This window comes from Pelodiscus sinensis, chromosome 14, assembly GCF_049634645.1.
Source record: "Pelodiscus sinensis isolate JC-2024 chromosome 14, ASM4963464v1, whole genome shotgun sequence".
Classification (NCBI taxonomy): Eukaryota; Metazoa; Chordata; order Testudines; family Trionychidae; genus Pelodiscus; species Pelodiscus sinensis.
The window spans coordinates 16161905-16287046 of NC_134724.1; the positions used below are offsets into that span (position 1 = coordinate 16161905).

General features: G+C 47.2%; 2 protein-coding genes, 2 long non-coding RNA genes and 1 other non-coding gene across 11 annotated transcripts; 3 read left to right on the plus strand and 2 right to left on the minus strand.

The window, feature by feature from the left end:
* Window positions 1–16030: 16030 nt before the first annotated feature.
* Window positions 16031–58477, plus strand: FANCI (FA complementation group I). Of its 3 annotated transcripts, none has more exons than XM_075897070.1 (38): window positions 16031–16154; window positions 17665–17798; window positions 18386–18458; window positions 19124–19254; window positions 21472–21628; window positions 25050–25107; window positions 25675–25716; window positions 26968–27091; window positions 28589–28674; window positions 28860–28992; window positions 29302–29394; window positions 29981–30117; window positions 30817–30994; window positions 31392–31479; window positions 32221–32351; window positions 32747–32817; window positions 34220–34334; window positions 34747–34869; window positions 36206–36274; window positions 37995–38096; window positions 39052–39234; window positions 39333–39454; window positions 39898–40062; window positions 40764–40943; window positions 43625–43788; window positions 44231–44310; window positions 44863–44979; window positions 46391–46442; window positions 49194–49321; window positions 49430–49498; window positions 49768–49858; window positions 50435–50619; window positions 52191–52247; window positions 52899–52958; window positions 53784–53867; window positions 55564–55659; window positions 56348–56473; window positions 57577–58477. In XM_075897070.1, exons 2-38 carry the CDS (start codon window positions 17679–17681, stop codon window positions 57640–57642), a joined length of 4056 nt encoding a protein of 1351 aa, XP_075753185.1. In that variant the 5' UTR covers window positions 16031–16154; window positions 17665–17678; the 3' UTR covers window positions 57643–58477. The 3 variants fall into 3 exon arrangements, with proteins under 3 accessions (XP_075753185.1, XP_075753186.1, XP_006139350.2); XM_075897071.1 differs by having other exon boundaries at window positions 16080–16182; XM_006139288.3 differs by having other exon boundaries at window positions 16099–16212.
* On the minus strand, window positions 57536–84907 carry POLG (DNA polymerase gamma, catalytic subunit). 5 transcript variants are annotated; one of them, XM_075897072.1, is made up of 23 exons: window positions 84763–84907; window positions 83198–83842; window positions 82243–82438; window positions 80611–80778; window positions 78970–79116; window positions 78292–78371; window positions 77506–77688; window positions 76748–76899; window positions 76284–76407; window positions 74258–74482; window positions 73603–73723; window positions 71537–71614; window positions 71089–71208; window positions 70293–70453; window positions 67744–67797; window positions 67075–67192; window positions 66312–66447; window positions 65078–65324; window positions 64350–64472; window positions 63237–63405; window positions 61616–61824; window positions 59460–59620; window positions 57536–58122 (listed from the first exon to the last, which is right to left on the minus strand). In XM_075897072.1, exons 2-23 carry the CDS (start codon window positions 83788–83790, stop codon window positions 58058–58060), a joined length of 3630 nt encoding a protein of 1209 aa, XP_075753187.1. In that variant the 5' UTR covers window positions 83791–83842; window positions 84763–84907; the 3' UTR covers window positions 57536–58057. The 5 variants fall into 5 exon arrangements, with proteins under 5 accessions (XP_075753187.1, XP_075753188.1, XP_075753189.1 ...); XM_075897073.1 differs by having other exon boundaries at window positions 84767–84884; XM_075897074.1 differs by lacking the exon at window positions 84763–84907 and adding an exon at window positions 84233–84324.
* Window positions 71817–73596, minus strand: LOC142818302 (uncharacterized). Its single transcript, XR_012895727.1, has 2 exons — window positions 72847–73596; window positions 71817–72803 (listed from the first exon to the last, which is right to left on the minus strand). It is a non-coding gene; the product is annotated as an uncharacterized LOC142818302 (long non-coding RNA).
* Window positions 84907–102883, plus strand: LOC142818303 (uncharacterized). Its single transcript, XR_012895728.1, has 3 exons — window positions 84907–85101; window positions 85924–85999; window positions 102749–102883. It is a non-coding gene; the product is annotated as an uncharacterized LOC142818303 (long non-coding RNA).
* Window positions 85020–85092, plus strand: TRNAR-UCG (transfer RNA arginine (anticodon UCG)). Its single transcript has one exon. It is a non-coding gene; the product is annotated as a tRNA-Arg (tRNA).
* Window positions 102884–125142: the final 22259 nt, after the last annotated feature.

Sequence of the window (125142 nt, forward strand, 5' to 3'; positions counted from 1 at the left end):
AGTACTTGTACCCTCTCCTGTGCCCCAAGTTTCAGTTTTTAGCTGTGATGGGGTGGTTCCTCCTTTTTCTTGTCTTGTCAGATTCACCAGCAAGCTACATTGGCCAAGAACTCCACATCCCATCAATATCTTTCGGTAAAATGAGATCTATTTGCTTTTGACCCTCACTTCCAAATGGCTGCCCCTGGGCCTTTCCCAAGAGCTGTTCAATAACATGCCCATGATGTTTCTGTCCCACATCAAAAACTGTCATACAGCTGACTAAATTCCAGCCTGCTATAGGCACACCCTATAGTCAGTTCCTCAGTCTCTGCTTCATAACCAGGGTATTTCTGTGGAATCTCCTATGCCCACCGGACCTCTCTTTGCCAAGTAATTCTGAGCTGAAATTGAGGACTTTTGCCAAATCAGCCTTTTATATGGCTGACTAGATTTCAGTGATCACTGGGCATCCCCCAGACTCTTCCTTTCACTGAACACCAAACTCAGAGGCTTAGCACACAGTCAGAGGGTTGCATTAGCCACTGGGTGAGTGGTAACAAAGTTGGAAGTCACAGCTAGCTTTTTGCATCTTTCCATATCTGCAGATCCTTTCACAACTGGTGCTGCTGTGACAAAATCTCTTCTCTCTTTGATAAGAGGAGGATCTAACTTCCTCTTGAAGGACACTTCATCCTTGGGAACAAGGTAAGTGAACACAAGGGCCCATTGAGAACCACTCAATCTTAGCCAGGCTCTTATTCTGAAGGAGGCTGCTGAGGGGAGCTCCAGCTAAGTGGCTGGTGCAGGAATGAAGGGTTTTACACAAGGCATGTTTTGTAACACTGCTAGGATTTAAGGATTTGAATTCCATATCATTGCAAGGCAAACGGAATTGAGACCCTGCTGGGAGGGAGGGAGGAAGGAAGGAGACACATGACTTGGGAGGGGGCAGGCCTAGGGAGAGGTGAGGAGGAATGGCTTCTGCCAAAATCACTGAAGTTTGATATTCCATCCTCCAGGGATTTGCAACTCTGGGCTCTCCTGGTGCACAGTTCCCACTGTAGACTATAATGCTACCCCTTGCCCACACTAAAAGATCTGGAGCATCCCCTGCTCCACTCCCACCCGTGGCTCAGCCCAGCTAGTAGGACAATGCCTGATGCTAAGAGCTATTGCTAGTGCTGGGTATGACGTCTGCTCTGAGAAGCCCAGCCAAGGATCCAGGTCCAGTCACAATGGAGGCTGCCTGGGAAGGTTCCGGATCCTTGGGAATTTCTCCTGCTTCAAAGGGTGAGCGTTTCCCTCCTGACTTTACCTGGACCCATGACAAGCACCTTCCAAATGTACAGTTCTTCCCACTGAGCAGTGTCCATCTCCAGAACAATGGGCCCATTGTGATTAGTTGGGTGCCGGCGGCTGCTTTGTCTGTGAGTCAGTCAGAACCCCTCGCAAGCAGGTTGTTGGAGTGGAGAAAATGATGATGATAATTAAACCATTGTTTTGCCTGGAAGCAAGAGCAATTATCAGTAAGGGCTGCACCAGGAACCCTGGACTCCCTCCTGCAACTGGGGTGGCTGGGAAGCCTTCTCTCTCTGGGAATCCCGGAGAAACAGCAAAACAGAGCAGGCCATAAGAGCCCTACCACTGCAAAGATCTTGTATTTATTGGCTCTTCACTCCCACACAACGTGCCTTCCTCTTGGAGATGTCCTGAGGCTGTGGGTCCTAAGGAGTTTGACTGAGGCTGTGCTGAGTAGAAGCACATGGCAGTGGGAGAAATGAAGGGGAAAAGAAAAGACAGTTTGCCAATGGGCGTAGGGGGAGCGGTGAGAAGGACTAAGGTCCCCTTGGAATAGCACAGTGGTTCCCAACCTTTTCGAGCATACGGACCCCTTTTCGATCTATTAAAATTGTATGGACCCCCCCCCCAAACAATATAGCTGTTTTCAAACTTTCCATTACTTGACAATGCGACAGCTAGCATGTCCCTTGTCCCATCTCTTCCTCAGCTCCCGCCCTGTCCATCCCCTGCCCATCCATGTCCAGGCACAGAGCCCTGGGGGAGAAAAAAAAAAAGAAAAGGGAAAGAAAAATAAGGATCAGGCCCACCATGGGACTGGAAGGGGAGAAATGGTCACAAACAGTGAGTCCCGGGCAAGAATCCCCTGGTGGAAAGTCCCACTCCCACAATGGGCCCGATCCTTACTTTTAAACTTTCTGCGGACCCCCTACAATACTGTCGTGGACCACTAGGGCTCTGCAGACCACAGGTTGGGAGCCACTGGAATAGCAGATGAGAGATGTTGTCCTAACATGCCTCCCCCATGTGTTCCTCCTGACACATGTGGGGATACAAGAGGAGAGTTCTCCTTGCAGGACTCAGGGGGCTGAGCATGAGCAGAGATGAGAGAGGCCAATTTTGGGGCTAGTTAGGAACAATGATTAGTTGCCTGCCTCCAAACAGAACCAGTTTCTGCCCATGAAGTTGCAGGATGAGGGTGGAGAATTGTGAGGAGGGGGAGGGAGAAGATCTTCTGGGATGCACATCAGATTTTATGACTCATTTCCCCTGAGAAGGGCATGTGCATGTGGATCGGTGGGTGCCTCCACTTCTGCTATAGCATGAAGCCAAGCTGCATGTCCCACTCACTTACTTGTCAGTTTACTGTTACATTTCCAAGGTTTGTCTCAAAGAAAAGGATTGTATAAAATGAAAGCCTGAGGTTCCCCTTTCTGGAGCCCAATAGTGGCTCTGTTTGGCCCCTCCATCTCATCTGTGTGTGCAGGGGACATGAACACCTTTGGCCACTCATTGCCAATGTGTCAGGGATAAGAAAATCCCTTTGGGTACCTCTAAACTGCGGTGCTATTTTGGGGTACTGCTGGTATCCTGAAATAGCTATTCCGCATCTTTGAAACAAACTAATTATTTCAAAATATAACGGGCTCGCTATTCTGACATCCCTGCAAACCTCATTCCACAAGGATTAAGGGACATTTCGGAATAGTGATTTATTTCAAAAAAAGTGCTGTGTAGATAGCGCCAAATTACAAAATGAGCTATTTTGAAATTAACTCAAAATAAGAGTAGCTTATTTCAAGCTATGGGTGCAGTGTAGATTCGCTCTTTGTAACCCAGATTTGGAGAGAACGCGGGATGGAAAGAATGGTATGAAACTTTTCATAGGAGAGGGCATGTTGTGTAGCCAATGCTGGGGTACTAGGAGTCTCTCACTCCTGGATTCTCCTCTTGTCTCTTCCAATGACTTGCAATGTGACCTTGGACAAGTCACATCCCTGCTCTGTGCCTCAGTTTCCCCATTTGCAAAATGGGGACAGTAGCACTCATCGCCACCTTTATAAGGCCAGGACTGAGGTTTTAATAAATGCTTCCAGAACATGGTGTGATCTTCAAATGAAGTTGCTAGAGATTTGTTATCCATTGTAACATGCTGCCTAGTGTGTATGTTGCACCCCTGCCTGCTCCTGGATGGAGTCAGAGCTGCTCCATGTTTCAGGAGCCTTAAAATGCTGACAAGTAATGGAGGTTTTCCTTTCATTCAAGTGAGAGGTGCCTGTGCTTTCCCACAGGAAAATCTGGATGTTCTCTCTATAGTCATTGAGAAGTTTTGAGTGGCCAAGGGGGGCAGCACAAGGACAGCCAGGAAGTCCCAGGTGTTGCAGTATATTTGCTGCACATCATTTAAAATCTCAGACCCTCAGTGACACCAGCAGGCTGCTGCTGAGAACCCAAGAACAGAAATTGTTCCTCTGGGCTTGGCACAGGTAGCGACCTCAAAGGAAGCAGGGGTAGAGGAGCTATCAGACCTAGAAGACAACAGGCAACTGCTCTCAGCTGCATTGGACATGGAAGCCTTCGGGGATAATAAGAGGGAGGCCACAGATTGTGTTAAGCAGACCCTGCCAGGAGTCCCGAGTGGTACTCATCTGTTTCCCTGCCTGCTGAGGACCCCTGAGCTGGAGCTGGTGAGACGTTAGCTCCCATTCGGCATTGCTCTTTTCAGTGGCTCCTGTCCCTGATTAATGCAAGGCTTACAAAAGCCCTAACTCTGTGCTTGCTCTGTGTACAGATCATTCAGCTAAATCCCCATTTCTGAAACACAGGTTAAACCCCCTCACGCAACAAAAGCTGCCCCTTGTCTCCCAGTGCTTAAGGAGTTTACGCAAACCCTGATCCCAGCCACATGGGAGGGGAGACTCGGAAGAGGAAGTGCAGCTGATGCAGCAGGGAACATTGGGGGCCTATAAGGGCTTCAAGGAATCCCTGAATCATGAATGGGCATTTTGTGCAGGGTCAGCACCTCAGCTTCACATTCCCTCACTCTGGTCTCTCCATGTGTCTGCATCTTCCATTCAACCAGAGCAGAAGGTTCCTGCATGATACTCACAGGGGGCAATCCAGGGGCACTTCTTTCTCAATGTGGGAACTGCCCAGCCACTTCAAAGCACCTTCTAGGGGGTGTCTTGTGTGCCCTCCCCTAGCTAGTGACGGTCTCAGGCCCATAGCTGATCCACACAAGGACTTTTCACAGCAGTGTGATTGGCCCCAGATAGTTCCACTATCCCTGGACCTGGCCTGGTGTCTCCATACCATGCTATGCAGGCAATACCAGTGTTTGTGTGACTTGCTGTCCCCAGCTGGGACTCTTCTCTTTGCAGGAGGTTCTCTTCCCCTGGAGAATTTATCGCTGTGCAGAACCTGGCTTACTGTTGGGGAACAGGCTTTAGAAATGGTTCCCATAATTGGCAGAACCCCCAGGATTCCCTACAATGTCTCCTTAGGGAGAAAGCCCTCCAGGATTCTCTGTGGGAGTGGGAGTTCTTACTCCCCCGTGTTGGTACTGTGGCCTGAGTCACACTCTAGCTTCGTGATCCTGTAGATAGATCATTCCTTTCCCTGCCTATCTTAAGTTTCTCTCTTGGCTCTCACCTGGAGTTCATGGAATGGACACAGCTTCATGTGTTTGCTGCAACTTGTGAACCCTTATCAGTGCCAATGGGCTTGATCCTATGCTCACTTATGTTGATGGTAAAACACTCATGAATTTCAGTAGTACAGGGTCAGGCCCAATGCCAGCCAGCAGGGGCTTTGCAGCGAATATGCCTGAACACTCTGACCTAAAGACCTGGTCAGATGAGCAGGGATGAGGAACCTTTTTTGGGTCAGGGGCCACCGACCCACAGAAAAATCAGTCAGCTCCCCACCCCCCACCCCCACTGACATGGTTCCCAACTGAGAAATAGAAAAACACTCCCCACATTCCCCTAGCACACCAGAGCATAGTGGGGCCCAGGCTAGTAGATTGAGCAGGGGAGTGTCAGGGGAGTGCCAGAGGGCTGGTGCATCAGCGCGGGCTCCCCAATGCTAGAGGGAGGAGCCCTAAGCCTCAGGGGCCAGATCCGGGCAAGCTGAGGGCCACATCTGGCCCCCGGACCTTAGGTTTCCCAACCCTGGCTTAGACACAGCTCTAGGGAAAACATTTGCTAAAGCAATCCTGCTGCTTCTACATTTGGAGACTTGTCCTGTGTGTCACAACATAGTACCATCGCTTTGCAAAGTTGTGACAATACTGCCTGTCACAAGCAAGAGCTTCCCCCCTTTGTCAACTGATGGTGATTTATTATTAACCACATTTCAATTAGAGGGTTTTGACATCCTGCAACTTGTAAGAGAGACCTTTAAAAATCAGGACAGTGTCAAGAAACCAGAAAAAGGTGGCAATCTAAGTGACTCCGACAAGGCTTGGCTTTTGTGTAGGCCCTACAAGATCAGTTTTTTTATTTTTCTGTGATTCCCAGAAACTAGAGAGAATTTTGCATTGGATCAGAACTATTTTAGGGTCAGCCACATTTAAACTTAAATGATGACGAGTCTTTCAGTTAATATGAATGAATAATGAGGTTGCCTTGGTCACCTGGCTGTTAACACTGATGAAAAGATGTCAATTGCTCATACAAGTCCCATGTGGATTAAGGTATTAAAATAATATCTAATCACAGGAGGCTGAATTTAGGAAGGAACAATCAGTTTCACACATGGGGAATGTCCGGACTTAGTTCGGACTAAGGATGCAAATAGAGATGACCGAAGTAGTTAACGAAGCGGGGATTTAAATATCCCGTGCTTCATTAACATGATCTTGCCAGCACACTAGTTCGAATCACAGCTGATTCGAACCAGGAAGTGCGTGCCGGGGACGTGTTAGTTTGGACTAAAGCCCTTAGTCCGAACTAATGTTATTCCTCAAAAAATTAGGAGTAATGTTAGTTCGGACTAAGGCCTTTAGTCCAAACTAACGCGTCCCGGTGCGCACTTCCTGGTTTGAATCAGCTGTGATTCAAACTAGCGCACCAGCAAGATCATGTTAATGAAGCACGGGATATTTAAATCCCTGCTTCATTAACTACTTTGGTTGTCTCCATTTGCATCCCTAGTCCGAACTAGGGATGCAGTGTAGACGTACCCGTACAGAATGGGAAGCAACTGTCTAAGAAGGAGTACTGCAGAAAGGGATCTAGGGATCATAGTGGACCACGAGCTACATATGAGTCAACAGTGTGATACTGTTGCAAAAAAACCAAACATGACTCTGGGATGTATTAACAAGAGTGTTGTGACCAACACACAAGAAGTCATTCTTCTGCTCTACTGTGCATTGATTGGGCCTCAGTAAGAGTATTGTGTCCAATTCTGGGCACTGCATTTCAAGAAATGTGGAGAAATTGGAGAAGGTCCAGAGAAGAGCAAGACAAATGATTGAAGGTCTAGAAAACATGACCTAAAAGAAGACTGAAAGAATTGGGCTTGTTTAGTTTAGAGAAGAGAGGACTGAGAGGGGATATGGTAGCAGTTTTCAAGTATCTAAAAGAGTGTTACAAGGAGGAAGGAGAAAAATTGTTCTTGGCCTTGGATGATAGGACAAGAAGTAAAGGGCTTAAATTGCAGGAAGGGAGGTTACGGTTGGACATTAGGAAAAACTTGCTGTCAGGGTGGTTAAACACAGGAATAAATTGCCTAGGGAGGTTGTGGAATCTCCATCACTGGAAATATTTAAGAGTAGGTTAGATAGCCATCTGTCAGGGATGGTCTAGATCGGGGTGGGGAACCTTTTTTGGGGTGGGGGCCACTGACCCACAGAAAAATCAGTGGGGGCCACACACAAGTAAGAAGAAAAACCCTCCACAAAAAAACCAAAACAGCCCCCCCCCCCGCACTTACTGGTGTGGCCCCCTACTGAGAAAGAGAAAGACACTCTCCATATTCCCCTCACACACCAGAACCTGGGGGTCCAGGCTAGTAGATTTTGTGTGCTCCAGCCCCACAGTGGGGCCACAGGGGGCTGACATGCCAGCATGGGCTCCCCAATGCTGCGGGGGCAGCCCTGAGCCTTGGGGGCTCAATCCAGGCAAGCCAGAGGCTGCATCCAGCCACCGGGCCTGAGGTTCCCCATCCCTGGTGTAGATGGTGTTTGGTCCTGCTGTGAGGACAGGGGACTGGACTTGATGATCTCTTGAGGTCCCTTCCAGTTCTAGCATTCGATGAAGATTTTTACTTTAGACAAAGTTTGTTGCATTCTGTTAGTAAAAAATCCATGTATGCTGGGACAGCCAAAGCCATGTCTGGGCACAAGTAACTTCACTGCCCTCCCCTTCCTTGTTTGCATGCCAGTGTATAAAATCTGTGCTGGGGACCGGGGCGTGTTTCTCCCCCTACTGCCACCATTTTGACCTGTGCCAAGGTTGGGGATCAAATGCTCTTGGGTCAGGATCCTCTCCTTGATCGCTCTGCTGAGAGTATCACTGGGCCTTCACTTTGCAGAAGTGTGAATGGTGACGCAAGCGGCAAGATATGGAAGAATTAAGCCCTTACTGAGTAAAATCACGCTGCTGACTCCTTTTGAGGGCCTGGTTTTGCCACCCAACACACACACACACCTGTGGGTCTGTAAAACTCACAGCTCCCTATGGCTCAGGTTCAGCCAGACCCCTCACCCAACCCTGGAGAGTTCTGTTCCCATAGCACATAGGTGTGTAGGAGACAGAGATGCTTTGTTGCCATGCATGGATCCCTGACAATAATTACCACCCTATACCCAAATGGGACCTGTCTGCCTTGGGGCAGGAAGATAGAAGATTTGCTCTCCCTTTATTAATATCAAGATCAGCTTTGCAGCCCAACCTAAAGGGACTCAGAACTCATCAAGAAGAGAAGCAATGCTTGGTGATGCCCTGCCCAAGGTAATTAAGGAAAGTCTCTCCCAGGTTTGACTAGTGTTCACAGAATGCAGAGTGATCCTCAAAGGCACTGCAAACATGGGAGGTTTTGGCAAGGTGTATAGGGTATATACAGTATCTTGGGAGTCAAGATGAAATACACAGCCTGCTTACTAATGGCATCTTCTCTGTCTCAGAGCTTATGTGGGAGTGGTGGTGATGGGGAGGTTGCATTGCTGGCAGATCGAGGCAGGGAAAGGCAGAAGCCTTGGAAACACTGCAACCCGGTGCTTTTATCAGCCTTCTCTTTAAGAATGCCGTTGTTTCAGAAAATTAGCTCAGTGCTACAGTGCCCTCTGCCGACTGCAGCTACCATGAAACAGCTGAGAGGAGCGGGAGCAGGAAGAACCAGATAGAGGGAAAAGAAAAGTTCCTGCTTCCCTTCCATTCAAAGGACTCAATCCCAGTACTTTGTATAGCAGGAAAATTATTGTGATGGATGCATCCACCTAATCCTGATGCAGGGTCCCAGCTCAAAGCACCAGAGAAAGAGGACTTATTGCCCCACCACCATGCCCACCTTAAGATCCTACAGTGCTGTTGGTATAGTTCCTTCAGACCCCGGCTCTGATAAGGTAAGAACTAGCTGTTATATAGGAGCCACTCTCGAGAAGGAATCTGCCCCTGTATGTGACACAAACCCATCTCAATAAGAGAACAGGTCCCAGATCACTTCTGCACAGCAGGACGGCAGCCACTCTGGGTACAATGGTGAACCTAATGTTATTAATCAGGTTTATGTAGGTTGGATTCTAGCCCAAAAATGAGGGAGTTCTGGTCCTCCAGCACCCCTCTCTCTGCTGGAGAGATCAGCTTGTGGGATCTTTACAGAGTCTTCACAATTACTGCAGGTTGGATGTTGCATGAGGACACAATGACACACTTAGCTCCAAGTGATGCATGTTGTGGCATGTATGTTTACCTGTCAGCCAGTTGGGAGCTACTAGGGAAAGAAGTGGACATGAAAGCATTTGTGCAACTGTTCAGCCTAAACAAGGATTGATAGACTCTTCAGGGTGACCCAATGTACATTATTCATCTCTGACATCTTGACCATTAATGCACATCTTGCATTTATTCAAAATTACTCTTATTAAAACTGAATCAGAATGCACACATCACTTTAGCTTTGTTTATTTGTAGGGCCTACACTATGAGCAGTGTTGTTAAATTTGGAACTATAACAGATTTCAAGACACATAAAAGAAAATTACAGGTCAGCAACAAACTTCCTTGAGATTATTTGTTTTTTCCTGTGACACAGAGATCATAAGGCTACAATGGCTTTTACCTGCCTATAATGCTTGAAGTAAATGAGTAAGGTTGCCTAGCAATTCTCTGCAAAGAAATTACAATGCAGAGCATGTGATTTCTCATTCAGTATCTCCTCACTTGAGAAATCTGTTTCAGAACAAAACAGAGCTAGGAGGTGTGAAGAAGTGGGGGAGATTCTTAATGTTTTGCATGACTACTGCATGCCTCAGTTTCCCTATGTTTCCCTAGGTGGTGGGACAATGGTGTCTGATGATCTTTGCAGAGAGTTCTGGGGAACCAGATATATATGTTGTCTAGTTTCCTGGGCCCAGACAATGACTGGACATTTTGCAAATTAGCAACTGACGGACGGGAGACCCATTCTGCAAAAAGCCAGTTGGTTATGCATTGAAGAACAAAATGAGAGATGGAGGACAGGTGACCAGTTTTGCTCAGGGGAACACAATAAAGGATGAGGAAGGGCAATGGAATGTGACTGATGGTGAGCTGATGGAAAAAGGACACTGCTGGTCTGGATTTCAGGGATGTGGGGTCTGAGCTCTAGGTCTGACCAAGATGGGCTTAAATGTAATTTTCTGGTTTCTTTGCTAACCAAGAACTTTCCTACCCTGTGTTCCACTCAGCTAATAACCCTTCTGTTTTACAATGCTGGCTGAGAATCAGTGCTGACTGCAGAAGTTGGGAGTGCATGGTCCTTCTGGGGGCATGTAAAGCTTCCCCAGGTGTCCCATTCAGGGGGACTTGCTCCAGGAGGCTCACAGCATGGAACAGGGTATCTGAAGGCTTTGAGGTCAATCCCAGGAGGCGCTGAGCCAAGGGGGCTTATCCTAGTGAGTGTGTGCCCAGAGGTGTGTCATACAGAGGGTCCTGCCTGGGTTTGAGTCAGAGTTGTTCCAGAGCACAGAGCCTGTGGAATCATTTATGAAAGGTGCCTAATATGTGAGGCCACAATCATTGCTAATGCCTGCCAAGGAACAACATGTGCTGCATCTTCTTCACAAGAGCCTGAGGCAGCCTCTCCTTCCCTGGAAGGAATAAGGCTAGTGTCTGGATTGTCATAACAGAAGTGACCAAGTAGCAGCATCAAGTGCCCTGTCAGTGTTCCCTCCAGGGCTATGTCTACACTCGCATCTTCTTGCGCGAGTAATATGCAAATGAGGCTATGCGTTGAATATCGCCGAGCCACATTTGCATAACTAATGAGCCGCCATTTTTTTCAGAAGAGGCTCTTGCGCAAGGAGTGTCTACACGGCCCCTTCTTGCGCAAGAAAAACCCTCTTGCGCAATGCCGTTCTTCCTCTCAATAGTTGTAACGGCATTGCGCAAGAGGGTTTTTCTTGCGCAAGAAGGGGCAGTGTAGACAGCTCCATCTTGCGCAAGAACCTCTTCTGCAAAATGATGGCGCATTAGTTATGCAAATGAGGCTTGGCGATATTCAACGCTTAACCTCATTTGCATATTACTCGCGCAAGAAGACGCGAGTGTAGACAAAGCCCAGGAGGGGACCTGACAAAAGGGGAGAAAACTCCAGCTGAATCTTAGGGCACAAAAGCAGAAATTATCAAAAAGAAAAATATACATATCTTCCCTGTCCTAAGTAGAAACCACACTGCATTCTGCAAGCTACCATCTCACTAGTGAGCAGAGTCAGCACCCATTAAAGGCCCTCCGCTGTTTCCAGAACCTGCCCACGATGCCCCGTCACCTGCAAACCCCACAATAACATGCAAGGATGAAGGAGAGTTGCACACACCAAGTCTTAACTAATTTTAGGACCATGCCCACAAAAAAGAAAGAGAGTGGTATTTTAAGATTGTTTTTAGCAGGTTTTTTTTGTGGGAAAGCGCTGATGCTTCTCAGATGTACAAAGGGTTAGAAATTACCTGAGACAGACAAGATTTCAATGGGCTTTTCAGCAGAAATATATGATATAGTGTGTGTGTGATGGAAGACAAAACAGAGACCCTGTTGAACTGTGTGGTATGTGGCTTTCATTGAGAAACATCCTTCTTGCGACTGTCATCTCCTAAATGTTCCTTTGGTAGCTAGCTTGATACTCTGGGGTGTTCCAGGTTATTCCAGGGGGAGGGCAGGGGCTTTTGACTTCAGCTGTGGGGAGGTGAAAGGGTGGAACTGGAGGCTAGCCTCCCTAAAGGGAGTGAGCTCTACCTACCACCTAAGTCTTTCAACCACTCAGACTCCATTTTGGCCAGTTTCCTGATTTTTTTTGCTTCTTATCCTGGCTGTCAGTTGGAGGAGCAGCTGGAAACATTCATGACTCCTTTGTATCAGATGCATTTCCTAGTAATTTCTTTCCCCCTCCAGACCACATCCTCTTCTTATCTCATGGGCTCCATAGGGCATCTGTTGAACTCTCTATAGAGATGTCTGTAAAAGGCATTCCTGCCTGCTTAGGGGTTTGTGACGTGCTTGCAAAACCTACACAGGGATATAGAAGGAGACATGTTCCTTGTGCATGCTGACAGCACTTCCAGAAATAGCCTAATTAAAAAAATACACTATTTGACAGTACCAGCCCTTTATACTCTATCGTTGTATTGCTTCGGTATTACTTCATACTGCAATTTACAGTATGTCTAACACTAGCAATGTTGTAGTGGTGTCAGTCCCAGGATACTAGAGAGACAAGATGAGTGAAATATTATCTTTTATTGGACCAGCTTCTATTGGTGAGAGAGACAAGCTTTTGACCTACACAGAGCTCTTTTCCAGGTCTGGGAAAAGTACTTAGAATGTCACAACTAAATTACAAGATAAAGCAGTTTACCAAAAGTAGAGACTTGAGTTCTGAGAGACCATTCAAGGAGAAGCTTGTCTCTCCCACTAACAGAAGTTGGTCCAATAAAATATATTACTTCACCCACCCTGTTTCTCTAATATCCTGGCTACAACAACACTGCATATAACTCCAGCCAGTAATTTCATCACTTCTTCAGTCTAGTAAGCACTGAATAATGTGAAATGAATGAATGGTGCCAAGAAATGTCTGGGCGAGAAACCTAACACATTTCAATTCTAACTGGATTCAGAGTGGTTCTATGTTCCTGAAATTTATGTGCTCTATTGCCCCCTGAGGGTAAAAGAGGGGGTTTATTTGAGTGTCTGTTCTAAGTCTCAGCAGGGTAGCTGTATTAGTCTGTAACTTTAAAAATGAGTAGTCTTATGGCACCTTAGAGACTAACAAAAATATATAGTATTGTTAAGCTCTAAGGTGCCACGGGACTACCTGTTGTTCTAAGAAAGCCCAATCGAGAGCAGATGTTAAAATGCATGTAGATATGGAGTAGGTGGAGGAAAATGCATGAAAAATAAGCTTTTGGGAGCCTGGCTTTTCAGAGGATGAGTTTTGGAGAGCATTTCAGGCCCTGCTAAGACGATATCAAAGTGAAAACCGATCAAGCAATGGAACCCAGGCAGCTCTGACAGCAGGATTGTTCAATTCTTGTTAAGACACGGACACCCTAATATATTCAGGGAGGCAGAAGTGTGTGTGACCCTCTTGTCCCGCAAGAAGGACAGAGGGGTTGGGGTATATGCAGGGCCGGCCTGAGCCCTTTTGGCGCCCCGGGCCCGGGCGTGTGGTGCTGCCCCCGGGCACATGCTGCATGCACGGGCCCACCCCCGGGGTGCAGGCCTCCCCCCCCCCCCCGTGGTTCGCAGGACTGCCCCTGGGGCGCACGGCGCATGCGCTTCCCAGCCTGGCCAGGCTACCGCTGCTGGCCAGCGCCGCAGGGCCGGCGCTGTGGGAACCAGGTGCATGGTGCCTGATGGCAGCTGTAAGGGACGCTGCGCACCCCTTACAGCTGTCATCAGGCACCCCGGGCAGCTGCCCGGCTCGCCCATAGAATCATAGAATACTAGGACTGGAAGGAACCTTGAGAGGTCATTGAGTCCAGTCCCTTGCCCCCATGGCAGGACCAAATACTGTCTAGACCATCCCTGATAGACACTTATCTAACCTACTCTTAAATATCTCCAGAGATGGAGATTCCACAACCTCCCTGGGCAATTTATTCCAGTTTTTAACCACCCTGACAGTTAGGAACTTTTTCCTAATGTCCAACCTAAACCTCCCTTGCTGCAGTTTAAGCCCATTGCTTCTTGTTCTATCCTCAGAGGCCAAGATGAACAAGTTATCTCCCTCCTCCTTATGACACTCTTTTAGATACCTGAAAACGGCTATCATGTCTCCTCTCAGTCTTCTCTTTTCTAAACTAAACAAACCGAATTCTTTCAGCCTTTCTTCGTAGGTCATGTTCTCTAGACCTTTAATCATTCTTGTTGCTCTTCTCTGGATCCTCTCTAATTTCTCCACATCTTTCTTGAAATGCGGTGCCCAGATATAGACACAATACTTCAACTGAGGCCTAACCAGCGCAGAGTAGAGCAGAAGAATGACTTCTCGTGTCTTGCTCACAATGCATCCCAGAATCATGTTTGCTTTTTTTGCAGCAGCATCACACTGCTGACTCATATTCAGCTTGTGGTCCACTATAACCCCTAGATCCCTTTCTTCCATACTCCTTCCTAGACAGTTGCTTCCCATTCTGTATGTATGAAACTGATTGTTCCTAAGTGGAGCACTTTACATTTGTCTTTATTAAACTTCATCCTGTTTACCTCAGACCATTTCTCCAATTTGTCCAGATCATTTTGAATTATGACCCTATCCTCCAGAGCAGTCGCAACCCCCCCCCCAGATTGGTATGATCTGCAAACTTAATAAGCATACTTTCTATGCTAATATCTAAATCATTGATGAAGATATTGAACAGAGCCGGTCCCAAAACAGACCCCTGCGGAACCCCACTTGTTATACCTTTCCAGCAGGATTGTGAACCATTAATAACTACTCTCTGAGTACAGTAATCCACCCACCTTTTAGTAGCCCATCTAAGTTGTATTTGCCTAGTTTATTGATAAGAATATCATGCAAGACCATATCAAACGCCTTACTAAAGTCTAGGTATACCATATCCACCACTTCTTCCTTATCCACAAGACTCATTATCCTATCAAAGAAAGCTATCAGATTGGTTTGACATGATCTGTTCTTTAAAAATCCATGCTGGCTGTTCCCTATCACCTTGCCACCTTCCAAGTGTTTACAGATGATTTCCTTAATTACTTGCTCCATTATCTTCCCTGGCACAGAAGTTAAACTAACTGGTCTGTAGTTTCCTGGGTTGTTCTTATCTCCCTTCTTATAAATGGGCACTATATTTGCTCTTTTCCAGTCTTCTGGAATCTCTCCTGTCTCCTATGATTTTCCAAAGACGATAGCTAGAGGCTCAGAAACCTCTTCTATCAGCGCCTTGAGCATTCTAGGATGCATTTCATCAGGCCCCGGTGACTTGCAGGCATCTAACTTTTCTAGGTGATTTTTAACTTGTTCCTTTTTTTATTTTATCTTCTAAACCTCCCCCCTTCCCACTAGCATTCGCTACGTTAGGCATTCCTTCAGACTTCTCGGTGAAGACCGAAACAAAGAAGTCATTAAGCATCTCTGCCATTTCCAAGTTTCCTGTTACTGTTTCTCCCTCCTCACTGACCAGTGGGCCTACCCTGTCCTTGGTCTTCCTCTTGCTTCTAATGTATTTATAAAAATTCTTCTTGTTTCCCTTTATTCCTGTAGCTAGTTTGAGCTCATTTTGTGCCTCTGCCTTTCTAATCTTCTAACCATGCTTCAGTCCAGCCCTGGGTATGTGTAGGGAAGCACTGAAGTAGCCTCCTGTTTTTACGGAAAGGTTTCCCCTCCCCCGAGTTGAATTCCTTGGTGGAGAAAAGGCCCTTAAAAAAAGAGTCCTCTGTTATTCAGCTGAACAGGGCAGTACCACCTCCTACACATTGCCCAGCCACTGTTAGAAGACCCTTGCGGTAGGCTAAGGAAGCACAGCAGACTGCATGGCCCCTTCAGTCCTGGGCCTCTCTATGGCCAGGGCGCTGCAAGGCAGGACCAAGGGGGCACAGTGCAGTGTAGCAGGCCAGCACTGGGCTAGTGGCCGCAAAGGGGTCAGGTCCATCCATGGCTATTAGCCAGGATGGGGTCCCTAACCTCTGCCAGAAGCTGGGCTGGGTCACTCCCTATTCTGTCCACTCCCTCTGGGCACAGCCACTGTCGGGCGTAGGACAGGGGGCTAGACGGACCTTGCGGCTCCCGGCCAGCCAGCCCAGACTGGTGCAGTTAGGCCTGGGTAAACCAGACCTACACCCCACCAAGCACTCCTAACCCAGGCTCGATTGCATGGGCCGGAGCTCCGCGTCAGCAGCTGAGCCGCGCCACGGACGGGGGGAGCGAGACATCCACGCACGCGGCTCGGCCCGCTCGGGACAGGCCCTGGTCCAGCCCGAGCGAGCGGCGTGGGGATCCGAACCCTTGACCCACGGCTTTCTGAGCGCGAGTTGCTCACGCGGGTGTCGGCTCTCCGAGGGGCGGGGCTCGTGGTCTGGAGAGGGCGGGCTCTGTCGGCAGGGGCAACGGAAGCGGGTGCGAGGAGGTGGGATCTGTTGCCCAGGGTAACGGATACGGAGTTCCGGGCGGGAGTTTCGGAATCGGGGCCTAGCCCGGGCGGCGGGCTTGAGGTAAGAGCGGGCGGAAGCGGCCTCCGGGGTGAGAGCGAGGCGGGAGCGGCAGCGCGCGGTGAGCAGAGTGAGAAGCGGGTGGGGGGGGGTCCCAGAGCAGAGCGCTGTGGGGTTGCGGCGAAGGTGCCTCAAACCTAGTGGGGGGGAGGGGGGGGTTAACAAAGCCCCTTGCAAACTTCTTAAAAGCCCCAGGTGAGGTGACTTCCGCCTCTCCCTAAGCCCGTGGGTGGGTGTGTTACTGCCTGGTGTCCTGGGCCGGTCTGACTGGCCCGCTCACAAGTTTCTGTTACTTGGCCCTTTATTATGACCCCGGGGTGTTTGCTTAGGACAGGGGTGTCCAAACTTTTTTCAACGAGGGCCAGATTGGATGAAGTGAACATGCGTGAGGGCCGACCATTGTGCCTGACATTCTTTGAACCATTAAAATTAAATGCAAATTAACTATTTTATGCAAAGTTTATTGCCAACGGCATACTTTTCATTTCGTCACATGGATGACCAATCTAAACAGGTGTTAAATCACTCTGCCTTTCATATCTGAAGGCCAGATGAAAAAAAAAATCCAGGAAGCTGAAATATATGTCAGGAACATTGTAAAGTACATTACATATTATTGGTAATAAAGGTTGTCTGTCAACTTTTAAGTTCAAAAAATATGAACAGGAACATAACACCAAGTCTACATGTTGTGTCCAAATATATTTATAACTGATTTAGACCAACTGACATTAACTGAGATTTTACAATGTATTCATCTCAATACATATGGATTCATTGGGGGCCATAAAAGATAGATATTGCCAAATTACCTGTGGGGCCGTATTAAACCAGAACACAGGCCGCAATTGGCCCGCGGGCCAGACTTTGGACATGCCTGGCTTAGGAAGAGGGCACCGAAGGGGCTGTGTTGTTTTTCATTGCCAGTAGGGAAGTGTGCAAGATAATAATCATCATTAATAAAATAATCCAGGTGCTAATTCTGCTTCTGAAATGTCATTCCTCACTAAAACAAAAAACAGGACTATGTAGCACTTGAAAGACTAACAAGATGGTTTATTAGGTGATGAGCTTTCGTGGGCCAGAGCCACTTCTTCAGATTAAATTGGGTCTGGCCCACGAAAGCTCATCACCTAATAAACCATCTTGTTAGTCTTTAAAGTGCTACATAGTCCTGTTTTTTGTTTCAGCCACACCAGACTAACACGGCTGCATTTCTATCACTGTTCCTCACTAAGATTGCAGATGTTTCTCAGAGATTGGGCAGCTGGATTCTTATGGAGCAAAGACCATGTCCTCATGCTAATATCCCTCCTAATAATTATAATTAAAATAAGACTCCAATCTTCCTTTTGTGCTGAGTGGTTCCTTATTAGGGATGTAAAAAGTCATTTAAAATGTAACTGTGTAACCTCTAAAAGTCCTAGCGTTTACACAGTTACATGCGCTGTGGGCTCTGCAGTATAAAAGCTTAAATTATTCCCCAAATGTTATTGCTGCTATCATTTTCCAGAACACATTCAATGCATGATTGTGCTGCAAAGTCTACTGATACCAGCTACAATGGACCAGAAAATCTTATCTCTAGCAGCAGAAGAAACATTAGACAGACTTCAGGAGTGCCTGCAAAACCTGAAAGAAAGTGAGGTGAGTTGCATATTTTTGAGGCTTTACTTGATTCTATGCATGGATTGTAGCAGGAGAGAATGGCTGCTAAAATGTTCCTTCATTTGAAGATGTTGGAAAAGTTTTCCCATATTAATTCATTAGACATTTGAGGTGAAAAAATAATTGAGAGGGTATTCTGAATGAGTAGTTCTGGCTGTGTGCTGAGTTTCCAATGGCTAAAGAAGAACTTGGAGTAGATTGGAGCTATGGTGTATGTTCTATGGTGTACCCAGACTGGAAAGTAATTTAGGACTGACTTGGCTTTATGGATGTGAACAAGTAACAGGTTAACTAGTTCCCTGGGAGCAGCCCACCACCCATTGCTTTCTGTGGGTGGAGGGTTGCTCCAGCCCAGACAGCCAGCCTCACAAAGTTGGTCGCTGGGGCTGGGAGCCGGCAGCCAGCCCCAGCGCAAGAGCTGGGAGTCATTCCCCAACAAAATGGGAACTAGTTCCTGGACATGCAGAACTTTTCCTAGAAGGTAATGGGATGAACCTGCAAATGTAAATGGTGAAAGTGTGGATATATTAGTTGCTTATCTTACAGCTGTCTCCTTCTGGTTGCAGCTTGGTGATCTTATAACAAGGCAGGCTGTGAAGGGAAGGGAGACTGCAGCATTGCTGAGGGGAATCTTCAAAGGTAATGGGACAACTTGATTTTCATTGGCTTCTTGATGACCCACTTTCAAAAGGCTCTTGGCTCATCCATGTGGATGAACTGTTCGTTCATGAGATAAGTGGGCAACTGAAGTAAGTTATTGATATCATGGAAGAAGTAGGTTTTCAAGTGGAATGTGGATTTTCTTTCACTGTGATTCTGTCTAAATCCAAAGCAGTCAGTTTTCCTGAAGTTGGGATCAACTGAATGAGACAACATTACACATGTGTTGGATAAAGGGAAATAGGTGTAACTTAACTTGCCTCAAATCCCCAAGAGCACTCAGGAATTTAGCTAAATTATTAAGATTAGCCCTAGTTTAGGGAGCCTATAATAGGATGTGAACAGAATCTGAGCTGGTCTGCTAAATCTGAAGAGGCAGGCTGGCTTCTTTTTAAAATGTGCTTTTCCAGTCCCTGGAAAATCTGTTTGTCTTCACAAGCAGTAACAAGATGGGTAAGAGAAGAATTTCAAATTTTTAGTTATGGCTTTTTAAATTTTCATTTTCTTCTGGTTTTATCAAATAGATGAAAGGGGGGGGGGGCAAAATCTGGTCCTACTTGTGATCCATTTTCTATAACTTAATAAGATATTAATTTTTTCCCCTTCCCTTATTGTTTTTCTCCCTGCTTCACTCCTTCAATAAGGTTCCCCTTGCTCTCAGCAGAATGGTGTTCTCAAGAGACTCCAAGTTTACAAACATTGTATCCGGCTGGTGGAGTCAGGGGACCTGCAATTAGACATAGTGTCAGAGATCATAGGACTGCTGATGTTGGAGGTAGGTGCTTATTTGGAGTGACTTATATGGGCCAAGTTGAAGGGATAATGCCCTTTTATTTATCACAGGGGTGGCCAACCAGTTAGAGACTAAAAGCCGAAATAGCTGTGGATAAAGTGCAAAGAGGTGTGTGTGTGTGTCTATATATATATATATATATATATATATATATATATATATATAAAATATAGCGAGAGCGAGTGAACACAAAATGTAGTGATAAAAATAACATTAAAGTACATTTCAGAATAAAAACAATAAAAAGTATCTAGTCACTTAAAAAATTCACAGCCAGTCCATAGATCTTCAGAGAACTTGACAAGGAACAAACATCAAATTAAAAAAAAAACACCTTTGAAAATACAGTAATATTCTCACACTAAAAATAAGCATCTCCACCACGTATTTTAAATTTAACACTACTGCCATATTATGTCCGGTGAGTTTTTGTTGATCTCTGGTATGGTTTCCTCTTTTTTTTTTTTTTTTTTTTTTTTTTTTTTTTAAACTTATGAAGATTATGGCTTTTTTATAGTTCTAAAAATTCAGGTCTGTCCCAGACTGCAAATATGACAGGTTCGAAAACAGTAAGGGAGAGACTCATATCTCAGAATAATTGCTTCAGCTTGGCAAACAATAGCCTTTGAATTTTCTTTAAAGAAACACAGCGTAAACCATGTACATTCTGATTCTTTTTTTTTTTGCCCTGGAATTTAAATGAGACATCTGTGTTAGCTGCCTCATTCTGCATCCATGAAGGCTTTGAGTTTAAGGTGCTTCAGCCCCCTTTCCCTGCTCTAACTCAGTGCCCTCTCTCTGCCAGAGCCAGGCACCCCGCTCTAACCCAATCCTCCTCCCCTCCCCCAGAGCCAGGCACCCCCCAGCCTCCCTGCTCTAACCCAATGTCTGGGTCTCACTGGGGCCACCGCAGCCACACGCTTCTCCCTTCTCGCTGGGGCACGTGCGCAGAGCAGCTGTGAGCAGTCTGGGCACGCGGCTCCGAACTAGCAAGAGCTGCATTTCTTTGAGCAAAGAGCCGCATGCGGCTCAAGAACTGTGGTTGGCCGCCCCTGATCTATGAGGTGTGTATTCCGATTATTGATAAAGCCAGTGGGGAAAATGAATGGGTTACCCTATACTCAGGATGAGGTTAGTTAATGTTTGGAAAGTGTTACGTGTGTAATTATCATAGTTGGATGTTTGTATTGGGAAGTAGTTCAGACTCTCCAATTCCTTGATTCAATCAATGTGATTTATGTCCTCTTCTAATTGTCAGTGTGGCACACTATGTTTCAGGGTTATTTTCTCTATTAATCAGTATTAGGCTGCACCAGCAGTCTCATTGGCTTCTTGAGAACATGGTTACTTTTCTGTAATCGCTTGTACAGGCTGAACCTCCTTAAACTGGGACTCTCCGGTCCAGCGCCAGTCCTAGAACATCCATGGACCAGAGAGTCCTGGTGTCGGGCTGGTAGCCAGGAACCCTGCAGCAGGGCTGGTGCCCAGTAGCGGAGTTGCCCTGTAGCAGTGAAACCAGGAGCCCGGTAGTGGTACTGCCACCCAGTAGCAACTCTGCCCGGCAGGACTGTAGCCTGGCAGTGGGTCTGCTACCTGGTGGCATAACTGAAGCCTCACAGTGGGGTTAACACCCAGCAACAAAACTACCTAGCTTCCTAGCAAGACCAGGAGGCAATGGGGCGGGGAGCCCAGGAGTGGGGCTGTGGCACATCCAGGAGTCTGGTGGCACAACCGCCTGGCAGGATTGGGAGGCGGTGGGGCTTCCCGGCAGCTGGGCTGGCAGCCTGGCAGCAGGATTAGGAGCCCAACAGCTCAATCAGGAGCCTGGCAGCCCTGCTGCTGCCCAGCAGGGGTGCATGGCAGCGAGGCTACCCAGCGTGATGGGAGCCTAGTAGTGTGGCTGCCACCCAGTGGCACATCTAAACCCCAACAGTGTTGTCCGGCAGCAGGGTTGCTACAGTGGAGCTGGGAGCTATGGAGGGTTGGTGCTGGGGAGAGGAGCCAGCTGGGAGGTTGGCATCCAGGTCATGACTGGAGAGGGGAGGCGAACTGATAACAGAAATGACTTCCCCGGGTCTGGCAAAATCCTTCATCTGGGACTGGTCAGATCCTGAGGGTGCTGGATCAGGAGGTCAAACCTGTATGTCTGGAGTCATCTTGTGCATCTCCTTATGTTCTTTTAAAAAAATTTTTTATCAGGTTCGACAATTACCAGGCACTGCACTGGCTGAACTAGCCACTCTATTTGTTGATGTTATTAAAGGAGGAAACCTGTCTAATGGGAAATCCTTGGAACTGCTTTCCACAGTTCTTACTGCTCTGGCTACCTCTAAAGAAAACCTGGCGTATGGGAAAGGTAATCCCAACACTTACCACTCAATACCTAATCCTTTGTGGGGTGTAAAAACAAGGATAGTTTAAACTGTTGGATGTCAAATAATTTCATTTTTAAAATTATAAAAAATATTTAAAGAAACCATGAAAGGTTAGGCCAGCTTTTACTAATTGTTCTAGTTATTGTCAACTCAGGGGTGTGACTCGCACTACTTAGTCACAGAGGTTTTTTTGCACACCTTAGAGCAGGGTTAGGGAACCTCCGGCCTGGGGGCTGAGTACGGCCCCTGGCTTGCCAGGATCCAACCTCACCCAGCACTGGAGAGCCTGTGCTAGCACTCCAACTCCTCCCTACTGTGGTGCTGGAGCACACAAAATCTACTAGGCTGGGCCCCCTTAGGCGCTGGTATGCCTGGGGAATGTGGGGAGTGTCTTTCTCCTTCTCAGTCAGGGGCCACGTCAGTGAGGATTTTCTTGGGGTTGTTTTGCTTCTTGCTTGTCTGCAGGCCCCCGACTGATTTTTCTGTGTGTCAGTGGCCCCGACCCCTGCCTTAGGCGATACCATGATCAAGACCAAGCAAAATAACCACAAATTATTAATCCATCTTTATTTAATTATTGGAAAAAGAAAAAATATTAAACAAAATACAAGTTATAAACTGGTTATTTCTGTTTTGTATGTATCTGGGGAGAGCTTTTAACAGAGATTACACCTTTGACAGTGAATTCCACCTTCGGTGGCTCACTCTTCTCTTGTTAAGGTGACACCCAAGTGTACTGTTTTCCCACACTATTGTGAATTCAGTTTTAGTATTTTATTAGATACTTACCATTGACTATATAGAGCAAAATAATTTAAAGTCTGGTAAGAAGGTTATTGTGAACTAGACAGGCTTAACAGTTTTTAATTAGACAAAGAAAGCAATCTTAACTAAAGCTTATGAAATAAAAAATTTAAACTACTAAGGTGGAAGAAGCCTTTTAAGGATTGGTCTTAAACAGGCCAATTATGAATATTAAGAACCTTAAATCCAACTGAATTCCACTATTTCTCTATTTACCAGTCTTTAGCCCCCATCTCCTTTCCGTGAATACATGGTCTAATCATCTGGTGATTACCAGAGGAACAATTATTTAAGTGACAGCAGCATTTTCCTATCTCAAAAATATCAGTACATATTCTGTTTTCAGAAAGTCCAAACACTCCTGTCCTTTATATAAAAAGATTTGTTCTCAAAACAGTCTTTTAATGTTAAATAACTTTTAGAAATTCTTTAATTCTACACAACAGTTTTTAGAAGATGATTTTTCTTGCCTTTCTATGTTGGGTGAGGATTTGCTTGTCCACTACCAGCAATTAATTATTTTCCTAGTAACATAAATATTGTAACAAGCAATTTAATTTAAGTATACACTTGTCTAGCAAGGTAATTAGATTCCATATTTATCTTTGAGAAATGTACATCACTGTCTGTCTGTCTGTGAGTCTGTTTTAAATGGTAAGAGCTAGGACCACCAAATTTGGTATGCACTTTCCTCTTATCCTAACTTAAAGTACAGGCTGGATGGGAGCGAATACAGACAGGGGGGCCCATCCACACATCCCTGCAAGTACAGGTGGGGGAGGGGGGCGGGCGCCCATCCTGCCTGCCCCCCACAAGTACAGGCCAAGAGGGGAAGCGACCGGGCATTCTGACACTCCAGCACACTGGCCTGCCCCTCCCCTCCCCCTCTGCTGCTAGGAGCCACCAGCTGGGGGATCTGGGCAGCGCAGCCCACACTCCTCAGGCGGAATCTCCCCATGAGAAACCACTATGGCATACTGGTCAGCTGTGGGAGCCAGATAGCCCCTGTCCAGGAACTATAGCTCAGGGGGACTGGTCAGTGCAGCCCTGGCCTCCTGGGATGAGCTGTGTCCCTCCCCCCTCAGGAGGAGCCACCAGGGCAGCACATCCCCCCCGGAGCAGCATCACCCTTGCCTTCCTGGCCATCCCCAGTAAGTCCCCTGCACTAAGTCCCTGCCCCATCCTGAATCCTGCACACATTACTTTTCTGAGCTGGCAGCTGTTAGAGAGCCCCAGGGAGCTGGGGTAGCAGCAGGAGAACTCTCAGGATCTGACTGGTCTGGAACGAGGGGATTTACTGGACCAAGTGAGGTCGCTCCCCTAAAGGCCTGTGCTGCCCGCAGGCTAGGGCTCCAGCCCAATCCTGCTGCTACCCCAGCTCCCTGGGGCTCTCTAACAGCTGCCAGCTCAGCTGTTGCTGAGGGGCTGGAGTGGGCTGAAGCTCCCTGGCTCTGTGGCTGGGACTGAGGCTCTGCGGCTGTGGAGCTCTGACCCTGTTCTGGCCCCAGTGACTGGAGAGCTCCAGCCCCAGTGGCAGCCAGGGATCCCTGGCCCTGGTGCTAGCTGCAGAGCTTCAGCCCCCAACTGCGGAGCCAGGAAGCTGTGGAGCTCCGCAGCCACCTGGCGCCAGGACCAGCGCTCTCTGGCTGCCGCTGGGGCTGGAGCTCCCTTGCCGCTGGGGCCAGAACTCCCTGCCATGCCGCCGACCCCTCCTGACACGGGACTCCCGGCTGAATCACCGACCCCTCCTATCACACTCCTGCCCTGCCATCAGACCACCTTGTTCATGGACTTTGTGGTCAAAAAAGAGCTAGATAGATTCATGGAGGTTAGATCCATAGCCAGGATGGATAGGAATGGTGTCCCTAGCCTCTGTTTGTCTGGAAATGGATGACAGGAGAGGGATCATGATTATCTGTTGTGTTCCCTCCATCTGGGGCATCAGTTATTGGCCACTGTCGAAAGATAGGATATTGGACTAGATGGACCTTTGGTCTGACCCAGTATGGCCGTTCTTATGCTCTTGCCAAACCAGAGAGTCCAGTTTTAGGAGGTACAACCTATCTTTGCAAATGTATGCCTTTTACAAAGGTGTTTGTCATATCAACTTTTAGGATATAAACAGAAGTTTAAAACATTTTCAACTGCAAATGTTTTTCCTGGAGTTTCAAAATGCAAGCAGAGATTTTCCTTTTAAAATAAAAGGATAGTTATGGCTACTTCATAGTTTAGAGTTACGGTTCTATATTTCTTTTCACAATTAAGCCTCTGCCTAAAACATAGATGTTGCATACAGTTTTTCTTGATGTTTGCCGTACTTCATCCTTGGGTGATAGAGGTAGAAACTGTATGGAATGTCTTTAATTAGCATTAATGTTTTTAAACTTAACTCGCTAAATACATGAATTATTGTATTTCTAAGCATTTTGGATATAACATGCTTATAGCTATGCCTTAATATTCAGTGCAGGAGCAAACTTGTAACAACCTACTAAAATAGTTAAAATTGTATTAATGTAATTTTTGCATCAATATTGAGGTCTCTACCACACCTTCCTTTCACTGGAATCTGCTTCTAAATGCTTTTTGTTTCTCTAGGTGAGCTGAGTGGAGAAGAGTTTAAGAAGCAGTTGATCAATACCCTCTGCTCCAGCCGGTGCGTACATCTTCTCTTCATTTCTAGTTGTTAGGTGCTTAAGGATTCTTAAATTAACCATCAGCATCTGGGCTCTTCATAAAAAGTCTGCATAATACCTACCTGCTATAAAAGAAACACTAACCTCAGCATAAAACCCTAACTGTAGCCAAAAAGTTTGCAGCTAAACTGGCCTTCCAACAATTGGCCAAATAATGTTCTTTACGTTGTGCTTTGCAGTATGCCCAACCTGGACTGGAAAATTCCCTCCACTTTGCATAGTGATTTCTCCAGCTGGGAGGGCAGGTGAGCCACCTGCAACACTGCTGCATGAATTGCTGGCAGGAAGTGCTTAGGTCTTTCCCTTTAGTTTTTCAGTTTGTTGTCACTAGAAGAGTAGATGGGAGCCATACCAGCTACTCATCAATACCTAGAAATGGTGGAGAATTTCAGTGCAAATCAGGCTTCTTTTCTTACTTTGAGAGAGTAATAGAAAAACTGTAGAAATGAACTAAATTTGGAGGTTGAAGGGAAGAACAAACAGCAACTCTCCCTCATCTTAGACTCTCTGTGCTTTTGTTTGACCAGGTGGGATCATCAGTGTGTCATTCATCTTGCCAACATGTTCAGGTAAATTCACTCCCGCCTCCTCCAGTTTTCTTATTTTCCATCTATTTCTGCTTCCTGTTGCACGAGCAACTTGGGGATTATGCATCAATATCCTTCCAGTTACAGCTTCGGTATAACGTGGGTACTGAGCATTTCCATTGGTTGTGTTTGGGGACTGTACACAGCCTGCTAAACATGCCCCCCGTGATATTTCTCCCTGAGACTCACTTAGCTTGATATCTGCTGCTTACTGAGGAATATATACACTTGACATGTCTCCCCTTGTTCAAATGTGTGTGAAATCGGGGTCTGTGTTCCTTTGGTGTTTGCAGATACCTTTCCTTAGCCTTAGTGGGAGTTAGGCATGTGCTTCAAAGGAAAGCTAGAGACTCTAATGCTCAGTATGGAGGAGTCATTTGGAAAATAGGTAGGTGCTGGAGTTCAGAATGCGGACCTGAGTCTGAGACAGTTGCAGGGATCTAAGGAGTCTATGGCAGTGAATTCTATCTAGGACTTCAGGTAGCTTTTTACAGTAAAACCTGTGCTATCCAGCACTTAACTAGCCGGAAAATTTTAGAAACCAGCAAATTTCTGAGCCGGCGGGAGGTGGGAAAAAGGAAACTGGTGCTTTAAGCTGGGCGTGCAGCATGTACCTGGGGGAGGGGCAAATGGTCGTTCCGACTGCCTGTCTCCTGGCCCCCTGGCAGCCCCCCATGCTTATGGCTGCTCAGCTCGTTCCTCCTGGCCTCCTCCCTGGCAGGTCAGCCTCCCGTGTCTTCCGGCAACCTGGCCTCCTCGTGGCTGCTCGGCTCTCCTCTCTCTCCCCCCCTGGCCTCCTTCCCAGCAGACCCAGCCCTCCCCCGCAGGTCAGTCCCCTCGCGGCTCTCCCCCTGCCATCTCCGCTCTCCACTCTTTACCAGGCTGCATCCTGCCCTGTGGGTCGTGCTCTCCGCCCCCCCCCCCCCCAGCAGCTCACATCCCAGCCCCCGCACTATGCCCCCCTACCCTGTAGGCCCCACACGGCTCCCGTCTTCCCCTCTTCCTCCCTTCCCCCTCCCCCCCAATATCCAGAATTTTCAGACAACCAGCACGACCTATTCCCTGTGTGTGCCGGATAACACAGATTTTACTGTAAGTCCCTGTGTTAGGCCTTTGGGAATGCTAGCCATCTCTTCGTATATTAACACTAAGCTAGATCAAGGATTGAACCTGCTATGGTATTCTAAAGAAATTAAGGTTGGCAATGACTGATCTGCACCTTTGATTCTTCAGAGACATCCCACTAAATGCAGAAGAGTTGCAGTTTGTGGTAGAAAAGGTCCTGAGGATGGTCTCCAAATTAGACCTCCAAGAAATTCCTCCTTTGGTTTATCAACTGCTGCTGCTCTCTGCAAAGGTAAAACCCTAAAGGGAGTTGATGAAGCTCTCCTAGCCTGCTTTGGCAACTAACTACTATAGCAGACATGGGCTACATGCACATATGAGAAAATGCACAAAGTTGAGCTATGGGTTGGATCATGCAGGGGGATCAGAATTTATATCTCAGCTGGACAGTTCACTTCCAGAGGTGATGGAAACTGGGAGTGGACTCTGTCTTGGGGACAGGGAGATGGTGAAAAGGTTACATTTATCTCATTAACTGAAAGGAGGATGGCGGTGACATAGTCTTTGGAAAAGGAAGTGGTGGATACAGTTCCAAACGATAATCGGTGAGGCCCCTACTAGTGTTCCTTGGCATGGACTTCATCTCTGCTCAGGGGGTTGCCTGTTGTAGTGTGTTCACCTCTCACGTAGTGTGACTTGCCTCTGGGTTGTGGTCAGGATCAATCTTAAAGCAGATCTCATATCTGTGCCCCTGTCCCAAGCAGGTGCTCCCAGTCAATTGGGATGGGATGACTCTTCCATTCAGATGTTTGTGGCTATTATTTCATGAATGACTCAATAAAAGAGTGATTTATCCAGAGTCTCTGTGGCTATGTCTACACAGCGCATTGTTGCGCAAGAAGATATGCAAATGAGACACGGTGATGAATATCGCTGAGCCTCATTTGCATACCTAATGAGCTGCCATTTTTGCAGAAGGAGCTTTTGTGCAAGAAGCCTATAATACAAATAGGCTATATCTACACTGCTCCTTCTTGCGCAAAAAACCCCTCTTGTGCAGGAGCCGTTTTGCCACTTATTTTTGGGAAGAATGGCTCCTGCACAAGAGAGATTTTTTGCACAAGAAGGAGCAGTGTAGACAGCCCCTTCTTGTGGAAAAGCCTCTTCTGCGAAATGGTGTCTCATTAGGTATGCAAATGAGGCATGGTGATATTCATTGCCGTGGTTCATTTACATATCTTCTTGCGCAGCAATGCGCAGTGTAGATATAGCCTATTTGTATTATAGGAAGCTGTTGAGATTCACAGGCTCAAGTCTAGAGTCTCAGTGACTGTTTTAGTACTTTTCAGCCCCTTTGAATGGACTTGTCACCTAAAGGAACCATTCTAAAGAAAAACCCTTAAAGGAATATACGAACTGTACAGAGATCAGTTACTCCATTCCAGAAATGCACTGCACAGGAGCCCCACACAGTGACAACATGGGAAATTAAAAATATTATGAAACTAACATTACAAAGGAGAATTCAGGGAAGCAGATAGCAATTCGCTGCGGGGTTTCATGTCCAGGGCTCGACAAATCACTGAATCTACTTGCCTATGGCAAGTAGATTTCAGCCAGTCGCCCTGTTCACTGGTGGCGTGCGCATGCTCCATGCGGGTCTTGCGCATGCGCAATGCGGGGTTGGTGAGTAGGTTTCACTGCCATTTGTCAAGCCCTGTTCATGGCATTACAGAATGTGCTATAGATTAATATAGTTCATGCTGCTTTGCTATGTTCTGCCTTTCAGGGCAGTAAGAAGACTGTTTTGGAAGGAATCATAACTTTTTTTAACCAGTTGGATAAACGGCAAAAAGAAGAGCAGAAGATTCCAGAGTACGTTCTTTCCTATAATTGTCTTCCTTTCATGTCTGCGTATTTATAACCCTCAGTGCCTTACCTGACATCCTTTTTGTATGAACTATGCTGAATCCTGCTTGAATGTGTCCTGTTCAGTGCCTTTGAGATGGTGTTTATCAGTGACAGCAGTGTAACTTAAGGTTTTCTACTGTGTCTTCCAGGTCAGGGGACCTTGAAGCTGCTACCGTGCCCCTAGACCAGCTTCGTCATGTGGAAGGCACTATAATTCTTCATATTATCTCTGTTATCAACCTAGACCAGGATCTCGGCAGGGAACTAATCAAACTCGTAAAGGTGCAGCAAATGCAGAGTGCACTGTTCAGTTTGTTGGGGGCATGAGAAGTTTTTAAACTAGAAGCTAGGTTTAGTGGGTTATCTTTATTCAGGATTTGACAATGTTAATACCACTATGGCTATCAAAATATGCAGATTGATATGGTGTCTTTGGGGGAGTAAGAGATGCCACTATCACCTAGGTCAACTTTGCGGTAGTATAACATCAGTCTGGCCTAAACTAGCGATAGCTTTTTTGACGTTGCGAAAAGCTTCATTAAATCATAAATAACAATCTCTTTGATTGTCATGTCTCTTGATGTTTCTTAGGCTGAACAGCAAAGGGACCCTGGCAAGACCCTGTGTCCTTTCAGTGTGGCTCTTCTGCTTTCAGTAGCAATAAAACACAGATTTGAAGAGCAGGTATGTTTTAATTATATGCAACCTGGGGATTCTTTCTGCATAAAGCTTTCTTGTCTGTACGATTGTGGGGAATGGTCAGATTGTGCTCCCTTTTCAGTGTAGGTTCAAAAATGAGCTCTTGGTAATAGTAAAAGAAACACATACTGTTGGATGGTTTGGGAGTCATGCTCCCTGACTCTTGAACACTGGAGCATCCTTGTCATCAAGGAGAGGGGGTTATCGCCCCATTGTTGTGCCTCGCCTACTAACCATTGAGATCCATTATGTTACAGCCTCCAGAGACTTCTCATCTAATAATATAGTTATTACAAGACATGGAAAGGAGAGCAACTTATTCATTTTGGTTTTAGGATATCTATGTCCAAATGTAGGTACTGGGTGACCATATACCTACCCTCCTGGCTCTCACATCCTGACTGCATCCTGGAGAAGGAATGTATGGAGAAATATTGGCAGAGCTGTGTAAGCAGCTGGCACTGACACTTCCTACGTTGTGCCTGCTCTAGCTGATTCTCTCACTTGGAGGTCACTTGTGGAAATGGCTCTGGATGGACTCCTCCTCACTCACACCATTTTTATGTTTCAGGTGTTTGACTTTCTGAAAACATCAATTGTGAGAAGCTACAAGGACCTGCAGTTTCTCCAGGGCTCAAAATTCCTGACGGATTTGTTTCCTCAGCAGTATGATGTGGCATCCATAATCCTGGAAGTGGTGGAAAACAGGTTTGGTTTTGGAGCACACTGCCCAGAACTCAAGAGCTTTTGGGGGGAGATGGGGAGCGGGGTCTTGGCCTAGATGGAAATGTGATAGGATTCTAAATATTACTGCTGAAGTTCATATAGCATTAAACCCCAAACTTTATTTCACAGCTTTATGTAAGAGACCTGGGCGGGGAGGGGAAATATACATTTGCACAGATGTGTCTCCAATTTCAGCCATCTGGTGCAGAGTGACTGAATTATATATCACTTGGCCACCAACTTCCTACTGGGAATGGCGAGCTGACCATTTATAGTAATGCTGCCTTCTATAATGTGAATGCTTTCTGGGTAGTGAATAAGGGATGGATCCTCTGTTAATTTTCCACCCCACTACCATTTTCCTCCCTTTAAAAACTACCTATATGGCTCCAGGACCTGCCATCAGTCAGCACCATTTCCAAATCTGTTGTGGAAGCACATTGATCCCCCACGAAGTGTAGCTTTACTGTCTCTCCTTTGCTGGTTGGGGGACCTGGGACTGAAGAGTTCTGTGAAGGTTTTCCCTATCCTGAGAGCTGAGCAAGCTTGTTTCGCTCAACTCCCAAACTGCATTGGACTCTTGAGTCACCATGGAAGATGTTGTTAATTTGAATGTTGTAGCCTGAGCCTTTCCCTTTATTAATTTGCTTTTTTCCTACTCTGTTTAACGTTTTCCTCCAGTGCTTTTGGTTGGGACCACGTTACTCAAGGGCTGGTGGATCTTGGTTTCACCTTAATGGACTCATATGAGTCCAAAAGGGTTTTGGGAAAAGTTGCTGAAACCAGTTATGGCCTTTCCAAGATGCCAGCCCAGCAGGCATGCAGGCTTGGAGCTAATATCCTGCTGGAAACCTTTAAGGTAGGATGAGGTTTGGGATAACATCAGTTGTTCCTCTGGGGAAACTGATCATGTCTCTGTTATCTTGTTTGTCTCTATCATCAGGGGAACTGAAGGGAAGATAGAGAAAATCAGTGTTGGAGATGGGAATAGAACCTATGCCTTTAACTCTTAGGTCTTCATTTTATCCTCTAAAAAACTATCATCCACCAAATGGTAGTACTCACTCCACTCTTATGTTTTTTTCTTTTAATCAAATTCCATCCTGGTTCAGTTTCTGTTAAGCTAGCCAAAGGTGAATAATAGGGACTGGACAAACATTACTCTTCAAACTTGGACATTAATGGATAATGACCAAGCACTCGAAATCACATGACATTCTCTATTTTGTGTTTTCTTTTGTTCTTTATCCTATTAGGTCCATGAGCCAATCAGAAGTGCAATTCTGGAGCAGGTCTTGAATAGAGTCATCACAAAGGCAGCTTCTCCCATCAATCACTTCATAGGTAATAAAAATGAGAGGGAAATATATGTGGCTTTCAGAAGTCAGATTAATTTTTTTTGTAGAGGATTTTCCTTATTAGGTGACCTGAAGGTCAAGAATAATGGATGCCTTAAGTCCATGCAATTCAAAACACACCTCGCAACAGAGGACGAACACTGTAATACGTTAGCTTGTCCCAGAGCTGTGATTATCCATATTTACAGAAATGCAAGCACCCTATACAACATGCACGTCACGTTAATTATAGCATGTATCCACTATGTAGAGACTATTAGTTCTCTACCTTCCTGTTCAGTTTCATTACTGGTACATGTCTTTGAACACGCTGTCAAGTTTTCTTATGCTGTGATTCTTTGGGGGAATGCTTTAGTAAATAGAGTTTTACAGTGTGACGCAAAATTGTCAAGAATTGGAATCTATTTGATCTCCTTTGGGAAGATGCTTCTGAGCCTTGCACCTACTTCTGAGAGAGCTCTCTGGTCAGCTCCTGGGTACACCCTGATAAGGTGTTCCCTATACCTGGGCTGTGTGGATATGGCACCCTGTATCATGGTAGGAGACTGGATTAACAATATATTCATCCCAAATGGAATCTTTCCAGTTAATGGGGAGGCTATGGATTTTCTTTTTGTACCTATTGTTCCCATAGACAGAAACCAAATCTCTCCCAAACCCTGCTCTTTAATTTGGACTGTGTTTTGCCTTTGATAGCAGCTTCTCTTCTTGTAATCTTGTCTTTCAGAATTGTTGTCTAATATTGTCATATCTGCTCCCCTCGTCCTTCAGAATTCATCCTCCAAAGTCACTGAGGCTTTTGACAATTTATCATTTCTGCCTCTTGACATGGTGCAAGGTCTGCTCAAGGCTGTACAGGTAAAGCTTTGCATTTCCTATGAATGAATATGTTAGAGCTTAGCTCCAGCTGTAGCTGCATGCCACAGCAGTAAGAGGGGCCTAATAATCTTCCTGCACTGCACATATAAATGTTAAAGTGCCCCAAGTCCTCTGCAGTTGCTGTCAGTGTTGCATGGAGCCTTTCTTGAACTAATAATTTGTTAGTTCCTCTTAGTTGAAAATATGGTCAAGGACAGTCCTTGCCTAGGAGCTTTAATCCAATGCATTTCTTTTCTTTCACAACATTTTAAAACTCTTTGGTTTTTCTTTAGTACTGATGAAAGTGTAGAAACCTACCATAAGATATGAACACACACCCCCACACATGCGTTAGCCTTATTTCCACTCTGTTTAACAGTTCCCTTCCCTTCCAGCCACTGCTGAAAGTCAGCATGTCAGTGAGGGACTCCCTCATACTTGTTCTTCGAAAAGCCATCTTTTCCAGGTAAGCTGGGTGTCTTTGAAAACATTTCTAAGTTATTGTTCCTCTCTGGATTGGAAGTGGGTACTTTTTATTATGGAGACCCCTCATCCCAATCCACCTGGCCCTCACTGTTGTGGAGGCAGGAAAAAAGGGAATAAGGGATTTGTATACAGCCATTTTTGAGTTTGGTTAGCCTAACTCATGCTAACACTGAGACCTAATAACACGAGAGCTGTGAGAGATGCTGTTTTTGCCTCTCGCCTCTCTTTTGTGCTTGAGATAAAGATAGAATGCTGACTCTAGTGAAGACCTTGAGATAAGGTGGTGTCTGCAGAGAATTGTTATGAGAAGGGGAATAATTTTGTTGTTGTTATATATAACGGATAGTATATATATTGGCTTCTAATTGTTTTATATTTGATCTGTCTAGCAGCAGCTTCTTCCCTTGCAATATTGCTCGAGTAAACTGTCTCTGGCTACTTGTTGCTCACAAACACAGAGTGAAGGCCTGTTTTCTTCCACGCTATTATAATGCAGTCATAGTTTCACTTTCTGGATTGAGAACTCCAGATTTCTAATGAGGGAGAGCCTTGACCTTGAGACTATAAATTCAGAAAATCACCTGGAAGCTCAAGATAAGGAGAGCAAATGAAAATAAACTCCACAATGGTGTTTACCGTCACCGTACATCAAAGCACACCAATGCCATGGGGAACTCAAAGTGAACAAATGACTGGAAACATCAAGATGCTATAGTATGCTGGTCTTATTTTGAGACTGTAGAAAGATCTGTTCTTTGCAAAGTCCTGGATGATTTCTTTCTGTCTCTAGTACATTAGGAGCCACTGTGGAGTTTCTTGGGTAGTGTTTGTTTAGTTATAGATGCAAAAATCTGTAACTAAAGCAAGCAGCCTGATCCTGATGAAGGATGTGGGGTATTGCCTAAATATGTGCAGAGGAAAGATCCTGCTTTCCAGGGGCACAGAAAGCTGCAGCTCTGCCAGTGGGAAAGAGGAAAGGTGAGAGATGGGAGAGATCCTCCCTTCCAGCTCTACTGCAAATATGCAGCTTTCTTTGCTGCCTGGCTCTCATTCCCACTTCCACAGCCATTTAATCAGCAAGTCTGTGCCCAGCATTCTCCCTTGCTATATGCTTGAGTGAGACAGAAAGGAGAAATCAGTGCTGTGAGATTTGAAGAGCTCAGAGGAAACTAACTAAATTGCCGAGATACTAATTCTTTGGGCATTACATGCTCCCTTACAGAATGCAGCATCACTTTAATTTTTCTTTTTTCACTTTTATGCTCTGCATATGTATCAGAAAATTACATGAACTGCTCAGAAAAGTCTTGTTAGGTGGGCTGATCTCTTTTAAAACTCCTTCTGCCCCTCCTCATGCTTCTCTATTCTTTCCTAACTCATAGGCAGCTAGATGCTCGGAAAGCTGCAGTTGCTGGCTTTTTACTGCTGTTGAAGAATTTTAAGGTTCTGGGCAGCTTGGCTTTTTCCCAGTGCAGCCAGGCCATCAGTGCAAGTCAGGTGAGTGTGCTTCTGTAAATGGATGCTGATTTATAATAGGTATTCAGAGTGGAGTGTTTGTTCCTGTCATAGAAGCCACTCCAACTAATGTTAACAGCTAGGAGGAAATGTTGGTAATCCAGTGAGAAAAGAGAGGCTGGACCAGGTGAGCATGCCCTTTAGATGCTATCCTCACCCAGTGTCCTGGCCACAGTAACCATCAACTCAAATGGAGCATTCATGCTGCAAGGGTTACCCCTGTCAGAATGGGGTAGAAAACCAATAATATGTTGGTGATTTTCTCTGTTTTGGAGTGAGGCTGGATATTTGGTTGGCTGAAATGATACGTTTGTCTCCCTTTCTGATCTAGTTCTTGCATCGTAATAAATTAGAAGCAGAACCAACGTGCCTTCACTAATATCCCCTCTTTCAGGTCCAGGCAGATATTCATGCCTGCTACAACTCTGCAGCTAATGAAGCCTTTTGCCTTGAAATCCTGGGCAGCCTGAGGCGATGCTTGAGTCAGCAGGCTGACGTCCGACTCATGCTGTATGAGGTAAACTGGGTTTCCTCAATAGCCTCAAAAATCACCAGTTTAATCCAAAATAGTTGGTTCTAATCCAGCCCAGGTCAGTAATGATTGAATGCTGTCACCATCTTTTTTTATGTCTAGGAGCCTGTGGGAAATGGATTACAGGTCTCAGCTGACTTTCTCCAGGGATGTTGACATTCTAAGGACTCTGATTTGTTTTAACCATTTTTTTTCTTTTTATTATGAGTCTACATAAGCCTCCTAAATGCTTTTGATTATCACCAGTTCTTGATGTATTTCTCGGCTGTATAAATATAATGGGGCTAGTCTGTCTAGCTATTGGCCAGTGCTCTGCTTTTCATGTCAGGGACCTGGGATTGATTCCCAGTCTGAGGATGGTTTGGTGAACTGAAGGGATAGCTTGCTTGGGCTCTTTTGGGGCCTCGTAATGATGCCTTGGTCTGATTATGTAGTAACTTTGACAGGCTCCAATGAGATCCTTGGTAGGAGGGTGTATGAAGAATCTCCTTAGGCCTCCTGCAGGATTCTACCATTCTCTACCACTACTACTGAGAAGCAACCATTTATTTGTCTCTGCCTTGTGGTTCTTTTGGTGCTGACCAAGTTATGTGCATGATAGGTCTAGTACGAGGAGGTGTTTTCAGGTGCAAGTCTGATTCCAAAGATACGCTGATTTGTTGAGCCCTGATCATAGATGTATCTAATCACCTGTGGCGAGTAGATTTCAGCCAGTCGCCCCATTCACTGGCAGCGCGCACATGTGCAATGTGGGTCTGGTTCATGCGCGGTGCGGGGCTGGCGAGTGGATTTTTCCGTGGTTTGTCATCCCCTGTCTATGATGTATCAGGTTTAGGGAGATAGGCTCCTGGGAAACAATTAGTAAATCAGAATGAGCATTCTTGCTTCTCTTTGTTTGGGCTGATTTGATTTTTGGTAATTAGTGTGTGTTTTGTCTGTGTTGCTACAGGATGTGCATTTACCATTCACAGTTTAAAGAATTACTGCCTCCTATGGACTGCCATCTAGAATATGTTGTCTCTGGAGCATATTTCACAAATGCAGGTTAAAATTTAGGATAGCGCCACTTAATGCTCCAGCACCAAAAGTCAGACTCTTTGCTTGCTGCCAACAGCAGTAAAGGGATTCAACTTGGGTGTGGCCCCCCATAAGACATTTGTGTCTTACTTTGCCAATATTCTTTATACTGAATACAACTGTATTTGCTCCTGATTACTTCCAGTGCTGAACGGTTAAGTTCACTGTTATCTAGCAGCACAAAATTAGGTTTGCAGATTGTCTCTTGGTAATCTTGACTATTTCGTGTCTCTCTTCCTTCCAGGGTTTTTATGATGTCCTCCGTAGGAACTCTCAGCTGAGTAACTCCATAATGGACATGCTGCTGTCTCAGGTATACAGCAATCTTGCATCTTGCCTGGTCCTAGAATTTTGCACTGCACAGTGGTTGCTCTCCAACAGATTTCCACAGACATCTCCTTACAGAATCATTGCTCGCCAGGAGGGCTCTCTTTGCCCTTGTAGGGTGGATTAACTTTTCTCAATTCTTTTGCACATGTCACAGTCACATCTTTTCGGCCAGTTTGGCAGGTGGTGCTCTCTGAGACATGTCCACATGAACCAAGAACTGAAGTTGTGCATGGCAGATGGTTCCTGTCAATGGAAGCCTGTTGCTACAGGCTTTTTAAAATACACTCTTAACCTGGTATATGGTCTCCCAGGAGCATACCTATGTCCCTTTCCCTTTGTGACTTCAGCGCTGCTCCAAGCTCGCTTGTTCCCTTGTGGTGTGTGAAGCAATCTAAAATCATTAACCTGGATTCTCAGCTGTGGTGTCTCATTTTTTGGGCTAGGTATCTTACTTGTAAAGAATTGTGGACACTTACTGCTTGCATTTAAACAACTACTTACCTCTCTGCACCACCAAAGTTAGGTAATTAGATGTGTGACTGTGCCTGTAGCTCATTATAGGTGCAAAATTACAAGAGCAATTTATTTACATTCACTGATGCAGGAGTGGGTGATATTGCAAACCTTTCTAGTGATGAACTGACAGTTTTGAAGAGGTAAAATGCGAGTGTTGCTGGATATAGGTAACCAAGGGAACAGTGAGTGCCCTTAAATGTAGCTTCAACAAGATTACATACATCAACCCTATTTGTGGTTCTTGCCATCAGGGGACTGAAGTTTGCTCCTAGATCAGGGATGTATGACCTGCTGAAGAGGGGCCTGTAATGTCTCAGGTCTTTTTATGATCCCCATTCCCTCGTAACTGAATCCCTCACAGTCTTTAATATGAGGTATGGAAATTTTACAGATGGGGAACTGAAAGATCAAGTATGATAGGTTTGCTCATGGAGGCCCTGTAGAGACTTTCACTTGATTTGCTGAAATACCACTGAGCCTCTCTGCCCTCCTGTGTGCCCCTCACTTCTGTCCTGCTGATCCAGGCTTCCCAGTGACACACAAATAGAGTTTCAGCCCTTAAGAGACACTGAAATCAGCTCAGCTCTGGTAAGGCTCAGCCAAAGGGACTTGCCTCAGCATTGAAATGCACAGCCTCAATGGGACCTGAACCCCAGATAAATCCATCTAACTCTGTATAAAGCCTTATACATGATAAGTTCATGGTCACCCTTTTTCTCAGGGTAAAGAGAGAGATGCACAGACTTCTTGCTCCCCCAGGAAACAACTACTTACACTGGGTTTATTAATAAAGAAATGTGATTTTTAGTAAGGATAAAAAGTAGGATTTAAATAATCATAAGAGATAGCAGACAGAACACTGGGTTATTAAAATAAAAGAAAACATGCAAGCTAAGCTTAATGCACCAAGAAACTGGTCACATGGAATATTTCAACCTCAGTTATTCTGATAAGCTTCTTTCACAGCCTGGAAAACTGGGACCCCCTTGTGACTGTCACTTGATGTGCTGAAATATCATTGGGCCCATCTTCCTGCTGAGTAGGGCTAGAGTTGAGGGGTGCCCAAGAGGGCAGGAAGGTAGACTCAAGTGGTATTTCAGCACATCAAGTGACAATCACAGCGAGGTGACCAAACCCATCACAGTAAGTGACTAGCTATTTTTTTTATTCCTTGCTTTTTGTGGCAGATAAAGCGATACTATGAGCCAGAACCAGACCTGCTTCCCCCACTGAAACTTGAGGGATGTATCATGGCTCAAGGAGACCAAATCTTTCTTCAGGAACCACTGGTAAGAAATATACAGTGTATTCTGCCCTTTAAAACTCACTCATTCCATTGGTTCTTAGCTTTGCAGTTGACTGACTCAAGTCACACCTTCTGGTGATTTCACTACTTCTGGCTCAGCTTTCCAATCAGTAAAATGGGGGACAATATCCATGATGTTTTAGTACTTTCTTCATTAATGTTTCTAAAGTGCTTTGATACAGCCATGGATGGAAGGAGCCATAGCAATGCTGTGGTTCTGCTGCTGTTATCCTCTACTGAGCCAGTTCCAGTCTTATGTCCTGCAGCGTAGCACCAAATAATATAGAAATACAGAAAAGAAGTGTCTCGTCAGTTCTGATCTCATTTCTTCAGCATGAATTTCCCTCCATTGTTCCCTCACCCAATCTGCCCTCAGATTGGGTATCTCCAAAAATTCACGGAGTTTGAAAGGGGCCAAATTAAAATCTAGCCATTAGGTTTTTTTCTGAAGAATCTTCTGTTCCATGCTGCGGAAGACGTGATTGGGAAGACACCAGAAGCCACAGAAATAGTGAAGGAACCCCTTTGAAATTTGTTTATCTTCTCATCTAATATCCCTTAAATAATTCAGATATACAGCAAGCCATGTGTCCGTAGTGGCAGCTGTTATGTAGGACTGAAGCTGAGATCCTTTGTTGGAATTCAGAGTATATTGCATTGTTAGAAGTTCTGATGTATGGTTATGAGACCGCAGCACTTCTGTCTTTTAAAGCATCAGCTGTGAATGAGAGACACTCAGATTCCCATAGACTATGAATTCTGAAGCATGTTGTTGAGGCTTTTATGCCCCTAGCTATAGTGGTCCAGCCTGTTGCCATAGAGAATTGTGTTCCATTTCACCAATCTCCCTCTCCAGCTAGAAGGTTTGGAATGATCCCACTGGCTAATCCCTTGCTAGGATATTACAAGTGACTTTGCTGGGTGACTGCTTTCTCCAGGCCCATCTGCTCAGCTGTATCCAGCACTGCCTAGCTTGGTATAAGAGCACCGTGCATCTGCATCATGAAGCTGAGGAAGACGATGACGAGGATGATTATGCGGGATTCCAACAAGACCTTGAAGAGATGCTGGACTCTATCACACGGCGAATGATCAAGAGTGAACTGGAGGACTTTGAACTGGTAATTCAGATTTTCTCAACAGGTCCAGGTGAGTAAGGAGAGTTTTGATTCCTATTGGATTTTAGAAGGATTTTTCATTTTTTCATTTTGGCTTTTAGGATAAATCAGCAGACTTTTCACTGGCTTCTGGTGTTGGCGTGAAGAACAATATCTATGCCATCTTGGTAATGGGAATTTGCGAGGTCCTGATTGAATACAACTTTAACATAGGGAATTTCAGGTAATGGGTCAAGTCCTATACTTTAACAACACTGGTGAAGTTAAGAAGGAACTTAACTCCTTAGCTTTTCTGTGTGTCTTGGACCATGTCTTCAGTGTACCTTGAAAATACAGCATAGTGCACCAACTATAACAGAGGAACAGAGAATGATTTCTCATAACTCATTCCTTGCATATCATGGTGTAAATCTACACTTAACCTTAGGAGAGTCTTTGTTTTGAACATCACTATACTTTTCATTATCTCAGTTTGCTAGGATTATGAAATGAGGGACGTAGTCAAGCCAGTGTTGACTGGGTGGAACCTGAGCTGTGTATTGGAAGGATAGGGAGCTTGATATGTCATCTGGAAAGTATCTTCTCTAATTGGATTAATAAAAGTTCACATGAAGAAATTGTAGTTTGGTCCTTATCAGTGCTTTTTCTCACCTTGTGTTGTTGCAGCAAGAACAAGTTTGAGGATGTTCTAGGCCTGTTTAAGTGTTACAGCAAACTTGCGGAGATCCTGAAGGAAAAGGCTGGGAAGAACAAGTCACTCTCGGCCAATAAAACCACCCGAAGCTTCCTTTCCATGAGCTTTGTATCCACACTGCTCACAGCTTTGTTCAGGTAAAACTGTCATAGCCTGTTTAGCTCTGATTTGTATACATTACATTAAAGTCACTTGTGTGGCATTTGTGGGCTGCCTATCTTTTTGAGCAGTACACTTGTAACACTCTCCAGACCAGCCTGGTGTAGGCAGGGGCTGCACTAGTTGGCTTCATGCAGCCTCAGGCCTGATTTGTAGCTTCTCTCCAGAGCTACACTTCAGCTGTATTAATGCTCCTTATTTCTGACCTGAAGCACCTCTGATATCCAAGTTCTGGGCCATCTTCCACTCTCAGAATATCAGTGACCCTCAGTCCTGACACGCAGCCCCCCATGCTGTTCTATTCTGCTGAGCAGACTCTGCCACTTGTACTCAGCTGGGGATTTGAGTTTGGTTTAAGAGACTATTAGAACTCTGTTTTCTGGGTATTTGCTCCAAGTGGTTTAAATGAAGAACTGGACTGTTGCTTCCTCCTTGGAGAGGGTTTGTTGTTGGGTTAAAGACATGATTCATTTCTTAAAATGAAAGTTCAGATTCTGAAGCACATTTATGTGGCAAACTAAAAAAGAACAGTCAGGTAGATAGTTATATTCCTCACAGGGCCTTGTGCACTCTAGTGTGCCAAGACAAAATGCTTATTGGCTAGCTCTCTGCATTACCTGAAGGTGTGTTCTTATCCTAGACTAAGAGGTGTTCATAAAATGTTCATTTGATTCTTCAGGGATAGTGCCCAAAGCCACGAGGAGAGCTTGGCTGTTCTGCGTTCCAGCAGTGAATTCATGCGCTACGCGGTCAATGTAGCACTGCAGAAGGTGCAACAGCTGGAGGAGACAGGTCAAACAGATGGACCTGATGGGCAGAACCCAGAGAAGATGTTCCAAACCCTCTGCAAAATTACTCGGTGAGTTGCTACATAGCTTGGAGACTTGAATGCTGGACTGCAAGTACATGTGACCCTCTTTAACTCCGCAACCCTGGGAAAGAGGGAATGCTGGATTAAAGAATTGTTAGGGCAGGAGGGCGTGTGAGTGGGATGAGGGTGGGGCACTGACCTAGTGCCCCACTCCTGGAGGTACATATGACTCTGGGCTCCTCCCCCCTCACCCCTGCTGCTCCCTGGCATTGCCTGCATTGCTATGGGAATGGCAGGGAAAAGCCTCAGGGGAAGTGTGTTGCTGCACTGCCATTACCCCAGCTGGTGGCTAGGGGAAATAGTGTGCAGCATGGGTGTCTAATGGCTTAGGCGGGGGAAAGCTCTGCCTTCTGAAACTGCCAGCCTGGCCCTGTCCATGCTCCACCCCCAGAATGCCTGCTGTAGGTGTACTGGGGTCAGAGTGTTGCTGCCGTGGACGGCCTGTGTTCTGGGGCGGCTCGGGCCACGCTGCTGCCTCCCTCCCCAGTGCTCTGGGGGCCAGCGAGGCTGAAGCCACATGGCCTCCTCCCTCCCTGCTGCTCCTGGGGGCGGGGAGGCTTGGGCCACATAGCTGCCTCCTTTCCTGCTGCTTCAGGTCAGGAGGCTGGAGCCATGTGTCCTCCCTGGTGTTCCGGGTGCTGGGGAGGGTGGAGCCATTTGGCCTCCTCCCTCTCCACTGCTCCTGGGGCTGGGGAGGAATGGGTTGGCTTGGGCTGTGACCGCGGCTGCGGCTGTCTCCCTTCCCACTGCTTCCCGGGGCGGAGAGGTTCATGCCATGCAGCCTCTTCCCTCCTCGCTGCTTTCAGTCTGTGTTTGCAGTCTTATACTGTATAGAGATCTATACAGTGTGGCTACGTCTACACTGGCCTGATTTTCCGGAAATGCTTTTAACGGAAAAGTTTTCCGTTCAAAGCATTTTCAGAAAAGCGCGTCTAGATTGGCAGCATCCGTGGCCAATCTATACGTGCTTTTCCACAAAAAAGCCCCGATCGCCATTTTCGCAATCGGGGCTTTTTTGTGGAAAACAAATCTCTGCTGTCTACGCTGGCCCTTTTGCGCAAAAGCTGTTCGGAAAAAGACTTTTGCCCGAACGGGAGCAGCATAGTATTTCCGCAAAAGCACTGACAATCTTACATGAGATCGTCAGTGCTTTTGAGGAAATTCAAGTGGCCAGTGTAGACAGCTGGCAAGTTTTTCCGCAAAAGCAGATGATTTTGCAGAAAAACTTGCCAGTCTAGACACAGCCTGTAAGCTCATGAAATTTATCCTCTTTCTCATGGTAAAGAGAGGGATGCACAGGCTCCTTCCCACGTGCCCCCCATTTTTCCCAGTAACAGTTATTTACATTGGGTTTATTACTAAACAAAAGTGATTCTATTAAGTATAAAAATTTAGGATTTACGTGGTCATAAGAGGTTGCAGACAATAAAGTAGGTAACGGAGCAAAATAAACATGCGAGATAAGCTTAATACACTAAAGAAACCAGTTCCATGTAAGTTCTCACCCTAAATGTGGTTCTAACAATCCTTCCTCCAGTTCAGTCTTTGTGACAACCAGGATTATCTCACTTCCCACCCTTAAATAGGATTTGCATAAGGCAGGAATCCTTTGTTTCAAGTTTGGCCCCTTTCCGCTCCCAAATTCTCATGGAAAATTACAGAGATCAAGTTGGGTTCTAGTTTCTGGTGACATGATCACATAGCTCTGTAGCCATTCTTCATGGGCTGACCCACATGTTCCCAGGAAGGTTAAGCTTTTTTACAAGCTTCAGAGGGGTGGCCAAGTTAGTCTGTAACTGGAAAAAGTTAAAACAACATATAGTCTTGCAGCACCTTAAAGACTAACAAAACATGTAGATGGTATCATGAGCACAACCCACTTCTTCAGTTTCATCTGCTTCCCCTGACAGCCTGGTTGTCCGGTAACCCTGTCTTGTTGAGCTTAACTCTCCAACCTGCTGCCACTGAGACACAGGAACGTGGCTACTGAAGAAGTGGGCTGTGCCCATGAAAGCTCATACCACCATCTACATGTTTTGTTAGTCTTTAAGGTGCTGCTAGACTATTTGTTGTTTTTTAAGTTTTTTCAAGCTTTTTTACAGCCCATTGTCTCTTGCTGATGGACCATGAGCACTGTGGCCTCTTCCATTGTTGTACCTGAAGTGTCATCAGTGGGTGCGAAAGAAAGCAGCAAATATGAAATTACAGATGCACAGGTCCTAACTTGATCTACAAAAATTATATATGCATACAAATGCGATAATCATATTCAGTAAATTACAACTTTTCCCATGATACGTTATACAAACCATCTTGCATCAGCATACGAGTTATGACACATTCATGTCACAAGCATATTTTCATAAATCACATAGAATGATCTGTCACATTGGCTCATCAAAAACAAACTATAGGAGGGCAAAATCTTTGTCGTAATTTGCATAAATGTAATTGATAAATATGACATGAGTGATAAAGGTTCAGACATTGAGGGGTTCTGGACACACTGTGTCCTCACCCCTCCTTGTGGGGAAAAGATCTTCCAGTTCAATTGTACTGAAAAGATGATCTAGGTTTTAGAGTCCAAGACTGACTCTATCCAAGTTTTTGTGCTGTACAGCCAACTATGCCAGAATATATGAAACTAATTTCCTATCCACCCCTTCCAGGGTCCTGTTATGGAGGTACACTTCAATTCCAACTGCAGTTGAAGAGTCTGGGAAGAAGAAAGGCAAGAGCATCTCACTATTGTGCTTGGAGGGCTTGCTGAAGATATTTAACACAGTGCAACAGCTCTACAAGCCCAAGATCCCACAGTTTCTACGGGCTTTGGGTAAGTGCTTTGGCTGTGACAGAACAGGTCTGCTCAGTCCTGGATTCTCATTAATGGGGCTAGATGTACTGTGACAGCTTTCAACTGTACCTTTGGACAAGGAGAGAGTCACTGCAGGAGGAGTCATTCAGTAGTGATGCTAGTCACTGAGCTCCATTTGACTTTACTTCCTCAGGCCAGTCCCAGAGATTTGGCAAGCAAATAGTCTCTGGTGGCAGAGCAACATTGGTGGTCTGGTGTGGAACCTCCCGATTTGAAACCCTGACTTGAACCATCCTCTATTGCCCTCCACAATTCTCCAGTCTGTTTTCTTCAGACTTGTGGCCTTTAACTGCCACAGCACAGGAGAAAATGTATGCATGCATGCTCATGTATGTGTCTGTACTAAATTCTGTATTCTGCCCACTTAACTTGTCCTCTCTATTCTGTGTCTTCCTCTCAGATATTGCTAATGATGATGTAGCAGAAGAGGAAGATATTAACGTCACTGAAAAAGCTGCCTTCCAGATTCGACAGTTTCAGGTAAGAAGCAGGAGTGTCACTGTGGTTAGTGAGTGGTCTCAAAACACAAGCTAACTTGGGGGTACCTTTACATGTTTTTCCTAGTATATTAGCTTGCTGCCAACTGAAAAGAAAATGTCCTGTGACTGACCCACTGAGTGATAAACTGGCACCACCAGAAGAGTTTCACACCTGTTAGGAAGCACAATAAGACTTAGTGCAGATTGGGACTGTGTTTCTAATGCAGTCTGCAAAAGAAAGCAAATGTAGAAACCAGAGGTACAGCCCACACCTCAGTGAATTTTGTATGAGTCACACTAAAGGAGAAACTAGCTCTTATTTAACAGTTTGCAACAAAATCAAATGCTCACAGATGTTTTGAAAGTATCTTGATTATCTCTGTGTAAGAAATTCTGCTCTTCTTCAGTGTTGGTGCTGCCTATGCTGGGGTCTGAGGAGGGAGCTACTGATTTCTTTACATTTCCCAGTTTTGGGGGCTTTTGATTACTGTTCTCCTAAAATGGCCCAGGCATCTATATGTATTTGGATTCTGTCCTTCCTTCCCATGATCAGAGGTCTCTGGTGAACCAACTGAGCAGTACTGGTGATGACTTGAACAGCAAGGAACTGCTTTCGCTTGTGACTATTATCTCCATTTTGTCAAAGCTACTGGAGCCCTCTTCTCCCCAGGTACTTAGCGGAGCTGTTAGTGATTGATTGCTGAGAACGTGTGTGATTCTGGCATTAGTGGGGTATGGAAGCTTATGATACACTGGGAGAAGGTCATCAGCTTGGTATGATTGCAGCCTTCCAGAGGTGACAAGATTTTTTTAAATGTTCATTTTGCTCTGTGCTTGCAAGTTGACCAAACATTGCCAGGATTACAGCCAGCCTAACATTGGCTTACAACACTAAATGCCTTCAGGAATGACACTTACATTTTAGGAAGGCTAAATTCATAAGGGAGGAGTAGCACTGGCTGGACCTTACAAGGCAGATGCTGTATATGCTTCCCTGCAATACCTCTCCTAGTTCTCCTTTATTATTTGTATTGCGGTACCTCCCAGATCCCCTGTCACTACTATGATGGGTACTGATCAGTTATGACAAGGAGACACCGCATCCATCACGTTCTCTAACCTTCTGCTGATGCAGTCCAGACCCCTTTCATGGTTCTGCCAGTGCACCTTAATCTTGACCTGCAGCAATCCCTGCCCTTCTGTAGAGGTCTTGGCTCTTCCCCCGATACACCTCAAGCCTGGACTACAGTTTTCCTGCAAACTGATCTCCTGATTAGTAGCTGCAAATCATGCCAAACTGTGGAGTTTCTTCTTTATGGGTGCATATGCATTGGGGGCCCCTCTAGCCCCAGTTCTTCAAGGAAGAATGGATGAGTGCTTAACCCCCCTTTAACACGTAAACACAGCTTTTAAAGAGCTAGAGTAGGGGAGACCATGTTTTACCCAGGCAGCAGCCATATTGAAAATTTGCTAGGAACATGAAGGCTACGTCTACACTGGCCCCTCTTCCGGAAGGGGCATGTAAATTTCAAGAGTCGTCGTAGGGAAATCCGCGGGGGATTTAAATATCCCCCGCGGCATTTAAATAAAAATGGCCGCCGCTTTTTTCCGGCTTTTAAAAAAGCCGGAAAAGAGCGTCTAGACTGGCCCCGATCCTCCGGAAAAAGCGCCCTTTTCCGGAGGGTCTTATTTTTATTTAAATGCCGCGGGGGATATTTAAATCCCCCGCGGATTTCCCTACGACGACTCTTGAAATTTACATGCCCCTTCCGGAAGAGGGGCCAGTGTAGACGTAGCCGAAGGCTTTACTTACTTAGACAGTCTACCCCATTTAATCCTAAGGGAGACCACAGACCCTCATGTGCAATGCATCATCTTGAAAATGCCATCTACCACTCTTGAGTAGGTATAGAACTCCACAGACCCTGCCCTGGTTTCTTTCTGCTAGGGATGCCTCTTGGTTTCCATGGATGGTTTTGTTACCTTTGCGCTATGAATATTTCTTGAATTCAGACCAATTTTTTCAGTTTAGCATTATCTTTGTGACTGCATTCATGTAAAACCCCTTTCCCATTGTGTAGTTTGTTCAGCTGTTCTCGTGGACAGTCAAGATTTGCAAGGAAAACAATCTGGGTGAGTAAGATTTTTTTGGGGTGAGTAAATTTGGAATTGAGTTATTTCAATGGAGTTGCATCAGCTCAAATTTGGCCCTTTGACACTGTGCTCTTGAGTTTTTTTTTTTTTTTTTTTTCATCCCTTTGAAACTAGTATGAGATGGGCTAGGCCCACTTTAGAGTTGTCTTTTGTGGCTCTAGCACAGTGGTTCCCAATCTTTTTTTTTATGCTGCAGACCAGCAAACCCATTCACAAACATTTGGTGAACTGGCATCATTTTATTTGCATGTTCATTATGCAAATGATGAATATGCAAATAAAATGTTACTGGTCAGCCTAGCCCCACCCCAGCCCCTTGCTCCCCAGTGCCTAACATCCTTTGATCCCCCCCCCTCCCACTCCTACGCCCCATGCCCTTTGACCCTTTAATCTCTGACCCCTACAACCTTTGCCAACACCCTCTTCCTCTGTGACCCCACCATGTCCTCACCCATCACTCCTTTGTCCCCATCCCATCCCTACACTCTCCAGAGCAAGACTGCCCCCTCTAGGGAGCATGGCTGTTACTGCCTTGTGAGCAGGGGAGCAGCCCTCCTCCTTCGCACCTCCTCAAGTGTGTCTTGCGCCCCCATAGATAGGAGGGGAGTGCAGAGCCCCGTACAGCCACCATTACAGAGGAGAAGGAGGGAGGCGCCTCCTGCTTCACCTCCGCCCCAGTGCCACTGCCAGCAAAAGCGGCTGTGTGGGGAGTGGAGGAGGAAGCCCGAGCCCTGGGGAGGCGCCCCCTGGTCTGCCTCCTCCTGCCGCCTCCAGCAAAAGCGGCTGTACAGGCAGAGAGAGTGGCTGTTGGTGGTGTGAATGCCTCCCTCCTTTGTGCTCCCTTCCTCCCCAAGAGCAGAATGGGGAGGAGGGAAGAAGGTGCCTCCTGCTGCCGCTGCCTGAGCCACTATGGCTGCCGGCAGCGAGTTGCCAGAACTGCTGGTTTGAGTTATAACAGCTGCCGCAGCCCAACAGCCAGTGGTTCACAGTCTAGCAGTGGGCTGCGGATCGGCGGTTGGGAACCGCTGCTGTAGCAGACTGAATGTTGGATGTGTATCTTTCATTTCATTTCACCTCACTTCCCTTCTCTAGTAGCATCTCAGATGCGCAGGACTAGATTTTGTTCTGTGAAGATAGTCATTCTTCTTGGACTCGGTGTACTTGCTTATGGTCACTCAGTTGCTTGCTGATTAGAAGCACCAACATCTCCCAACTATATATACAATAAGATGGGGACTAATTTGGTTACAACTACTCGAGAAACATCTTGGAGTTATTATGGATAGTTCTCTGAAGAAAACCACTCGATGCAGCGGCAGTCTAAAAAGCAAATAGAATGTTAGGAGTCATTAAAAAAAGGATAGAGAATAAGACAGAAAATATCTTATTGCCTCTATAGAAAACTATGGTACACCCACATCTTGAATACTGCATACAAATTTGATCGCTTCATCTCAAAAAAGATATATTGGCAGGGCTCGACAAATAATACATGGCGAATAGATTGTAACCCGGAAGAGCCGGGTTCGTGTGATCTGCGCATGTGCAGAACGATCTGCGCATGCGCAGATCGCCAGACAGCGTGGCTGGCGAGCAGGGCTCACCGCGGTTCGGCGAGCCCTGTATATTGGCATAGGAAAAGGTTCAGAAAAGGGCAACAAAAATGATGAGGGGTTTGGAACAGGTCCCAAATGAAGCGAGATTAAAAAGATTTGGACTTTTCAGCTTATAAAAGAGGAGACCAAGTGGGGATATGATAGAGGTCTATAAAATCATGACTGGTGTGAAGAAAGTGAATAAGAAATGTTATTTACTTATTCCCACAATATAAGAACGAGGGGTCATCAAATGAAATTAATAGGCAGCAGATTTAAAACAAACAAAAGGAAGTTTTTCTTCACTCAGTGCACAGTCAACCTGTGGAACTCCTTGCCAGAGGATGCGATGAATGCTAGAACTTTAACAGGGTTCAAAAAAGAGCTAGATAGATTCATGGAGGTTAGGTCCATCAGTGGCTATTAGCCAGAATGGTGTCCCTAGCCTCTGTTTCTCTGGAGGTGGGTGACAGGGGAGGGATCTTGTGAGGATTATCTGTTGTGATCCCTCCCTCTGGGGCATCTGGTATTGGCCACTGTTGGCAGACAGGATGCTGGGCTAGATGGACCATTGGTCTGACCCAGAATGGCCGTTCTTATGTTCCTCTTCTACCATGCAGTGCAGTAGCATTTGCCTCCTAGTCACTATGGATATAAAATCCCAATTAATCAGTTTGCTAAACATTACATTTAACGGATTAAGAGGCCTGCTGGGGCTGCTGACAACAGGCCCTGCTGGGGCTGCTGGTTAATTGGTTACCCATTCACATCCCTACTAGTTACCACTACCCTATGAGCTGAAGGGTCCAATCTACTTCATTTCGCCTCCATATATATTATTTAGAATGCCTCAAGTCTCTGACTTCCTGATCTGACTCATCAGTAGCTATGGGGAATGAAGTGCAGAGGTGTTGGATCAGAGCTAAGGCTGTTTGCAGAAACTTAACTGCGAATTTCCTGACTTCCAACCTCAAATTTTAGAACTAGTGTTTTAACAAGGGTTTGATGCAGTGTGTCTCCATATAGCCTAAGCAGTGTCTCTCTTTAAAATGTAGGATATAGTAAAATGCATACATGATCAAAAAGCCGTGGAATGCCTTGCCCGGTGGCTGTCATCTCCTCCGCTTTCTTGCAGAGGATGCCCCTTGCTGCAGAGGTTTGCTGACCCTGCTCTTCAGTCTCCATGTTCTCTACAAGAGCCCTGCCAGCCTGCTGCGTGACCTCGCCCAGGATATCCATGCTCACCTTGGAGACATAGATCAGGTGCAGCCCAAACCCCCAGCTCTTAGTGTAAGCTTAGCACCTGGTGTTGGCCAAGGCAGAGGTGCAGTGTGTATTTGAGATTATCAAAGAGCCTCTGTTTCCCCACAGGATATGGAAGTGGAGAATCAATCACATTTTGCTATTGTGAACATCAAGACAGCAGCCCCTACTGCATGTGTGAGTTGGAACAGCATGTGCAATACCCAATCTCTGCCAAGGCTCCCCTTGATATGTATATAAGCTTCAGGGGGTAGCCGAGTTAGTCTGTACAGAAAAAAACAACAAATGGTCTGCTAGCACTTTATAGACTAACAAAACACGAAAGCTCACGATAAAGTCTATAAAGTGCTACCAGACCATGTGGTGTCTTGATATGTATGGACTGCAGAACTAATGTGCTCAACTATGTTCCAAAAACCTTTCTTGCTTTTCCTTTTTTTCCTCAGCTGCTGGTCCTGACTCAAGCAGAGAAGGTACTTGAAGAGGTGGATTGGCTGATCAAGAAGTTTAAGAATCTCTTGGGATTGGAGACCTCAGGTAATGAAATGGCCCACTGCTTTGTTATGATCTTAGAGCTCCACAAAAGAGAGATGGCACTAGGTAGCAAGGAAATACCTCACTATTTGAACAACCAGCCTCCTGAGACTGCTTCTTAACATTGATGGTTGAAGGTGCCTCTCTTGGGCTGGTCCCAGGAGGGAAATGTAAGAGTTAACAATCTTTACACTGATTGATCCCACACACATACTCCCCATATCTCCTCCACACAAAGATGGACATTTGTATTTCACTATCTTTAGTATTGTTGATTGATTGCTGGGATCTGGGCTTTGGGATAAGTATATGCAGGCCGCATGTGACATCAGGTGAAAGCTGTGTGTCTGTGCGGGGGAGAAGCAGGAAGGGTCATTTGTCTGACCCTGTATGTCCAGTGGCAGGGCATATGGGGCTACTGCTAGCTTATTGGCTAGCATTACATCTTAATTCTGAGAAGGGTAGAAGCGGGGGCTTTTTAGCCCCACTTTTTGCAAAATTTGCACTGATTTTTACTTGATTTTCCCCAAAGTGTCAGTGTGACTGTGGTGTGGATGTACCTATCACTTCTCTTTTTAGAAGATGCCTCTCAGGCATCAAGTCAGATCCAGTCTCTGGAGAAGGCAATAATCCTGCAACTGGGGACACTGCTGACGGTTTACCATGAGCTGGTGCAAACAGCCCTCCCTGCAGGGAGCTGTGTGGACACACTGCTGAGAAGCCTCAGCAAGACTTACACCATTCTCACCTCCCTCATCAAACATGTGAGTGCTCTTGAGCTGAACTTGCAGGATGGGATTTAAACACCTCTGCCCATTCCCCACAGCAAGCTAACAGTGGCAACAGCTCGTCTGTGGCTTGGGACGGTTAACATGCTGTAGTCGAGTTTATCCTCCCCCTCCTCCAATGCAGCATGCATATCAGTTTCCTAGCCAAGATAGCAGATAGAGGAAGACGTGTGCTGCCCTTGCTGGAGAGTGGTTCTTGCATATTTTGTAATCTCACAGGCCTCTCACTGGAGAACCATGTGTCAGTCACACCATGCAACCAGCACTCTTCCTCTCTCCCCTCATCCCATCCATGGCTTGACACTTAGGAATGTAGAAATTGGCACATGAGGACTGAGATGATGCTTTGGAAGAAGGCAAAGAATTTCCTATGCCCCAGAGCAGCAGTGACATTCCTGAAGTGTGAGGAATGCTTCCCCTGTCTCTCTGGTGACCAGCTTGCACAATGATAGTGCCTGTAACTTCCATACTAACCAGTGAGGGCTGCAAAGGTGGTTCTAATAAGCACTTACAGAGTGCAGTTTGGCTGTCCCTAAGGCAACTTGAAAAACACCTAGCCCAGTGGTTCTCAACCAGGGTACATAAAGGTCTTCCAGGGATACATCAGCTCATCTAGATATTTGCCTAGTTTTACAACAGGCTACATAAAAAGCACTAGCAAAGTCAGTACAATCTAAAATTTCATATGGACAAAATGAGAGTCAGCAATTTTTACTAGCACGCAGTGACGCTTTTGTATTTTTATGTTTGATTTTATATGCAAGTTAGAGATATAAAAAGTTACCCAGTTATCTGGTAAGCATTAGGCTTACTGGAATGGTTAATCAGATCTCTCCAAACCCCAGCAGATGGCCAGCTGTGGAGGGCTGACTAGTGGAACCCATCCTCCGGTGGGCATGCCCAAAGCAGGCCTCTGCCCACAGAGGGCAGGCAGCTAGCAGGATCCTGGCTACGGTGGGCTGGCCTGGAGCAGTCCCTGCTGTGCCTGGCAAGCAGGACTCTGCCCCACAAAGGCAATGGGACCTCAGCCCTGACTGCTCTGCATCAGCCCACCAACAGTTAACTAGTTAAACAATATAATTTTAATAGTTTAACTAGTTAACTGTTTTAATGGGTATTTACATCCCTAATGCAAGTAGCTTTCAAGTGAGGTGCAACATCAGATACACAGGACAAATCAGACTCCTGAAAGGAATACAGTAGTCTGAAAAGGTTGAGAACCATACTAATCTGCACTGCAGTAAACATCACAACATCCTTTCTTTGCCTCCTACAATTTGCACTGGACAAGAACTTCATTTTGAACATCCAAGTAAGATGTGACCCCATTAGAGCAGGGTAGTCACTTGCCCCCAAAGTGGGGAAGCAGTTAGCCTTCTGAAACCTTCAGGCTGCTTTTATATGAATTCCCTCTCCCATGTGCTCAGTGGGCCAAGGGGTGTCACAGAGGGAAATGTCTCCAGCCATTGCCTGGAAAGACAGGTTTCAGGGGATGGATGGAGGTGCTTGAAGGATGCTCAATCTCTTCTCTTGGGTATTTCTTGCAGTATATCCAAGTTTGCCGCAATGGCCTGGGCACAATTTCAGGGAGGCTGGAAAAGCTGGTGAGTTGCCACCAAGTTCCCTTTCAGCTGTGTGGCCACATGGCTGTGCAGCTGCCTATTGAGCCCTGTGCAGGGACTCAGGGCTATGGCAGGAGATGCCTCTCCTGCCAGCCACAGACCTGCTGTGGTGGGAAGAGGCACCCCTCCCTTCTTGGCTCCAACCTACCCCCTGCCATGGCCAGGGGGAAAAATGCCTGTCAGGGCCAGTCCCAACCCAGCCCTAGCACAAACCTGCCCTGGCTGGGGCAGAGGCACCCTTCCCCCACCCAAGTGTCACTGTGGGAAGAGAGAGCTGGGGTGGGGGAAGAGGGGGAAGAGTTCCCTTCCGTAGCCCCTGGGCAGCCTGCACTCCAAACCTCTCCTCCCTGGCCCCACTCCAGAGTCTGCACCCTCATCCCCCTCACTGCAATCCTGAGCCCCAGTCCAACCCTGGAGCCCTTGCCCTTTCCCATACTCCAAACCTCTCTGCCCCCCCCACATGAATTTTATGTATCATGTCACACATCATCTTCATCCTGGTGCACATAACAAAATTAATTCCCTATGTGCGTGGGGAAAAATTGGAGGGAACACTGAGTGCCACCTTCTTATGCTGAGGGATGAGCACATTCACTTGTCAGGATTAACACTGATATCTATGCTTCTTCATAGGTGAAGCTCTCAGGTTCCCATTTGACTCCCCAGTGTTATGCCTTCATCACATATGTGCAGGTAAGAGCACGACGTTTCCTGTGAGAAACCCCTTTCGTGCTGAAGCATGCATCAGGAACAATGAGCAAATCAGCACTGCCTGTTCCTGAACTTCCACGGTGCGGCTTGTGGCTCTGATCATTCCAAACGTCAGCTCATCCTATATAAGCATGGCAAGGGACACATTCTTCTTCAGTAAGGAAGGGATTCAACTTGTACAAAAATACTGATTTCAGCTTGGGAAAGGGAGGGAAGTGGCTGCTGTGTTGGTCCTTAAGCCATGTATTAGATCACCCCTTTATATGCATTTGTGGATACTGACATGGCTTCCTTGGGCAAGCTTGGTCTTATTAATAACAGCAAGCAGAAGAGAGACTCGAAATACAGCGCAGCCATTCACCATGTACATTAATATAATTGGCAATCTCTGCTCAAGATGATGCTTTGACAGATGTATCTATGAGTGGTTGAGCAAGGGCTGCTTCAGGTAAGGACCAAGGGGCATTCCCAGAGCCATGTAGGGGAGACCAGAGCTGGAATTGCGAGGGGGAGCTGTTGCTGAAAGTTAAGCTATGTTGGCAGAGTTGGGAGAGCTTGCATGAACACCTGCCCATGGCTCTTGTAGTGCTAGTAGCCTCTCGCTTCTAGAAGCTTCCAAAACCCTCAAAATTAAGAAAACGAGGGAAGTTTTCTGTTGCTTTCTGGATAACTTTCACTTCCTGAATCAATGTCCTTTGGTAAGCTGTCAACATTGCACCAGCAGCATAGAGATTTGTCTGCCAAGGCTTAGCTAAGAGCTGTTCTTGCTAGCCCTGTGATGCTTTGCCCTGTGTTTTTTGCCTTCAGAACATCCACAGTGAAAGCCTGAGCTTTGCAGGGGAAAAGAAAAAGAAGAGAGAGGATGAAACTGCTGTAGTCGCTACAGTCATGGTGAGCTTGACTCTCTGTTAGAATCTGGTTACATGCAGTGATGATAGTGTTGCTGACTCTTGAGATTTTTATCATGAAGCTTGTGATTTTGTGTTTTCTTAAAGCTCTCTCTCTTGAAGGCAGGTTAATACACCAGAAACTCATCTTTCATTTAAAAAATACAGTTTGTAGCCCTTCTGGCTGTGAAAAAGAGTTTGAAAATGTGACCCAAATGCACTCTAAAGGCTCAAAAAACAAGGCAAATAAGAACCTGCCTTTTTTTTTTTTTTTTTTAAATCATAATTTTTTGGTGCCTGACTGATATTTGAACATTTGGGGTTGGCAATACTAGCACATTTCTTTTTCATTGTGATGATTGGTGCTCTGTGCTGTCGGAGTTGCCTTAATTTAGTATGAAACTAAGATGGAGCATTTCCTTTGACTAAATTAGATTAATAATTGCAGTTGAAAAAATGTGAATTGGAACTAGAGAATTAGTCACATTGATTAAAGGTGCACGGGGGGGAGGGATAGCTCAGTGGTTTGAGCATTGGCCTGCTAAACCGAGGGTTGTGAGTTCAATGCTTGAGGGGGCCGTTTGGGGTGAGGGGGCAAATCTGTCAGGGGATGGTACTTGGTCCTGCTGTGAGGGCAGAGGACTGGACTTGATGACCTCTTAAGGTCCCTTCCAGCTCTATGAGATAGCATCTCTCCTTCAAATTCATTAAAGCATCATGCCATCAGCTATCATGTTTATAGCTGGTCAAATTTCAGACACTCCTGTGACATTCAAATGAACCAATACTCTTGATAAAAAATAGTGAGGTTAGCAAAAGCAATGACTTCCTCACTGCTTCCTGAATGTAAAATGATGGTGCTAAGGACAGAGAGATTCCCATGGAGTTGGATGCTGCCTCCTGGTTAGTTATTAGAAATGAAAATCATGACAGAAAATAAAAGGAGCAGAAATGCATTGAGAGTCAGAAATGGATGCTGCCTAATAGAAAAACACAGACCCAGCTCAGTAAAGAGTTTAAAACCATGGAAAAGTACTGTGCAGTATCTGCTTCAAAGGTACTTGTGATCCAGTTAGGTTCAGTATTTTTTTTAAACTAAGTCAGCAAGGTATGGTATGGAACTGATACTTGATAGAGGGAAAGAGATGGTGTCACTGGTTTAGCACTGAAGTAGTTCACTGACTGCCTGAACCAGAAATGGGCTATACCTACTGTAATGCATCATGCATGATGTTCACGGAAGGTAGGATAAGTAGTAATAGGTATAATCTGCAGTAAAGCAAATTTAAGGTTAGATATTGGGGAAAAATTCGAACTTATTTCTAACTTATAAGGGTAGTTAAAGCTCAGAAATAGACTTCCTAAGCTGGTGGATAAACAATGTCAGGAATGATCTAAGATTTACTTGGTCCTGCTTCACTCCAGAGGGCTAGATTTGATGACCTCTCAAAGTCCCTTCCATTTCTATGACTTTGTCCCTTGACATGAGAGAGTGGAGTTCTGTGTAATGCCTTTAAGCAATTGGCAACTGGGGGTAGGTTTTGTCCAGTTATGGAGATCCAGGCTTATGTCTGCAATTTCAGGATCATATGAATGTGTGCATTCTTACATACCTGGGTTGCTCACACTGCATAAAGTTTACTATGAGAGCCTCCTTCAGTGTTCACTTCCAACATCACTTTTTTTTGTATGTATTACAGGCCAAAGTGCTTCGGGAGACCAAGCCAATCCCAAACCTGATTTTTGCTATAGAGCAATATGAGAAATTTCTTATCCACCTCTCCAAAAAGTCAAAGGTAATCTGCTTTGCTCTCCAGCACTGTCTCTGTGTGGCTAAAGGACAGATGACATACATACAACAAAGCAACATCACTATGGAAGGCTGTCATGCCTTTTCTTGGTTTTCTAAATGAATGTCCCTACTGCTTTTATCAGTGCAACTTGTCATAGAAGGAATTTGCTATCATGACAACTTTCTCACATAACCTGACCTGATTTTCTATTCTAAACTGGTATTATGTTCAGCTAGCTGGCATCACTGCAGGCACTCAGGGAAGCATAAGCTTTCTGATGACTTAGTCATTTTGTATCTTCTTGAGTAGAAACTGAAAGGTTTCATGCCATTGCTCTGGCCATTCATCTCAAGTGCAGTGAAAGAACCATTCCTAGCCAGTACTCAACTGAAATACCAGGATAATATACACATTTAGGGTTCTGGCTTACTCTCAGCTTCTTAAAAAGACCATAAGGGCTTTGCCCACCTGAAAGTGGGGCAGGAGATGTTGAACATACCCAAGATGAAAAAAGGGAGTGTAAGATGATCAGTCTGTCGCCTAGACTTTGCCAGTAACATATTGTTATTGTGAGAAAGGACTCTGCACTGGGAAGAGTGGGCAGTGTTTGAAAGCTGCACTACAACAGGTATTAATACTGTAGCATTCTCTCCTAGCAATTGGCCTTGAATTTTTCTTTTGGTTGTGGTAGGTGAACTTGATGCAGTACATGAAGTTGAGCACCTCCCGGGACTTCCGCATCAATGTGTCCACAGTAGAGTGTGCACTGCAGGAGCAGAACACTGAAGATGCTGAGAATGAACCAGATAATGACCAGGTCAGATCTCACAAGAACAAGTGCCAGGGCTCATGGAGGCCACTCTCTTAAAGGTCCAGCTGAGGCTTTCCTTGGGCATGGGCTAAATCAGTGTACAGTTAGCCTGTCCTGGTTCCATCTTTACAAAGTAACCTTTATTATCTGCCCATTTAATGAGTGAAATGGTAGAGATCTGACTACCATCCCTGTGATACTACACTGGTGTTAGTCCAACGCATTGCCCAGAGCTAGTTTTCACTCAATATGCTGCTACCAATTTAAATGAATCAGTTTAAAAATAAAACAGATGTATACAATACCTTAGAAAAGCCTATATAGTAGATTTTTCTAGCATGGGTTCCCAGGGAGCTCATTTGAATTGAGTGGAGGCAGCAGCTGTGTGGTTGTTTCCCCATTGAAACTGCTGCCTATTGAAAGGGGAAGGAGAGCCCATAGCATGGAACCCGGGGTCAGCAGGGGACTGAATGTCCCCTGCTGACCCTGGTCTCCATGGCTTTGAAATGCGCAAGAGCCTCTGCTAGGGACTCTTGTGCATTTCAAAGCAAGCACCTGTGTGCAGCCTGGAGTCAGCAGAAGTTCCACATTCCTCCTTTGAAATGTACAAGAGACTAGTCAATTATCCGCATTTTAACATCCTTAGGTCAGTGTTCCCTGTAACCTGAGTGCTTGGGCAGCCTAGAGGAGAGATTAAAATGCCACCGACTGGATTAGCAGAACACCCACAGTGCCCAGAACAGGCAGCATGTTTCTCTACTGCTGGCCTGTGTACACAAAACGTATTCTGCACCTGTCTGGAAAAAACTAGAACATTGGTCAGGGCCCTTTTGGAGTAGATGCTGCACGTAAAATAAAAAGGTTCCTGCCTCAGGGTTTATACTCAGTATGCTTTCCAGATTTAAAAAAAAAAAAAAACCCAAAACCATGCATTAATGGTGTTTCTAGCAGTGGCAGTATCAGTGAGGAACACTGGGTCTGATGGGGAAAGAGCAACACTAGTTCTCATTCGCATGAGTGGTTTCTTGAAGTAGATAAACTATTAGGTTATGCTACTGAAGAACAGGCTTATGTGGTTCTAATGTGCTTTTATTGATATTCCCCTGTAGACTGTTGCAGCAGAACAGCCATCTGAGAGCCAGGAACCCAAAAAGAAGAGACGACGAAAAAAATAGAGCTCCTGGCTTATCTTCTCTTGGTGCCTGCTTGTCAGAGTAATGCTCACCAAGCACATCTTTTCAGTGCAGACTGGGAGCAATGCCTTGGACAACTGTATCAACTGTTTTGGCAATGAACATAAGTACTCATGCACTCTCCCTTCACAGTTGCTTGAACTATGGTGGCTCAGTGATACCATCTGTGCAAGACTTTGTATTGTACAGCTAAACATGAAGCCTAGGGTAGGCTGTCTGGACACTGCTCTGGGATCTGTCTTTGCCATTAGAATGTGTTGCTTCAATGGAGTCCTCTTTCTTAGCCAAGTCCCTTCTTACACCAGCGTGATTCACTACCAGGAGCCGATCCCAAGCTTTGGCACTCCTTGCCAATAAGTTAACTGTTTAGAGAGTCTTCCAACTGTTGTCTCCAGCTCTATTTTCTTTTCTCCAATGAGCCTTTGGTTATTTCAATAAGCTGATATATATCCAGAGCTTCACCTGAAAGACAAGGGTAAGCTATGAAGTTCTTTCCATTTGTACTCTTTCTGAAACTCTACAGCACTTTAAAGGCCCTAGCGCCCCTGCTGTGAACACAAAATCACTGCAGCCCTAGGCTGGTAAAGAGAAAATCAGAAGCTAGCTATGGTGATACAGTGAAAAAAATGGAGCAGTTTATTTCTTCTCTGGTTGGACTTGAGTGTTCTCTTGTTTGCTAACTTTAGTTGGTATTTAGCCCATATTCCTGGAGAGAAGTCACCTGGGGTCCATATCACCAGGACACACTCACTTGTTAGGTCTTTCCTAAAATGCACTTTGGCTTAAGCTTTACCAATAAAGGTTGTTTAAAGGGGTATATTGCATGTCTTATTTAAAGGGGGTTGGGTTGACCTGGGGTAAGGATGTCAGGTGCAGCCAGGAAGGCAGGGAACTATCTAGTCAGGAGGCGCTTACCTAGATAGTTCCCTACCTTCTATGTCCCCACATACTGCTCAAAGAAGCTGGCTGCAGGGGCCATGTGCTCTGAGTGCCATGAGCCCCCAGGGGAGGGAGTCATGTACTGCCTGCACCACAAGCATGACATAAGCACATCCCATTGGCTGAAAGCTTCAAGATTGTACTGTTAACAGGATCAGCATGCAAAGCAGAGCTCAGAGCTGCTACAGCTGGCCACTTAGAGCAGCATGTGGGTATGTGAAAGGCAAGGAGCCTGCCCATGGCTCTCACCTGCCACAGGCTTGTGGCAGGAGACAGCATTTTGCCTGCCCTTGGGCTAGCCTCTTTGCTGCTATGGCTACACTTTTTTAGCACACTAACATGATCAGAGGTAATATGGGTATATCTACTCAATCTAGAATCTATAGTCAGTACAGACATACGAGTAGGGGTGACAAAAGGACAGGTAACAGTGGAGTCTGCACAATATTACAGTAAATCCAGCAGGGAGGGGGCACTCCTGTAGGACTTGCTGCAGAATTTACACTAGAACAGTCTCTGGCTGGTTAGGAGTTCTATATAGTGCCATTGGCTTGGAAATTCAGGCTGACCTGAGTGCTGAGACAGGAACCTCCTAACAGATGGTACAAGCAAATACACGGTCATTTGCAGAGATCTTTGTATGGAGGTAGAAAACTGTCTTACGGGATTTTTTTTGTACAGTAAATAGCTTGGTGATTGCTGCAGAGCAACATTCAATCATAAAGTTCCTAGCTGAACATAAGCTTTGTGACAGAGCATTTAGGAGCAAGTGCTATTTCTTACATATGGATATTAGCTGTTCATTCTTCAATGAGCTGTAATCTGCATTTCTGTCCTAACATGTGCAAGATGATACTTACCAGGCGGAATGCCATATCGCCTCTCCAGACCACTTGGATTTGATGGAGTTACACAATCCATTGTCACTTCCTTCCTTAAACACAGGTCAATATCCACAGCACTGAAGAAAGCCACTGACTGAGGCAGATCATGTAGGCCTAGTTTATAGGCAAACATGCACCTGAAAGAGTAAGAGCCACTGCATGTAAATACTTAAGCCTTAGAGGAGAATCTTTCCCCTTTTCACATTAGGCAGTTGATTCCAGCTCTGTCTGGAAGAGTTACTCTCAGACCTGCAAGTGGGCCAGTAGTGCTTTGTGTCACAGCTCTTCACTATTACCACACCCACTTTGAGATCATGGGAAAGATCTTTACTCACACAGGGGCAGAACCCTCTATCCTTTGACATTGCCCTAGAAGGTAGGAGACTTATCGAGGCAGGCTTATTCTACAAGGCAGTGTGGACATTACAGCTTGTTTGCGAAGAGCGCTCCCTCAGTGCTGATAGCTTCCACTTTCAATTGGGCTAGCTCTAGCAAGCTCAAAAAGACAGCGAAGAGTCTGATTTCACAGTTAGCAACAACTGTGGTATCCTCTCCCTTCTGTTAGAAGTCATGCTTTAATCAAGACCAAACCTGCCTGCAGCAAAAATAGCTTCAACAAATGTTTAACAACCACCTAAGATTATTTTGCATTTTATTTTCACAGCACTTTGGAGATGTAAAGTGCTTTATAACTACACAGTAGCAAGAGAGCTTGGTATTCTGAAGTGGAGGTGGGAAGAAGAGAAGGGAATATATGTTCAGTTTCCCTTATAAGAAAGAAAGATCCCAGCCCCTTAAATCCAGTTATTCCTCCCCCACAGTGTGCAACATTTTCCGAATGTGAAGCCGATTGCTACTAAGGGAAAGCGCAAAACCACAAGTGCCAAGGTATTAACACATGGGCACAGAGCAGCTCTATTTACTGTCATCCTTGACTAGCTGAAAGAGCAAGTTGCTCTGCTTTGGCCTATTTGGCTGCAACAGTGCTAGGACATGCTGATAAGGGGACTTTAAAAATTAGTTTTCAGGTGATAATTTTAAACTAAAAATTAAGAAATATGGGTTTGAATCACTAGAGCTGCCTCACTGCTGTGACCTCAGTGCAGCCGCACAATGGCAAGCTACTAGTGGAAGGATCCTAGGCCAGGAAGAAGTCAGTTCTGCTAGGCTATGTCTACACTCGCAGCTTCTTGCGCAAGAATCCACAGAGCGTCCACACTGCCTGCCCGCTCTTGCGCAAGGAAATTTACAGTATGGCATGGTAAGAGGACTTTTTGCGCAAGAGCTACGCTCTTTTTTAACAGGTGTAAGCTCTCTTGCGCAGGAGCTCTTGCACAAGAGGGCAGCGTGGACGCTCGGCAGGGATTTCTTGCACAAGAAAGCCCTATGGCTAAAATGGCCATCAGAGCTTTCTTACACAAGACAGCATCCACACTGCCATGGGCGCTCTTGCGCAAAAGCACAGCTCGCACACGGCCGTGTGGACGTTTTCTTGTGCAAGTAGCCGCGAGTGTAGACATAGCCCTATAGTGGTACAAGGCTTTAACCTGCACAGATGCTAGGATTGTTTCCTGGCACAGCAGAATTGCAGGCACACATCCATTCCTGCCCATGCTAGGAGAGCCATGAAGATGAAATGTTCTGCATTCTGTTTTATAAAGGAAGATTCTCAGCACTCTAACCCTCAAGATTTGGAATTTCAAAAACATCTAGGCTCTAATTCACTTCCCTGCCAATGGCTGTTGAGCCTGGGAGATGGGAGGAAGACAGGTGTTCACATCAAAAACCCAATACCCCAATTTACCTGATAGAGTGGTTAAGGCTCTGTAGTAGTCAGTCCTGATTGCCCCTCACTGCATAGATCCCTGTTTAGATCAGGAGTGGGACCCACCAGAATGGAGAGGGTTAATCTGAAATTGCCTGTGTTAATCTGGGTGGTGAATAAAAAGCAATTCAGTCTCTGATGCTACTAACTTGACTCTGGGCCAACATCACTTTCACTAAGGACAAAACATAACTGAAGTGACAGAATGTTTCTTAACTTTCCTATCCTACCAACACTTCCATCAGGAAGCACATGCCCATCAGGATGCCACATGGTTGGAATGTTGCTGGGTTTTTGGAGCCTTTACCGTGTTAAGAGGTTGGTGATCTGCAAGGCTAGTGCTGCCCGGTAGCGATCTTCACCCTGGACCAGATAGCGCACCTCATCATGAATGCTGATGCAGAAGCGCCCATCAATGTTGAATTCTTCAAAAAGCCATTTCATAGACACCAACATTAGGTGCAAATAATCTACAGCTGAGCTCTGCACCACCCAGTTCACTCTGCTGGTTACAAACTGGAGGAAATATAAACCAGAAGTTAGAAGTATTCCAGAACTTATTCCTACTGGAAGCATGGTTCCCTGGAGAAGTCTTTCATTGGGGTCACACTGCACCCACAGTGTATAACAAGCCTGAATGGGCTGTGTTGTTGGGGCAGCGTTTCAGGATACAAAAACCAGGTAAACAATCCACCACCACCCCCTCAAGTTTTATGCTGTAGAGAAATAGAGCTTGGCTGACAGAACCTGTGCCAGATGTTTAGATATGTCTGGAGTGTAAGCATAGAAGGCCACTGGGACAGAATGATAGGCCACAGATGCAGCAACTTATTTCTTAATCTCTAACCAACCCTCATCCTTATACAATTGCCCTTTTATAAGCACATGCTCCCAGCATGCCTTTTAGGGGTGGAGAGGTTGATCCTTTAAATCTAGCAAAAGCAAGCAGCCTCCTCCCCGAAGGAGCCATTTGCAACTGGTTACTGTAGCTATCTACCTGCTGGTGAGTATGCTGAACTTTTGTTGTATTATCTCCTATTCCTGAGAATATGGCACATTCTCACAGGCATCTATGATCTCAGCAGGCACTACTCCCACCTGAGTTACAAGGTCATGGAGTTTAGTTGCTTCACCAAGACTGGGGCTCATCCCCAATGCTGACACTGTAGAGCAGTACGAGGGGCATGTTGCACTTTTGAAGATGCCATCCTGGACAGGAGACTTAAATCAAGCTGTTTAAGTGGCTTTTCTAGGCGAAAATGAAAATACCTGTGGCAGTTTCCAGAAAGCATTAGGGATAAACCCATTGTCTTTACTACATTTCCTCCCACAAGAGAAGTGGTTACAATGTTACAGACTATGAAATGTATTTTGCTGCATAGACCCTAAATTGCCAAGGCCCAAATTTTGCTTACATCCTTGTGTGACTTCATTGATCCATCCCACTGCATGCCCTATAGTTGCAGACATAAAAAGCACAGTAAGAGCCTAGCTTTGATTCTGTCTGTAACTCAGTTTCTGACAACTGATTCTAGAGCATTTGCTGAGGCTTAACTTCAAGACTGTTTTCTTTGCTATTTATCACTGACCGTCATAAGGAAGCATTATGGAGAACTACAGCTGCAGCAAAACTTATACGGGTGGAGCACCAATAAACTTATGGTTTCATAGGATGCTGCAAACATTTACCAGGCAAGCAGCATTGGCAACCAGCCAACAGTCCCACTGCCACTCATGCTCTGCAGAAAATAGAGCAGGATACACTCAGTGAACTAATACAAAGTTAGCCTGTCCAGACTACAGTTACCAGCATGGAGTGCTGATTGCTGAGAGCGCCAAGGCCATCTGATTCAATCTGACAAACATGGAACGAAAGAGTTCTGCAAGGCCAAGTCAGAACCGTGTGTCAGGATAGGGTATGCCCTTACCTCGCCCTTGACAGCAGCTGGCTCCAGGGCTCTGCTGATGAAGCAGCCCAGCACTGGGGTTCTCGGTGCAGCAGACAAAGCAATGCTTTCCAGCTTGTTGAACATTTCTGACTCAGTCCCTCCAGCCCACACACGCTGGCATACCACATCCCATTTTCCTCTGCGAGACCTGCAGTGTGGGGAATACAAATGTCACTACATTATCCCCCAGGAACCTGTCAAAGAACAGTCTCTGCAGAAGCACTGGGGTCAGAGCTTTCAGGAGCTTCACGATTGATCCTCCCTCTTCCTACTCAGAAAAGGGCATATTGAGGAATGGAAGGTGAATAAAGGGCAGAGCTAGACTAGCTTTTCACGTCTGCAACCTTAGGTTAATGGCCCAGTGGAGTGGCAGGAATGGAAGCCCCCAACTAAAGGAGCAGGAGATTCTGCAGAAGTGTGTCACCAAAGCTACATGGAAGTTCAGAGCTGGAATAGCAGGGATGCTGAAGGTCAAGACTAAGGTGCAGTGCAGTTATGGGGGAAGATGAGTCAAATCCAAGATTACAATAGCTGGGAATGTTGCAGATTAGGCTTGAAGTCCCATGGCAGAAGTTGTTGAGGAAAATCTGAACAAAACCTATTTCATGGCTGTTTTTAGCCTTTCCTTGTGCAAAAACTAAAATTGCCTCTACCCTCAATTTAATTAAGAGCTGTTGATTTGCTGGATGCTCTAGATGTTACCAATGGAAATGGTTTTCTGTCTTTGCTGTTGCCTTGCTTCTTTCAGGAGCATACAGTGTTCCCTTAAGCTGTGCACTTGGGCGGCCACCCAAAAGGAGATTCAAATGCTGCCCAGCTGATTAAGCAGAGTGCCCTTAGCTGCCAGGATGTGTTTCTACTGGTGGTGTACATCTGCACATGCTTCAGTGCACATAAAATTTATTCTGCACATAGATGGAAAAAAATTAGAGGGAACATTGCCAGCATCCCTTTTCTGGACACAGGACTCCTGTGTGTGTCAGCTCTGCTTTGCCCCTTATTAATGGCACAGGGCACATTGGAGGGCTTGTGAATCCCATTTCCCATCCGCTCTCCCTTTTCAGAGGCTCTTCTCAAACTTTGGTTCCTCACCTCTTTGTGGTTTCTCTCCGTATCCTTCGTACATCCTGTGAAGACACGGAACCATCCTCTGCCCTCTCCACCGATAAGCCCAGTTCTCTCACTAGCCACTCTCCTTCCTCAGAGAGGTGATACCTAGGAAAGAGGAACCAGTAGGGATAAAATGGCATCTCCTGGAATCAAGTGAAAGATTCATGAGTATAGAACTGAGCAGGCTTGTGCTGCAAATGAACTAACTTTTCACTGGCAAGAAGCATGTGCTCCAGATCCAGGGACTTAGCCAGGACTATGAGAGCCCAGCAGCATGCAACATGCTCTAGTTCAGTAGAGTGTAACCTTTTTTGATCTGCAACCCCTGCACCGCGGGGGCCACCAACTGCTGAGCCCAACCACTGGCTGGCCAGATCTAGGCACCGTGATCCCCCAGGAAGACATCTGCGACCCCCTTGGAGGTCACAATCCACGGGTTGCGCATCACTGCTCTACTTTCACTTTTTTAGGTGGGTTTTATCAATGACAGAGACAGACACAGCTTCTGCTCAGATAGCTCCACAGGGGCAGCCAACTTACCAATGGTCCAAATCCCAGGAAGACTGACCCAGCTAGAGAGAGACTGGACTAATAGCACAGTAAGTTTTTGGCCAGTTCCTTCAGTAGCGGACACAAGTAATTCTTCAGGCAGATCATATTCTTCACTGCTCTTTACAGCTTTGCTAAGTTAAACCAAAGGCAGCACTCACCGCCGGATCCCCTTGGTGACGGCATACATCTGCCGAGCCTTCTCAGCTGCCTGCTGCTGTGTCAGCCGGTGGTTAAACTGCATAAGCAGGCGCTCTGCGAAGGGCTGGCCTGCCCCATAGATGCGCCCATAGTTGAAGACTTTGGCGTGCTCCCGGCTGATCCCCACTGTAGAGGCCGTCTTGCTGTGCAGGTCTGTGGCATTGCTCTTCTTCCCCTGTAGAGTCATCCAGCCAAAAGCAGTACAGCCTGGGGTGCAGGAGGGAAGAAGTTAATGTGGACTGGCAATGCATCAGAGTCAGATCTTATAGCATCACCATGGCAATGCTTCATCCTGCCCCAGCACTAACTAGTCTGTGTCTCTGCTTCAGCTGAACCACTTGCAATGAGATGAGGTCCTGAAATAAAAGTCCATGCAGCACAGGCCTAGTTTGTGGCCTCGCTAACAATATAAAGCAAAGCTAAGCTGTGAACAAGAGGCAGGCCTTTGCTCACAGAACTTGGCATGAACAGGGCTGAGTGTAAAACACTAATTGATCATAGCTGAGCCCATGGTTGTGGATGATGATGATGATTGATGATGATGACAGGCGTAGAACAGTAACTGGTACTAAGTACCGGCTATAAAACAGCAATTGGTACTGGGCATAGGTTGAAAGCACATTTCAAAAAAATGATAACATCGCCTCATTAAAAAGGTCTTTGGTACCCACGCTCCAATAGATAACAGGGACATATTGACCCAGGTTCAGGAAAAGGTCTAAAATGACAGCACGATGGAGAGAGATGTTCTAATTGAACCATGAGGTGCAGTGTGATGGGTGGTATCTAAAGAACATCAGAGGGTGGCAACCTGACAATGTCAGGAATGGTGCGTAACTTGTTTTAACCTATATATAAAGTGGTGTGTTGGAGGGGCCTTTGCCCAACCTAGGGGGCAGTGATGGATTCCCATGTCACTGACTGAGTCATGTCCATTGTCAGGGAGTGCACAGTCGTTCAGTAGAATCTACTGACAACTATGACTATACTTAGTTTGATGGCCGGGCACCAGGTTTCAATCCTTATCTGATTTTGTGGTCTTTGGGGACTCTCTCTGAGTTGACTACTTGCGCATAGTCAACACAATACACAACAGGAGCTCACACACATGCAGCTGAATGATTATCATCACTGATGGAGCAGGAGACCTGTCAGGAAACCACAGTGGTGAATCCTGACTACTACATCTCTCACCGTGCATGCCAGCAAAATGAGCCTCTCCAAGGACAGCAGCTATCCAGAGCTCTTGGGAATCCACATCTGCTCCAACTAGGTAGTAACCTGGAGGGACTTGGACCATGGCTTTCAGCTCACTGCCTACCCGGTCAGCCTGTGGACATAGATTAATGCCATGTTGTGCATGTCCTCCCACACTTCCCTCCCTCACACCATTCTTAGCCACTGGAGAAAGTTGTGTTTAGCCTGACAGGCCGCTGCATCCTGCTTCCCTGGAAAAATCACAGCTTGTGGTGTTAACAGCACACCACAACTCTTATCACTTTACTCTTAAAGATTTCTGCACTGGAAGAGCATTACATGCCCACTAGAGAGACTCCTGACAAGGAGATGCATACTGCCTTGCTCTACTCTTACCCCTTCTTTTGAGAGGACTTCTACATCCCAGATAATACCTCAGATAAAAGGAAAATCCTTTTAGATTCCATCTCCTTTTTCAGTGAGAGCCTACTCTCAGCCCTTGACTTCTGGATGTCTTGTCACCCTAGATTACTAGGCCAACACGTCAGCTAGATAAAGAGGGCAAAAGGTTACAGAACCAGCCTCTGAGATCTACGAAGTTCACACCCAACTCAAGACATACCCCCATTCCCAAGAATCTGATTTCAAATCTACAGCATTTGTCATTAGCCTGAGAGATCTTGCCCATTGGGGCAGGAGAAACCCCACATTGTGTTCCACAAATAATCCCCGTTCAGAGTACTAGAGGACAGTTCTATACCCGGGCATTGCTGGCAGTCAGCCAGGTGGGTTCCACGGCCCGACGAGTGATAGTCCCTGCCGTTATCACATGTGGCAGGATGGCTCCATAACTGCTCTCCTCATCATAGTCGGGATGTCTGGAATAGAAGCGCACTGTCACTGCATGCCCACTGGAAAGCTGTAGAACATAAGAACAGCCATATTGGCTCAGACCAAAGATCCATTTAGCCTGGCATCCTGTCTTCTGATGCCAGGTGCCACAGAGGGAATGGACAGAACAGCCAATTAAGTGATCCACCTACTGTCGCCTATTCCCTGCCCTCACAGAGTAGGAACAAAGATGGCCTCACTCTGGCTTTTCCCACACTGAGAACCTGGTCTCTGAGCGGGACTTTTCTGTGGCTATAGCAAAGAAGGAACCATCACATGGGACTGAGTTTCTAAAGTGCTTTAATAATCCCACTGTGGAGTCTGATTGCTGAAATGGTCTGACTGCACAAGCCAGAGAGTTGAGACTGAAGAGAAGAAGGAGAAGGACTAGAAAAGAGACCCTTCCCCCAGTACTGCCTCAATTCTGACACCCTTAAGGATTCAGACTCCCACAGCCTCAGATGAAGAAAGGTCCAATAGTCAGAGATCAGATTTAACCAAACTGGGACACTGACCTATATGATATTTCCTTGCTTACCTAGTTACTGATCGAGGCAGTTCCCCTTTCTTCAGCCACACAACCACCTGAGAGCTGTCAAAACAAGAATATATGAAGCCAGGGCCCTAGTGAAGCAGACCAAGAAGAGAAAGGACATGAACAGCAGCAACTGGGGCAGGACACCACTTACAGAGAAGATCTCAGCCTCTCTCCCCTATCCCCAAGCTTACATTCCCCTTTCTTGGGTTTCAGCTGCCCAAGACCCGCACACGAGAGCTGAGCATGCTGTCTCCACTGAGCTTCCAGCACTACTATGACAGCCTGTGCCGAGGGCAAGGCAGTTTTAAATATCAGTTTAGCAGGTTTCTGGCACTTCCGATGTGGGAGATGTGTGTCCTCTTGCTTGGGTTGCAGCAGCACATTCTGGCACTTTCCCGCACCTACAGCCCAGTTAGTTCCCATTAACTCAATGAAGAGGTAAAAGTCTGCCACTGATGGGCAGAGTGTTTAAGAATTGCTCAGGGCTTATCTACACTACCACTAATGTTGATGTAACTTATGCCACTCAGGAGTGTGGAAAAATAAAAAAACACCCTCCAGAGCAACCGATGTTCCATTGACTTAAAGTGGTGCCTACGTCGCACTCTGCTGGCAGGAGACACTCCTGCTGACAGATTCCGCCTCTCGTTGAAGTGGAGTAAATTACAAGACAGCAGTCTCCCACTGACATAGCGTGTCCTCACTAGACATGTTAAGTAGGTACCACAGCATCAGTGCAGCAAGTGAAGACAAGCCCTCAGACATTTGCCATTTTCCCATCTCTAACTTAATGCTACATGGAAATACTGTAGGGGATGAAAGCTTCAAGCTTCATCCAGACCATAAGGCAAAATCGTTCATTCACGGGTTGGGACACTGAGGCTGTGATAAGAGATGGCACTACACCCCTCAGACCTACATTCCTCCCTCAGATCCTACATTGCTGATATTCTAGTTCAGATTAGCCCCTGTACAGTGGTCAGGAAGATACAGTCCCACATAGCAAGCTACCAGAAAACAAGACAGTGACATTATTTAACCTGGATAGGAAGTTCCCTGTCCAAAGAACAAGGACGGTCAAGAGGCATGTTGTAATTTAGAAATTACTGTAGTCTGCTAAGGGAAGTTAGTAGCAAATCTACCAGACCCCCAACATTCACATTTATCTGCCTGACTCCAGAAGTGCAAACAGTGGGAGCACATGTACTTGGAGACTATTGCAGATCTACAGAAAGCTACTTCTGCAGCATGAATGCCTGACCGCAGCGATGAGCAACCTAAGCTAGTGAGTAAGCTGCAAGTGTGCCTCTACCATAAGATGGTCCCTCAAGATAGGGTAGTTTTGCTAACTGTGCTTGCATACCTAGCGTTTGTGAGGTGTGTCAGCTGAACCATAGTAGCACTTTAAATGCAGAGGAAGCACGTGGTTCTCAGTCAACTTTCTGTGCAACTGGCATGTACCACCCTTCATGTCCCCTTACTTTACATGCATGTCACTTTAGTAATACGGGTAGGAAAAAACTGTGGACTGAAAACAGTGGAATCTAATAATCTTGCATGTGAGCAATGGTAAACAAAATGTCTCATGGGCCACACATAGAACCCCAATAAGCCGCAGGTTACTCACCACTGCCCTACACTGCCACTGCTCTCCACTAGAAATCCTAGTGGAGAGATTTCCCATATTAGATCTGGGCTGGGCCTTGACATCTCCCCCCTCCCCCGCAGAGTGTCTATGGAACTGTCATTGCATTCCTTGGGAGTGGAAGACACATCCTCGCAAGACCCAGGTCCATAGCACCAGGATGCTTAATTCAGTCTGTTTGCTCTTTGTCAGAGCTCCCTTCCCGCACTCACCCATTAGGGCTACGTCTAGACTGGCATGATTTTCTGGAAATGCTTTTAACCGAAAAGTTTTCCGTTAAAAGCATTTTCAGAAAAGAGCGTCTAGATTGGCAGGACGCTTTTCCGCAAAAGCACTTTTTGCGGAAAAGAGTCAGTGGCCAATCTAGACGCGCTTTTCCGCAAAAAAGCCCTGATCGCCATTTTCGCGATCGGGGCTTTTTTGCGCAAAACAAATCTCTGCTGTCTACACTGGCCCTTTTGCACAAAAGTTTTTCGGAAAAAGACTTTTGCCCGAACGTAAGCAGCATAGTATTTCCGCAAAAACACTGACAATCTTACATGAGATTGTCAGTGCTTTTGCGGAAATTCAAGCGGCCAGTGTAGACAGCTGGCAAGTTTTTCCGGAAAAGCAGCTGCTTTTCCAGAAAAAGTGGGCAGTCTAGACACAGCCTAAGAGTTTCATTTTGGCTCTTTGCTGAATACCTCTTTTTTTTTCTTAAGTGTGCAAAGTTTGTGCCAAGGATCAGCCTCTTTGGAGATTGTGAGGGTTCCTTCCCTGATCAGCTCTAATGCTCCTCAGTGCCTCAACAGAGAGGTCCACACCACTTTCAGTGCAAATCCAGTTCTCATTGGTAATGCAGACGCTCCATGAGGGTGGGGTCTGCAGTTTAGCTGGGGAGGAGAGGAATTAATGTCTCTCTCACCTGATTCGCTTGTGAGCATTCCTCCAGAATGAGATCATTTTGTTAATTTCAAGGGCCCTCGTCCCGTCAGTGCCCCCAGTGCCAGCCCGTAGGGTGCCATCCTCCATCTTGGGCAAAAAATCCTTGGCAAAAGGGCTTCCAACATTGCTATCATTCCCATCCTTTAACAATAAAGGAAAGGAGATTGGCTTGGCTCAGTGTATTGGGTGGCTTTTATTATAAAATAGCAATTAAAATCCTGATCATTTCCCTGTCCCATTCCACAACTATATAAGCATGTACTTTACACCAGCCATCCCCAAGCTGCTGACCAGGGCAGGGGGCTACATCAAAAGTGGGGGCTGAAGATGGAATGCAAGTGCGTTCGGGAGATAGAAACTAGGTGGATGGCCCAACTGAAGGTACACAACTCTGAGTGGGAGGAGGCAGAGTGAGGAGGAAATACAAGAGCAGAGAGGATGAAGAAGGTGAAACCATGCAAAGCCTTGAAGGAGAAAGTGAGGAGCTGGGTTTGATCCTGTTAGGCCAATAAAGGGCTTTGGGTGGAGGAGTGAGTGGACTGTCCCACAGTTAAAACACTGGAAGCCCTCATGCATTTCAGTGGTAAACTGTTCAGCACATCCCAGGATTTGTCATGAGGACAGCAAGAGCGTAACTGAGTCAGTGCAGGGGAAATGGTCTCCAAATGTGTGACTCTTCCCCCCTCTTTGAAGCTAGCCATGGGTCTCCAACACCTTGCCCTGCACTCCAAGGAGGGCTTAGCAGCAATCAAACATCCCATGAATCCCACACTCACCTTATGAGGCAGCCTGAAGAACCAGCAGCCAGGGATGTTGATGTCATTGTAAGGACCATTGCCATGGTGATATGTAGGCTGGCTTTTGGCACACTCCAGCTCCAGGTTAGTAGTCTCTCCCTGAAACCATCCAGCATGAGACACTTGCTAAACAGAGAGCCAGAAGAAGGCAAACCCTCCAGAGTGGAAGGGGCACCTAGTTAATGAAGTGCTGCCTCAGCTACATAAGCACATTGAAATGAAAGCATGACCCTTCACACACTACCATGGTGTCATCCATTAGGCTCCCAAGAGCAGCATCCTAAAGGGACCCTGCTATTGAGGTGGCTGCTCCTCGTCAGTCTCACAGGATTATGCAAGATCCTGGGCCCTCTTGCTTTACATGGAGCAGCATCTGTACAGTAAATCCCAGTTGGCTGACACACTCTCAACAGAACATTCCACTTACAAGTCTGGGCCCTTTAGTTGTTCTGCCTGTTTCAGCTTCCACATCAGTATCTATCTCCAAACGGCTCAGCTCCTCCACCTGGGAACAGAAGGGACAGAGGAATCAGAGACAAATACCTGTCAGGAAAGGTACTTAGTCCTGCCATGAGTGCAGGGGACTGGATAGATGACCTCTCCAGGTCTACGATTCTACGTGCTTTGACTTGTCAGTTAGATTGGGAGCAGCCAGGACAGCTAACTTCTCACAGTGTGAGGCTCCTGCTCTCCAGCATGTTGTTGAACCCACAGCTCTTCAGTTTCCTCATTTTTCAAGTCAGCTGGCGAAAGATGCTGGTATCTTGATATCTAAGGCGACTTCAGGAATCGGTTTATCCCAGAAAGAGGCACAGTCTAGGAAGCAGCAGGGCAATAATGTGCAGTAATGACCTGGAGGCACTAGCCTGGGGCAAATGGGGAATTTGTTCTTCATAGCTACTAGTCTCTGGCCTCTCTGCCAAGAGTCTCAGTAAGGCTAGTTTGTTTCGCACAGGCTGCTGAAGAGCCAGAGGATAACAACTTGGTCACTTGTGACTGTGCTGGATTTGAATCAGCACCAGATGAAAGAGGCTGTATTCCCATACAAGCTGGCCAGTCCCATCTTACGTCACTTTAATTGAATGTAAGCACAGCAGTGTTTAACCAACAAGAAAGCAGTTGTGCAGAACAGGATGGGGGCTTTGTGAAGAGGGCCCCCGGGCTCCAAGGCAATCTGTTCTGGACTCCAAAGCATTCTCTTGCACTGCTTCACACCTCCCTTTTTCCCTCATCCCTCTTTGAAATGATTTCTCAGTTGCACCAAGTCAGTGCCAAATCTTAGCAGTCTGTAACAAATCTCTGAGTAGGGTGGCCACCTGGCCAGACTTTTAGTAGTTCAGAGAGGGACTATGGGAGTCAAGATGTCAATCTGGTGGAGTTGACCTGAACTCAGTATTTTTCAATGTTCTCTGTTCATATACAAATATCAAGATTCCTTTCAGGGAAATGACCATGGAAAGCAAGGCCTGTGTGAATCCCAAGTCAGTCAAGACTAATGGAGACACCCAGACATAGGAAAAAGCAGAATGTGGGGCAGCCCTACATCATGATCAAGGAACCCAGGTGGATAGTTGGTTTGATGAAAGGTGCCAGCTTGTTTGCAGTGCAGGAGGGATGTAAAATCCTGGTTAATTGATTAACTAGTTAAACATGATGTTTAACCAATTAACTAATTCAAGGGGACATGGGTACTCCTGGAGCACCCCTGTCTGCAGCAGGCCTCGAGCAGCCTCCTGCCTGTGGTGGGCAGAGAGCTGCTACAGCCCCCACCAGTTAACCTGAACCAGTAAGTGTCATGGAGTGTGGGGGAGTCACCAGGCCCTGTGTCCCCATCCAAAGTCAGATGTGACTCTCAGCCAGCAGGTAGAATAGAAGGTTTATTTGTTGACAGGGACATAGTGTAGCACAGACTTGTTGTTACAGGAACCAGGAGCAGTCAGTACATTTCATCTTGGGGATGTGGGGGTCCAGAGCCAGACTCCCCTCTCCCTAAGCCAGCCAAAAAACTAAGCTCATATACACAGCAACTGGTCCCAGCCATCTAGGCAGCCCCGCCACCTCCTTTGCCCTGCTTCCCAGACCCAGGGTGTTATCTGACTATCACTGGTTGCATCTTCACCGTAGGGTCAGGTGACAGGCTGGCCTGGGCCATTCCCTATGTGCCTTCCCTCAGGAGTTCTCACTCAAAGATCCCACCCTCCACGGGGCACCACACACACACAGTCACTACAGAGCAGCACAGGACAGTAGGAATCACATACAGCATAACAAAGCAAACAGTGAATACAATCCCCACTATGTCACATCAAGCATTGTCCATTAAGGGTTAACTTACTGGTTAACCTTTCACATCCCTACAGGGCAGAAGTCACAGGCAGTCGAGCCTCTCTTCTTACTTGTGCAAGTGGATTTTCTGTCCACCATGGGTACTTCAGACAAGTTTTCTGAGCCGCTACTCCCTCCATCCCTCAGTTCCAGCAAACTCATCTTTACCTTTTGCCAAATAGTGCTATTGTCTGTTAACATGAGCTCCTCTTCAAGGGAGGTATCCAGTGAGCCAGGCTGCTCCTTCCCTCTCTCCTTACAGTGTTCTTTGTACAAGTGCTCAATAACCCTAGAGGGAGAAGAAGGGATGAGTGATACTCAGGAAACTGTGTCATGGGGAGCAGAGAAAGGTTTCATATAAAGCATATGAACCGGAATTTATCACCTCCACAAGCAGCATCCCATGACAGAGCGTTACCTGGCTCCACAAGGACATCTGTTCAGAGAAGATTAATATAAGGGCAACGTACTCACCCAGCATCCTTTAGAAGGAAGGGCCAAGATTCTCAGCCAAACATGGTTTAGACAGAGACTTTCTTGGATACAGAAAAGCACATACCCCTATTCAGAAGGGAACAGATGCATCTTTAAGTCCTTCAGGTTACTGCCTTGTTTGATCGCCAAGCAGTTTAAGGCTTTGGAGCTCTGGATGAATTTGCAGGCCTTCTTCCCACAATCTCCCTCCCCAAAACTGCTCAGCAAATAAGCACTAAAGATTGGAAGTCCTAGCAACATGGGACTCTCTTCCAGAATGGCGCATACAGAAGCTTTATTGCCGACATCTCCCTAAATAGCCCGTACCATCTCTCTTTTGCCCTCCTACCTGTATGGACAAGATGGCTCTTCTGTCTCTGGGATACCTTTTGCCAAGTTGTCCTTCCTCCCCGGCACCAAGTAGCCCCAGCCGTGCTTCTCGGAGTAATACACTGGGAAACCATCCCAGGTTAGTCTCATTAACTTTGGCGTCACTCTCATCTGAAGGCTGATGAGACTGGGACCTGGTACCCAATCTGGATCATCCTGGCGTGAGCAGAGTTTACGATACCACCTAGAAATCCAAGACAGTAGCAATTAGGCTGCAAGAGCAATTCCAAGTTTTCTCCCCATTTGCCTCCTTTCATTTGGGTTAACAAGACAACATCAGAAATTTCTTTCACTATTAGAGTTTCTAGGCGGTTCATCCCATTTCACCTCTTAGCCTAGGACAGGGTTTTCTGAACTGAGAGAGGCTTCTGCCTCTAGAACTCATTTAATTGATTTAATATCCAGTGAACGATCAATGGGGCCATCAGCAAACGCAAGACCATCTGAGTGGAGCTCACCCATCAAAAGGAAATCATAAGTGGCTGCCTCCTACTTATGTATTCAAGCAAACACTTTCCAAGTGCTGATTTCTTAGGGACAGGGGAATGATTTCACCATTTCCTCTTATAAAAAGCTGTCTTGAGAAGCTTGAATTTTTCTTTTCTGTTTCTTGGGGCAAAGGACTGCAGTAGAGTGAGAAATCTTGGGAGTAAGGGAATTTCTCATACCCTTCTAGGAAAAGGTGATATTGCACATGCTTCAGCTCAGGATAGGGACGTAAGCGACAAGTCAACTATCCGATAGGCAAAAGCTTATTGGAAATCGACTAGTCCCTCGATTAGTAGCTTCCCCACCCCCTTGCTGCCTCTATCAGAGGCAGTAAGTAGGGGGAGCAGAAGCCAGTGCTGGGGGGAGCTGGCTTAAAAGCTGGTTGCCCCCAGCACCATCTCTGAGGGGGGTAGGCGAGTAGTGGGACCGGGCACGAGTTGGGAATCAGCTGATTCCTGGCTCGAACCCAGTCCCAGAGCGGCACCTCTGCTTTTTAAATGTATTTAGAGTCTCCTGGCTCTTAATAAATTTAACACACAGAAGTGCAGAGGGGGTGACTCAGCACGAGCCAGGAATCAGCTGGCCCGGCTTGCACTATGTCTCCCCCCCCCTTCCGCTGTGCTTCAGCCTTTAAAATGTATTAAGAGCCAGCAGGTTCCTAATACATTAAAAAGGCTAAAGTGCAGCCGGGTGGGGGGGAGACACCCAACACAAGCCAGGAATCAGCTGTTCCAGCTCACGCCCCCCCCCCCCGCTGCACTTCAGCCTTTTAAATGTATAAAGAGCCTGCTGGGTCTTCATACATTTAAAGGGCAGAGCTGCATCAGGGTTAGCTCCCGGGGCCGGGAGCTAACCCCATTGCAGCTCCCCCACTTATTGACTAGTCGATGGAAAATCCATTGATTAGTTGATAAAAATAAATTTAACATCCTTAGCTCAGGAATCCACTCCCATGAACTGCCAGCCCCAAGAGACACTCAGATTTCCTTTGGTCATAGAACAAAGGGATATGTTTAGTATATCTTCAACCGCAGACACTGGGGCAGTGCGGTAGCAGTGGTGCTTCCAGCATGAGGGAGGATACATCTTCTCTAGAACTGGGAGGTGATTTAATTTTCACATTGGCTCAGCACAAGCCATTTTGAGCAGAATACTTACATGTGCCCTATTCCCAGATGAACTCCTGTCCACTAATCCCACATCAGCCAGAGTGTAAACCCAGCCTCCGAGACAAAAGGTACATATTTCATCCATTTAGATTCCAAGCTCTCCACTTCGCATACCATTCTACCACCTCTTAGCTACTTAATACCCATGGGCAAATGCACTTGGAAAGAAACCAGACAGCTGGAATACACTGGCCCATGGGTAGGAAGCATTAGCAGGAACCAGATAACATTTCCATAGATTAGCAATAGCAGCTGGAAATGTTTCCATCTAGACACCAAAGTCACCACTAGGTGGTGAGTTATGCAAACCCCCATAGAATGACTCACCCTGGATGGCCAGGCAGGTGCTGAGTTCTCTTTGGTAGCAAACTGATAGTCTCCTTCAGACGCTCCAGGCAGACCCTGCTCTCAGGGACTTTCAGCTCCTCCTCTTCACTGGGGGGACCAGGATCTGATTTTGTAATAAACATAACCTCAGCAGGGGATGTTCTCTATGCATCCACACCAGCTGTTCCATTTGGAAATGCAGCATGATGAGACAGTGTCTTTTCCAACATTCACTGCTCTTACACATGCTTGTGTTTACTCATTTATTTCTGTTCCTCTTTGTCTATAAAGTTACATCGACTATCTTGTACTTGACAGCTAGCCTTTCGCTGTTGGTTTAGATTTCCCACTGCTTAGACTTTATGCTGCACATCTCTCCTGCAACCTCACTACAACTTATAGTTAGTATTAAATCTGTTTTCCACCCTCACCTCCCCACCATGTGAACACACCAAGAGCACTACCTTCCTGCCATTCTAGGACAGCTGGGTTTGCCACCACTTTGGCTGGCTCACTGTTTACATCTTCATTTTTCTTCCTTACTGTTTTCTTCTTCTTTTGCTTAAATTCTTGCAGGTCCCACTCCAAATCCCATAGCCAGGGGTCATCCTTATATCTGCATGGCAGAAAAATATTACACGCAGTCTGTTTTGGTTTTTTGGTTCTACATTCTGCCTGATCTAGACCCTGAATTTTGACATCTGGTTGCAGTTTACTTTACCAGGGACAAGTTGAAGGGACACACACAGACCTAATTTTTTACTATTTTCCCTATCAAGTATTAACTCGAGCGTTCTGAACAGAATAGTAGACCTCAGCAATGCCACCTTCCCACATACTATCCTTGCCAACATGCTTCATCCAGACTCAAACAGAAATTTGGTCTCCCTTGAACCTTCCGCTTCTACAGAGGTTGCTAACTAATTGGTGCCAATTCTAAAGATAATTTCAGAGTTGTGAACACTTCCCCGCTAGGGACTGGATTGAGGATCAGCCTTTCTGAATATGGGGACAGATTTGGTGATCTAAAGATAAATGGCTCCAGGTCTCATCAACAATCTCCTTAGCCATCTAGCCCCACTATTCTCATATTACTGCTAAGTGAATTTCTTTGCTGTTTTTGAATGAAAAATGTTTTCTCTTCCTGCATGAAGTGCCAGAATCTACGCCCTTTCATCTTTTGCATTTTCTCCTGCCACAATTCTCATAACCGAGCTGGTACCTTTCCTCATAAAGCAGCTGACAGGCATCATTTGCCAGGTTCATCAGGGATCTCTTCATCTCTTTCTGTAGCTCCTCATAGGTGCCCTGAGTTTCATCCAAGTACCTCTCCCAGTTCTGATTGACAGGCAGGTAAGAAACACCCATCTCCAGCATCCCTGCAAATGTCACAGGATGGGGGCATCTACAGTACAAATACATATAGTATTAAACACAACCCAGAAGGCATTTGGTTTGTAAACACTGGGTTATTCTACAAAGAAAGATAAAAAAATAAGTAACTTTAACTCCCTTTCCACTTAGTAGTTTCCAAACCTCATGCTACTGCCTCATGCTATGGCTCTTGACCTTCCCCACTGGCAATTATTGAGGGCCCTAATATGAATCTGTATGTAGGGCAGGCAGAAAAAAGTCTTCATCAACAAGATCCCTCAGTCCCATCCATGAAAACTTCACTACAGAACCCCTCTCATTAAGGGCTGCCCAGCTTACCTGAATGTGAAGTGATTAGGCTTATTCCTTCTATCCAGGAGAGAGGGATCAGGGTCATCATGCAATGGGGTTATGTGACACTGCAACCTTCCACAACACAAAGAGCTTGGATTCTGATTGGCAACTCAGAAATATGACTTTACTCCCTGCCCCCAAGATGATAAAAATCTGGTCTTCTGCATGGCTGGATAAGACTGCAGCAACTGCACTAACTTCCCTGTGTCTGCAGCCAGCTTTTGTTGGCTCTACGCAATGCTTATTTTTTGTGTCAGCTGAGGTCAAATTCCTTTCTCACCTCTCCATGAAGAGTGGCAGCTGCTTCTGGAATACTTCATGGGTGGCTTGGACATCAAGGGCACAATACTTCATTAGTTCCTTTGGGGCAGAGACAGGTAATAATAGGAAGATCAGACCATGTGTGTAGAGCATAGTACAATAAACTGGCTGTGGCAAGGAGAGCAAAACATTGCTGAGACTGGAGAGGAATATCATAGTGTCGTGGTACCTGTTAGCCAGTTCTACTAAAAGCCTCCATCGTGCACTTTTCTACCCCGGCCTCTCAACTTCCCCTCAGGTCTCTCCCTGGTAAAAAAACGAAACTGCAGAAGGTTGGGTCAGAGGCTCGTAAATCTTAGCTAAGTAATGGCCACATTCCCAATGTGCAGGAAGACTGAGACTTGCACCATCTTTTCAATGAAAAGGACCCAACTGTAAACGCCCTGGTCATTAGTATGGAGATGCTGCCCATGGAAACTACTGACAGTAGCACAAAGTGCTCCATCTTTAATTGCCTGTAGCTGGGATGCTCTGTATGTCTCCAAAAGCCACTTCAAGGAAATGGGAAAACATGCTGCTAGAAAATGTTATTCCCACAGAGTTCTTTTTTTTTTTTTTTTTAATAAAGTAAAGGAATCCACCTGTCCTGGCTCTGCCTCCCCTTCACTGATCTCACCCAGAAGCTGCTCAGCCTTACCTGGAAGTTGTCTCTAATGTCACTCATTCTCCCCTTGACAAACAGTTCACGGGCTTCTTTCTCCAGTGGCTCACCCCCAACGTACAGGGCATGCACATCTGCAAGGTTGTTAATGCTGCTGATGTTCACCCAGTCCCAAGAGGCAATCTGTAAAAAGACAAGCCAGCAGGCCAGCTCAGGACAGGAAAAAGAACTGGCAGCCACCTGACATGAAGAGGCAGTTTGTTGTACTATTTTTAAATGGATATATCAAATGTATACCTAAAATTCATTTATGATGAGAAAAATGATTATATAATGCTGATTTGTATTACTATAAGGTCTAGGAGTCTTATGTACCAGGGTCTCACTGTGCTAGTAGGGATGTAAAATCCTGTTTAATTAGTTAACCAGTTAAACATTAAGTTTAACTGATTAAATGGGACTGGGCAGGGGGGCCACTCCAACCCAGCATGGCTGAAGTGGGCCCCTCTTCCCTCCCACCATGCTGCAGGCAGGGGCTGCTCCAGCCCACCTGCTTCCAGCCCCACATGGAGCTCCTGTGGAAGCAGGAGCCTGAAGTGGGGCCAGCAGAGCTGCTGCCACTTCTGGGCCACTTCAGTGCGAGGCTGCCACTAGAGCAGCCCTCCTTCTGTAGCAGACTGCAGGCTGCTCTCTGGGTACCGATCAACTGGTTACCTGTTAACATCTCTATGCGCTAGGCACTGTGCAGAACCAACAGATGGTCTCTGTATAATCTAATTTTTTGTAGGCATCGTGGCAAAGGAGTTTTGGAAGGGGATTTAGAGAAGGATAATGAGGCAGCTTTGTAGATGTTTACAGGGAGCTCCTCTCTAGCAATAAGGAACAACATGGGAGAAGACACAAAGATGCTTGTTTGAAAACGTAGCAAGCAGAGTACTGGAGGCAGACACATGCCCATTGGAGACAGGAGTTGAGATCTTGATAATGAATGAGAAAAGATAGGTATGATAGGGGCAAGTTGTGAAGGGCCTTTAAAGTGAAAAGGTAAGCTTCTTTGTGATGCAGTAGAGAAGGGGGAGTCACTGGGGGTGATATGGTCACAGTGATAGGCTAGGACAATAATCTTTGCAGCAGTATTCTGAAGAGGTATGAGTGGGGCAAGATTGCTTTTATCAAGGTAAAGCAGTCTCTCTTATTCCACAGGCTTGCTCCTCCTGCATCTGCAAGTCAGAGCTGTTGGATTTATTGTCACTGACCAGTTCCTACTCCTGTTAGACCTGTAGCTCCTTTGAAGCTACAGGAGTACAAGATGGCACAATTGTACCTTATGCATTAGGTCACCAGTAGAGTTCTGATTGCAGTCCCTTAATTACACATGATAACATAAGAGGTAGAAAGAGCCTAGCTCAGTCTTCAGACCCCATCTGGAGTTTACAGAGATGGTCGATAACAGCCCAATATGAAACATGTATTACAGACTCTGCTACTTCAAACAATGCAATGGAGCAGTCTATTAAAGCATTTATTTGGGAAAGCCAGAGCTAAGTCTCCTGTGGCGGGAAAGGAGGTAGGAAGGTTTTAAATGCTAAGGAAACAAAGTGAAGGAAAACAAGCAGTTAGGATCTATAGCAGTATAGTTAGTGATGTACAAATTTCTTCAGTGTTTCTCCTACTCACTGCAGACCCTTCAGTTTTGCTGCGTGTTTTCTGCATGTGCTGCTTGACCTGCTGCAATCCTTTTCTCTTGCCATGCTTAGTTGCCATCCAGAGGCTGCGCTGGAATCCCGTCAGCCCAGAGATGGCCATGTGCATGCTCATGGTATCTAGGAAACGCATCCGGGACCCCTGAAATGTACAGCAGGTTAGGGATTCTCAAGCTTCGTTACACTGCGACTCCCTCACAACAACAAAAATTACTGCACAACCATAGGAGATGGGACTGAAGCCCAAGGCCAACCACTATGGGCAGAGGGAGGGGTAGCCAAAACCAAAGCCTGAGGGCTTCAGCCTCAGGTGAGGAGAGGGGTTGTAATCTGAGCCCCACTAATCAGAGTTGATGCCTTTGGGCTTCATCTTTGGCCTTAGATGCTAGGGCTTGGAATCTGGCCCCAGGAAGTGGGGCTCAGGCTTTGGCTTAAGCCCTAGTTGACCCACAATTTGAGGACAGGCAGTCCAGGAGCCATTACCTTTTTCACAATTCACAAACTGAAGCTTCTCAAGAATGGGGCTAAGCAGTTGGAAGGAAGGCAGGCCAGTGTCTGAGCTGCTAGTGTTCTATGCACACAGGTAAGCAGCTGGGACTTTGACTTTAAGACTCAACATTTTGCTAGCTCTGCTGCTGGACAGACAGAATCTGATACCCAGAAATTAACCACAACAAAGATCCAAGCCCTTCTACAACTCTGTCAGGCTTGGCAGTGCTTGTACTATGTGTTCTAAAGGATCCTGGGGTTACAAATGAAAGAAGCCAGGGCTGTGCTATGGCAGTAAACCAGGATGCTACCAAAATGACTTGCTATATTTCACTATTTACAGGCTATTTTTGTAGCTTGTCTTGGACTTCTGAAGTCCATGTTATTTGCCAGTTCTAGCCTTCACGACTTTCCTGATGCTAAGCACAATATCTATATACTTAGACACACAGGGCAAGGAAACTGAAAAAGCATCAAGAGGCAAAGGGCTGTCCTCTATAGCACTTTATATCCGAGAATCTCAAAGCACTTAAGGGAACAAGTAACAACTCTTAAGATGGGGGTGTGGAACCTAAGGTCCAGGGGTCGGATGTGGCCCTTGTATTGCCTGGATCTGGCCTCCGAACCTATTCCAGTATTGGGGAACCTGCTTGGCAGCCCGCCCTCCCCTACCTCCCCATAACTCCTGGCACCTGACTAATTTTTCTGTGGGTCAGTAGCCCCCAGCCAAAAAAGGTTCCCCACCCTTGCCGTAAGAGGACAAAGTTCACAATCCCTCCCATGAGGTGAGGAAGTGATGCCATTTCCATATTACAGAGCAGTATATTAAGACACCAAACCTTCAAAATTAGGTGAGTGCAATTATACTTATAAAAACATACACAATTTGTGCGTAATTACAAAAGCAGATGCGGATCAGGTAAGTGAACATGCAAGTGGCAAGCAACTAGGAGTACCTACCCTAGCAAATTAAATATAATTTATTTTACAAAGTTAAATAATTTACTGTACACAATACATTTTGAAAATCAAGTCTTAAATGGCTTTCCTCAAAACCACGCCCAAAGCCCAGGTTGAAAGCAAGTGGATGAAATAGACAAACTAGGAATGGACTTACTTGGATCAAATACTGCTCTTTAATGTGTGCACGATCAAAGGCAACATTATGACCCACCACCAATCTCTCTGTCCAGTCCTGTTTGGTTGGACAGCTTGCGTTCAGATTAGTTTCTAGTGGGATAAAGTCAGCTAGAGTCAATTGGTTAGACCAGGTGTAGCGTTCCTCTAGCAGCCGCTTACTGCACCAGGAGTACCTGGAAAAGAAGGTTGTATTTATTTTGCGTTACTTAAATTGTAAAATTTGATTCATCTCTGTTAGTCTTAGTGGAAAGACTATAAGGAGGGATGAGCCTCGAGACCAAATTCCTCTTCTCTTCCCCCTCCGAATTTGACTTATCCAAGCAAACACAGCAGCTGCCCATGTTTTACCTGTTCACACACTGAGGCTGTGAAACCAGTACTGAATTCACTAATTGAACCAAACTGGAGTTTCACATGCAAGCTTTAGGACTGACCTATGTCCAGTAGCTACAGTAAACTTCCGATAATCCGGCACCTTTGGGACCCAGGGGGTGCCGGATTATTGGATATACCAGAGTACCGAAAGGGGCGCTATGAGATGTCTTGGGGGGGAGGGGAGGGATCAGCGGGGAACTGTGCAGCATGGGCAGCACTCCAGCTGCTCTGCCTCTGGCTTCCCCAAATCCGCTGCTGGTCAGTTTCAGCAGCGGTGGACTTGGGGAAGCCCAGGGCAGAGCAGCTCCAATTGTCCGGCTGGCCAGAGCACTTCTGGGTTCCAGTTGGTGCTGGACTATTGGGAGTGCTGGACCACTGGATGCTGAACAACTAGAGTTTTACTGTACATCTCCATGGGACCCTTTACTCCCCATCAAACTAATTCCAAGTATTTGGCACAATGGAGAAGCTCAGCTCTGCTGCTCCTCCATCCATTTCCACTGTGGTAACAGCTAGTGTTGTGACTTCTCTTGTATACTGCAATCATTATATCTTACCAGGCACTTGGAGAAACAGCTACTGCCAGTGTTGGGCAATGGCCCTCTGTTATGCACACTTCAACATCAAACACCAAAGCTTGTTCTTCAGGGAAGGCTACAGCCTTCCTCTCATCATTGGGTCCGTATTGTGTCCAACCAACTTCCCAAGCCCACTGTGAGGGCATTGGGGGCAACTCACAGTGAAGCAACTTATTAGCAGCCTCCAAGTAAGGGAGAGACTGTTTCTGGGCCAGAATCCGGAAGTGTTCATCAAGGTTAGTCCCATACATGCGGGGCAGCTGCAGATCCACATCAGGGAGTATGGATGTCTCTTTGCCCCACAGGTCATGCTTCTTCAGATGTTCTACACTCCTCTGGATGTCAGCATCTGAGTACTGCACCTGTGCACCCCGGAAAATCTGCTCATGAAGAACCTTGGACAGCATCTGGATGTGTAGTGGGTTCATGCGCCGCTGGCTGGTGCCAGAATCATGTATAACCTCCTCTTGCACTGGGTGACTGGCAGAAGAACCTGAGGCACATCTTCGATGCCTGGCTTTCGGTGATGGACACAGACGTGCTATTGACTTCCGCCATAGCAAATGAGCCATCTTCAGCCACCTTTAGTAACATGGAGAATGTGCCCTTTTCGGTGGGACAGGTCTGCAAAGAGAAGAGCAATAGGAGGAGAGACATTTAGCATAATCCATTTTGGGGCTCCTCTGCCCCTTCTGGGAACCTGAGAATTTGCAACCACCAGTAGTGTGTCACTGGAGCAGAACCAGCGTGGAACAGTTCAAAAACAAATCTTCTAGTGTAGACAAGGCTGTAACGTTGTGATATCGGCCAGGCAGATGCAGTCCCACATTCCAGTAGCTCACTCCAGCTACCATGGATCCATGACACCCCATGTGTCCCATCCCACAGCTTCTCTCCCCTGGCTTTTCTCCAGGAATTCCCCTTACCACCCAGGGAGTTCAGCAGGGGAAACTTTTTTTGGGGGGGTTCCTTTGCCAATCTCCTCTCCCAGTCCCGTAAGGGGGCTCGGCTTACCCTCAAACCCTCAGTCCCCTGGCCTCTCAGTGTCTCAGCCTCCCCTTCATCCACTGAGATCTCTCCCCTCACCCCAGCCTCCCTAAGGGTATCAACCTCCCCCTGCCCCCGAAGTGGTCAACCTGCCCCCCTTCTCCCCCTCCCCCCAGCCCCCGAAGCGCTCAGCCTGCCCCCCTTCTCCCCCTTCCCCTGCCCCCGAAGCGCTCAGCCTGCCCCCTTCTCCCCCTCCCCCTGCCCCCGAAGCGCTCAGCCTGCCCCCTTCTCCCCCAAAGCTCTCAGCCTGCCCCCTTCTCCCCCTCCCCCTGCCCCCTAAGCTCTCAGCCTGCCCCCCTTCTCCCCCTCCCCCCAAGCTCTCAGCCTGCCCCCCTTCTCCCCCTCCCTCCAGCCCCCAAAGCTCTCAGCCTGCCCCCTTCTCCCCCTCCCTCCAGCCCCCAAAGCTCTCAGCCTGTCCCCCTCCCCCAGGCCCCATAGGAGTGAGGCTCCGGGGGGTGGCTCCTCTCTCCCGGGCTCAGCCCCGCAGGGCCCCTCACCCACAGGCTGCGCCGCGCGGGGGCTCCTGGGCCCTGCTCGCAGGGGTGGCAGACGCGGCGGCGGAGCAGGTGCTCTAGGCCGCGTTGCACGCGAGGGCTTGAGGCTGTAACCAGCCTGGGTGAGGAGGGGGCGGGGCCTGAAGGGGCCAGTTCACGGGTTTCCGCCTGGTTCCCCCTGTCTCTGGCTCAGATGGAATCATCCACAGCGGACGTTTTTTCAGCTTCCTAGGACAATTGCTGAGTCTTTAACACAAGGTGGCCGCGTGGCCTAATGGATAAGGCGTCTGACTTCGGATCAGAAGATTGCAGGTTCGAGTCCTGCCGCGGTCGCGAAGGAAGGTACTCGTGAGTACCTAGTAGTTTTTTTTTTAAATAAATACACATTTTGAAAAGGAAAGAATCCCAGAGTAACGTCCCTAGGGAAAATCCCAGAACGGAAGAGTCAGCACGACTCCAGTTCTGTTGCAAAGTTCACCTACTCAGTGATTGTAAATAATGCTTGACACAGACAGCTGAAAGAATTTAAAATTTATTTCTATTGCATATAAAAGAGCCATAATTGTATGTGCATTTGTTTTCAAAAAATTTCAGGGTTTTTTTTAACCATTTGGGTGAAATTGCAATAACAGCAATAGTAAACTAATAACGGTAGGTAGTAGGATCCTGGAGAGTGTATCCCAAAACACAGAATATCCCACACCAAATCTAATAGTGATGCAACAACAGATGTGTAAGTGGGCGAATGGCTCCGAATAAGGCCTATTTCCACTTTGACCCAGCAAACACTTATGCTTAGGGTTACCATATTTGAACTTTAAAAAAAGAACACACTCCTGAGAAGGAGTGTATTTGGATCAGTTTCTACCAACTCACATTATATTAATGTGATTATCACATTAATGCAATGTGAGTTGGTAGATATTTATACAGATACATACAGATTAGTACAGATGAAAGTTCAAATATGGTAACCCTGCTTATGCTTCTACTTTTCTTTATTTCCTGGAGAAGCCCCACTGAGTACCATGAGAATACTCACAGTAATAAAACAACAAATGGTCTGGTAGAACTTTATAGACTAGCAAAACGTGTAGATGGTATCATGAGCTTTCTTGGGCACAGCTGCTGTTGTTGACCATTTGTTGTTTTTTTCTGTAACAGACTAACTCAGCTACCTCCTGAAGCTTCTTCACAGTAATAAAGTGAGCCCATGCTTGCAAGTGTTTGCAACATCTAGGTAAGTTAGTGGCTAAACATTCCACACCCTGCCCTATAGGGGTGGATTAATGTCTGTTTTAAAGTCAACACCATCATACTGGGTATCCCAGATATCCCCTACAGCAGTGCATTCTTGCATATAAAATATTGCATGTCATTATTAAACGTGAGAATATTCAGGAGAAACCCAGTATCACCATGTGCTCCATTCTTATTCACCCTTTTTGCAATTCACTCTTTGCCCTTTTTATCAGAGTACAATATTTCCCACATCTACATATGCTGAATGCAATAGTCTTGGGTTTTCAGACTCCATCTTGTGTCCTGCAGTCTCAGACTTGTGTAGGTGTTTGCTAATACCTGCATTATTTTTTTCTTAGCAATTTTTTTAAAAGGAAGTGTTTCAGGATGATCATATATGATTATCTGAAGATCTACAAACAGTTACATGGCTCCAGCTTGGATGCAGAATGACCTTGTGCCAAAAAAAAAAAGAAATCTAAACTAGTACAGATGCTCCTTATCCCTCATGCCCAATGATAGGAGAGCATTTTAACACATAGCTCTCAATATGCTAAAGCCCAAAGGTAGGACAAAGACCATGGCACTAAAAACAGTTGAGGCTACAGTGACAATATTTCCCTATGCTGAATACGGGACACTTGGTAAAATTACTCGCATTCAAGCAAGTTCAATGGCAGTCAGTTAGAACTGTGCAAGAAAAAAGTTCAAATTAACTGAGCCTAGCATTAAAAAGAAATATTGCATAGTTGGATTTTTATTTACCTTCTTATCTTTAAGACTTTAGGGTTCACACAGAAAGGGATGACATACACTCCTATCTCCTGCATTTACTTATGGGGAGAGAAGGCGCGCGTGTGCACACACACAGAGAGAGAGAGAGAGAGAGGAAGGAGCGACCGAGCTGCCGACCTGAACCTTCCTACCCAACACTCTCTGCCCTCCATTCTTGGCTGGACCCTCAGTATGGACCTGCCTCTCCTGTGGGAGAGCAGAAGGCGGTGCCCGAAGGGACCAGTTCACACGCATGGTACCTGGCATCGTGTCTTCTTGAGGCAACATCTGGGTAGGGCACACAGGGTCACCTCCCCCCAGAGGGTACACACCAGAATGTGGCCAGCAGCCCTCTTTTGTTTTGGTTCCAGTCACAATGGAGTGTGGGGAGGGGTAACTTGACTTTGCAGAACTCATCTCTTCTTCTCCCCTGCCCCACCCACTGCTGGAAGCAGCTTGTTCCTTCCTGTCCACACAGTGTCAAAAGGCAGCGAACACCTCCAGGCTACTGCTGGTAACCAATATAACCCAGCTGCCTCCTGTCCTCTCCTCCCAGCTACAGCATGGGTGGAAAGGAGGTGAAGCCTTCAGGCTGAATTGTGCACCAGGAACCTGGCTGCAGGGACTTCAGTGAACCTGGCCAAAGAGGTGCTTCAGCAGAGGAAAGTGCATAAGTGATGGAGCAGCCCCACGCTTCCTGGGGGCAGGATCCAGGACAGGAAGCTGGGTGGAAAAGGTGCTAAGACCCTGCCCTGGGGTCTGCCGAGGAGCCTGCAGATTTGAAGTTTGAACAGGCTGGAAATCACTCCACTCCATCACTCCACTCCACCCCATCACTCCAGCTGAGGGGCAGAGAGGCTTTTCTGTGCCAGTGAAGGGCTTTGGCCCAGGCACGTCTCAGCACCTCCTAGCAAGCACCCTGAGCCTGATGGTGTTGGGCTTTCCCTGGCACAGGCCAGCGAAAGGCAGTGAGGAAAGGAAGAAGCCTGTTGGCCAGACTGTAGGTGAGCTGAGCACTCTGAACAGGGTGGTTCTCTGCACAGTGCTGGGACTCTGCCAGTGGGGATATGGAGAAGTAGCAGAGCTAGGAGGTGAAGGGGCAAAGCAGGGTGAGGTTAGCGAAAGGGGGAGCATGTAAAGAGCTCATGGATGGGTAGCAGAGGTGACACATTAACTGGCCCTTGCCTGCACTCACCAGCTACCACTGCTAACACCGACTGGAAATGGGACAGGGAGCAGGGTCCTGCTGGCTGAAAGATGGCACACAGCAGGGACTGTGCTGAGAGTCCAAAGAGGGCATGGGCAGCCCCGCATGCCATCTTTGCCCTGTCACTAGCTTTGCATGCCCACCCCCAACCTCAGCCACTGGACCCCTGCCCTCACTGCTGGTGGGAGGGCAGCTGGTGATTAGGGATCTGACTGATGGGCTGGGGGCACCAGACAGGGTTGCCAGGTGTCCGGTTTTCACCTGGACAGTCCCTTATTAGTGGCCCCTATCTGGTAAAAAAAAACCCAGAAAATACCAGACATGTAAAATGAGTGAGGAGCACGGGGATTTTTAAAGGCACAGTGACCTTTTTTTTCTTTTCTCAACAACTTTGGTTGGTCCCTTGGTGTTTTTTGCTCAACCAATTTTTCTCCTGCCATGTTCAGGATTTTTTGTGAAAGCATCTGGCAACCCTAGTGCCAGAAAATATAGAACAATTTGTCTGTTTTTAAGAAAAAGTTGGGACCACTGCAGGAGGGCTTAAAAATGGGACAGTCCTTTAAAAATGGGACATCTGATCAACATAATTCAGACTCACATGTAAATCACTTGACTCCAGGATGCAGATTTGTAAAATACATCATTTATTAACAGGCAGTTACAAAGTAATAGTTGGAAAAAATCTAAAATAACATCTGTCTCTGGTGCTAAAATAAATCTCAGATAGCAGGCATTCAACTTTAACCTACTCTGTTCAGACTCTCCAGACATCAGCTGTCCTAGGGAACCTTGCTATTTATAAGTTGAAATCTTCAGCTTTCCTTATGTATTGCTATTCTTTATCACATGCACAGTGTTATGTGTACAAGGGTATAAAAGCCTGGCCACGGTGTTAATTCCTCTCCCCAGAAATTTTACACTCTAAGGCTCAGCCCCTCAAAAGTATCTAAGCACCTAACATCCATAAGCTAGGCACCTAAGGCTACGTCTACACTGGTGGGTTCTTGTGCAGGAATATCTCTTGCACAAGATCTCTTGCACAAGAAAAAGTCTACACTGACCAGAACCGCATCGTAAGAACACTGAGCTTTTGTGCAAGAAAGCGTCCACACTAGTGGGAAGCCCTTGCGCAAGAACGTGTCTCCGGAAGCAAATCAGCTATGTCAAGAGGTCACCCAGCAGTGTCTGTGGACATGCGCTGGACCCCCACTGGGAAACGTTCTTAAAGGGACTCCTGGACGGCCGTTTCCCTGTAGCTGCATGCTCACGCACCCTTTTGAGGGAGCAAGAGCCAGAACAGCACCTGTCACCTCTGTTCCTGGCAAGCGCCCTGGGTACCCTCGCTGCCACCGTCACAGCTATGGAGCCGGAGGAGGACCCCAGCCAGCAACATCCGCGCCTCATGGCCATTACAGAGGCTGTGGAGCTTCTCCACCAGGGAGCCACATTGCTCCAGCAGGAGCTGGAGACTGGGCAGCATGTGCAGGACCTCGCCACGGCTGCAGCTGGGCTCAGGCACCCGCAACCCACCACTGACAGGCGCCTCTGGAGGTACAACACTAGTGGGGACTGGTGGGAGCGCCTGGTGCTGGGACAATGGGGAGACCAGCAATGGGTGCAGAACTTCCGGATGCGCAGGGGGACATTCCATGAGCTCTGCACCTGACTCACCCCTGTGCTCCAAAAGCAGGACACCCACCTGCGCCCCGCCATCCCCGTGGAGAAGAGGGTTGCGATTGCCCTCTGGAAAGTGGCCACCCCAGACAGCTACTGCCCTGTGGTGAACCAGTTCGGGATGGGCAGGTCCACCGTCAGCGTGGTCGTCCGGCAGGTAAGGCCCTCCATGGACCATGGGCTCATCCTGGGGGAGGGAAGGGGCCAGACCGGGCGGGGGGAGGCTGTAGGGGCAGGGGGAAGCCCCGCACACAGGGGGTCATGCTGTCCCTCCTGCACACAGCCCCGCTGGTGGGGGAGGGGGAGATCCTGGGGGGGCAGAGGGCCCTGGCCTGCGTGGGGGGAAGGGCCATCAAAGGGAGGGTGAGCACACCCCAGGGGCCCATGTACGCACTGTCTCTCATTCCATGCATCCCTCTGCAGGTCGTCAACGCCATCAATGACGTGCTGCTCCAGAGGGTGATCCGCCCCGGGACGTGGACACCACCATTACCGGCTTTGCCAGCCTTGGGTTCCCGAACTGTGGGGGAGCCGTAGACGGGACCCACATCCCCATGCAGGCGCCAGAGCACCAAGCGGCCTAGTTCATAAACTGGAAGGGCTACTGCTCCGTGGTGTTCCAGGCGCTAGTGGACCACCTGGGCTGGTTCCAGGACATTTATGTTGGGTGGTCCGGGCGGGCCCAGGATGCTTGCATCTTCAGGCACTCAGGCCTGTGCCACAGGCTGGAGGTGGGCACCTATTTCCCCCAGCGGGAATTCACCATTGGGGATGTCATTGGGGATTCACCTGGCTGATGTGGCCATACATCGGCCACCTGGACCACAGCCAGGCCACCTTCAACAGCGAACTGGACCGGGCCCGCAATCCCGTCGAGTGCACCTTTGGCCGTCTGAAGGCCCGGTTTAGGTGGCTCCTGACCCGCCTGGATATGGGGGTGCACCACATCCCGGAGGTCATCTCAGCATGTTGCATGCTCCACGATATTATTGAGGGGAGGGGGAAGGCCTTCCTCCCGGGGTGGATAGTAGGTGACGGCCAGGCCTACCAGCAGCCCCATATGGCTGCCACCCGGCAGACCAACCGCCATGGGGTTTGGGCCCGGGAAGCCCTCTGGGTGATGCTGGACCAGGCCCCACAATAGGCCACTCCTACACCTCTGACTGCAGGGATTCCCCTGTGCCCTCACTTCCCGCTCCCATCACCAGCCCTTCCTGCCACCGTTCCTTCACCTCGCAATAAATAAAATGCACTTGCTGTACATAAGGCACTTTTTTATTTACATGGGGAAGGGAGTGCACTGTGAGGAGGGGACCCTGAACTGAGAGGAGGGGGGAGGAGGGGATGCTGAACTGGAAGGAGGGGGGAGGAGGGGACCCTGAACTGGGAGGGCCTCATGATGGATAATGGAGGCCTCTCCCACCCCCACAGGTGCGGGGGCGCCTCTGCCCCTTGTGCCGGGTTGGGGCAGGCTGCACCAGGAGGTGCCGAGGGTGGGGGACCTCAGGAGGGAGCATGGGCAAGGCAGGGGGAGAAGCGGGTGGAGAGCTGGGAGTGGCAGAGGGGGGCCTGGTAGCATTGGGCTGCTGCACAGGGCCCATCCGGTCGGCAATGGTGCCCAGGAGAGTGCAGACACGGTCTGTCAGAGCGCGCTCCATGCGCTCAATCGCGCAGACGTGGCGGCGGAGCAGGTGGTGGCGGTACCGGGAGCGCTGCGATGGGCCCTGGATCCTTTGCGCCGGCGGGATGGGGCTGGAAGGTCCCTCGCTGCCAGGGGGTCCCACTGCAGGAGAAGCAGAGGAGAGCAACATGGTCAGTGAGCCCTGCCCCAAATGGTGTTCCAGAGCCCCATGCCCTCCTCCCAGCACGTCACGATGCCCGGGGACAGGTGTGGCTGGTGAGGGGGAATTCCCCTGGGGCAGCAGGAGGAGGGGTCCCAAGGTGGCCCAGGTGGCCCAGGAGCCCCCAGGGGGGCCGCATGTGCTTGGGGAGGGCCTGTTGTGCCTTCCCCAGGAGAAGCTACAGTGTCACAGAGGTGGCCATGGATGTGTGCTGTGTGCAGCACCCTTTAGGCTGTGTGGGGTTAGGCCTGCAACCTTGGGGCTGGCCTACTCCTGGCCAAACCTCCCCCTCCGCCGGTCTGGTCGAGCGGAATCCCTGGGGTCCTAGGCATGTGCTCGGGCTAGCTGCGGCTTCTCTGTGCCACTTGGTCTGGCTGCACATAGGGTTGCCAGATGGTTTCAACAAAAATACTGGGCACACTTGACATTACATGACAGTCTACATTACATCTTAGTTAAAAAATCCCAGACATGTATAGTTTCTCATTTTTAGCCTCTCAATTTGTTTCCTGAACAGAAAGCTCAAAGACTGCACTGTCCGGTTCTAAACTGGACACCTGGCAACCCTAGCAGCACGAGGTTGCACGTGCTGCATGCCTCTGCGCAGCATGTGGCCAGGCTGTGCCATGTGCCGCTACCTCTTCCCCATCCTGTGGCCCTCCACCCCCTTCTCCAGCACACTTGCGAATGGAGCCACTGCACTCACCAGACAATCCATCGCCGGCTTCGGAGGATGCCCGGGACACATCCTGACTGCTGCTGGGCCGGGATGGTGAGGTCTGGCTGCTGTCCTCTGCCACCTCCTTGTCCTTGTCCGAGGACAGGTCTCCCCCCTCCTCCTCCTCCTCCGGTGGCCTGGGTTAGACCACTGGGGTGGCCACTGCCATGTCCACCTGGGACAGCAGGGGAATGGCCCCTTTATCCCCCAAGATCTGGTGCAGGTGGTGATACTGGGGACAGGCAGTGGCTCCGCCGTCCCCACGCTCACTGGCCTGCACGTAGGTGAGGAGCAGGTCCTTCACCTTGGCCTGGACCTGTTCCAGGGTCCAGGACAGGTGTCCTTTTGCGGCCAGTGCCTGGGCCATCTGGGCAAAAATGTGTGCATTTCTCCTCCGGGACTTGGGGTCCCGGAGGGCCTCCTCCTTTCCCCAGAGGTCCAGGTGGGCAGTCACTTCGGTGGTGCTCCAGCATGGAGCCCGCCGCTTGGTGCCCCTTCGGGCCTGCTGGGTGCTCTGGGGTGGCTCCTCCATGGGGTCTGAGGGACCTGGCTGGGGCTGGGCAGCTGCCATTCGTCCCTCTAGCTGCTACCCGGGTGGCACGTGGCAAATGGCTGTGCTCCGCGCCTGTTCTTTTAAGGGGGGGCCAATTAGGGGGAACCAACGAGTGGTGATGGCCTGTACAGAGTGTCGGAGAGGCCACCTGTGTTTTTCACTGGAGGCCAATTCTTGCACAAGTATGCGCTTGCCGAACGTCCACACTGCCCTCTTGTGCAAGAGCACCTGCGCAAGAGAGCTTAAGCCTGATAGAAAACAGCGTAGCTCTTCTGCAAGGAGACATCTTTTATCACGCCGTACTGTATATTTACTTGCGCAAGAGCGGATGGGCAGTGTAGATGCTCTGCGGATTCTTGCGCAAGAACGACTGTTCTTGTGCAAGAAGCTGCAAGTGTAGACATAGCCTAAGGCTACGTCTAGACTGGCATGATTTTCTGGAAATGCTTTTAACGGAAAAATTTTCCGTTAAAAGCATTTTTGAAAAAGCGCGTCTAGATTGGCACGGACGTTTTTCCGCAAAAGCACTTTTTGCGGAAAAGCGTCCGTTCCAATCTAGACGCGCTTTTCCGCAAAAAAGCCCCAATCGCCGTTTTCGCGATCGGGGCTTTTTTCCGCAAAACAAATCTGAGCTGTTTACACCGGCCCTTTTGCACAAAAGCTTTTTGTGCATTTGCACTTTTGCCAGAACGGGAGCAGCATAATATTTCCGCAAAAGCACTGACAATCTTACATGAGATCGTCAGTGCTTTTGCGGAAATTCAAGCAGCCAGTGTAGACAGCTGGCAAGTTTTTCCGCAAAAGCAGATGATTTTGCAGAAAAACTGGCCAGTCTAGACACAGCCCAGATGTGTTAGAGGTTTTGGGTCTGTAACAGGGCGTTTGCCCTGCACTGGCCCTTTAAGGGCAAAAAACCCAGCCCTGAGCAAAGACTGCTAGGCTGTGTCTAGACTACATGCCTCTGTCGGCAGAGGCATGTAGATTAGACACATAGGCAAAGGCAAATGAAGCCGCGATTTAAATGATCGCGGCTTCATTTACATTTACATGGCTGCCGCGCTGAGCTGACAAACAGCTGATCAGCTGTATGTCGGCTCGTGCGCTAGTCTGGACGCTCCCCTGCCGACATCAAAGCCCTTTGTCGACAGCCCCGTTATGCCTCGTGGAACGTCCAGACTAGCGCGCGAGCTGACAAACAGCTGATCAGCTGTTTGTCTGCTCAACACGGCAGCCATGTAAATGTAAATGAAGCCGCGATCATTTAAATCGCGGCTTCATTTGCTTTTGCCAAAACAACAAATCTACATGGCTCCGTCGACGGAGCCATGTAGTCTAGACGTACCCCTAGGGAAGCCCCAGTTGAGGCAGTTCTTGCTAATGAGGGCCCTGCTGGGGGTGATATAAAGAAGGACTCCTGCAGGGACAGGGAGAACTGACTGATACTCTAGACAGAGAATAGTAGGGTCTTGAGTGCCTACAGATGTGGCTTCCTAGAGATAGAACAGGTCTGTGGTGGCTCTGGCCTACTAAGGTCCCAGGCTGCAGGGCCTGAAGCTACTGGGGCTGTAAGGGGCAGCCATGGTAGGTGGCGGTGGCAGCAGCAGGTCCACACCCCTTTGCCAGTGATGAGTGGCCATTACAGACTGCAGTTTGCCCCGAGGCAGGGGCTAGATGAAGACTGACGGTCACTGAGGCAAGATGGGTACAGGGGAACTGGGTGTTCCCTGGGAAAAAAACATGGGGGCTAGGTCTTCACTGGCATGTTCTCACGCAAAAACTCTTTTGTGGAAGAGTTCTTCTGCAAAAACTCCTCCAGAAGAGAGCGTCTACACTGGCATGTGCTTTTGTGCAAGAGCATCCATGCCAGTGTAGACGCTCTCTTGCACAAAAAAGCTCTGATGGCCATTTTAACCATAGGGCTTTCTTGCGCAAGAAATTCATGTTGCCTGTCTACACTGGCCTCTTCTGGAAGAGCTCTTGCACAAAAGGGCTTTTTCCTAAGCGGGAGCATCAGAGTTCTCGTTCAAGAAGCCCTGATTTTATACATTAGGATGTCAGTTTACTTGCGCAAGAACATGCGGCCAGTGTAGACGGGCAGCAGGTTTTTGCGCAAGAGCGGCTGCTTTTGCGCGAGATCACGCCAGTGTAGACACAGCCGGGGAGACATGAGCTAGAGGGAGGCATCCAAGAGCCAAACAAGCTAACTCTCAGGACAGCTGGCTGGAGGTGCTATGGTGGTGAGTCTGCCCCTTGAGAGTGCCCAAGGCCCCAATCCTGCTAGGTGCTCTGCAAAGACAGACACCTACTCAGAGTTCCACTGATATTGATGGAATGCTAAATGGGCAAAAGGCCCACCTTTGTGGAGTAGCTTTCAGCAGCTAAATTGAAGCCTTAAAGGGGACTCCCCAGATTATAGCCTGACTTGAGCATCATGTAAACTAAGGTCTAGCGCTTAAAGAACCACACACCTGCATGCAATTAATCTGAATTAATCCCCCACGTAGTGAAACAGCAGCAGTGGAAAAGGGGGAGAAATGGCAACTAATTGGTTAAGAGAGTAATACTGGTCCCAGCCTTGTAGTTCCTTTCTTGCCCCTTAGGTCAGTTTGTTCCCTTACAAAGGCTGCATGGTGGGAGGGCAAGGGGGGTTTCCTATCCTCAGGGAGCCTGGCAAGGGGAATAATGTCAGCAGGGCTGGTATAGCCGCTGAAAAACTGTATTTTGGATAAATGGTACAGTTTAAGTCACTTTAATGCTAATTTCACTTGTGCTGGGTGTGAAAGCAGATGTGTATATAGAGTGGTCGTAGACATTATTGGCACTTATCTACTAAGGGTTCAAGTATTATTAAATGCCAGAGAGAATTCTTCACAAGAGAGGCAAGATCTGTTGGTTAGATACTGTAGTATGTAGGGTTCTGAATCTTTATGGAGTGGTACAGCTTTAAATGAGTCAAACAAGAGGCCTCCTTAATACTAAGGTAGAATCTGTTGCACAATTTGCTGCTTGAAATTAGAAGAGTATCTGGAAACATACCACCAAGCTTGTGTAGGCTGGCTGCATCCTGAGCGTTAAAGGGGATGGCTGGCACAAAAAACAACAAACAAACAAACAAACCAAACCCAGGTGAGCATTGTCTCTTGTTAGGACTCCCTTTAAAACAAATCATGGTTCTGAAGGGCTGTGTCTAGACTGGCCAGTTTTTCCGGAAAATCAGCCACTTTTCCGGAAAAACTTGCCAGCTGTCTACACTGGCCGCTTGAATTTCCGCAAAAGCACTGACGACCTCATGTAAGATTGTCAGTGTTCTTGCGGAAATACTATTCTGTTCCCGTTCGGGCAAAAGTCCTTTTGCGCAAAACTTTTGCTGAAAGGGCCAGTGTAAACAGCTCAGATTTGTTTTCCGCAAAAAAACCCCGATCGCGAAAATGGCGATTGGGGCTTTTTTGCGGAAAAGCGTGTCTAGATTGGCACGGATGCTTTTCCACAAAAAGTGCTTTTGCGGAAAAGTGTCTGTGCCAATCTAGACGCTCTTTTCCGCAAATGTTTTTAACTGAAAACTTTTCCGTTAAAGGCATTTCCGGAAAATCATGCTTGTCTAGATGTAACCAAGCTGTAAGGCTAGTATTGGCACAACTGGGTCATGCTGTTCGGTGCCAAAAGTTTGTAAGGATAAGGTGCAGGGAGGGAAGCCTCAGGCCCCAGCAGAAGCCATGTGGGGATATGTGGTTATTTGCATAAAACCCCCATAAAGTGTAAGGACGGCTCTGTTGGTCTCCCTGCCTGGAGCAGTTTTGGTCCCCCTTTCCAGGGTCTTGTGGTAATTTTTTTGTTTTCAGATGGGGTTGTGGTGCAATGAGCTCTGAGAAACCCTACATTATATACTTTTTTAACTCCTGTAACCTTTTTTTCTCAAGTATGAGCTCCTTGGGACTGGGATCATGTTCCTTTTCCTGCTTTGGGGTAATGCTGTGCTGCTGCTGGATGTAGGCCCTGGCAAGTTCATGGGGCTAAAATCCAGGAATTGAAAATGAGTAAGGCTGTGTTAGTCAGTTGCACGTAGTTCAGAGCTAGATGGTGTGGCCAGACTCCAGCCTATGTAGGGAAGGGAGGGGGGAGGCACTTCCCACAAAGTAGAATGAAGAACAGACTAGTATCTTTGGCCCCCCTCTATCACATCGCAACCTGATTCATCTAGTTCCACCTCTTGGCTCTTGTAGCATTCCGGACATGGATTCCCAACAAGGTGATTTACCACTTAGCAAAAAGTCACTTGAATATTCTTTCAGCAAAAGTGAAAGGAAACATTTCCAATTATTCCGAGGTGATGGGACAGTCCAAATTACTGCCCCTCAGTTTTTGCCTTCTGAGCACACACAGAAACATGTTGGGGAACATTTTCACTTGCCTGGGCACTCAGTAAGGGTATGTCTACACTACCACCCTAGTTCGAACTAGGGTGGTTAATGTAGGCAACCGGAGTTGCAAATGAAGCCCGGGATTTGAATTTCCCGGGCTTCATTTGCATCTTGCCGGGCGCCGCCATTTTTAAATGTCCGCTAGTTCAGACTCCGTGCCCGCGGCTACACGCGGCACGGACTAGGTAGTTCGGATTAGGCTTCCTATTCCGAACTACCGGTACACTACGAGGCACGGAGCACCTACCGGTACCGCGGGCACGGAGTCCGAACTAGCGGACATTTAAAAATGGCGGCGCCCGGCAAGATGCAAATGAAGCCCGGGAAATTCAAATCCCGGGCTTCATGTGCAACTCCGGTTGCCTATATTAACCACCCTAGTTCGAACTAGGGTGGTAGTGTAGACATACCCTAATGGATCTGAAAGGGACTATACTATTACAAAGCAATTTAAAAAAACAGTTGGAGAGAGAAGCTGCAGAACTTGGTTTCATTTACAAGTTTGACACCTGTAATTAAGATTTGAACAAAGATCTGACTTGGATGGGTCACTAGATTCCACACCCATATGACTTAAAAAGTTAAGCATCGGGTACATACAGCCGACTCTACATCGGGTACATACAGCCGACTCTACATCGGGTACATACAGCCCCATTTAGCATGGAGACACTAATTTGATAATATTGTTTTCTTCTTTTTTTACCTTCTCTTTCCCTCCCCATTCTATTTCTCTGCTATTTACTTGCACCCTGAACCCCTTACTCCATTCATCTGAAGAAGTGGGTTGTGCCCCTGAAAGCTCATGATATCTACATTTTTTGTTAGTCTCTAAGGTGCTGCAGAACGATTTGTTGTTTAAGGGTTTTTTCAGTTGCAGACTAACACAGTTATCCTTCAGACTTCTGAGCATGATGATGCTAGACCTAGTGGGATCCTAAATCCTTTACATAATTTAGCCTTCTAATTGAATATAACTGAATATAACAACTGCAGACTGAGGAAACAAAATTGTGCCTTCTAATCTGTAAAGATATGTACAGGATTCCTTGGTTGCAATGCACATACACAAGGGGCAAGATTGCCCTCTGTTTCTGCCTGCTTATTTCTACAGGTGACTGCATTGGTGGCAAAGGCAGAGGAGATAATGTGTGCCAGGAAAGCCTCTGTAAAATTCCAGTGTGATTTCCAAGTGGCTTCACAGATGCATTCACCAGAATTCTTGTAAGCACAAAATTGACCTATTTGCCTGATGCCCACCAGGTGGCAGTCTAGACTACGCTTTCTTTACTTAACTGCAGGCTGTGACCTCTGACACTTGAGAATATTGGGGTAGGCTTTGGTAGAGGTGTGTTAAACCTATGATCAGAGAAACTGCTGAAAACACACCTAACGTGATTGAGATGGCTCCTCTGGCATTGCCGGTTTAGTTAAAATAAGTGGCTAAAAAACCCACATTAATTCAAAATTAACAAGCCCCCTAGAGTCAGAGTGACTAAATATTGTACCACTTCAGTCCCAGGCTGATTCCTGTAGGCTCGGGCTCGGGCTCATTGTAGTTCAGTCTTCAGTAACAAATACATCACTTCTTTCAGACTCCCCACAAACATTGCCATCCTTGATGGATCTGGGATTCATGCTGTTTTGTGCACCATCAATAGTTAAATGCCAGTTGTAGGACCAAATACAACTCTAGGCTGGGGTTGTGCAATGGGTTTAGCAATGCTGCCATAGGTGATGAGTTCTATGGGCACTGGGAATATTGCTAGCCTGGGGCCTGGCTCTACCAAAATTCAGGGCCAGGTCTCTTCCCTCAGCCCATCTGCTGCCCTCAGTGCTTTCCCCTTCCATGTCCAGCACAGAGCCTGCACCCAAACTCCATCCCTGAGCCTTAGGCTGGGTGGGGAGAGAGTTTGAGTGGGGGAGGGGTGTGGGCTCTGGGCATTCTGAGCACCACCAAAATTTCTGCAGACCTGCTGCCCCTGGCTGCTGCTGCTGGAAGAAGTTGGCTTTCCAGTCTTAAACAAGCCAGAAAGAAGATGTCACTTCCAAACTTGAGGTGGGATCTGCAGTGTTGGTAATCTTGTAACTTGTAAACTTCACCTACACTCCATGGCTGTGTCTACACTGGCATGAATTTCCGGAACTGCTTAAAACGGAATACTATTCAGTTTTAAGTTTTTCTGGAAAAGGAGCATCTACATTGGCAGGCTGCTTTTCCGGAAAAGCCCTGTCAGCTGACGGTCAGGGCAGTGAGTCCCTTATGACTGGCTGAAGTTCTTTTAAATTGTGCTTGGTTCTGTTACAGCAACTGAAGGAGTCAGGTTAAAGCTTAAACAGTTACTATTTTATTGTTACAGGGTAAACTTAGTTGTTAAATGCTACTACTGTGTTACAGATAACACAGACACTACAAAGGACAGGACAGAAATTACACTAATAAGTCACTTACAGGTACCATGAAACCCTTTTGGTTCTCTGAGCTCTTATTAAATGCATGCAAAATAGACACATAGCAGGTATATATTCTCACCCCTGCGTTCCAGACTTGGCGTGGCCAGCGTCTTTCTCTCAATCCCTCAGGAAGAAGTAGGGCGAGGTTGGGCGTCCCACAGACCTCGGGAGACAATCAATACCTGCCAGCAGGTATAGATGATTGGAGCTCAAATGGGATGGGCTGCTGAACCTCTTTTTATACCCCTTGGGTCATGTAGGCTTCTTCCTGGTCTCAAGTGGCCAATTAGGAAAAATGGCTTTGAACACCAAGTTTCCCATGAAGGGTGCAAAGCATAATTTACACCTGGGAAAATGCAGACAATGGGCACCTCTGGTATGTAATGGGCGAAGATTCCTCTCCTGGGACAGTGCAGGTGTGTCAATTACTGGTACTAGCCATCAGGGCGACGGGAGGCCCCGGGTTTCAGCTAGCCCATTTACTGTCTGGTTTCTGTTTATGGTAGAGTCAAGGACAGGCAACACACCTGCGTTCCCAGGGCATCAAAGGCTGACTGCCTTTCTCTTGCTCTCTGGGGGCGGGGAACAAGATGGGGTTCGTGGAAAAACAAGATGGGGTTTGTGTCTGGCTACAAGCCCTTTTCCCGGAAAAGCATCTGTGGCCAATGTAGACGCGCTTTTCCAGAAAAGAGCCCCAATCGTCATTTTCGCGATCGGGGCTTTTTTCCGGAAAAGACTACCGGGCTGTCTACACTGGCCCTTTTCCGGAACAGTGTTCCGGAATAAGGACTTATGCCCGAGCGGGAGCAGCGTAGCTTTTCCGGAATAGCGGCTGATTTTGTACAGTAGAGCATCGTTGCTTTTCCGGAAATTCAAGGGCCAGTGTAGACAGCTCGCAGCTTATTCCGGAAAAGTGGCTGATTTTCCGGAATAAGTGGCCCAGTGTAGACACAGCCCATTATTGTGAACTATGTAATCCCACAAGCATCTCTGCCATGGTCTCCAATGCATTGCTGGTAAAAGTTGCGGAAGCAAAAGTTGAAATATTCTCAACATTTATTCAGCCAACGTGTCTGATCATGAACGGTTCCAGATAGTCTGTTGCTATGGCCCTGCTGTGAGTTAAGCATTGGGAAAAATATCTAGTAGTGTTGTCTCTGGCTTTTAAACGTGTAAACTTTAGCTCTCCACATACTATGAATTAATTCAGATTCCTCACAATTGCAAAATGTTCCCCTTTGACTTGTGGCGTGTGTGTGTGTGAGAGTGTGGGGGGAGTTTATGTAACTCATCTCTCAGCAGGACAGATTGGGATTCCACTTCTCAGTAAGCAACAGGTAGGTGGGGTGGGGTGTCTTGAAATGACATCCGTATGAGAGAGTGCCCTTCAGTGGCAGGAATGGAGGGAGCATTAGATTGCTTCAGAAGGAAGGCAGGAATTGAGCCCCTCTGACATTCCAAGCCCATAACCTTCAAACTGCAAGGTTATGAATGGTTCTTCCCAGCAGCCCTGTGTGTAGTGAAGGATGTTGCCACAGGGAGGATGGAGTGGACTAGCTAAAATGCTAAAATCACAAAGCCATGTTGTGTTACAGCCATGTAAATAAGCTCAATAGTGAGTCTCCACTATAATATGAACTCCTTCTTGTTGAGGATTAGCCACGTGCCAAGTTGAGGTTTACTTTTAACTGTAGTGTTGATTATTACCAAGCAATGGAACCAGAGAGCACCTGTCAACTTTCCATGGTATGACTGAAAATGTGACCTTTCACTTCCACTACTTAGATTGCTGATGAGGCTCCCCTAAACTTTACAAAAGGAAGACCGGAAGATTAAGTGAAGTGAAGCTGTAACCTTAACTACATAGCATTAAGTACCATGAAAGCTACCGATCTTAACCCTACAGGTCAATTCTGAGATGTGTGAACACCTAGGATACATTCCTACACTAACAATCACTAACTGCTGCCAATGAGATGACAGGGGTGACCTCACTGTGACACTGGATGGTCTGTCTTGGTGTTAAATCTGCCAGTGAAAAATTATTGGAATTGGAGACTGTTCTTTGGGTACTAAGTAAGGATGTAATAGTGTAGTCAATTAACCAATAAGCAAAAGCTTTTAGGTTAATGATGTAGACTGCATGCATTTTCTTTCCTCCCCCCCCCCCCCCCGCGTAAATTTTTTTTAGTAGGCTGGCCAGCAGCCTGGCTCAGTCCTGGTTTACACCAGATCTGGGACCTGCTTCTACTATGGCTCTGCATTTAAAGTGTACTAGGAGCCAGGTGGGCAGGCAGCCCGGCTCGTGCCAGGTCTAGGAGCTCAGACCCACCCCCAGATGGGCTGCTGCCACTCTGCACTGCTGCCTCTTTATCAGACGCAGCAGCACAGGGTGGCAAGCAGCCAATCTGCGAGGGGAGCTGGGTTTTTTTAAACTGGCTCTCCTTGTGGACCAGCTCCAACCTGACACCCTACGCTGCTGCCTCTGATACAGAGGGAGCAGCGCAGCGTGGCAAGGGGTTCCTCAGGAGTGAGGCCAGAGTGCACTGGCTTCCAGCCCCACCCCCGGGGACTACAGAAGTCAAGTAACTGATAAGAATTCATGAGGTTACTCGACTATTCAATTAACCGATATTTAACATCCCTATAATGAGTGTAAATTCCATGCTTTAGGGCAGTGGTGCACAACCTTTTTTGATCTGCAACCCCCGTGCCATGGGGGCTGCCACCCGCCAGGCCCAACCTCCAGCCAGCCAGATCTAGGTGCCGTGCCATGGGAGCCACCAATTGCTGTACCAAGCCCCCGATTTAGCCGGATCTAAGTGCCGCGCCCAGTCCCTGGCCGGCCGGATCTAAGCACCGTGCTGTATGGCTGCCAACGGCCAGGCCCAGGCCCCAGCCGGCCAGCTCTAAGTGCCACAACTCCCCAGGAAGACATCTGCGACCCCCTTTGGGGGTCATGACCCATGGATTGCGCACCACTGCTTTAGGGAGCTTTAAAACAGCTGATTCTAAAAGCTGCAAACAACCTCTCCAAAGCAAAACTAATGGGGGAAATCTCAGACTCCTGAGTTGTCAATAACATTGATTCTTGCTGTTCTCTTTCAGTGCTTGGAATTCTGAATGGACCACTTCAGTATTTATACTGAGAAGCATAAATAACACCAGTGGCATCTTGGAGACCGCTAATGACCTGAAGCACAAATAGCACAGCTTAGTGCTCTAGAGTTCCAGTGACATGTCAGACTATCCCAGGCACAATTTCTCCATAGACACATTAATTGCATGATTGGGCATTAAACTTTCTCCTCTTTCCCAACATGGTCTTGTCAATGACTTTGGAAAACATCATTCTTTAGACATGACTCTATGATGGGTTGCCTTTACTCAGTTTGGGTATGTCTACACTACCACCCTAGTTCGAACTAGGGTGGTAATGTAGGCAACTGGAGTTGCAAATGAAGCCCGGGATTTGAATTTCTCAGGCTTCATTTGCATCTTGCTGGGCGCCGCCATTTTTAAATGTCCGCTAGTGCGGACTCCGTGCTGCGCGGCTACACGCGGCACGGACTAGGTAGTTCGGACTAGGCTTCCTATTCCGAACTACCGTTACTCCTCGTGAAGCCTAGTCCGAACTACCTAGTCCGTGCCGCGTGTAGCCGCGCAGCACGGAGTCCACACTAGTGGACATTTAAAAATGGCGGCACCTGGCTATATGCAAATGAAGCCCGGGAAATTCAAATCCCGGGCTTCATTTGCAACTCCGGTTGCCTACATTACCACCCTAGTTCGAACTAAGGTGGTAGTGTAGACATATCCTTTGAGATCCTGGCATTAAAGTAAAACACAGTATTGGGGAGGGGAGAGTCCCTGGCTATCAAATGTGATGGGTCCTTTGACCAATGTTTAGAGAGGAGAATAATATGTTAAACTCCCACCTGCTGTCACCCAAAAAACTAAGCAATACTTTAAATTCTGTGCTTCTCAGGCAGGAGAAATGTGGCTCTCAGTCACATGAACTCGACGCATAATTTTCCACGCCTCATTCACTTCTCCCCCCGCCACCCGAAATGGGACACCCAAAATAAGTTAGAGGCAGAGCCTAGCACTCCCCAGACCAATTGAGTCATTTGGCTTGTCCAGGTATATTTTGCCCTTCGCTCTTGCCCAGCCTGCCCTGTGAGCTTACTGTGTGTGGTGGTTGAGAAAGGGAGCTCATTGGACTCTTTAATCTATGTAATGCTAATTGTACTTCCATGGATTCCACTCTGGTGGCTATAGTCTCAATTTCAACCACTATCTCTGTTGGTTCTGAATCTAGAGTCTGTAGGAATGTATGGAAGCTTGCAAACCTAGTGAGGAGGGCTTTAAACTAGGTGTGACGTAGTGGGGGGTAACTTGCTGGTTTCTATGGGTCTGTGGTAACCCCACTGGCTGCCGCCGGTACCACAGCCCAGAAGGACAGGAATGGGTCATTATGCAAAGGGATCTCTCAACCAATCCAACCAGCTAACCCCCGTGGAGAGGAACAAAGGAAGGTGGATGCTGCCCTGGCTGGGGGGCAGGGCTGGAGGAGAGGGAGTTAGTTTCTGTCTGGGAGGATGGAGGCGGCAGCCTCAGCAACAGGCTGGGGGGTTTAGAAGCCGAGACCCCTGCCCCATATCAAGGGGGGCTGAGGCATCCTAAGCCTACCCTGTAACCTGATGACATCTGTGCTGTGCTGTATACTGGGGAAGCAATAAACCACTTCTATTCTACTGGCTGGCGGACTCTGTTCGTGCCATTTCGGGGGTGCAGGAGACGGGGGACCCCCAACGCGCCGTCACACTAGGTTCGTTGGTGAACGGTGACCTAAGCCCTCAGGTGAGAGGGGAAGTGGCCACAAGGAGGAAGGAGCAACAAAGGAGGACCTCTGATTCAAATGGGGAAGGTAGGGAAATTAACTGGTTATCTAAGGTGTTTGGACATGAATGCAAGAAGCCTGGGAAAGAAACAGGAAGAATTAGAAGCCCCGTCCCCGTCAAAGAACTATGATTTGATTGGAATAACGGAGAGTTGGTGGGATGACTCACACAACTGGAGCACTATCATGGAAAGGTATAAACTGTTCAGGAAGAACAGTCAGGGAAGAAAAGGAAGAGGAGTTGCACTGTATGTAAGAGAGCACTATGATTGGTCAGAGCCCCAGTATATAGAGGGAGAAAAACCTGTTGAGAGTCTAGGGGTTAAGTTTAGAGGCAGAAGCAACAGGAGTGATGTGCTTGGTGTCTGCTATAGACCACCAGATCGGGTAGATGAGGCTTTCTTCAGACAACGAAGAGAAGCTTCCAGGCCCTGGTTCTTATGGGGGGACTTCAATCACCCTGACATCTGTTGGGGGACCAATACAACAGCACACAGACAATCCAGAAAGTTTTTGGAGAATGTTGGGGATAACTTCCTGGTACAAGTGCTGAAGGAACCAACCAGGGGCCATGCACAGCTTGACCTGCTGCTCACAAACAGGAAAGAACTAGTAGGGGAAGTAGATGTGGCTGGCAATCTGGGAAGCAGTGACCATGAGATGGTAGATTTCAGGATCCTGCCTGATGAAAGGAAGAAAGGAGAGTTTCAAAATACACACCCTGGACTTCAGAAAAGCAGACTTTGACTCCCTCAGAGAACTGGTGGGCAGGATCTCCTGGGATGCTAACATGACGGGGAAAGGAGTCCAGGAGAGCTGGCAATATTTTAAAGAAGCCTTACTAAAGGCATGGGAAGAAACCATCTTGATGCCCACTAAGAAAATCAAATATGGTAGGTGATCAGATTGGCTTACCAGAGAAATCCTTGGTGAGCTTAAACACAAAAAGGAAGCTTACAAGAAGTGGAAACTTGGACAGATGACTAGGGAGGAGTATAAATATATTGCTCAAGAATTCAGGGGAGTAATCAGGAAGGCGAAAGCACAATTGGAATTGCAGCTGGCAAATGATGTGAAGGGTAACAAGACGGCTGTGTCTAGATTGCACCCCTTCTCCGTAAAAGGGATGAAAATTAGACACAGCGTAATTGCAAATGAAGCAGGGATTTAAATCTTCCCTGCTTCATTTGCATAAACATGGCTGCCGCTTTTTTCCAGCTTGGGGCTTTGCCGGCAAAAAGCGCCAGTCTGGACGGGGATCTTTCGGAAAATAAAGCCTTTTCCGAAAGATCCCTTATTTCTGATTTTAAGAGGAATAAGGGACCTTTTGGAAAAGGCTTTATTTTCCGAAAGATCCCGTCTAGACTGGCGCTTTTCTCCGGCAAAGCCCCGATATTTAAATCCCCTGCTTCATTTGCAATTCCGACTTGTGTCATCTGCATCCCTTTTCCGGAAAAGGGGTGCAGTGTAGACACAACCATGGAGATCAGGAGAGATCCTGGATGATTGGAAAAAGGCAAACGTAGTGCCCATCTTTTGAAAAAGGGAAGACAGATAATCCAAGGAATTACCGACCAGTCAGCCTTACCTCAGTTCCTGGAAAAATCATGGAGGGGATCCTCAAGGAATCCATTTTGAAGCACTTGGAAGAGGGGAAAGTGATCAGGAATAGTCAACATGGATTCACCAAGGGCAAGTCCTGCCTGACTAATCTGATTAGCTTCTATGATGAGGTAACTGGTTCTGATGACATGGGGAAGTCAGTGGATATGATGTATCTTGACTTTAGCAAAGCTTTTGATACGGTCTCCCACAATATTTTTGCCATCAAGTTAAGGGAATATGGATTGTATAAATGGACTGTAAGGTGGATAGAAAGCTGGCTAGATTGTCAGGTCCAACAGATAGTGATCAACAGCTCGATGTCAAGTTGGCAGTCAGATTCAAGTGGAGTGCCCCAAGGATCAGTTCTCGGGCCGGTTTTGTTCACCATCTTTATTAATGAGCTGGATGAGGGGATGGATTGCACCCTCAGCAAGTTTGCGGAGGACACTAAGCTAAGGGGAGAGGTAGATACATTGGAAGGCAGGGATAGGGTCCAGAGTGACCTAAACAGATTAGAGGATTGGGCCAAAAGAAATCTGATGAGGTTCAACAATGACAAGTGCACAGTCCTGCACTTGGGAAGGAAGAATCCCAAGCATTGTTACAGGCTGGGGACCGACTGGCTAAATAGCAGTTTGGCAGAAAAGGACCTGGGGGTTACAGTGGATGAGAAGCTGGATATGAGTCAACAGTGTGCCCTTGTAGCCAAGAAGGTGAATGTAATATTAGGTTGCATTAGGAGGAGCATTGCTAGGAGATCTAGAGAAGTGATTATTCCCCTTTATTCAGCACTGGTGAGGCCACATCTGGAGTATTGCATCCAATTCTGCCCCCTCCCCCCACTACAAAAAGGATGTGGATGCACTGGAGAGGATCCTGCAGAGGGCAACCAAAATGATTAGGGGGCTGGAGCACATGACCTATGAGGAGAGTCTGGGGGTATGTCTACACTACCCCGCTAGTTCGAACTAGCGGGGTAATGTAGGCATACCGCACTTGCAAATGAAGATTTGAATTTCCCGGGCTTCATTTGCATAAGCCGGCCGGCGCCATTTTTAAATGCCGGCTTGTTCGAACCCCGTGCCGCGCGGCTACACGCGGCACGGGCTAGATAGTGGAACGAGGTGTACAGATAGTGCGGAATGGCTTGCTAGTTCGAACTATCTAGCCCGTGCCGCGTGTAGCCGCGCGGCACGGGGTTCGAACAAGCCGGCATTTAAAAATGGCGCCGGCCGGCTTATGCAAATGAAGCCCGGGAAATTCAAATCCCGGGCTTCATTTGCAAGTGCGGTATGCCTACATTACCCCGTTAGTTCGAACTAGGGTGGTAGTGTAGACATACCCTGAGGGATTTGGGATTATTTAGTCTGCAGAAGCGAAGAGTGAGGGGGAATTTGATAGCAGCCTTCAACTTCCTGAAGGGAGGTTCCAAAGAGGATGGAGAGAGGCTGTTCTCAGTAGTGACTGATGGCAGAACAAGGAGCAATGGTCTCAAGTTAGAGTGGGGGAGGTCTAGGTTGGATATCAGGAAACACTGTTTCACTAGGAGGGTGGTGAAGCACTGAAATGGGTTACCTTGGGAGGTGGTGGAATCTCCACCCCCAGAGGTGTTTAAGTTTCGGCTTGACAAAGGCCTGGCTGGGATGATTTATTTAGGATCGGTCCTGCTTTGGGCAGAGGGTTGGACTCAGTGACCTCCTGTGACGGCACGTTGGGGTTTTCCCGTCTCCTGCACCCCCGTAATGGCCTGGACAGACTCCACCAGCCAGTAGAATAGAGGGTGTTTATTGCTTCTCCAGGATACAGCACAGCACAGATGTAATCTGGTTACGGGGCAGGCCAAGGATGCCTCAGCCCCACTTGAGATGGAGGAGCCTGGGCCCCTAAATCCCAGCCTGTTGCTTAGGCTGTTTCCTCCATGATACCAGACAGAAACTAACTGAGGGTATGTCTACACTACCCCGCTAGTTCGAACTAGCGGGGTAATGTATGCATACCGCACTTGCTAATGAAGCCCGGGATTTGAATTTCCCGGGCTTCATTAGCATAAGCGGGGAGCCGCCATTTTTAAATCCCCGCTGCTTCGAACCCCGTGTAGCGCGGCTACACGGGGCTCGAACTAGGTAGTTCGGACTAGGGTCCTATTCCGAACTACCGATACTCCTCGTGAAACGAGGTGTACCGGTAGTTCGGAATAGGCACCCTAGTCCGAACTACCTAGTTCGAGCCCCGTGTAGCCGCGCTACACGGGGTTCGAAGCAGCGGGGATTTAAAAATGGCGGCTCCCCGCTTATGCTAATGAAGCCCGGGAAATTCAAATCCCGGGCTTCATTAGCAAGTGCGGTATGCATACATTACCCCGCTAGTTCGAACTAGCGGGGTAGTGTAGACATACCCTCACTCACTTCCAGCCCTGCCCCCAGCCAGGGCTCCACTCCCCCTCTTCCCATTGTTCCACTCCCTGGGAGATACCTGTCTGATGAGTTTCGAAGCCCCCTTGCATAATGACTCATCCCCTGTCCTGCTGGGCCTTGCTGAAGTCAGCAGCCAGTGGAGGTCACTCACAACCCACTGCCCAGCATAGCAACCAGCAAGGTACCCCCCCCTACGTCACACCTCCTGAGGTCTCTTCCAGCCCTATGATTCTATGAAATAGTAGGCAAATAACACAAGAGCATCTAGCTTTGAATAGTGTTATTAAAGTTATCAATAAAGTTATAAAAGTCACAACATCACACTATTCCTAAAGGTAAGTATAATGTATAAGTTATACCTACAGGCATACTCTCATTCTCCTACATGGTGTCAGAAGCTGTTGGCCCTCACTATCTATATGGGTATGGTTCCTTCTAAAGATTCCCATACAAAGTTCACTTTTCCTATTCTGAGACCCCCATTTTTTAATACTGTGAGTCTGTCTATTTCTACGTTCTATGCATGTACATGAAAGTATTAGTCCTTGCTTTCTTATTGGTGTGTGTTCTCTGGAAACACAAAGGACCCCAAATTCTATAGACTGGGTAATTTCTTGCCAACATTGACATACCATCATCATCTTGCAAGTAAGGCATAAGAACTGCCATACTGGGTCATACTAAAGGTTCACCTAGCCCAGTATCCTGTCTTCTTACAGTGGCCAATGCCAGATGCCCCAGAGGAAGTGAACAGAACAGGGAATCATCACGGGATCTCTCTCCTGTCACCCATTTCCAGCCTCAGACAAACAGTGGCTAGGGACACCATTCCTACCCATCCTGGCTAATAGCCATTGGTGGAGGTTAAGTCCATAAATTTATGTAGTTCTTTTTTTGAACCCTGTTAAAATCATGGTCTTCACAACATCCTCTGTCAAGGAGTTCCACAGGCTGACTGTGCACTGCGTGAAGAAAAACTTCATTTTGTTTGTTTTTAAACCTGCTACCTATTCATTTCATTTGGTGACCCCTATTTCTTATATTGTGTGAATAAGTAAATAACATTATCTTTTTCACTTTTTCCACACCACTCATGATTTTATAGACCTCTATCATATCCCCCTTACTCTCCTTTTTTCTAAGCTGAAAAGTCACAGTCTTTTAATCGCTCCTCATATGGCACCCATTCCAAACCACTAATCATTTTTGTTGCCCTTTTCTGACCATTATATCTTTTTTGCCAATATATCTTTTTTTAAATGAGGCAACCACATTTGTACACAGTATTCAAGATGTGGGCATCCCATGGTTTTATATAGAGGTAATAAGATATTCTTGATCTTATTCTCTATTCCTTTTTAATGAGTCTTAACATTGTTTGCTTTTTTGACTGCTGTTGCACATTGGGTGGATGTTTTCAGAGAACTATCCACAATAACTCCAAGATCTTTCTCTTGAGTTAGTTGCAGCTAAATTAGTCCCCATCACATTGTATGTATAGTTGGAATTATTTTTTCCAATGTGCATTACTTTACATTTATCAACATTAAAATTCATTTGCCATTTTGTTGCCCAATCACTTAGTTTTGTGAGATAATGTTGAAGTTCTTTACAGTCTGCTTTGGTCTTAACTATCTTAAGCAGTTTAGTATCATCTGCAAATTTTGCCACCTCACTGTTTAACCCTTTCTCCAGATCCTTTATAAATAGGCAGTGTTAAAGCAATATTTGTTGTTACAGCATTTTTTATTTAAGTTTAGCCTTTCCAGCTATCCTGTCTCAGTGTTACCAATCAATACTTCTTTCCCATAATCTTTCAGGTTATTTCTCAGTCATCAACTTGTGCCATCATTTCTTGTCTCTGAGGCCTAAAATAGAAAATCTAAAGTTTTGCAGCCATGTGTTTCAGCTTGTCTTGCTCATGTCTGCTATAGTTCCTCTAAATATTGATCAGTCTCTTACTTTTAAAATCCTACAAAATAACTCTGCTTAACCTCCAATGAATATATTATAAATATTTTCGAAAGTTTGTTTGTTTGTGTGTTTGTTTGTTCTGAAAGATCTCTGAAACGGCAAGAGCTAGAAACACAAAATTTTGAATGGATACTACTGATTTCCTAACTTAAATAACTGGATTGGTTATATCTTGAAATCGGTTTCCCCAGAACCCCAATTGGGCCCACTGATAATTAGCTTATAGTAGCTCCTGATCATAGGCATTTGCTGGTCTCTTCTGTTAAGCGTGTCACATAAACTGCAATTATGAGATCCTTTCCCAATGATAAAAGAGAAAGTATTTCCAATACAATATGTTATGGTAAAGTAATTTACATAGTTCATTCACCACACCTTTTATCATCAAGAAATGACTTAAATGTAAATGCATTTTGTAAGCACATCACTAGCTATGTTAATTTCTTAAAGTAATATATGAGAAGTATTTCCAATACAATATGCTAGGTTAATGTAATTGACGTACTTCATTCATCACAACTTTTACTATATTTTCCCTGGGCGATGCTGGGTATTTCTGCTAGTATGTAATATAACAGTGAATTAATACTAAACTAAAGTCACTGGCTACATCACACACTAAGCAGCAATTACTAACTCTTAAGTCTTACATGAATCAGGCTAAAAGTTCTTTAAAAGAACATGTTGTTCTGCTGAAGACTGGACTGGAAGGGCCTGAAATTTGGGGCCTTGGCTTATGCTGGATGTTGCAGAGAAAGTGGGAGGATTGAGTCTCCCCTAAAAATTGTTGGAGCAGGAGAAGAGGAGAGCTGCTAGTGGCAGATAGAAGAGGGATGTCCAGAGAAGGAGACAGTAAGGTGGGATGTGAAAGTGGAGAAGTGAATAAGGAAGAATAACCTGCCAAGAGGAGAAGAAAAGTAGAAAGTGGAGAATCACTGGCCATAGGGGGAAGAGAAGCAGGCAACTGGGAAGCATCTGGAAGTAACATCTTGTATTGCACCAACTTCTGTAGGTGAGAGAGACGTGCCTTCCAGGTTATCCTGATCTCTTCTTCAGGTCTGTTTTGGCAGGCTTGTCATGTTTAATACCGCAAGCTCATCATGTTGCAATTAAAACATTCAAGTTCCACCTGATTCTTTATAGAATCATAGAATAGTAGAACTGGAACATAAAGGGATGATCAGTCCCCTGCACTCCTGGCAAGACCAAGCACTAGACCAGTGTTTCTTAAACTATGTTCCGTGGAACACTGGTGTTCCGTGAACAACTCACAGGTGTGCAGCGACCGTTTCTTTGTTTTTGTTACTTCTTTGTTTTTGTCTTTTTTGTCTGCCAATAATTTTTTGAAGAAAATTTTCATAGGTGTTCCGCATTAAAAAATATTATTGTTTGGCATTCCATGGTCTCAAAAAGTTTAAGAAACACTGCACTAGACCATCCCTGGTTTGTCTAACCTGCTCTTAAACATCTCCAATGCTGGAAATTCTACAACCTCCCTATGCAACTAGGTGACCCTACATCCCTTAAATGTGAGTAGAGGGGAGAGCTGGGGAAGGTGGCGCTGACTGGCCTGTGCCTTCAGCTGCTATTTCTAAAATTGCTGGCATATTTTCTCTTTTCCCTTGCAGTACTTGACATCTCTGCCCCCAGCTCCTCCTACACTTGAACTGGGAGGATGCTAGCTGTGGAGGGGGGTGCTGTAGCCCCTGCAGAAGGGGGATGGCTTGTGTGCTGGGGCAGCACACAGGGCGATGCATGTACAAAAACATTCCCCCTATTCCCCTTGCACACCAGTGTCAAAGGGGGCCCAGGCTAGTAGATGGGATGTGGGGGGCACAGGGCTGGAGTGCTAACAGCCCGCTGATGCTGTGTGGTGGGAGGGGTACGACGACCCTGAGCCTCTGCCCATAGGTTCCCCACCTCTGGAAGCTCTGGGCTCCAGTAAGGGCTCTGGTCCAGGCCTACACCTAGAATCATAGAATCATAGAATCATAGGACTGGAAGGGACCTCGAGAGGTCATCGAGTCCAGCCCCCCGCCCTCAAGGCAGGACCAAGCTCCGTCTACACCATCCCTGACAGATGTCTATCCAACCTGTTCTTAAATATCTCCAGAGAGGGAGATTCCACCACCTCCCTTGGCAATTTATTCCAATATTTGACCACCCTGACAGGAATTTTTTCCTAATGTCCAATCTAAACCTCCCCTGCTGCACTTTACTCATAGACTCATAGACTTTAAGGTCAGAAGGGACCATTATGATCATCCAGTCTGACCCCCTGCACCGTGCAGGCCACAGAATCTCGCCCACCCCTCTTAGAATAATCCTCTCACCTATGTCTCAGATATTGAAGCCTTCCAATACTTTGAAGGCCCCAACATGCAGAGAGTCCTTCAGCTGTGATCTGTGCCCAATGCTACAGAGGAAGGCGAAAAACCTCCAGGGCCTCTGCCAATCTACCCTGGAGGAAAATTCCTTCCTGACCCCAAATATGGCGATCAGCTAAACCCTGAGCATGTGGGCAAGACTCACCAGCCAGACACCCAGAAAGTTCCCTATAGCAACTCCTATCATCCCTCCATTGACCTATTTCCAACTGGAAATGAATGGTCAATTAGTTACCAAGATCATGTTATTTCATCCAACCATCCCCTTATCATAGAATCAGTACTGGAAGAGACCTCAGAAGGTCGTCAAGTCCAGCCCTCCGCTCTAGGCAGGACCAATCCCATCTAAATCAACCCGGCCAGGGCTTTGTCAAGCCGAGACTTAAACACCTCTAGGGATGGAGACTCCACTACTTCCCTAGGTAACCCATTCCAATGCTTCACTACCCTCCTAGTAAAATAGTTTTTCCTAATATCCAATCTGGACCTCTCCCACCACAACTTGAGACCATTGCTCCTTGTTCTGCCACCTGTCACTACTGAGAACAGCCTCTCTCCATCCTCTTTGGAACCTCCCTTCAGGAAGTTGAAGGCTGCTATCAAGTCCCCCCTCACTCTTCGCTTCTGCAGACTAAACAGACCCAAGTCCCTCAGCCTCTCCTCGTAGGTCATATGCTCCAGACCCCTAATCATTTTGGTTGCCCTCCGCTGGACCCTCTCCAATGCGTCCGCATCCTTTTTGTAGTGGGGGGCCCAGAACTGGACACAGTACTCCAGATGTGGCCTCACCAAAGCCGAATAAAGGGGAATAATGACATCTCTGGATCTGCTGGCAATGCTCCTCTTAATGCATCCTAATATGCCATTAGCCTTCTTGGCTACAAGGGCACACTGTTGACTCATATCTAGCTTCTCATCCACTGTAACCCCCAGGTCCTTTTCTGCAGAACTACTACTTAACTGGTTGGTCCCCAGCCTGTAACTATGCTTGGGATTCTTCCGTCCCAAGTGCAGGACTCTACACTTGTCTTTGTTGAATCTCATGAGATTTCTAGTGGCCCAATCCTCCAATTTGTCCAAGTCACTCTGGACCCTAGCTTGGCTCTGGGCTAGCTAGCTCGGGCCAAGAGAGGTTTCCATCTGCCGAGAGGGGTCTAACCCGAGGCTGTGGGGGAAGGGCGGGTTGTCCGAGTCTTTGCAGGCGGGAGGCACGTTGGCCGCCTTCTTTATGGGGGGTGCTGGAGTTCCGGGACCCGTTCACACGTGCGCGTTCCCAGCCCGGGCGCTGTGCCAGAGCTGGCCGGGGTCGGGGAGCCTGGCTGCGGAATGGCTGGGCAGGAAACCCTGCGGTGGATCAATCGTCTGCGGCCAGTGCTCAGGCGCTGAGCGAGCAGCAGGCCAGGCAGGTCTCTGCCGCTCTCCCTTCACTGTCCTGGGCCGCCCCATCCTGTCCTCCCCCCCAGGCGCACGAGGCGCTGGCTGGTTGGCTAACGCATTGGGAAGGGCCGGTGCGGGCCGCAGCGGGCAGCGCTACCTGGGAACCAAGCGCAGTGGGCCGGGCCCCATGGCTGCCCCTCGCGGCGGAGCCTCTGTCGGAGAGTTCAGGGCCGGACGCCCGGTGTCGCCACTGCTGGGACCGAAGGGAGGCGGCCTGTGCTCTGAGATCCCTCTACTGCCAGCTTCCCTCACCTGACCAGCGGCGGCTGAGCCCTTCCCCGCTCAGTGCAGCTGTGGACGGGGTCACCGCCCAGGGAAGGGCCGGGCTCGCCCCCTTCACCCAAAGATCCAGACTGCTGCCCGGGGGGGGGGGGGGGAAGTCAGTGAAGCCCTGGAGGCGGGGAAGGAGTGTGGACCGAGTGTGTCGGGATGGAGACACCTCCCCCCCCAGCAGATGCAGTCAGTGTCTGCAGCGGGGACTAGCGCTGGCTGTCCCCCCCACCGGCCTTTTCTCCAGTCCGGGCCCTGTCCTTTCTGAGCTTGGGGTGGGGCGTCCACTTCCCCGCCGCTCCCCCTGCCCCGCGGCTTGTTGCACTAGCTGGAAGTGCCCTGCGACGACCTAGGGGCGTCGTCCACTCGCACTCCAGGAGCGATCCCCAGCTGCCTGCACTGGGTGCCTGCCTGCGAGCCCGCAGGCATCTCGGCCCCACAGCTCAGCCTGGGCCCGGCTCCTCCGCTTGCCTTTGCCTTGGGCGCTTGCTCCAAGGGGAGCCCCCTGCGCACCCTGGCTCTATAGTGATTGAAGCACTTGGCTAGGCTAAGCCGTAGGGCGTCAGAGCCTGGGGTGAGGGGATCAGCCACAAGCAGCAGCCTGGCCATGCTGAGTCCCTAGGGGACGCACCCTACCTTCCTCCCCTGGCCAGGGCTGGGGAGAGAGGCCGCTGCCCCAGACCTGAGGAGACAGGAAAGACCCAGCTCCACGAGCAGGTTTTGCTAGGCGCCCACCGCGGGCTGCTCAGTATCGGGGCCAGAAGGCTGCCTTTGGGGAGTTAGAAACCCCCAAAGCCGCGCAGTGAGCCAACTCTGGAGGGTGAATCTCTTGGGCGTTGGGAAATAGGCGAGATTGGTGCCCATGAGGCAAATCAAACCTCCCCCTTTGCACTGTTCTACCCACGTTGAGCAGGGGCGCTGCCCGCTTCACCCGCAGTTTAGACACCACGGGAGTTCTAGTCCGGGCTGAGTTTTGCAGCTCAGTCGGCTCCCTGTCGCCCTTTAGCCTCCTCTCCCAGTAAGAGTGACCCGAGCCAGTAATTCTCCTCTTAGGCACAATAGGGAGAGGCTGGGACTGTGCACCTGCGGGATCTGACTTCTTCCTTGTTTTCATCTTGTTCCAAAGCGCGAGAAATGAAAGCCCAGAACACCAGGGCTTTGCTGAGGTTCCCCTCCACCCTGGCAATTTAATTAATATTAGGTTCCCGTTAGCAGATGCCAGATGAAATTGCAAAGCCTGCCGTGGTTTCGCGCGTGAGACAATACAGATTTTCCACCTATCTGCTGCTCCAACAGGTATTGGGATTGTCTTTTCTGCAGGTTCTCCTGAGGTCTAGCTGACTCGCTCACGGAGGAGTAGAGAGAACATTCAGATACTTTTTGATGGTTAGTTTGATCACAACCTTTTCTATAACATTTCTTGTGTGTGTTTTTTTAAGTCCATGCCCTGTTTTGTTACCAGCAAACCGACGACAATTGATTTGTGTGAACAACATTCGATCTTAAGTTACTTTTGAACAGGGAGGAGCAATCACACTTTGGCATATACTTCCTACGCCATATAGCCCTTTAAATCACCCAGCTGTCTGCCATTTCTATTTAATTAAAAACGATACATTATAATAAAAACACCTGGCGATATTTTCTACTCTGTATTTTAGAAAAGAACTAGAGGCCCGCCCATAAATCTTCCTCACTTGAAACTATCTCTGGACTGGTATAAACCTTATAGATCGGGTTCTTCGATTACCGAAGAACTTGCAAAAGTTGTGTCAGGTGAGCTGAAATAATTGTTTTCGATATCCGGTCTCTTATAACTAAAAATGAACGAATTAAGCATATACCATGTAAAACTTGTACTAAGGAGAAATGTATGCCCATTTTCATCTTAAATCGACTCTTTCCTGTGTCCATTCCGAGTCGAGTTCTTTCTACTTCTAGCCCTCGGATTAAAGAAAAAACGAAATTCACAACTGTAAAATAAATGTACGTTAATATATATTTACACACACAATATTTTGTTCGTATCATTGAACTGGGAAAAACATTCCCAACCTTAGTCAAATTAAATTCATTCAGCCAAAACCTATGGCGGCAAATAAAATCATCCCGATGATGTAAGGGTAACAGCGTTTATGTCTTAATTCATAGGGAGGGGAAAATATAATTTATTGACAAGCTTTCTGCGCTTTAAGCCAGAAGAGGCAAATGCTAGACAGACAAGCTCGGACTCGAAACCACTGTTCTCAATAACAATAAAACATTTTTATCACAAGAAGTTTTAATGAAACAAGCGCGAGCTACCTCAAAGAGGGAATGTTAACACTATAGATTTGAAAAATAAGATTGGAATTAAATGGTTCTATCAATTGCAGTTTTTACTCTGGGTTTCATACACATTTCAGCTCCACTAAGTGTCGCTGTTGTCCACAGCAGCACCGACAATTCTACCTCACGACAAAATACGTTTCAATTAGACTTTAGCATCAAATGCATCCCTAGCTCACACGCTTAAAATACAAACATTATCGTCAAATTATCTAGATGTTTACTTATATTGGCAATAAACACATTAAACAAACCGCAATATTTCCTTACGTTTTTTCTTTTTATCAGGGCTTGCTTGGTGTTTTCATTTTGCAATGGCTTCAGATTCTCATATGTGACCGTTGTAAAATATAAAAATGATTTTTGTGTCAAATTATAGCAGTGATAATGTCTCCTATATTTGACTCGTTTTTGTATATATAAATATTTGCCATAATTTCTCACACCTTGTGTATAGAAATTTATAATGGGGAATTATGCACGATACAAGCACAAAGATGTAGTGTGCAATATTGTTCACGTTTTAGTTCTCTAGCTATAGAGTAATGTAATAGATTTGTAGCGTTAACTAGATAAATTAGTCAAATAAATTAAAAAGACATTTTTTTCTTTTTCAGTACCGTTAGCACAGTCCCAAGATGTGTCAAATTCTCAGCCCTAGGATTAAAGAAAATAACTTTTTTTTCTATCAACCTTGGCTGGTCTCTTTTATTTTCTTTTTTTAAATAATGTGGTATTTTGTTTTGATTTTCCGGGAAATTGATATTTACATAATTTCTTTTTATTTTCTATTTTTTTGCATGGGGGTCAGTTTATTTCCCCACTCCCATTTTGTTCGTTAAGGGAAATTATTATGCGTTGAAGAAAAAGCGACAGATTTTTTTCATTGCGAAATCCCTCTGAACATTGAAAAACGTGAGTCATTCTAATGGCTGAGGGTTGTTTATTTTTACTTAAAATACAACACATTCTTCATACAATATCAATATTCGCGATTTTGGATTAAAATATTTTATTTATCTGACGTCAGAGCACATTACAGTATCATTTAATTTATTTTAACAGCACAACTCATTTCGAAAACCTAATCTGGGCTTTTGGTTAAGCAGAAATGAAAGCATTCTCATGCCAACCTGGCCAGAACATCAAAATTAGTGTTATACCGCCAACGAAAAAAATTACGGCTTATCCCCTTAATTAAATGCCCCCTTTGAAATTTAAACGCATTTTTAAAGGAAAAGGGGATTCATTCGGTTTCTGCGTCTCAGTAGCTGCTGCCAGTTGAAGCCGGAATCTTTTCCTCCCACTGCTGTCAACAGCTGTCCGAGCTCTTCCTTTTCTACACTCTTTTTGGAAGGAGTAAACAAGCATGTTACCTTAACATGATCGCAAGAAGCAGGCCAGACAATGGGGACACGGGGACTTTGCTTAACCTCGCATGTCCTTCTTCATTGAGATAGACCGGACCCTCATTGTTAGCATCCTGCTTCAGAGGGAAAAGAACGAAATCTAAAGGTCAGGGGTCAAGGACTTTCCCATTCTTCTCTCGTTTATTTCTCTGCCCTTTTCACTCAGGGGATCATAAAGAGGTCGCCTGGTGGCACAGAAGGACTCCCGTGGATTCCTTTACTTGAAATATGGAATCCCTGTGAGCAGATACATCCGATCTATAGCTGGGTCCGAAGCCAGTTACCTGTATCTTTCCAGAGATCAACAGCCACATACAGCGTGCACCTGTATATAGAATAGCGTGTATTTATGGTTACCATTAAGCGAGTTCTCTGCGTACAGATGTGCTCTAACAGCACCATGTCTACTGCACGTCAAAGGGCAACGTATCATGCCAGCCAGCCTTTTGATTTAAAAAACAGAAGGGAAAGAACTAAGACGGCCTCTATCCTATTCTCAATGGGGGGGAGGAATGGCAGGGGGCGGGGGAAGGTTTTCATTTCAGTTTGTTTCCTTCTAATATATTTTTAAGATCACGCAGATGTATTCAGTGGGTTAAACCGCTATAAAAACGAATCTGTATGGAAGACAATTACCTGTGAGAAAGCAGGGGCAAGAGACATTTTAAAATTTACTTTTTCTAGGGTTGATTTCACTGCAGAATGTGCATCTTTTTGTTGGTTTGTTATTTTAAAAGGGAAATCTACCCAGCGGGCGGCCAAAATACCATTGCTGAATATTGTACATACCCCTTAACTATAAGGACACACAGCAGATTTATTAAATAATGATTAAATATTGTGCCATGTTAAATAAGCACAATAGAGGCATGTGCAAAATGGGGTCAAAACTAGGCTAGGGGACAGTTACACACTGAAAGGCTACATACATTAACCATGGACATGTATACAATGTAACTATAGATGTGTAGGGCGAGAATTTGCTAACAGAGTGTGTATCAACTCGGACCGAAGCGATAGACGTGCAGGTATCCTCCTGTCACCAGTCTAGGAAGATGGTCTTGCAGCCAGGACCCCAGCGGAGTCAAGGCTGCTCGCTCGGTGCCAGCTGCTACCGAGCAAAAGGAAACAAACGCCGGACAAGGAGAAGCTTCCCGGGGAAGGCGCCTGGACAATATTCGCTGCTTCTGCAGGGGAAAGGGCCCTGGGAAGCAAAGCTCCGGGAGGGGAGCGGCAGCGCGCAGGGAAGTGAGAACGCAGCGAGCTTGACTCCGGATGCCAGGCCTGGAGCTCCCGGCCAGCTCCAGGGGCTGCGGTGCTGAGCTGTGCCCTGCGCGGGGCTCTTACCCGGGAACGGAGAAACCGAAAAATGCAGCACTGGGAGCTGGCTCCTAGGGCTTCCCGCCTTGCCCCACAGCTGCCCGGGCATTTGTGGCTCCGCTACTAGCAGAGCGCGAAGCCCTAAGCCCCAGCCATCCGCCGAGCTCCCGTGGCAGCGCTGGGCAGAGTCCTCAGCTTGGTTTGGTCCATCATTTAGCTGGGCTGACGGCCGGGCAGGCTCCCCCCACTCCCTGGCTGAAGATCTGGGAGCTGGTTTGGCAACAAACCCTGGAGGAGTCAATTCCGCCTGGCGATCGGTCTGTCTAGGTTCTGCAAACGCTGCTGGTCCGGGTGTATCCGCGTTCTCACTTCCCTTACCGGATCGGCACCGGTTCCCATCCGCGTCCAGAGCCACAGGCCGGGCTGCTAGTAACAGAGTGGCATTTCAACCTCGTGCCCTGAGTCTCTGCAGAGCTTAGTGAGCCCATAGAATGCAGCCCCGGATCCAGGTGTTTGCCCTCTCTCCGCTGCCCTGTCCCACCTCCGCCTTTCCTCCAATGTGCCGCAGAGAATAGCATCAGGGCTCGGGGAAAGTTTCCCAGGAGGGAGAGAGCCCAGACACCCAGCTCGTTCTGCCCTGGCTGCCCTTCGCCTCATCTTCCTCTGTCCAGGAGCAAACTCTAACCTTGGTGGGCACCGCAGCCAGGCGCTTCTCTCCTCTTTCTTAAAATCATCCCCCCCGCCCACGTTTCCCCTCTGCCGCTCTGTCCCCAGCACACGAGGAGCCACGGGAAGAGTTTACCGAATATCTTTTCTTTTCTCTCTCTCATACTCTTTTTTTTCCAGGGGCAGAGGCATAGGAGAGCTGGAGCTGCCAATGCGTTTTATAGGTGACGTAGGGGCCTACGTGGGGAGCCTGTGCCCAAGTGCCACATCTTATAGGCCTTTTCTCCTGAAGTGACATCTCCCTGCAGTTCACAGCCCCCTTTCTGCCTGAAAAAGCAAACCCCCTTTTCCTGCTCCGGAGACAAGCCCCAGAGCTCCAGAAGGGGAGACAGAGAGTGAGAGGAGGAAGCTGAGATGAGAGGTGTGTGTGGAGGGGTGAGGAGACCCTCCCTTTTGGGGCTCAGGGCTAGCCGAGGCAGACAGGCGGCGAGGCGAGAGGCTGGATAGCAGGTGGACTCTCCCAAGGTAAGTCACTCCTCACATTTTGCTGCGATTCTGAAAGTGTGGGCGGCAGCTATTAATTTCCATGGCTAATGCCTCTCGATGCCCTGCAAACTCGATGCATTCCTTGGCACCGTGTGAAAGGCTCTTTAACTGAGTTTGAAGAAAAGGGAAAGAGGGAAGGGGGAAAAGCCAACAGCCCAACTTGTTCCTCCGCATCCTGAAATTGACTAAGCATCTCACCTCTCCTACAACGCCTCCGTCTGCTGTCGCCTGGAGGTTGGGGGAGAGGATTGTTTGCCCGCTTAACAAACCACAACCACAAACAGAAGAGCGCGCATGTGTGTTTAAAGTCCTTTAAGGCTGCGGATTGTCTTTCCCTGGGGCTGCAGTTCGGGCTACTCCCGATCGCCCTTTACAAAGGCGTTCACACGCTGGAGACAGACACCTTTGTCAATTTGTGTTTGGGTCAGGGATCTGTTTCTCTGGATGGGTGGTGCATCGATGCTCTGTGGGCGCGTGTATCTATAATCTATATTACATACACTACGGCTAGTAACTGTTCATTTCCTCCAGAAAGAGGTAGGATACACAGCAAATAAGCCCTGCTCCTCAGTCTGGGACTCATTTCGGTGTGTGTCTGCCTAAATTCATTCAAGCTTGGCTTGGCAATAAGCTTGCTCAATAGGGTGACAATGGAGCCCCAGTGTGACCTGAACAAAGAATTTGAAAGTAGTTAAATTGCAGGACACGTCCACTGCCTGGGTGCTTGAATTTTTTTTAAGGGAGAAAAGGGAAGGAGAGAGACTTTTCTTTGGGCTGGTGAGAAAATGCTCAGGGTAAAAGTTGGTTTGGCGTCTTCATTTCAGCGGCAATGGAGCAGAGCTAATCCAATAGGAAACGCGGGGAATTTTTAATGAAAAGACCGCCAGGGCTACAACAAAGTTAAGCTCTTGTGAATTAATTATTAGGGCAAATAAACTTTGAAGGGGGGAGGTTTGTAGAATGAAAGGGTCCGATTTATTATTATTTTAATGTTTAATGACAATGCGATGCGATTTTGACCCAGACTTGAGCAAATTTCTGGCTCTTCCAGGGAAGATGTACGGTTAAATAATCTAACATCTGATTGAAAATAAAATACTGTAAAATTCAGAGAGCTTTGATTTCTATTGGCCATGTCATTTGTATAATTTCTTTGAGATGCAAAAATCTAAAGGCAATCAGGAATTACGTTGTTCGAGAGAGCCTGTTTATTTATTACGACACCATACACTATTGCTTTGTTTGAGGTCTCTACTGGATTTAAAATACTTGAATCAATGCTAAGAAAGAGCTAGGGAGCAACGCTAATAGGGAATGGGTAACTGGGCTGGAAAGATTTTAAAATAAAAATCAAATCAAGCTGCAAGGCAAGAAATCTAGGGAAACAAGGCAAGAAAATCCAGAGAGGGAAAGGTTTGTTAAGGATGGCTTTTTTTTTCTTGAAAAAGGGTTACATGACAAAATTAAAAGAGGAAGGAAATGAAAGAAAGAGAAACAGAAGAGAAGAAAAGGAAAAGAGGAGCGGAGAAATGAAAATGAAGAGGGAACCCGCGAAGGAGAAATTAAAGCTCGTTTTTGTATGCCCCAAGAATAAAAAGCTGGTGGAAGCCTAGACGCGTCTAATTATACGTGTCCACCAGTGCATGGCAGGGAAGTGAACTGCAATGGGTTAACTTGATTGCTCATGAACTTGGCCTGTCTGTCCGTCTGGATTTTGATGGATGGGCAGATCCCGCTGACAAGTTCAGCCGGAGGGACCTCCCCTGCTGCTCCAGCGGGCTGGAAAGCCGGGAAAGCGGCTCAGAGCCGCAGCCCGGCGCCCTGACACCCAGCAGACACTTTTGCTCTCCGCACGCTGCAGAATGGGAAAGCGGCGTCCCCTGCTTCCTCCCCCCCACCCCAAAGTTCTCCATTCCTGCTCTTTATGCAGCCTTGAAAGCCCCGCCGATCCGCCTGCTGCTGGGGAAGGCCGAGAGTATAATAGCCTCACGCCAAGGTACTGTGCGTAGGGCCATGGCTGAGCTCTCAGGCTAGCCCCAAAGCTTTGTACTTTGTTAATCTGAGTTATTTTTCAGCATTTGGACAGCGGCTAGGAAAGTGAGCAGCGGGAGCCGAGAGCTTCCCAGGGAAGATCTGACCTGGGCCCAGGGAAATGGTCTTGTGTTGTCACAATGGAGTGGAACGAGTGGCAACATTCTGAACGGGGGAAATAACAAAACATTCTAAGTGGCTGGAAGGGGTAGGGGCCAAGCAGCGATCTGGGTGACTCGGGGAGGTGATGTTGCATTCGGGGTAGTTAGAATTGCTTGCTCCTAAACGCAGAGAGAGGATCATTGTTGTGTTGTCTCCATGCGTATGGCAGGGGTGTGAAGAAGGGAGGGAAGCGTAGGTCTTGCTATCTCTCCCATCACCCTCTCGGTATTTTCTGTGGCTGAGTCTGTAACTGACCATGCAGCGATGCACATGTACAATGGGATGTAAATAACCTCCGGGGGCGACAGAGATTGGGAGCCCCATAATATGACTAGGATTCAAATGGAGACTCAAATGCAAACGCTAGACAAACCCTCCCCCCACAGCTTGCTATTCGGAAGGACATTTGTGCCCTAAATCTGGCCCTGAGCTCTGCCGAAATGCAACTGGAACCCAAAGCCCCACTTAGCGCGGGGGGAAGAGGGTTGGGGCTGGCATGCACCCCCACCCCACGCCTGTCAGTTCCCCACCCCACGAAAATGAGAGCGCAGCATTTACCTTCGCAGAAATCAAACCTCTGCCTTTCATTTGAGCGGCTAAACAGGGAGGTTTGAGGGGCTCGCTGAAGAGCTGGGTTTTTAAAAGGCTTCCCAAGCAGCCTATCAGATTAAGAGTGGCCAAGGGTTTAATTGGGACGCCTTCGGAGTCTTAATTAAAGGGTAAGATTGGGGGGCTGCGCTTCCCGTTTGGTGGAGACTGCGGGCGCCCTCCCCCACTCCGCCTGTCTCCTTCCCCCCCCCCTCACCAGTTTCCCTCCTCCCCTCTGCCATGGTTGGAGTGAGTAAAATGCTGCTGGGCTGACGTCACTGCGGGCTCAGCCTGCCAGCAGAGGAGGCTCCTGGAGACGAACCAGAGCCCGGAGCTAAGAGAAGCTGGGAAGACGCGAGGAGCCAGCCAGGGCTCCCGCCTCCCTTGCCGCCAGGGAGGTCCGGGGCAACGGGCCGAGGCCGGCAAGAGGAGCCGCCAGAGGGGACCAGCGGGCTGGGGATAGCCGCCGCCTTCGCCGCGCTCGCCTACCCAGGGATCGCTGACGCCTGCTGCCTTCTGTCCCTCCCCTTCGTCCCCGCCTGGCCGCGGCGTGTAAGTGTGCGCTCGCCCCCGGCCGAGGCCGCTGCCTCTCTGCCGCCCCGGCGCGGCTGGGCTAATGGAGGAGGAAGGGGGGCCGGCTTTGGGGGCAGCGGGGCTTCAGAGTGAGGGCTGCAGTGACCCTCTGGGCCGCGTTAGACCTCGGACCTCGGCTTTTGAGGGACAAATTTGCGATTCGTGCCATTGAAACAAGCCCAGGGCCAGGGGATGCAGCGGTAGCTCTTTGTGCCTTGCCGGGGTGGGGGTGTTTGGAGACCGGGATGGAGGGTCCCTCTCTCCGCCAGAGCCTTGACCTGTTGGCACCATGGAGCTTGACAAGGCCCTGGTCAATGGAAGCTCTTTTTTCTTCTTCCTTTTTCAACCCCACGGCTAAATCCATATGGGGTATGGGGGTGGGGAGAGGCCGGATCCGGGGCCAAAGAGCAATCGGGCGGCTTTGGGCCCAATGCACCGTTATGGATCCTTTAGAGAAGAAACTAAGCTGAAATTGGGAGCAAAAATATTCCAGTAGGCGAATGTGTATCCATTCGCGTAGAATCCCTCTCTCTCTTGCCCCAAGGAAGGGTCAGAGGAAACAACCCAGTGTAAGAAAAGGGACCTTTGTTGTAAAAGGGATAATTTTTAGGGAGGCCTTAAAATACGTATTTGGGGAAATAGATTAATTCCTATTCCCCCTTGGAATTTTTGTTTCTATGAGACTCACTGGGTGAGCTGGGGTTGCAGTCTGCTTCCAAGAATTTCAGCTGATCGGATGCCCACGACTTTTGGAAGGTGCCCGCAAAGTGTAAGTGTGCGCTCCCTTTGGAAAGTGTCTCCATTGAACTCGAGCCGAATCCAGCTGTGTTTGAAACATTCTTAAGAGGCCTGGTGCAAGTGTGTGTGTGTGTGTGTAAAATATAATGTG

What these genes read in the sequence shown, in the direction of transcription:
- FANCI (XM_075897070.1), top strand. Translation starts at nt 17,679, where the DNA reads ATGATTGTGCTGCAAAGTCTACTGATACCAGCTACAATGGACCAGAAA. An exon ending in GTCTGCTCAAGGCTGTACAG is followed by an intron (nt 32,352 to 32,746) that starts GTAAAGCTTTGC and finishes CTTCCCTTCCAG; the next exon opens with CCACTGCTGAAAGTCAGCAT. An exon ending in CAGGGAGGCTGGAAAAGCTG is followed by an intron (nt 52,248 to 52,898) that starts GTGAGTTGCCAC and finishes GCTTCTTCATAG; the next exon opens with GTGAAGCTCTCAGGTTCCCA.
- POLG (XM_075897072.1), bottom strand. Translation starts at nt 83,790, where the DNA reads ATGGCTCATTTGCTATGGCGGAAGTCAATAGCACGTCTGTGTCCATCA. An exon ending in AAGAGCAGTATTTGATCCAA is followed by an intron (nt 80,779 to 82,242) that starts GTAAGTCCATTC and finishes TGTACATTTCAG; the next exon opens with GGGTCCCGGATGCGTTTCCT. An exon ending in ATAGCACTATTTGGCAAAAG is followed by an intron (nt 71,615 to 73,602) that starts GTAAAGATGAGT and finishes TTCTGTTCCCAG; the next exon opens with GTGGAGGAGCTGAGCCGTTT.